The 114,380-nt window shown below is 44.2% G+C and overlaps 2 protein-coding genes across 8 annotated transcripts in view; both read right to left on the reverse strand.

Annotated features, from left to right (window-relative positions):
• Positions 1-9,535: 9,535 nt before the first annotated feature.
• Positions 9,536-86,471, reverse strand: nup214 (nucleoporin 214). Of its 4 annotated transcripts, XM_014133105.3 has the most exons (37): positions 86,272-86,471; positions 81,488-81,683; positions 81,207-81,361; positions 80,818-81,016; positions 80,642-80,712; positions 80,293-80,356; positions 80,058-80,161; positions 79,753-79,859; positions 79,497-79,563; positions 79,096-79,222; positions 72,910-73,068; positions 72,241-72,733; positions 69,221-69,360; positions 63,046-63,125; positions 62,832-62,915; positions 58,494-58,643; positions 58,053-58,211; positions 57,775-57,878; positions 57,481-57,672; positions 57,195-57,280; positions 57,020-57,103; positions 56,626-56,913; positions 56,229-56,396; positions 55,412-55,520; positions 50,366-50,444; positions 49,436-49,508; positions 49,068-49,167; positions 48,690-48,739; positions 46,998-48,542; positions 37,194-37,261; positions 36,790-36,967; positions 28,097-28,264; positions 26,269-26,440; positions 19,375-19,526; positions 18,292-18,325; positions 9,810-9,850; positions 9,536-9,713 (listed from the first exon to the last, which is right to left on the reverse strand). In XM_014133105.3, the coding sequence occupies exons 1-36, from the start codon at positions 86,311-86,313 to the stop codon at positions 9,847-9,849; spliced, it is 6,051 nt and encodes a 2,016-aa protein (XP_013988580.1). In that variant the 5' UTR covers positions 86,314-86,471; the 3' UTR covers positions 9,536-9,713; positions 9,810-9,846. The 4 variants fall into 4 exon arrangements, with proteins under 4 accessions (XP_013988580.1, XP_013988564.1, XP_013988571.1 ...); XM_014133089.3 differs by lacking the exon at positions 9,810-9,850; XM_014133096.3 differs by having other exon boundaries at positions 9,536-9,850.
• A 20,770-nt stretch (positions 86,472-107,241) lies between these two features.
• The window catches only part of LOC106565718 (nucleus accumbens-associated protein 2), a 43,260-nt gene continuing 36,121 nt past the window's right edge, over positions 107,242-114,380 (reverse strand). For all 4 annotated transcript variants that reach the window (XM_014133152.3, XM_014133162.3, XM_082955350.1 and 1 more), the window contains one exon: positions 107,242-114,380. This exon is cut by the window's right edge and continues 2,208 nt beyond it. The gene's annotated coding sequence lies outside the window, so the exon portion shown is untranslated.

The following is a 114,380-nucleotide window of genomic DNA, read 5'->3' on the forward strand; positions in this document are numbered from 1 at the left end:
TGTACAAACAACTTGTTCCCACCATTTAACAAAACAAAAACAAGTATATAAATGGGTAGAGAATATTGATTCTCAAAGGTTACAGTATCACAGTGAAGTGGAAGTAGAGGCAGACAGACACAAGGCAAGAGAAATAGCGGTTCCCCACCACCTCTGTGTGTTGTCTGAAAGTCCCTCTCCCCTTGGACTTGTAACACTGGGCCCTCTGCTTTCTGTCTATCACAGTGCTGCCAGCGTGGTGTGGGGAAAGAGAAGTGGCACAGAACATGGACTTCTATGTGTGTCAATCAAAGCCCACCGTGTGTCACCCATGGATAGAGAGGAGCGTTGGGATGGAACGGTCCGCTCCGTGGGTCACCAATCAGACGGCTGATACTGGCTTAGGCCATTCCACTGGGAGTGGGGTGAGGATGCACGTCACATGACAGACGAGTAGAGACTGACAGAGAGGAATAGATATAGCTAGCCAGACAGACAAACAGGGGAGATATGACAGGGACTCTTCAACCTCGGCCTGTGCTCGAGAGCACAGTGTCCTACAGGAGCACCATCGAGAGCATACTGTCGGGCTGCATCACAGCCTGGTACAGCAACTCCACTGCCGCGGACCGCAAGGCTCTACAGGGGGTGGTACATTGGGTGCACACTGCCTGTCTTACAGGACACCTACAACACCAGGTGTCGCAGGAAGGCCAAGAAGATCATCAGGGACCTAAGCCACCCAAGCACACTGCCTGTTCTCCCTGCTTCCATCACTCAGACGCAGTATCATGGCTAAAACTAACAGACTGGCCAATAGTGTCTACCCCAGACCATCAGGCTGCTGAAGAACCACCACTAGTCAGCTACCTGTCCCCCTCCTGCCCCTCCAGAAAAGTATTGGACACCTTCTTGTCGAACATCTCATTCCAAAACCATGGGCATTAATATTGAGTTGGTCCCCCCCTTTGCTGCTATAAAAGCCTCCACTCTTCTAGGAAGGCTTTCCACTAGATGTTGGAACATTGCTGTGGGGACTTGCTTCCATTCAGCCACAAGAACATTAGTGAGGTCGGACACTGATGTTGGGCGATTAGGCCTGACTCGCAGTTGGTGTTCCAATTCATCCCAAAGGTGTTCGATGGGGTGAGGTCAGGGCTCTGTGCAGGCCAGTCAAATTCTTCCATGCCGATCTTGAAAAAAAACATTTCTGAGCGGACCTTGCTTCGTGCACAGAGGCATTGTCATGCTGAAACAGGAAAGGGCCTTCCCCAAACAGTTACCACAAAATTGGAAGCACAGAATCGTCAAGAATGTTATTGTATGCTGTAGCGTTAAGATTTCCCTTCACTGGAACTACGGGGCCTAGCCCAAACCATGGAAAAACAGACCCAGACGATTATTCCTCCTCCAACAAACTTTACAGTTGGCACTATGCAGTCGGGCACGTAGCATTTCTTCTGGCATCCGCCAACCCAGATTCATCTGTCGGACTGCCAGATGGTGAAGCAGGATTCATCACTCCATAGAATGCGTTTCCACTGCTCCAGAGTCCAATGGCGGTGAGCTTTACACCACTCCAGCCGACGCTTGGCATTGCGCATGGTGATCTTAGGCTTCTGTGTGGCTGCGCGGCCATGGAAACCCATTTCATGAAGCTCCCAACGAACAGTTACTGTGCTGACGTTGCTTCCAGAGTCAGTTTGGCACTTGGTGGTAAGGACAGATGATTTTTACGCGCTATGCTCTTCAGCGGTCCCGTTCTGTGAGCTTGTGTGGCCAACCACTTCACGGCTGAGCCGTTGTTGCTCCTAGACGTTTCCACTTCACAATAACAGCACTTACAGTTGATCGGGGTAGCTGTAGCAGGGCAGGAATTTGACAAACTGTCTTGCTGGAAAGGTGGACTAATTTTTATTTAATTTTGTACCTTTATTTAACTAGGCAAGTCAGTTAAGAACAAAATCTTATTGACAATGACGGCCTACCCCGGCCAAGCCTAACCCGGATGACGCTGAGCCAATTGTGCGCCGCCCTATGGGACTCCCAATCACGGCCGGTTGTGACACAGCCTAACACTGAGATGCGGTACCTTAGACCGCTGCGCCACTTGAGATCCCAATGACGGTGCCACGTTCAAAGTCACTGAGCCCTTCTACTACCAATGTTTGTCTATGGAGATTGCAAGGCTGTGCGTTTGATTTTGGCCACTCTACCATAATGGCCTGATTGGTGGAGTGCTGCAGAGATGGTTGTCCTTCTGGAAGGTTCTCCAATCTCCATAGAGAAACTCTGCAGCTCTTTCAGAGTGACCATCGGGTTCTCGGTCATCTCCCTGACCAAGGCCCTTCTTCCCCGATTGCTCAGTTTGGCCGGGCGGCCAGCTCTAGGAAGAGTCACCCAGCTATTTAAGAATGATGTAGGCCACTGTGTTCTTGGGGACCTTCAATGCCCCAGATCTGTGCCTCGACACAATCCTGTCTCGGAGCTCTACGGACTATTCCTTCGACCTCATGGCTTAGTTTTTGCTCTGACATGCACTGTCAACTGTGGGACCTTATATAGACAGGTATGTGCCTTTCCTAATCATGTCCATTCAATTTAATTTACCACAGGTGGACTCCAATCAAGTTGAAGAAACATCTCAAGAATGATCAAAGGAAACAGGATGCACCTGAGCTCGATTTCGAGTCTCATAGCAAAGGGTCTGAATACCTATGTAAATAAGGTATTTGTTTTTCATTTCAGTTTCTATTATGTGGTATTGTGTGGAGATTAATGTGGAAAAACATTTATTCAATCAACTTTAGAATAAGGCTGTAAAGTAGCAAAATGTGGAAAAAGTCAAGGGGTATGAGTACTTTCCAAATGCACTGTATATGTAAAGATTTAACTATATTTACATATAAAGTCATCCCATTAAGAACGTCATAGCATATTTTTTGTTTGAATTTGTAGTGCATCTTAGTACTGAATGCGTCTTTTCTTTGAGGGGGGGAATCTAGATTTGTCCCCAACTGCAGATTGCCCTGTCTGGATAGTTCAGTAAAATGCCCTCCTCAACCCCGTATACCAGAGGTACTCAACTACTATTTGAGAAGGTCCAGTCACACATATTTCCTAGATCGCAGAGGTTCGGATGATTATTGTAATTTACCTGCGTAGTAACAAACCCCCAACTCGCGCCCCATGCGACCCCAAACTGTTGAAACTGTTCCCAACCCGCTTGTTGGCGGAGAGAAAATACTGCCATTTTAAAGCTCAATCCCTGCAATTCTAACCATTTTGCCATGGAGCGGAGAGAACATTTTGATGTTTTAAAGCAAATTTCCTGCAATTCTATACATTTGTCCATGTCTTGTGTGTGTTATGGTACCTGAGTGACTCAACAAAATCAAATGGGGGCCCCCTCGGGGTCGAGGGCTATGGGCATGTAATCTGGCCTTGAAAACTACAAACAATATTTAGATAGCTGGTACGTCTAATTTACCCATTTAGCCAATATGGCCAGTAGTTGATCAACTGGCCAATTCTAAAAATAGCTCTCTAAGGTCTGTCAGTGAATGACATATCATGCGGAAACTGCTGATGCACAACCAAATTTAGAAATTGAACCTTGTGCATTTTACTATTACGTCTCTCAAAAGCGGTAAGTTAAAAGTCTGTACTGACCTTGTTCTGGGGCCAGATCCAGACCGCGGTCCCCCAGTTGAGTATGGCTGCCGTATACTCTATCTGGCCATGCCTACATTCCTCGCTTTCACATTCACAGCTATATTTATAAGGGTCAGCGCTTTATATACTGTAAACTGTGTGTAGCATGTGTGTGTCCTTGATGTCACAGCTTCATACACACACGCACATACAAACACACACACTCACCATATACTCTCTATTACACCAGGCTGCACACCTGTCCTTCTCTGTAATACTAAGTAATCACATTGCGACTTCCCTGTACTGTAGCTTTGGCACCAGCCACAAACTATTAATACCAACCTGTGCTAATATTACGCTAGCAATAGCAGTGTGCTAGTACCCTAATCCCTGGAACAATGCTGTGTGTAGCAAGACACTGAGCCATGGATCTCTATGGTTCAGCCTCTCTGGCCCTATGGGGCTTATAGCTCCATCTCACTGCATCTCTACTGACCCCCTAGTGTTTTTACTGCTTCCCTGTTAGGACCGTCTCCCCCGATTGCTTAGTTGGACGGGTGACCAGCCAGCTCAATGAGTTTTGTTGGTTCTAAACTTCCATTTAAGAATGATGGAGGCCACTGTGTTCTTGGGGACTTTTAATGCTGCAAAAATGTTTTGGTACCCTTCCCCAGATCTGCCTCGACACAATCCTGTCTCAAAGCTCTACGGACAATTCCTTTGATCTCATGGCTTGGTTTTTGCTCTGACATGCACTGTCAACAGTGGGTCCTTATATAGACGCGTGTGAATTTCCAAATCATGTCTTGTCAATTTATTTACCACAGGTGGACTCCAATCAAGTTGTAGAAAGATCTCAAGGATGATCAACAGAAACAGAATGCACCTGAGCTCAATATCGAGTCTCATAGCAAAGGGTGTGAATACTTATGTAAATAAGGTATTTCTGTTTTTTATAAATTTGTAACAATTTCTAAAAAAATGTTTTTTCGCTTTGACATTATGGGGTATTGTGTGTAGACTGATGAAAGAAATGATTTATTTAAAACGTTTAAGAATAAGGCTGTTATGTAACAAAATGTGGAAAAAGTCAAGGGGTCTGAATACTTTCCGAATGCACTGTATATACAGTACCAGTCAAAAGTTTGGACACACCTACTCATTCAAGGGTTTTTATTTTGAATATTTTCTACATTGTAGAATAAAAGTGGACATGAAAATTATGAAATAACACATATGTAATCATGCAGTAACCAAAAAAGTGTTAAACAAATAAAAATACATTTTATATTTGAGATTCTTCAAAGTAGCCACCATTTTGTTGATGACAGCTTTACACACTCTTGGCATTCACTCAACCAGTTCAAGACGTAGTCACCTGGAATGCATTTAATTAACAGGTATGCCTTGTTAAAGTTCATTTGTGGAATTTCTTTCCTTCTTAATGCGATTGAGCAAATCAGTTGTTTGTTACAAGGTAGGGGTGGTATACAGAAGATAGCCCTATTTGATAAAAGACCAAGTCCATATCATGGCAAGAACAGCTCAAATAAGCAAAGAGAAACGAAAGTCCATCATTACTTTAAGACATGGTTAGTCAATACGGAAAATTTCAAGAACTTTGAAAGTTTCAAGTGCCGTCGCAAAAACAATGAAGCATCTCAACATCGTGAATCAGGGCTTCATGTTCAAATTGCTGCAAAGAAACCACTACTAAAAGGACACCAATAAGAAGACTTGCTTGGGCCAAGAAACCAGAGCAATGGACATCAGACCGGTGGAATTCTGTCCTTTGTGAAATCTGTCTTTGTGAGATGCAGAAGGTGAACGGATGTGTGGTTCCCACCGTGAAGCATGGCGGAGGTGGTGTGATGGTGCTTTGCTGGTGACACTGTCTGTGATTTATTTAGAATTCAAGGCACACTTAACCAGCATGGCTACCACAGCATTCTGCAGTGATACGTCAACCCATCTGGTTTGCACTTAGTGGGACTATCATTTGTTTTTTAACAGGACAATGACCCAAAACACATCTCCAGGCTGTTTAAGGGCTATTTGACCAAGAAGGAGAGTGATGGAGTGCTGCATCCTCTACAATCACCCAACCTCAACCCAATTCAGATGGTTTGGGATGAGTTGGACCGCAGCGCAATGGAAAAGCATATGTGGGAACTCTTTCAAGTCTGTTGGAAAAGCATTTCTCATGAAGCTGGTTGAGAGAATGCCAAGAGTATACAAAGCTGTCATCAAGGCAAAGTGTGACTACTTTGAAGAATCTAAAACATATTTTGATTATTTTTAACACTTTTTTGGTTATTACATGATTCCATTTGTGTTATTTCATAGTTTTGATATCTTCACTATTATTCTACAATGTAGAAAATAGTAATAATATAGAAAAACCCTTCAATAAGTAGGTGTGTCCAAACTTTTGACTGGTAATATAGGTAACTGCCAAAATAAAGGAAACACCAACAAAAAGTTTCTTAATAGGGCGTTGGGCCTCCACGAGCCGCCAGAACGGCTTCTATGCTCTTTGGCATAGATTCTACAAGTGTCTGGAACTCTATTGGAAGGGTGTTTTGTTGATGGTGGTGGAAAATGCTGTCTCAGGCACCTCTCCAGAAGTGTTCAATTAAACCCCCTATGCTCCGTTGAGACCCCACTTTCAAAGTCACTGAGATCTCTTCTAGCTACGGTAGCCAAAATAATGGCCAACATTTTTATGTATGGACCTAAGCATGATGGGATGCTAATTACTTAATTTACTCAGGAATCATACCTGAGTGAAAGCATCTGCTTTCAATATACTTTTTCAGTGCATTCAAAAAGTATTCAGACCACTTCACTTTTCCACATTGTTACGTTACAGCCTTATTCTAAAATTGATTAAACATTTTCCTCAATCTACACACAATACCCCATTATGACAAAGCGGTTTTTAGAAATAAAAAAACAGAAATAACTTATTTGCGTAAGTGTTCAGACCCTTTGCTCTGAGACTCGAAATTGAGCTCAGGTGCATCCTGTTTCCATTGATCATCCTTGAGATGTTTCTACAATTTGATTGGAGTCCACCTGTGGTAAATTCAATTGATGGGACATGATTTGGTAAGGCACACACCTGTCTATATAAGGTCCCACAGTTGATACTGTATGTCAGAGCATAAACCAAGGTTGAAGGAATTGTCCTTAGAGCTCCGAGACAGGACTGTGTCGAGGCACAAAAAATGTCTGCAGCATTGAAGGTCCCAAGAACACAGTGGCCTCCATCATTCTTAAATGGAAGAAGTTTGGAACCAACCACTCTTACTAGAGCTGGCCGCTCAGTCAAACTGACCAATCGGGGGAGAAGGGCCTTGATCAGGTAGGTGACAAAGAACCCGATGGTCACTGACAGAGCTACAGAGTTCCTCTGTGGAGATTCCTCTGCAGCAGTCCACCAATCAGATCTTTATGGTAGAGTGGCCAGTTAGAAGCCACTCCTCTGTAAAAGGCATGACAGCCCCCTTGGAGTTTGCCAAAAGGCACCTAATTGACTCTCAGACCATAATAAACAAGATTCTCTGGTCTGATAAATCCAAGATTGAACTTTTCGGCCTGAATAAGCATCACTTCTGGTGGAAACCTGGCACCATCCCTACGGTGAAGCACGGTGGTGGCAGCATCATGCTGTAGGGATGTTTTTCAGCGGCAGGGGCTGGGAGAATAGTCAGGATTGAAGGAAAGATGAACAGAGCAAAGTAGAGAGATCCTTGATGAAAACCTGCTCAAGAGCGCTCAGGGCCAGATTGGCAAAAATAAATACCCAAATGTGGACCCCAAGTGTTTGAGATGCCACCAGAGTCCAGCGACTGTGGGACACATGTTTTGGTCATGCCAATCTTTGAGTGGCTTCTGGGACCCCATTTTTGAGGCAATCTCACATATGTTTAACACAACTGTTAGCCCCAACCCGTTCACTGCCATTTTTGGGGTACTTCCCCTAGACCAGAATGCTACAATGCATCAGGCGAAGGCGACAGCATTTTTCACCGCCTTGTCCTCTTTCACTGGAAGTCTGCATAGCCACCCTCCTTTATGCAGTGGGTTAAGGAGGTGATGTCATCTCTGCCTCTGTAGAAGGTTAGGTACACTGTGCTTGGGTCCCGACAAAAGTTAAACTTAACCTGGTCCCCATTAATACAATACGTGGAGAGCCCGTCTTTTACTTAGTGTAACTTGCATATTTTGGTAAGCAGTCATGTCTGTTCTAGTGGCCATTTGTGCTGATAAGAATTTTTACTTTACCTTTTCCATTGTTTTTGTTTCTATTACTGTTTTTCTGTTTGTTTCTGTCCTATTTCATTTACTTGAATAGTATATACTTGTAAGATGCCTTGGTTGGTGGGTGGATTGAAGGGAGGTAGGGTGGACTGGAGGGAGGGAAGGATGGGTGGAAGAATGAGGGTTTGGGGTCGTACTGTTTTTGTTCTCATATTTGAAAATCTATAAATAAAGTAAAGAGCGTGCTTTAAAGACTGGGGCGAAGGTTCACCTTCCAATAGGACAACGACCCTAAGCACAAAGCCAAGACAACGCAGGAGTGGCTTTGGGACAAGTCTCAGAATGTCCTTGAGTGGCCCAGCCAGATCCTGGACATGAACCTGATCGAACATCTCTGGAGAGACCTGAAAATAGCTGAGCAGTGAAGCTCCCCATCTAACCTGACAGAGCTTGAGAGGATCTGCAGAGAAGAATGGGAGAAACTCCCCAGATACAGGTGTGCCAAGCTTGTATCGTCATACCCAAGAAGACTCGATGCTGTAATCACTGCCAAAGGTGCTTTAACACTGAGAAAAGCATCTCAATACTTAGTTTTTTTTATTTCATAAATTTGCTAAAATATTCAAAAAACCTGTTTTTGTTTTGTCATTATGGGGTATTATGTGTAGATAGATGAGGGAAAAAATTGTTTTCATTACTTTTAGAATAAGCCTGTAACGTAACAAAATGTGGAAAAAGTCAAGGGTCTGAATACTTTCTGAATGCACTGTATACCCCATTTACTGAAGAGTTTTCTTTATCTTGGCAGTTACCTGTATATGTACAATACATAGTGTCGACAATCGGTGGCTCATGCAAGAACCTACAATTGAAATGTAAAGTGCCAATTGTATTTCCAGCCATTACTAATGATGTGGGGAAACTGAGGGAATTAGTCCTGTGTAATTTCCATATCCAAAATAGTTTTTATGAAAAATAATAACATTCATAGCCCCTGGCACTTTAATCGTGGTAAACAACCGCAGTTAGGGAGCAATAAGTCATGATTTGAGCTCTGTAGTCATCCTGAAATCTTCCAGTCACCAAAAAGGTCCGAAAAACCTCTATGAACAGATGTAGGATCTTAATTTGAGCCAGTTTGACATAGCAGGAAAATAATCCCGCAGCAAAAGGAAATGTGAATTATGTGCGATTATAATTAATGGTAATTTTTGTAGGGATTGATAGAAATTTTAGACTTTAACGAAAAGTGTAAATGGAAATTACATACTTCAAAAGCATTTTTAAACCTCAAATACACTACACGTTTTAACTTTCCTGCTGTCCTGCAACAGGGTAATCATATTAAGATCCTACATCCGTCTACACAAGTGTGCACCATGTCAACCAAAAAAGAGCATGGGGATATTCCCACAACAATGAACATTTCAGGATGTAATCTGGAAAAAATCATATTTGATAATATGAATGAAATATAATCACAACTCTGCTATTGATGGATAAACGCCTACTCTGGTGTCATGTAAAGGTCAATAATGTGCTACCTTTTCTGGAATTGGCAAGGGTCCAATGTATTTCAGCATCATCCCTTGCAATATGATGAAGGTACAGTAAAGCATGATGGCTACAAAGATCAAATTAGAGTTTTATTAAGCTCTTTTACTGTGATTAAACAAACAATACATTTTTTAAAACAGACACTGTGGACAAAACTTTCATATCAAACATCTTGTAGGCAAAAAAAACAGAAATCCCTCCCCAAAAAATGACAAAAAGGGTATATTCTTTATTGTTGTCCAGGCCATCTTGGTCTGTGAAAGCACAGAAACATCAGTGTTAGACACGGCATGGCCGCACTGGCATCCATTATCAACGGTAGCAGGTTTGTCCTCAACTTGAAAACACACCATTTAGTTTCCTCCTGGATTAGGGGACCCCACTGGATCATCTGAAAGAAACAACTTTTTAGGGTATTCATATTTAAACAATTTCCTACTTGATTGGTTAATGTCCAAACAATGAACGTGGGGGGACACCATTAACTGTAACACCAACCGAAAAGGGGGAGTTAAATCATTGGCTGAAATAAGAGGAAATTCACTCATCACTAAGCTAATACTTTATGATCACATGGGATTCAATCTGAGGCTGAATTCACAGTAAGCCGTCTAAAACCAGGGAATATATAAACATACACACAGTACTGTATTATCAGAGGGGAGAAAAAAAGAGAAAGAAGATGTTTTCATAGTAGCGAGAGAGTTTCCACTCTGTGCATAAATAACTAGTCTCCGCTAACAGGGCTAAGGCTGAGAGCCTCTTAAACAAGATTACTGCAGCCTTCAGTGGACACTAATGTTGATTCATTTCATTTAGGATGTCCGTCACACTCCTCTCTCGACTGAGGTCAAATCCATACATCCATAGAGAAACACAAACAGTACAGATTGAGATATGGAAAATTATTTCTCTGTCCTCAGTCAGCGGATGATGTATCTGTCAGATAACTGGCTGGCTGCTGTGATGTTCGTGTCGGACAGCATTGGCTGATTTCACTGGCACACTCTCGCACAGACGCCGATCAAATATGAAATGTCCGCATGTAATTACTGTAAAAGCCCTAGAGGGCACAGAGACTGATGCCTGCACTTACCGTCCAATCAGACAAGGCCATACAGACGAAGTAGGGACAACTATCTATCACACACACTAAACAATATACGCACACAGATGCATACACACACAGAGCAGTACTTCAAAACCTCTGACCACGTGAAGGGAACTTTGACCAGGAACATTGGCTACATGCACTTGACATGATGTTGTTGGGATAGATAGCACTGGGCAACTGGGAGATTGGAGGTCAACCAGGTCAAACAGCCTCCATGGTCAGAATTACTCTACTGTATGGTAAACACACCCCTCATCTAACTACACCTCTAATGCCACTGTATATTAGGCAATAGGAAAACAATCACAGAAGTTTATAGTGCAAATTTGCAAACCTCTCAATGATCTTAAATATGAAGCCTCTGATGTGCTCCTGTTTGCTTGCATCTCATTGCACAATAAATAAGCTGCCAGCCACAGCGAGGCTATGGTGATTACTCTCTCCAAATCAGCCTCTAAAATGTCTGTTTACCTCTCTCCCGGTCTAATCTGTGTGGTGGGTCGTTTTTATCCCCGTCACCCCACCACTCTACCCTCACCTGGCACCCATGCCTCTGTCACCCCCAAAAAATAGTTTTTTGTTGTTGTGGAAGACAATCAATTCCAATTCTCCAGGGATGAACGGGTTGTAAAGCAAGTAAGCTCTTTCAGGGCTTATAGCTCTAAATACTACACAGAAGGTCTTTGGGTAAATTAACATAGGTTGACCCCCCACACATCCCTTCAGCATCTAACTCTCAGCAGGTTAACTGCATTACAGTCTCAGACGGCTTGCAGACGAGCCAGTGAGTTGAAAAGGCCGGACCGATAAAGAAGCGAGAACAATGCCAATCATCCGTCCGTAAAAAGAGAGGTAGAGAGAAACAGAATGGTTCTTTTTATCTGGGTTCCTCAAACAGCTGCCATCCCCATGAGTGTCTGTGTGACAGGCCTGCGCCCTCTGTCAGAGAGACGCACTGACGGCGAGAAGAGAGAGAGAACACAGTGCTGCACTCTGGGAGTTGTCATTGTTGAGCACAACATGACACGGGAGTATGAATCAGTGCTGCACAGCTACAACACAACGTAGACGGTCCTTGACGTGTTCAAATAAGTCAATTGCGGGAAGGAGAGAGGGTACTGTGCTGAAAACCTCTTCAGCTTAACCTCTTTAGCTACAAAATCACAACAGTGCAGAGTTTTAGCTCCATGACAGCCTCCGTCGCAAAATCTATAATGCATTGCCAAGTGAGTCATCAAAACATATCAGCTATTCCACATATGTATACCTATGATTTACATTTCACACACGTACTGTGTCTCCCTGGCCCAGGAAACATACATCAGTATGAAGGACAAGCGGTAGAAAAACATCCAGAAGGCCAATACAAATGTAACTTCCTCCCTCTAGTCTTGCCCACCTCTAATACCACTGTTATCCATCTCTAATATTAGCTGCCCTGAACACAGTGTGTGTGACCAATCATATCATAGCGGGCTGGCGAGGAGAATTCCACTGTTACAGTGGGAGGCTAGGACTCTTGATCACATGCTGTGAACCCAACATTCCCCAACCACTTCAGTGTCTGATTGGCAGGGCCAGCGGGCCTGCAACATTTCCATCCATCGCCAGGCACACCAGAGGGGACAGGGCGACAGTGACATTCTCCATGGCGGTGACCATTGATGACAGCCACATGCCAAAGACCAGATGCCACTACACAAGACCAGCACCACTCTATTCAATATACTCTCATTCCTGCAATGTCTTAGGCTTACATCCAAATGTCTATTAATTAATAAGGGCCAGTGAATTCCTTGATGAAGGAGAGGGCTACAAAACCATACGCAAGCTGCTCCACGTCAAGGATGGTACGCTAATTAGCAGCTAGCAAAGTCCCCATCACTGTCTAAACATAGCCTAGAGCTTCCTAACCTTTCTCCATGCTGCTTTAAAATGATTACATTTATTACATTAACCGGCCTGCTAATGCCATGGACAAAACCCTTCAGCACCTCTTTTCTCTGGACTAATGACTCAAAAACTCTTAATCAAAGATTGACTCATTAAATACATCAACATTTAGTCCAGAGGTCTAATTGTTGGGCCTTTTAAACAGTAGGCTAATCGTAAATGAAATCTCTGTTTAATAAGCACACAGCCAGACACAAAGGCAAGAGGAAAATAGCCAGAGGCTGTCATCATTAAAACAACACAGGCGATCAATTAGTGCTCATCATCAGTAGGATGCCAAAAAAAGAAAGAGACTACATTAGATACAGATTTTAGAATTGCCAAGTTTATTTCCCATTTTCCATGTATAAAATATACACATTTATAGGAATAGGGGGTTCCAGCAGTATGGATTATAAAAAGCAGAATACATTTTTTCCTAATATTTCAGTTCATTGTATGCAATCAAGAGAGGATACTTTTATCAACGACCTGTCCAAGTCTTGCCTAGAGTCAGTTACTGATTACAGTATTTTTTTAAACTTTCTTTAATAAGAAAATACACGAGTTTTGAGAAACAGAGGACATGATTCTTATAATTGCTAAAGCTTGGAAAATGTGATATCTTAAAACTTCAAATGAAAGCTTAGAACTTTTCCCTGATTCAAAGTAAGTGCAAACAACAAGGCTACATTACTATTTTATAGAGCAAAGCAAAGTTCAGATGGATGAGCATAAATCTACACTAGAGTTACAGTCCACAGTGGATAACAGATTTATACAAACAGTATTCTATGTCATATGAATACAGGTGTTATTCAAAGGAAGTTCATGATATGTTTATTATTGAAATATGACCAAAACCTTTTTATTTATTTATTTTTACATTAGGTGCCCTTAGAGATGTTTCCTAGTGGATGATAAACTTAAGTAATAAATAATTACTGTCCTGATTTTAAAAAATTGATACACAAAATGTCAATTAATTAATCCAACTACACATTCCACATTTTAGTTGGCCACTGATGTACTTGACGTAAGTTTATTGCGATGGTCTGTAAGGTCAGTTCCATACTATAGAACTAGTTTTGGACTGTCATCTCAACCACCCCACCCCCACCTCCACCTACACCCCACCCTCTCCCTCCACCCTTTAAGAGACGTCTACTCAGAGAGCTTGATTGCAGAGAGCAGTGTTGACTGGCCACACACAGCATGGGTGCACTTGTCAATGGGGGGGGGGGGGGGGGGTCTACAAAAACTAGCTTCTCCAACCCGAACTGGCTCCAAACATTTGAGAAGATCTGGAGGGAAAAACATGAAGACAACCCCCCCAAAAAACATATATATAAAAAGAGGTTGCTGACAATGGGAGTCTGGTTGGGAAGCTAGCAACCTTTGTGATGGTTTGGACTTTCCCCTTAGCCCCTGCCTGGCCCCGACTGATCAATATGAGGAGTACTAGTGCTTCCTGACAGTACTGTGAGGGATGTATGTAAGTATTGTATACCAAGGTTATTATAGTTTTGAGATTTTCTATTTAAGTGATAATGCCCTCAAAGCCGGTGTTTGGAGGATATATTAGCATAGGTGTTGTTAGGCTCCAAACACTGGCTTCGAGGGCATTATCACTTTTATACAACGGTTACCAACATATTCAAATAATGATTGACATATTTTCATTAAAAACGTTAGTCATGACACAAATTGTTCAGAGGAGCTAGCCAACAACACAGCTAACACAATCACTTCAAATACTGAAGCTGTAAAGACTTGAAAAAAAAAAAAAAAAAAAATGATGCCAGATGATTCATGACTTCGAGTGACTGAGAAACGTTGCCTGCCTGTCTTGTCCCGACCCATACCCGTTCATTACTATGGGACAGCTGGAGATCCAATTTGAATATTGAAACAATGTTGCAAATGTCGGAGACACAGACAGCAAGGTTTATACAAATCTGCTGTTGAAACCGAAATGTTAGTCTAAAAGAAATGTGAGATAATGTCTAGATGCTTTTTATAGTGGAGATCAAGTTTATAACTTGCCTGGCTGGGCTGATGAGACAGTGGATTGGGCAGTCAAATGGAACAGAGTAAATAGGCATTTTAATCGTCATAGCTTTAGCCGGTGGTAAATTGTAGAATAGACACTGACTGGAATGCACTTAACCAACCAGCATTAGACCCACCCGATATATCATATTTTTTGTTCGTATTAGTTTTTAGATGTGCATTTGAAATTCAGTTTAGTTTCAGGTAGATATCAGACTTGATTTACTAGTTTTTATTTAATTTGTGTTTTATACAATTATTTCTATTTCTTTTTTATATTATTTTAGTTTTAGGGACAGAAAGTAGCCTATGCGCGGCAGGCTAGGAGCCATTTATGTGTTGTAGGCCAATAGTCAGCTTCTTTGGGATGTCACTGTTTGCTACTGGGGGACAGTAATACATAAGGTGATGGTCTGGTCAAAGGTTTAAATCATAGATCAATCTTAATGTGACTTGGATTTAAAAGGATAATCGTCGGTGTCTGACTCAGATTTGTCCTCCGAAACACAACCCAGCCAAGCCACACTGCTTCTTGACACAACGACCGCTTAACCCGGAAGCCAGCCGCACCAATGTGTCGGGGGAACACCGTACACCTGGCGACCGTGTCAACGTGCATTGCGCCCGGCCCGCCACATGAGTTGCTAGTGCGCGACCGGACAAGAACATCCCTACCGGCCAAACCCTCCCCTAACCCGGACGACGCTGGGCCAATTGTGCGCCACCCATAAACAAAGCAGTCAGTCCTTTCTTGCTCCATTCATAAACACAGGGTTATTTCTCATGCCTCTTTCAGAATCTTCTTAACTTTCTGGGTTGCTGTATCCATTTGCAAAGCAATCAACCAGTTTACTCTAGCAGCGCCTTGAGTTTTACATTTGGGATCAAGTGTTTGGTTGAATTTTCTGAAAAGTGGCTCATCGCACAGTCTCGTGGACTTGCCAGACTGGATTAATAAATTAACCAGTGCTTCTTCTCTTTTTATTTTTAACTAATTTGAATGAGGTTGCCATGTTTCTGCTCTTTTCATGCAAACTGCTCAAGTTGGTTGTCCTGACGTGCAGCTACTAATAGCTGTTGGCTGTCTAACCTTGTCTTTAGCCTGAAACTCTATGTGGGTGCTGTTCAGATGAACTTTGAGGTTCGTTGGGTTTTTCCCTTTGATCTCTGTTCCACACAGGCTGCCATTTCTGACAACAATACAGTTGCTTTTGTCCTTTCCAGCAATATACTCCAAACAATCCTATACAGGGCTTTACCTTCTGCTGCCGCCAATGTACAAGCCTATGGTTTATGTTCACGCTCACGCTCGCCCTCGGATTACTTCCCTGTTAGCTACTGATACACAAGCTAGGCCTATTTGAAACATCGCCATCTACTGGCAGCATTTAACTGCCAGATTGAACAACAAAAAAAAAAAAAAAACATTGGATTACAATTTTATTAAATAAAAAAGAATTGCAGTCAAAGATAAGTCTCAGGATAGTTCATCACTAAATTGTTTTTCCAATTTTAGTTTTTAGTTTCCATTTACTATAATAACCTTGCTGTATACACACAAAATATAAGGAGGGAGTCCTGGACGGAACACATATCCACACATACTACAGTAGAGGGAAGATATGGGTGGAACAGAAAATAATAGAGGGGGTTTAGAGAGGGGTGTAGAACTGAGGTAAGTGGAGAGAAGAAAAATAGGATGGGACTAGGAGAAGAGAGAAAGAGAGGGAAGAGAGGAAAGAAGAAAGCAGGAATGATGAAAAGGAATTCAGACATGAGATCTTTCCAGATAAAGTCAACACTGTTAGGCAGCTACATGAAGAGTGGTATCAGTTTCTATGGGACGGAGAATGAAATGTACTTAATTTAAGAAGTACATATAGCTGTAGTTGTTATGTTCCGTCTACATGAAAATGCTTTGCCGGTCATAAAAATGTATTCAGAATGATATTTAAGAACAACTTACTAAATAATATGCACCAAAGTCAAGTGACTCGAAAGGTCATGTTTACTTGTGTTGAAGTGTATTAATATAAACCTTGTTTCTTTAAACATACACTCTATTTTGAAGAAATTAAACTATACTGAACGAAATATAAACGCAACATATAAAGTGTTGATCACATGAGCTGAACTAAAAGATCCCAGACATTTCCCATATGCACAAAAAGCATATTTTGCGCACAAATTTGTTTACATCCCTTATAGTGAGCATTTCTCCTTTTCCAAGATAACCCATCCACCTGACAGGTGTGGCATATCAAGAAGCTGATTAAACAGCATGATCATTACACAGGTGTACCTTGTGCTGGGGAAAATAAAAGGCCACTAAAATGTGCAGTTGTCACCATAGATGTCTCAAGTTTTTAGGGAGCTTGCAATTAGCATGGAGACTACAGGAATGTCCACCAGAGCTGTTGCCAGATAATTAAATGTTAATTTCTATAGCATAAGCCGCCTCCAACGTCATTTTAGAGAATTAAGCAGTACGTCCAACTGGTCTCAACCGCAAACCACGTATAACCACACCAGCCCAGAACCTCCACATCCGGCTTCTTCAACTGCGGTACCATGTGAGACTAGCCACCCGGACAGCTAATGAAACTAAGGAGTCTTTCTGTCTGTAATAAAGCTCTTTTGTGAGGGAAAAACTCATTCTGATTGGCTGCGCCCCTGCCCAGTCATGTGAAATCCATAGATTAGGGCCTATTGAATTTATTTTAATTGACTGATATCCTTATATGTACTGAAATCATTGAAATTGATGCATGTTGCGTTTATATTTTTGTTCAGTATAAAACACATAGATATCCCTTCTCAGAGCATGTTGGCACAGCATTTTGCTTTCATCAATAATAATAAATGGGTATGATGAGAGGAAGAGGATGAGGAACAAAGGGACAAAGAGGAGAGTGAGTGAGGAGAGTGGAGAAGGAAGAAGAGGAAGATGGGGGAGATGGAGGGAGCAAAGATGGAAATGGGGAGGAATAAGGAGGGGAGAGAAAGGAATAGAAGAAGAGGAGAACAGGAAGAAGGGCAGGAGGGGGAGAGGGTGAAGCAGAACAGAGGGAGAGAGAGGGGCTTATCTAACAAAGCCCGGGCTGCGTCGCCACACTCTCCTGAGCACTTCAGATCGCATTCCACTAAAATGCACCTTGGGGGATACACAGCAGCACAGGGAGAGGAGGAAGGAGAGGAAGAGGAGGAAAAGGAGGGCAGAGAAAAATAAAGGAGGGGAGCGGGTGAGAGGGAGGAGGTAGAGTGTAGAGAGAGTGGTAGATGAGGTAGGGGGGAAAGGAGAGCAATTAGAGGGTAGTGGGGGCAAGTGTCTGGGGTAAGGGTACAGAGATTAGTGGTTTGAGGGAGGAGAAGGGCGAGGATTGAAAAAGGTACAGGAGGGAGAAGAGAAAGGAGTGAGGAAGACTAGAGTGGGGGGGGGGGGGGTGGGGAAGGAGGGATGATAAAGTAGGAAAGCCAGCTGTGACTTCATGCTGCCCTTCAGATTCTCAGAAGTGCGCTGTGGTCACACACTTTTCCTCCACACACTACTGCCAGAGACACACATGCGAGTGTGTGTGTGTGTGTAGGGAGGGTTCAAACACTCAGACAAATGTATACACTCAAGAACAAAGATAAACACAGACACACTCTTATGTGAACACAACAAATGAGCGCACACTACCGAAACACGTACCCCCCCCACACAGAAGAGCCCAACGATGAGTCATACTTACTGATTGGACCCAAAGCCACCAGCAGACCCAAAGCCTGCAAGAAAACCAACAAACACAATGAACCATGTAGATGAAGACGTACCAGCGGAAACCATTTAAAACAACTCTGTAAAATGTAGACTGAATCAGAGAGAAAACTACTACTATTTCCATTGTATTACCTCTGGTACAGAGCCAGTCAACCACATAAGACACAATAATATGACTGTTGTTCTAGCTCCTCTAGACCTAACGATCGGACATACGCAAACAGCACCATCCAGGGCTCCAGAGCAGGAGCGGAGGGAGACCGAGGGAAAAATAAGAGGGAGGCTGGAGGATTTGAAAAGTAAAAAGTGTGTGTGTGTGTGTAAGTGTGTGTGAGAGTGACATATTGAGAGCTAGACACAAAGCAAGGGGGAGAGAGGGCAAGCATGTGAGGGAGTAGAGGAATGAGAGAGAAAAACAGTGAGAGAACAAGAAGAAAAAGAGAACGAGAGAGAGAGCGAAACTAAGATGGTAAAAGTTGTCTTCCCACCCTCCTCTTCCCGTTTTGAGAAAACTGGGCCATGCACAAACATTATTCCGACAGAAAGTAGCTTGCGTGGCGGCATGCGGCCATAGCAGGTATTTGGGTTAATAGGAAGCCACTGGTGGGATTCCACCATCCCCACAGCTATCCTAGCATTAGCCTAGCACTGCATCTTGTGGCCCTGTTGTACTGCACAGCAGACAGAGTGCTGGGGGATAGCATTAGCCACTAGGCTAACTGACTGCTATTTATCCAGACACTAATGAGTTGAGCTAACCAGTGACTCTGCTTCAGGGGAATATGGGAAGAGACTCATTGGCATGACTTCAAACGAAGACTTGAGCTCTTGTTTATTTGTTCCTTGTTAGCGTGGCTGGGAGAGTGGGGAGGAGACTGCAGGGGGCAGATAAAACTAAGCCGGGTGTTGGAGTCATTCATATGCTTTGTACAGTTTTGGTCACTAGAAGAGGGAGGGAAGGGAACATGTCAATAAAGACTTGGGGTGCATCCTCTAGAGTGGCATCCTCTGCACTGATCTGAAAGAACTGAATGGGTGAGATAGTAGCACACACCTCCTCCCTGCTGTCCGAACGCAGAGAAGCCGCTGGGCTGAGGAGCTCCGAACCCTGACCCCTGCTGCTGCTGGGCCAGGTTACCAAACGATGGGGCACTCTGGTTGGCCAGTGCACCAAACGACGGTGTACTTTGTTGAGTGGAGGCAAAGCTGTGAGGGGAAAGAGAAACAAATGACAAAAAATTGATTCAGATTTAATAGATCTAACAATACCCTAATAAAAATTCAGGAAGATGTGTTGCTTAGAATAACCATTGGTACAATTGATTTATTACATTGACACACAAACTGGGAAATATGCTGGTCAGTTTACATCCACCCTATATACTACATCAGTCCTGAACCCCCTGACGCCATACAGAGGGAGGTCGAATTACTATGACCGGCGCTCCTCCCCTCCAGGTTACAGACTGTCTAGTATAGTTACTGTAGCACACTGCCCCAGTCCCTCTACTCTGCTCACATTACCATTCTAACCCAGAGGACAGGTTCCTAAAATATGCAGAGAAACAGCCTTGCCTGGAAAAATATCAGAGCCCATTACATCAAAGCATATTGCAATAATACTTTATTTGAATTACAATGGAATAAGTCGCTAACGCTCCCACGGCGCTTCCCTTACTGATCTGGGATCTGTATGTGGAGGCTGGGACACTGTCAGGGAGCAGAGTGTGTTTTAATGTTTTATTCAGTTTAAATGTGTAGTAGAAGAGTCTAAAGGAAAGCTAGATGTCTTCTGTAGCTCAGTTGGTAGAGCATTGCGCTTGCAACGGCAGGATAGCTGGTTTGATTCCCGGGACCAGCCATATGTAGAATGTATGCATGCATGCATGACTAAGTCGCTTTGGATAAAAGGCATATCTTATATTTTTAGATATTTCGTTCTGACATGGAGGCTTCAGTTGCCCTGAGTGAGATACAAGAGCAGCACCAGTCAGACAGCTGTACCTCCAGGATTAGTTTTTGAGAATCATCAAACATCAGCAGAGACGAGGGGAGGAGGAAGGGGAATGGACGTACAATATAGCATGTGTGTGTGTGGCCGTTCAGAGAGGAGAGAGAAAGAAAGAGGGGAAGATAACAGAAACAAGGGCGAAAAGATAGTGTGACATTAAAGAAGAGAGTGAGACAGAGTAATGAAGAGAGGGGTAGAGAATAGTCCAGGCCATTCAGCCAGCTCAGCTGCTCTGCTGGTTCTAATCTGGGAAGCAGACCCCTGGACCGAAATATAGGCTGACCTCTGACCTTAATACAGCAGCCAATCGCCGGCCGGCCTTCTGGCCGGCCCTCTTTACCCGCTCTTGGGTCAATCCGGGACCAGACTCATCTTTAAGTACTAGGCTTGGGAGATGTATACGGTATAAACAGTATACAGGGTTATTTAGCAATACCTCACGGGGGCTTCATGCAATGCCAGTGCTTATTTATTACTATAGGTTGAATATAACTATAATACATCTAAGATGTGTCAAATAAATGATATCCAGCTCAGGGTTCCAGCTATGCATTTGGTTTGCTAACTTGCCTACTGCCTAGATGTCAAAATCAAGCTTCTTGGTTACAGCAGGGACATTTAATACTCTCCTGGATCAAGATCCCTGTCGCCTAAATTGTTTTGTGCATCTCCATAAAAAATATATTTTTGGAAATAGCACCCCTTGTGTGTACTTCCGGTAATACCGTACACCCGTTTGGGTACAGAAACGGTATGAAAATCTGGATATCGCCCAAGCCTACTCTACACTGCTAAATTGAGGTACCACTTCTAAAGATAGGGAGGGTGACATTTACTGCCTGTGGGGATTCCTGAGGCGTTTTATCTTTGAACTATCTTTTAATAAATCTCTGCAGAGGTTTTGAAACAACTAAACTAGAACCGGCATTCGTAAACAACTTCAATATTTATCTTTGTGAACAGGACGACAGGTGATGACAAGCGAAATAAAGAGCGGTACAAATATTACCTCACGAGTCCTGACATTATGAAAAGAACAAGACTGAAAAACTGACTGAACTGAGGAAAGGAATGACTGAAAACACTAAGCCTGCTGCCATTTGACAGTCCCATGGGATTAAACCCTGACAAAACAGAACAGGAGAAAAATAAGAAAAACTGAGAAATGACTTCAGGGCAAGGCTAGCTCGTCTTCCTGAAACCAACAGGACCTAAGGCAGAGGGTGTAAAGTGTGTGTGTGTGTGTGTGTGTGTGTGTGAGAGAGTAGGGGGTGGTAGAGGATTGAGGGGTGAGGATTTAGGCGGTAATACCCTCCTGACAACTTGTGCCCAATACACGACCCCCAGGGGGGAAAGAGGGAGAGGATAGATAGAAGAGAGAAGGCGGGTACCAGCCCATTTTAAAATCATCTGGCAGTATGACCCCAGAATGGGATTATCTGGGTGGAATAATCTAACTCTGCATGGCTCTGTGGTTTGGGTTTTGGCAGAGGTGCACAGCGCCCCAGCAGGCCTGCACGTGGGGGGGGGGGGGGGGGGGGGGGGGAGAAATAGGGAGCTGAGCGGTAGGGGATGGAGGAATAATCCCATGTTCACCCATAATCTTACAATGAGGGTTGCAGTTAAACTCAGAATAGAGGTTGACTCAGCAGGGGGTCTGGGTGGTTAGAGCTGACTGAATCCCATCCCCTGATGAATTGTGTTTAAAACATACCAGCAATGCTTGCCCTAAACTATTGTGGACTTTTCTAAATGAAATTTCAAACTCATTGAAGGCAGACGAAGCACACGATGTGTGCCAGTAACCATATTTTCAAGTCATACCGTATAGAAAAACAGGACATTTGAGTACAATTTTATAAATGCTGACAGATCATTTGTTCATTCGACATGGTGGGAACTTTTTGTGTCGGAAAATTGTATTATGTGAGAAATGGTAGTGGAAATGCCTTAATGAAAATATTGATATAATAACGATCATATTGAAGTAAACTTGGAGTCACCCGATGACATAGTGTGTAGTCCTCCCACTACAAATCTGGAAACCATGTAGTTTATTACACTACAGATGAAATAAGTTATGATGAACGTCAGAGTGGTGAAAGTGCACGTTGATGAGCTTCATGCTCCTCTCCAATAAATAGACTCGGGTCTTATTCTGGTGACATGACGATCGATGCTTGAATGTCATTAAATTATCCATAATAATGTCATCATGTAGACTACTCGCACTGCATCTGCGAGCTGTTGGGTAAAGCACACAAAGCAAGACCAGTGTAGGCACATTTACTATTTAACGCAACAGTTGTGACAAAACTATCGGTTGAAAATTAAATGGAAACACATTGAACTTTAGATTTTTATTCAGTACAGTGCCTTCAGAAAGTATTCACACCCTTTGACTTTTTCCAAATGTTATTGTGTTACAGCCTGAATTTTAAAAATGGCTAAATTTAGATGTTGTGTCAATGACCTACAAACAATACCCCATAATGTCAAAGTGGAATTATTTTGAGACATTTTTACAAATGAATTATAAATAAAAATCTGAAATGCCTTGAGTCAATAAGTATTCTACCCCATTGTTATGGTAAGACTTTGCTTAACAAGTCACATAATACATTGCATGGACTCACTTTGTGTGCAAGAACATGTTTATAAAACTGGTTGTTTGGATCCTGGATGCTGATTGGATGAGCAGCATTCCAAGCCGTGCTGTATTGGCCGTCACAGACACACCTATACCTGCTAACAGTACCATCTAAAACATTATCACTGCACCGCCATAAGAATATCATGTAAATGTTGCCGTCTGAATCATCTCTTGTATTCATCCCAACTCGCACATAATTTCCCCTCGCTTCCAGCCTAGCAAAGTTTGGTACAGCGGGGGTTAATATAAGCCTTGCTGTCTGTCTGACCTGGAAACAATGTTTCACTTATGAATTTTGATCTCTGTAGTACCATACATACACTGAGTGTATAAAACATTAGGAACACCTGCTCTTTCCATGACATAGACTGACCAGGTGAATCCAGGTGAAAGCTATGATCCCTTATCGATGTCACCTGTTAAATTCACTTCAAATCAGTGTAGATGAAGGGGAGGAGACAGGTGAAAGAGGGACTTTTAAGCCTTGAGACAACTGGGATATGGATTGTGTAAATGTGCCTTTCAGAGGGTGAATGGGCAAGACAAAAGATGTGTGCCTTTGAATGGAGTATGGTAATAGGTGCCAGGAGTACCTGTATGAGTGTCAAGAACTGCAACACTGCTGGGAACTTCACGCTCAACAGTTTCCTGTGTGTATCATGAATGATCCACCACCCAAAGGACATGCAGACAACTGTGGGAAGGAAGCATTGGAGTCAACACGGGCCAGCATCCCTGTGGAACGCTTTCGACACCTTGTAGAGTCCATGCCCCGACGAATTGAGGATGTTCTGAGGGAAAAAGGGGGTGCAACTCAATATTAGGAAGGTGTTCCTAATGTTTTGTACACTCCGTGTAGCGCGAACAGTGCCCAGATGATAACTTTTTCTGAGCCAGTCGAAATCACGCATCAACGTCATTATCATGGACGTATCCAAGTAAATGTCAATGTAAAAAAAGCTAAATGAAACAAAAATGCAGCTAGTGTACTGTCATTCCAAGTTTAATGTTTGATGTGACTGAGTTAACTGAAGTTGGCTAGCTAGCTAGCTAGCTAGCATGCAAGCGAAAATAACATTATCCAGACTGCATAGCAACCATTTTGGCCTTTTTGCATAGCAACTATGAAAAAATAATGAACTGGGTCGTGTCCGTAGCAACATGACCAAAATAACTAACAAACAGATTTTTGTCCAAACTACTGTACAGCTTCTGGTCAAATAATGAAATTGTATGAATTGACTTATCAAAATAACATTTTAATGAAAATATGTAATTCATTATTTTAATATAGGTTGGTAACAGTTTTATAAAAGCAATAAGTAAATGGGTTACTTATCGCGTCGAACACCACCATATACCTGTGACTATATTCATGCTACATCACTGCCTTTTGTGCCTTATTGCTTAATTAACATGACTTTAAAATGACTACCTCATCTCTGTACCTCACACACTGCAATTATCTGTAAGGTCCCTCATTCAAGCAGTGAATTCCCAACACAGATTCAACCACAAAGACCAGGGAGGTTTTCCAATGCCTCGCAAAGGGCACCTATTGGTAGATGGGTAAAAATAAAAAAGCAAACATGGAATACCCTTTTGAGCATAGTGAAGTTATTAATTACACTTTGGCTGGTGTATCAATGGATTAACATTGTAGTTACTCCACAATACTAACCTAAATGACAGTGAAAAGGAAGCCTGTACAGAGTAAAAAATATTCCAAAACATGCATCCCTGTTTGCAATAAGTCACTAAAGTAAAACTGCAAAAAAACATTTTTTTTTTTTTTTTTTACTTCATGTTCTGAATACAATGCGTTATGTTTGGGTAAATCCAACACAACACATCACGGAGTACCACTCTTCATATTTTCAAGCATGGTGGTGGCTGCATCATGTTATGGGTATGCTTGTCATCGGCAAGGATTAGGATGTTTTTGGGGATAAAAAGAAATGGAATAGATCTAAGCACAAGCAAAATCCTATATGAAAATCAACAGACACTGGGAGATTAATTCATCTTTCAGCAGGACAATAACCTAAAACACAAGGCCAAATATAGACTGGAGTTGCTTACCAAGACGACATTGAATGTTAATGAGTGGCCTAGTTACAGTTTTGACTTAAATCTGCTTGAATATCTATGGCAAGACATGAAAATGGCTATCTGGCAATGATCAAGAACTAATTTAACAGAGATTGAATAATTTTTTTAAGAATAATGTGCAAATATTGAACAATCCAGTTGTGCAAAGCTCTTAGAGACATACCCAGAAAGACTCACAGCTGTAATCGCTGCCAAAGGTGATTCTAACATGTATTTTTGACTCTGGGGGTTGAATACTTACGTAATCAAGACAGTGTTTTATTTTTCCACACAATTCCCCCCCACTTTGACATTAGTATTTTGTGTAGATTGTTGACAAAAAAGACAATTCAAACCATTTTAATACCACCTTGTAACAACACAATTTTGAAAAAGTCAAGTTTTATACTTTCTGAAGGCACTGTACCTGAAAACTTAAGCAAAAAAGTACCTTGTGTAAAGGCATCACACACTGATTTTTATCCACAACAAGTCAGTTTGGTGTAAACACCACTGGTAGGAAAATACGCATATATTCTTTATGCTAATGTTTTAATATTCGCATGAAAATCTGTCACCAATTGGATGGAAACCTGGCTAGTGTAGCTGAGCAGGGCTTAGGGTGTTATGCCCAAGTTGAGAAATGAGGTCGGGGGTTAGCATGCTATTGCTTATTTACCATGGAATGTTGGTGACAAGCTCCATGTGTGAATATGAAAACACTGTCTGGGATGTGTCATCGTGCTGTCAGCTGGAACGTGAGGTGTTGCATAACTTGCCCATAATGCTTTCCTTTTATTTGACCTTTATTTAACTAGGCAAGTGAGTTAAGAACAAATTCTTATTTGAGGGGTAGAAAGCCTAGGAACAGCGGGTTAACTGCCTTGTTCAGGGGCAGAACGACAGATTTGTAACCTTGTCAGCTCGGGGATTCGATCTTGCAACCTTTCGGTTACTAGTCCAACACTAGGCTACGCTGCCGCCCCAAAGTCAACCTTTTTAATATACATGACAACCAACCCAGACAATATCACTGAAATTAAATGCATAAAAACATTTAAAGACATTCTGAAGCCTTTATGGTCAGTATTATCAAGAATATTCAGCTCTTCTACATTGTAATTTCAGAACAATTCTAAAAAAGTCTTCACTCTTCATATCCAATACATGTCTAACAGGGGTGTCTCTCTTACCCGAATCCTCCCACGTTGGCGGCTGCCGTTCCCTCTCCAAACACTTTGCTGGCTGAGGAGCCCATGGGACTGCTAAAAGAGGGTGCCGAGCCAAACGCTGCTGCCCCCCCAAAAGCCGGGGAGCCCCCAAAAGCAGGGGGGCTACCGAACACAGGGGCGCTCCCAAAACCACCTGTAGGGGTACAGAGAGAGAGGTGTGTGAGGAAGGGTCAGGTGGTTGACTTTGCATTTGATAAAATATGTGTGAGAGGGATGGTTACATGAATACGCTTGACATGTGTATGAGTTATATTGTTGTATTGGTTGAGACGGGGGGGGTGGGGGCGGCGGCAGAATGTCTCAGGGGACACATACATAATAACAAAGGCTTCAAAAATAGAGGCACCGTTTACCTTATTCCTACATCTTGAGCCATGTGTATATGTCACACCTGGTGTTGCCCTAAAACTAAAATCACCCCAACATGATTAATAATGTTGTGTTGTATTATCATCTGCTCTACAACACTCCATTTCTGTTCAGGGACAACTGCTCTCACACACACATAGCATAAGGGCTAGGAGGGCTTGATGGGAATTGATTGCCAACCACACTCTCTCTGGGGCTGAGAAAGGAGGAGGAGTTAAAGAGAGGGGAGCACTGAAATTACAGCCTGGCTACGAGACGAGCACGGCCCAGTGAATAATTGATTGAGCTAATGTAATGGGATTACATTCCTTGGAGCGGCACCGAAACCCCCCAGGTCCCGTATTCACAAAGCCTCTCAGAGTAGGAGTGCTGATCTAGGATCAGTTATGAATTAGAGGGTGGACCTGATCCTAGATCAGCACTCCTACTCTGAGAGGCTTTGTGAATATGGGCCCAAGAGTTTAGGGGTAGATGCCTATGATAAAGCTAGGAGAGATGATGTCCTTTGGCAGTGCCAGATAGCTAGCTGAGTAAAATGCCAAGACAAAACTGCAGTGGTAATAACTTTTGGGGAACGCTACGACTTTCTATTTGCTAAGACATGCTATAATTTTAGCTAGCTTGAGGAAATATTAGAACTGCGTTGACAAAATGTATGCTATGACTGCTCTGGCCAAATAGACACCAAGACTGTTCACTAGCTACGAAAGACGCAGCATTGTGGAATGTAGCCTGACCGTGTTCCACTAGTGCTGTACTGGCAGAAAGAGATAAGGTGACTCTCACTGTAGCTCAGATGATAAAGGAGGACAGAGTGAGTCTCTCCTTGGGGAGATAGAGCTGGAGGCAGCTGAGGATGCAGGGAGTGGAGCCACCCCCACCGCATCGCTGGGGAGGAAGTGATGCGTATGTGGAGTGTTCATCCATCAGCACCTGCCCCACTCTCTGACCCTCACATGACACTGAGCCACCCACCGCACCAACAGACAGAGGCAGACAGGACGACATCAGAGACAGAGCCAAGAATGTAAAGGGCCGTTACTATCACAGTCAAAAAGACTAGAGGGGCTAGTGATGGAGAATGTGTTCAAAGAGGGTAGGTATTGCAGAATAAAGTACAACTACCCTATTGTACCACCTTGTACTGTGTACGTTAGGCCGGCAGGTGTGATATTACCTTGTAATACCACCTTGCAATAATTTCGCAATTGAAAGATGCTTGCTTGAAAAAGTTATAATCGACATACTCTTCAAAGTGATATATTTTGTAAGACAGGCTACTGAGACCCAAAGTCTAATAACAGTGTTATTTGTGACATCGTTGGACAACACTTTTGAAAATAACCATGGACACAAACGTCTGTAGTTGACAGAGCTGTATGACTATTGTCACTTATTTTGGGTTGAGGGAGTAGCCTACCTGTCTGTTTGGCAGGGGTGGAGAAGGAGCCGAACCCCTGAGCAGCCACGCTCCCGCCTCCCGTGCTAAAGGTCCCACTGGCCGTCTGCTCCCCCCCTCCGAATGTTGATGCTGGAGAGCCAAAGCCAAAGGTTTTGGCCCCGCTGTTCCCAAACAGGGTGGGTCCTCCTGTAGGACAGACAGAGGTTAAAAGTGGAGTTATAGCAGTGGATTTATAGCAGTGGATTTATAGCAGTATAGCATGTAGACTGAAATAGGTGCCGTGCAAATGTTTTGTGCCGGTCCTGTTCATATTTACAGTGAATTCGGAAAGTATTCAGACCCCTTGACTTTTTCTACATATTGTTACGTTACACCCTTATTCGAAAATTGATTAAATATTTGTTTTCCTCAGCAATCCACACACAATACCCCATAATGAAAAAGCGAACACAGTTTTAAAAATCAGGTAAATATATTACAAATAAAATACAGAAATACCTTAAGTATTCAGACCCTTTGCTACGAGACTTGAAATTTAGCTCAGGTGCATTCCTGTTTCCATTGATCATCCTTGAGATGTTTCTACAACTTCATTGGAGTCCACCTGTGGTAAATTCAATTGATTGGACATGATTTGGAAATATCCCACAGTTGACCGTGCACGTCAGAGCAAAAACCAAGCTATGAGGTCGAAGGAATTGTCCGTAGAGCTCCGAGACAGGATTGTGTTGAGGCACAGATCTGGGAAAGGGTACCAAAAGATTTCTGTAGAACACAGTGGCCTGGCCAAACTGAGCAATTGGGGGAGAAGGGCCTTGGTCAGGGAAGGGACCAAGAGCCCGATGGTCACTCTTAGCTCCAGAGTTCCTCTGTGGAGATGGGAGAAACTTCCAGAAGGACAACCATCTCTGCATTACTCCGCCAATCAGGCCTTTATGGTAGAGTGGCCAAACAGAAGCCACTCATCAGTAAAAAGGAACATGACAGCCCTCTTGGAGTTTGCCAAAAGGGACCTAAAGGACTCAGACCATGAGAAACAATATTCTCTGATCTGATGAAACCAAGTTTGAACTTTGGCCTGAATGCAAAGCGTCACGACAAATAAACCTGGCACGATCCGTACGGTGAAGCATTGTGGTGGCAGCATCATGCTGTGGGGATTTTATTCAGTGGCAGGGACTGGGAGACTAGTGAAGAAGGGAAAAAAGATGGAGGGAAAGATGAACGGAGCAAAGTACAGATACACTTGAGTAAAACCAACTCCAGAGCAATCAGTACCTCAGACTGGGGCGAAGGCTCACCTTCCAACAGGATAACGACCCTAAGTACACAGCCAAGACAACACAGGAGTGGCTTCGGGAAAAGTTTCCGAATGTCCTTGAGGGGTCCAGCCAGAGCCCGGACTAGAACCTCTGAAAATAGCTGTGCAGCCACGCTCCTCATCCAACCTGACAGAGCTTGAAAGGATCTGCAGAGAAGAATGGGAGAAACTCCCCAAATACAGGTGTGCCAAGCTTGTAGTGTCATACCAAAGAAGACTCTAGGCTGTAACCGCTGCCAAAAGTGCTACAACAAAGTACTGAGTAAAGGGTCTGAATATTTATGTAAATGTGATATTTCATAAATTAATCATTTTTAAAAAAAGTCACTTGCAGAAATGTCTAAACCTGTTTTTGCTTTGTAATTATGGGGTAGTGTGTGTAGATTGATGAGGGAAAAAAAACAATTTAATCATTTTTAGAATAAGGCTGAAACTTAAAAAATGTGGGAAAAGTGAATACTTCCTAAATGATCTTCAGGTACAGGATCTCTGCAATTGTTGAGCTAATATTCTATAAGAAACACAGGAACTCAGAGAGGTCTGGAACTCTTTATTGGTCTATTAACTAATTTACCGCATGGCGATGTTACCATGGAAAGTCGAAACTACCGCACGCACACCTGCTGATTAGAAGGTCCTGTGTAGACTGTATTTTCAAATGATCAAATGTTTTCACACTAACAGTTCGCTTCATCCTCTGTTGTACAATATGATATAAAACAAAGAAAAAACAGAATTTTGACGCAACTGGGCCTTTAAATCGACGTAAAAGGATCCCAAAATATTTCTAGACAGGGTGCCACTGAGCTATGCTTCTCACCTAAGTAATGGTATGGGAAACCCTAAACAAGTTCTCGAATTGGCTATTGGTCCCCTCCAAGAGGATGAGAGCGAGGACAAGAGAGATGTAGCAAACCTGAACAATCCTCTATTGCATGGGTAGGGCACCTAAATAGAGCAATTTTTATCGGAACGAATGGTTGGGGGCCCCAAATTTTATTGTACGCCGCAAATTGACCACAACTAATCAAATCAAATTATTTGTCGCAATACACCAAATACAACAGGTGTAGACATTACAGTGAAATGCTTACTTACAAGCCCTTAACCAACAATGCAGTTTAATATTATAATTTTGTAGAAAATAAGAAAGTAACAAATAAAGAGCAGCAGTAAAATAACAACAGCGAGGCTATATACAGGGGGTACCGGTACAGAGTCAATGTGCAGGGGCACCGGTTAGTCGAGGTAATATGTACATGTAGGTAGAGTTATTAAAGTGACTATGCATAGATAATAACAGAGAGTAGTCTGGGAAGCCATTTGATTAGATGTTCAGGAGTCTTATGGCTTGGGGGTAGAAGCTGTTTAGAAGTCTCTTGGATCTAGATTTGGTGCTCCGGTACCGCTTGCCATGCGGTATTAGAGAGAACAGTCTATGACTAGTGTGGTTGGAGTCGGACAATTTTTCTTCGTCTGACACCGCCTAGTATAAGGACCTGGATGGCAGGAAGCTTGGCCCCAGTGATGTACTAGGCCGTATGCACTACCCTAGTGCCTTGCGGTCGGATGCCGAGCAGTTGCCATACTAGGCAATGATGCAACCAGTCAGGATGCTCTCGATGGTAGCTGTAGAACCTTTTGAGGACCCATGCCAAATCTTTTCAGTCTCCTGAGGGAGAATAGGTTTTGTCGTGCCCTCTTCATGACTGTCTTGGCCAGGTCACTGACCTCCTCCCTATAGGCTGTCTTGTTGTTGTCGGTGATCAGGTCATCGGCAAACTTAATGGTGGTGTTGGAGTCGTGCTTGGCCATGCAGTCATGAGTGAACAGGGAGTACAGGAGGGGACTGAGCACACACCCCTGAGGGGCCCTCGTGTTGAGGATCAGCGTGGCAGAAGTGTTGTTACCTACCCTTACCACCTGGGAGCGGCCCGGCAGGAAGTCCAGGATCCTGTTGCAGAGGGAGGTGTTATGTCCCAGGGTCCTTAGCTTAGTGATGAGCTAAGAAGGTACTATGGTGTTGAACGCTGAGCTGTAGTCAATGAAAAGCATTCTCACATAGGTGTTCCTTTTGTCCAGGTGGGAAAGGGCAGTGTGGAGTGCAATAGACAGGGATGCAAACCGCTGAGGGCCCAAAAAGATGACACTTTTTTGGGGGGGCACTGAAACGTGCAAAAAATCCCTGCTAGGGGGAAATGCAGGTTTTAACTAATTCAAATCAAAGTTTGTCACATGCGCTGAATACAACAACCTTACAGTGAAATGCTTACTTACATGTCCGAACCAACAGCTCAATTTGTAAGTAAAAAAAAATAGGTATTAGGTGAACAATAGATAAGTAAAGAAATAAAAAAACTGTAAAAAGACAGTGAAAAATAACAGTAGCGAGGCTATATACAGTAACGAGGCTATATACAGGCACCGGTTAGTCGGGCTGATTGAGGTAGTATGTACATGTAGGTATGGTAAAAGTGACTATGCATATATGATAAACAGAGAGTAGCAGTAGCGTAAAAGAGGGGTTGGCATGTGGTGGGTGGCGGGACACCATGCAGATAGTCTGGGTAGCCAATGTGTGAATTAAAACAACAAAGAATATGATCTACATGATCAGTCCCTGTGTGTAAAATAAATAGTGGTTCATGTGAACCTAACTCACAGCTAAAAAATGTAAAGAAAGCAATCTAATGTTATTTGTTGCCTAGACTTTACTGCAAATGACACTCAAAACAATACACTAATATTGCAGTTAGCCATGACAGCCTTTATAATAGAATGCTTGTGACCACACACATAAATAAGGCACTTGGGAAAATAACATCTTAAAGTAGAAATTGAATGAAACAAATCAGGCATTCTATTTTTCCTATATTATGGTGGCCACTATAGTAGACATCGATCAAGTGCACAAGGCTACATGTGTGCAAAAATAACATTCACCGAGTAAAAATAAGTATAATCCCCCCTCACACACACACACACCCCTTACTGTCAAATTCACCACAACAAAAACTCTCTTTGGGCTACACTGCACATTATTACATTGTACACTTTCTGGCTGTGGACATTTGTTCTACAATGTGCCAGCAAAAGTGAGAAAGAGGGAAAGTGTGTGATGTTCCTTTCACCTCTATAGTGGCATCCAGCTTAAGCCAGGCCCAGCTCCAGCTACACTTGATCCCTGAATCCACTTGTTTAACAAGCAACGCCTTATTTTCACCTAATTCTCTCATTCTAAAAATTAACCACATACTGTAGAGGGAAAACATTAGTTAACAGATAGTGGCTAGTTCGTTAGCTAGTTAACATTTCACACAGATTGCCAGGGTCCAGTAAGCAACTAACACGTTATAACTTGAGGAACAGCAAGGAGTTGTATACCAGTTAATACTATAACGAATTGGTTAGGTTACTAATGTTAGCTCATCTGATGTTGTAATGTTAGCTAGCTAACGTTTGCTGTTGACTTTATTAGCAAGCCAATTTTCACACCATAAAGTCAATTATTTGATCAGATAAGTTGGCTAATGTTGCTCAACATTTCTCTGGCTAGCTTACGGAGAATTCGATCCAGCAGGCAAGATACTGAACAATGCTAATACTTGTTCCACCACACTTTCTCCCTCACCTCAAAACTTTCCAAATACCAGTAGTTTTTCGGTTACAGCTCATGAAGTACACTTCATCAACTTCTCACCCCCGTCTCCGTGGTCAGACTTCTCACCTAACGTTACCTCTTCATTATCGTTCAGGGAACGCGCTACTGTAAATGGCAAGTTGACTTTCTAGAGCGCGCACTGATGCTGTAACCGACTGGCTGAGCCTTGGATACAGCCAGTATTGCTCCAAACGCGCATCACTCGTTCGCTTAGAGCCAGTAGTGTGATACAAACCAGATCATCGGATCTAGGTGACAAGTTTGCAACCCTGAATAACAGCTTATCATGAGATACTCTACCTCAGGCGAGCAAAACCTTGAGACTTCCTTAGATATCGTGCACCAGCTGTTGTTTACAAATATACATAGACCCGCAACCCTTGTCTTATCAGAGACTGCTGTTCTATCCTGCCGATACAATGTAAAAACCGCCAGCGGTATGTTATTCATGTCGTCGTTCAGCTACGACTCGGTGAAACAAACATACGATCGTTTTTAATGTCTTGTTGGTAGTTTAATCTTGCTCGTAGGCCATCGATTTTATTTTCCAATGATTTCACGTTGGCCAATAGAACGGATGGCTCGCCCTTGAATTCTCAGAAGGCAGCCCGACCTCCGCCCCATTTTTCTCAGTCTTCTCTTCACGCAAATGACGGAGATTTGGGCCTGTTCCCGGCAAAGCAGTATATCCATCACGTCGGACACGTAAAAGGAAAAACTTCTACCAGTTCTTGGTGAATAATCGCTATTCTGATGTCCAGAACTGGTTTTTGGTAGCAGCAACATTATGTACAAAATAAGTAAACAAATAAGTTAAACAATGCAAAAAAACCGAACAAAATAACAGTTGGTTAGGAGCACGTAAAATGTCAGCCATCTTCTCCGGCGCCATTCTACTAAGCCCCAAAATAGATTGTATTTGAAAATAATCATTTCATACCTTGATTACATTCAGACATGATCAAGTGTCTTTTGGGTGAACTGGGAAAAGATTTCCTAAATGAAACACATTTCAGCAGATAAAAAAAAAAAATATTATTTTTATTTTACACCAAAATCTAAAATAACAAACAAATAAAAAAAAACAGTGGGGCCCAAAAAAAATGTACATTCGTGAGCCGGTTTTGGCCGCAGGCCTCCTGTTGCCAATCCCTGCTCTATAGTCCACTGAGCAGGAAGAGGACGACATTTTACAGAATTTCCATCCACGAGCCCTCACTCACTGATCACCATTTCAAAATTCAATCATTTAAGGAAAATCTAAACTTCTCTCCCTCCACGTTCATTAGATATTCATCTCCAGAACGATGTGGTGGAATATCGTTTTGGGGGTGTCATGACAGCAACACACTTTACGGTTAACCCAGATCTCCCGCAGTCTTTTTATCTTTACAGCGTGTTTCACTTTTAATTGGCTGGAAACGTCGGTCTCTTCATCTGACCTGGCTTTTATACATCTCTCCAGTGGTATAAAAAAGAGAGGAAAGATTAAATGGGTCTTGAAATATTAATTTCCTGCAATTCTAAAGACTTTCCCATTGGGCAGAGAATAATTAGCAGCTTTATAACAAATTTCATGCAATTCTACTCATTTTTCCATAGGTGGAAAGAAATGTTTGCAGTTCTTAATTTGATATCTGAGTGAGAGTAACTAACAAAATCAACGGGTGGGCAATTCGACCGATTTTGTCTTGATGACAGCTTTGCGCACTCTTGGCATTCTCTCAACAAGCTTCATGAGGTGGAATGCATTTCAATTAACAGGTGTGCCTTGTTAAAAGTTCATTTGTGGAATTTCTTTCCTTCTTAATGCGTTTGAGCCAATCAGTTGTGTTCTGACAAGGTAGGGGTAGTATACAGGAGATATCCCTATTTGGTAAAAGACCAAGTCCATATTATGGCAAGAACAGCTCAAATAAACAAAGAGAAACGACAGTCCAGTCTCTATTTTTTATACCACTGGAGAGATGTATAAGGATTCTATCGTTAAATCCTCTGGGCTTTTAGCAAGGTGCTAGTGAGAGTCCGCTGGTGACAGACTGGAAATGGTTTTTCGCGTTCATAGAGGAGGCTATTTTCTAGGGGCCATTTTCATACTTTGCACAATGCATTGGCCATATGGTAATACTGCTCATGGCAAGTACCTCACTACATTTAAGGTGTAAATGACACAGAACACCACAATCTCATTGGAGATTGTGCACAGGTGGCACATTTCCAAACATCTCATCCACTTTCAGCAATTTAGCACTTTCACGCTCCAACAATTTACAAGACAGTAACTTGAATGCAACCAATGTGAGAGAAAATAAAAGAAACACATTTCAAATCAAAATGGATTCTCAAATAGTTGGATGATTACATGGACAAGTTACATGACTGACTGACTGACTATGATGCCAATCAATAACTGGGTGCAGGAGAAGAAGACATCTTTGGGCATTAAGGAGCTTGATCAGCAATATCAGATAAAGGGTTTCACTTTTCATCAGTAACAGGCAGAAGGAAGAAATGGATATGTGACTGCCACAGTGGCTGAATGGTATTAGCTGTGTGTGGAAGACATTGGGACGGACACTTGATGTATTACGCAGCATGGCACAATGCCTACTGTCCGTTAAGAGCTACTCAAGGAAAATACTAATTTGCAGTGCTCTTCCCAAAGGTGAGTGTCGAAGAACTAATGGAATTTAGGAATTTGACTAAAAGCTAAAATGGTCTACATGCATGTCATGCAGCGCACTGAGAAAATAAACATGGGTGAAGACATGGGTGAAACAATGTGGGTTGGGATATATGTTCAGGCAAAATGTCCTAGAAGGCAATACGTGAGTGCCAGAGAATGACATTTCTCATAAGAATCAAAGCTTTGGGCATGCAAGGGATATACTATCCTATCAAATAGTCCCTTTGAAATGGGTCATACATATTCAGATAGCCATAATCAGAATTTCAATTTGGAACAAAAGAGGGCATAGTAGAATAGTATGGGGGCGGCTCAAATGCATATCAAGGTGGATATTTCTACTCATCTAGCCTACATGTATAGTACCACTGTGATCATCTAGCCTACATGTATAGTACCACTGTGATATATAGCTTGAAGGAAAAATAGACTCATGTTTTCATTAACACGGTTTAACGGAAATTAATCACGTACCACCACAAGGTCGGGAAAATATGAACATATTTGCATGAATCTACAGAACAAACATGGATGATTAGATGCTGTTTGTGTGCATTAGAATAAGAAAACATGCATATAGAAGCCTATTTGCTATGTAAAACTATGCCAGTCAGTCTGTTGAGCAGTAACATGACCAGGAGCTATAGAGGATGGTGCAGACTCCTGTTGTGTCACAGATAGGACAACACATACGCTGTCAGTGCCTCCGGCATCAACAGGTTAAATCACTGCTCTATGTGAGACTGTGTTCATAAACAAAATTGATTATATTGGCTCCTTCCCTACATTTACATGAAAATATTTACCTTGATAATATTTGTGCTCTTATCAAAACTCTGGTGATTCTCATTGTATTGCTTGCTGGTATGAAACGGAGCGGCAATAAAAGTGTGTATATCAGTCGACTTTATCCTGTGCAAGGGGGTTGGTCAATCAAAGGGTCTCTTGCTAATGATAACGGTCCTAAAATTGCACAGGAAGTTTAATTATAAAATGAGTCATCCTTTCTGCTACAACTTCTCCACCCCTATGGGTCCTCTCACCTGTCTGGTTGGGCTGACTGAAGCCCCCGGAGGCGGCGGTCGTGCCGAAGGGGTTCTTGTTGGCGGCGTCCTCACTGGGTTTCCCCCCCAGGCCACTGAAGAAGCCTCCCCCTGCCTGCTGGGAGCCTGCTACCGTGGCAGAGCTAGAACCAAACAGACCCCCACCACTGGATGGTTGCTGCAGGGGAGAAGGGAGGGGGGCACAGCCACAAGGTCATAATTGGTTATACAGTAGTTAGTGCATGGGCCTCTCAGCTGATGCAATAATACATCTACCGTGTATGTGAGTGGTGTGGTGTGTTCGCATTTGAAGAGGGACATTTGGGGGTCTTTTACTGAAGTGTTACATATCAAATGGTAGGAAGGTTTTATATTTTGCACACACAGTAATATGTGAATGTTACCTGTCCAAAGACACTCCCACCACTGGGCTGTTGACCAAACACTGAGGTAGTGGAGGAGCTTCCGAAAGCTGGGAGCGAAGAAGACAGAAAATAAAAATTAGATATACACTGAGTGAACAAAACATTAGAAACACCTTCCTAATATTGAGTTGCATCCTCTTTTGCCCTCAGAACAGCCTCAATTAGTCGAGGCATGGACTCTACAAGGTGCTGAAATTGCTCCACAGGGATGCTGGCCCATGTTGACTCCAATGCTTCACACGGTTGTGTCAAGTTTGCTGGATGTCCTTTGGGTGTTGGACAATTCTTGATAAACATGGGAAACTGTTGATTGTGAAAAACCCAGAAGCTTTGCAGTTCTTGACACACTCAAACCGGTGTGCCTGGTACCTAGTACCATACGCCGTTCAAAGACATTTAAATATTTTGTCTTACCCATTTACCCTCAATGGCACACATACAGAATCCATGTCTCAAGGTTTAAAAATCCTTCTTTAACCGGTCTCCTTCTCTTCATCTACACTGATTTGAAGTGGATTTAACATGTGACATCAATGAGGGATCATAGCTTTCACCTGATCAGTCCGTGATGGAAAGTGTTCCTAATGTGTTGTACTCTGTGTGTATTTTGCAGGCTATGCACTTCAATAAATCCATGCACAACATCACAAATTATGCTTGGGATGTGCAGTCTTAAGGTTAGCGATGATGACAGTGGTAGGAAGTAAGAAATGTGGGTGTGTGTACACTGTTAGTGCAGTCATTTTATGGCTGGTCTCGTTCCAGTAGCATTAGACTAAGGCGACAGAGAACCCTTTTCCTCACAGGTTATCGATGACTGAGGGGGATAGACGATGGAGCAGAAAGAGACAAATCCCCACCCTCTCCACTAGGATTGAACATTTTGGGGAATATTCAGAGGTGGAAACTTTCCGTGGGAATTAACGGGAATATATGGGAATGAACGGAAATATATGCAAATTAATATTTATACCATTTAAATGTAGATGTTTTTTTGCATTGGATATATTTACCCTATCATATGGAGACAGAAACATAAACCTTTTACCTTATCATAAGCAGACAATTGCAAATGATTAAATCCTTCCAATAGAAATAAAAAAAAATATTTAGTTACGAATTGAACTTTAATTTAAATGAGTCGACTCTCCACATTGGATGATTTCACTGAACAACAAAAGGGAATATTGAATGATCCATCGCATCTCCCAAAAACATTTTCAACATACATCTGTAAAATTATAGTCTACAAACTAAAGCTTTGGTTGTCTTCCTCTCAGGCTTCCATGTCTTCTCCCTGGACCTCCTCAATGTCCACCTTTTGAACATCAGACTCTGAAGCCTCATCTTCACTGTCACTTTCCAACCTTGTTGAGGATGGCTCGTTGTCGGGCTCAAAAAGCCTCAAATTTGCCCGGATGGCCAGGTCAGCCTATTGCGTGCTTTGGTGTGTGTGTTCCCAAACAAGGACCAGTTGCACTCTGAGGCGGCTGATGTTGGTGGGATTTGGAGGATGATGGAGGCAACAGGGGAAAGAACCTCAGATGCAAAGTCCCTTCCACCAGGTGGCTGATGAGATATGTTGGCACAACTGCCATATTGCATCTCCATCCCAAAGCCCTTGCTTGGAAGTGTACTTCGCCAGACTGCCAAGAACCTTGCCCTCATCCAGGCCAATGAGGCAAGACACGGTAGTGATGACACCACAGGCCTTGTTGATCTCTGCACCAGACAGGATGTTCTTGCCAGCATACTTGGGGTCCAACATGTACGGTGCGGCGTGTATGGGCCTCAAACAGAAGTCTGAAAGACTTTTGATGTATTTCAGAACTGCAGTTTCCTCTTCTTGGAGCAACAGTGAAGTGGGCAGGGCAGTACGGGTTTCTTCTCTTAAATCTGCAAGCAGAATCTGAACATCAGACAGGATGGCATTGTCTCCCTCAATCCGTGCAATGGCTACTGCTATAGGTTTCAGACTGCTTACCACTCTCTCCCAAAACACATCATCCAGGAGGATCCTCTAGATGGGGCTGTCCATATCGGCAGACAGTGATATGGCCATTTCTTGGAGAGACTCCTTCCCCTCCAGGAGACTGTCATACATGACAACACCACCCCGACGGGTATTGCTGGGCAGCTTCAATGGGGTGCTCTTATTCTTCTCACTTTGCTTGGTGAGGTAGATTGCTGCTATAACTTGATGAACCTTCACATACCTAACCATTTCCTTTGCCCTCTTGTAGAGTGTATCCATTATTTTAAGTTCCATGATGTCCTTGAGGAGCAGATTCAATGCATGAGCAGCACAGCCAATGGGTGTGATGTGAGGGTAGGAATCCTCCACTTTAGACCAAGCAGCCTTCATGTTCGCAGCATTGTCTGTTACCAGTGCAAATACCTTCTGTGGTCCAAGGTCATTGATGACTGCCTTCAGCTCATCTGCAATGTAGAGACGGTGTGTCTGTTGTCCCTTGTGTCTGTGCTCTTGTAGAATACTGGTTGAGGGGTGGAGATTATGTAGTGAATTAGTCCTTGCCCACGAACATTCGACCACCCATCACAGATGATTGCAATACAGTCTGCTTTCTCTATGATTTTCTTGACCGTCACTTGAACTCTGCAGAGGTTGCTTGTTGTGAGCGCTGAGGGAACTTTATGCACTTGGCCAGATGATTCTGCATCTTTGTTGCGTTCTTCACATATGATTTGGCACAGTATTTGCAAATGTACACAGCTTTTCCTTCTACATTAGCTGCAGTGAAATGTCTCCACACATCAGATAGTGCCCGTGGCATTTTCCTGTAAAGATTAGAAAAAAATAAAATAAAACAATTAAAAACAATTTCATGTACAGATAAATAATTAAGCAGTTAAATTAAACAATTCCTTAGTAAGATAAATGTTTTAAAATGAAACATGTATGGAAACAGGTGAATTAACACTCCTCAGTTAGCAGGCTCAAGCAAGCTAAAACCCACATGGTAGCAAAAACTAACTAGCAGATATTGTTAAGTTAAAAATTATTTAAACAGACTTTGTTGTAGGCTACTATTTACTAGTTAACAAAAAATCATGTATGTCATCATAAAAAATATTCACCCCACCCAGTATTGTAATCAAAACTTACCAGAAAGCACGTAGTCCTTGGCTCAGACAGTGTGGGCTCAAAAGCATCTCATTAGCGTGCAAGATCTTGAGAATCAGCTGTACATGTGATGGAAGAGTGCACTGTGCATGCAGAGGGTTGCAATTCCATTGAATTCTGGAGATGGTTTAACCAAAATATGCCACAAGACCTAGAATTGCTTTATGTGTATCCCACAAAAAAAGGTTCACTGTTATAAGCTAACTTTTTGATGAATTTAAGTAAAAATTCCAGAAACTTACCGGAAAGTTTCCGACCCTTTGCAACCCTACTCTCTACTTATATTTCTGACACAATGCCCCTGGGTACACTGGAAATGTATGAAGTGTGATCAGCCTTCTGACAAACTCTAGATAGATGGAACCTTTGTGTGTGCGGCAAAGTGTGTGCTGTGTGTGAGAAATGGGGACAGCCCTACAAATGAATGCTGTGACTGCCTTTAGTCTGGGCCTGGGAACTTGGCAATGGAACTCACCCATCTCTGAAATTACAAAACTAATTCAAGACACCCACCCACCACATTGTGTGTGGCTCGAATTAGTCCATTGGTGGTGTTTTTTTTTAACAGGCAGAGGCGTAAAATAAATGCTTCCGACTCTGTATACACATTTTCTAAAAAGTAACACTCATTGTCAATGGGGCATTAACAGTTTATGAATGAGCGTTCATAGGCACAGTTTGAAAAACGTGCTCCAAAATAAAACCGTAACAGTCCGTTGGCAAGTTCACATACTGTATCTACACTGACAATATGCTGACTGAAATAACTGACCAGCCATGAAGGGGACAGACATAATTCATGGGAATGAAGAACACACATCCAGACTCAATAGGAATTTTAGGGCCATTTACAGTGTGACATGTTGCTGTACTGGCGTGGCTAGTAGGCTATTGTAGATCGAACACAAGCCTGCTGTCACCTCAGGCCCACACAAAGACATTTAGAAACAAACAGACTATGACCCTGGCTATTAACACTCGCTGAGTGATATCTAAGGGTCTCTCTACATAATGAATTCATAAAAATCACCCCTTGGGATACACTGCAAAGTATCTCTGATTTCCTCAAAACGGAGCATTCTTATTGGACAAGTTCAGGTGGTTAAGCCTACTCCTCTGTTTCAAGACAGATTCCACAGTCCGGTCTTCGGCTATGTCTTACTCAATCAAGCTCTGTTAAGTGTGACAGGGACCAGGCCTGCTCTGATGCAGGGTAATGTAATTCATGTTGAACATTCTATAGGCTCTGCAGCGCAGACTAATGACCATCTGACCCAGGGCTGCTCTCCTCACTGCATCGATTACCTTGCTTAAACCGTCAAAACTGACAAAGGCACTGACAGTGGTGCACAGACATGCGAACCAGTGAGCACACACACCTTGGTTCAATTAACCCCCATTGCAACCTCCTCCTTTACAGATAAATAGGAACATATTTTCTCTTCTCCTCATGACTTTCAGACCGTGTGACCCTGCTTCCTCCAAACAATATCAACATAATGCATGCGTCAGGCACAACTTCCTCTAGGTAGATCTGATTATGTCCAGTTAGCCGGAACAATTATGGGGGATTAAATGTTAAGAGCTTTGTATAGATAAAAGGAAAAAGTAATCACATCATGGAATGTAAGCCTCTCTCTACTATTTGCAATGTAGGCCTATGGCCAGACAGATACACCGACACTGTGGTAAAACAGAATTAACCTATCTGGTTGGGAACACTTAGCCCTAGGACAGACACAGTGAACTTGGTCCTGTAACTGCGGAGTTGTACCACATAGAGATCAGCTGTCTCTCCCTGCGGCCAACCCAGCCAGTTGGCACGAGGGAGAATTCAGAGAATCCCTGGGAATGGGGAAACTCTCTCAGCCCAACACCCCGATTTTCTCACCCACTGCCACTCCTTAGCCTACACCACCGACAACATTCACAGTTCACACCCTCTCCTTTTACCCACCCAACAGTCTCCAACCCAAAGCCACCCCACATATCCCATCACTCCCACCCCCTCTATCTGACTGACTCCAGTAACCAAGAGAGGCCAGCCAGCTGCTGGGCTGTCTGGGACACACTAACCTCTGACCTGGGTTACTTTCCCTAGCAGTCAAACCCACACTTTGACAGCCCACTTCTGCTTAATTAAAAAGGTTCAGTATATAATCTCTTCAAAACACATTACAAGGGCTTGGTTTATTTCATCATCATTATGGGACTTGGTTAGTGGTAGTGTAATTTTTTTTATTTTAAGGGGTGGATCAGCTTAATATTGCAGAAAGATTGTTGCTTCCATCAATGTAATTGTCTGCATCATTTCCAATCCCCCATATATTTTTTTGGTAAATATATATAAATCCATGTACATACGCATATCTATCTATCTATCTATCTATATATATATATACCTATATAGATATACATACTTGTTTTAGAATATACCTTTATTATAATGCTTAGGCTTCTACCTTCAGGTTATACATCTTATACACATTTTACAGACACAATCTATTTTACAATATTTATATTTTGTTTGTTTTGAGTCCTTCCTCTATTTCTGATGTCCATCCAGTTAGATTTCTATTTGTAACTGTGCTATTTCACAAAATCCCTGAACCTATATACATTTTACAGACCCCGTATGTTTGACATTGGTTATCTTGTTATTAGTCCCACCCTTCAGCTCCATTCAACCCCTCCCATCTATCTCTTAACACCATCCATTTTGGATATCTATTTGCCATATATTTTTCAACTGTGCTGTGATGCTTCACAAAAGTACTGAACCTTCCTATTCTCATAGCTTCTACAGATTGTACATAAAAAATAAACAATTTTGCTAAAATAATTATTATATTATTGATTGATTGACTGACTATGGCTTTTCAAATCACCCAGTATTGCTATCTGCAGCGTTATTTCTAGGCAAATGTTGCAATTCTTCAGCCATTCCTGGACCTGTGACCAAAAATGAGCTACATATGGACAGTACCAAAATAAATGATCTAATGACTGCCTCCTCACAGCAAAATCTGCAGAGCTGGGAAGATTGTATCTCCCATAAATATAACATTCTATTGGCTGCAAGAATTTTGTATAGTAATTTAAATAGAAAAATTTGAAGTTTTGAATCCGGCGTTGTTTTGCCCCTCAATTCATAAAACATGTGCCATGGAATGTGTACATCGAACAAACTTACCCCTATATGTACAGCTCGGGAATCAGCTAACCGCCAACCCGACCCTTACCACATCTGCACCAGGTGAAACAAAAAACTGACCCTAGATCTGTGTTTAGTTCCAACTTCCTCCAACATAGTAGTTTACAGAGTCCCTATTTGTATTTATTTTGGATCCCCTCTTCCTGGGGTCCAGCAAAATTGAGGTAGTTATATACAATAAAACACCATTATATTTCTCAACACATGAAGTGTGTGCCACTACTCTACTACTACATATCCACAACACAAAATCCACGTGTACGTGTGTGTACAGTGCCTATGTTATCATGTGTGTGTCTGTACCTGTTATCATGGAAGGATATTGACCTCATCCCTTCAGTAGAGGATGCCTGGTTATTCTTTAAAAATGCCTTCCTCACCATCTTAAATAAGTATGTCCCATTCAAGAAATGTAGAACCAGGAACAGATATAGCCCTTTGTTCTCTCCAGACCCGACTGCCCTTAACCAGCATAAAAACATCCTGTGGCGTTCTGCATTAGCATCGAACAGCCCCCGTGATATGCAACTTTTCAGAGAAGTTAGAAACCAATATACACAGGCAGTTAGAAAAGCCAAGGCTAGCTTTTTCAAGCAGAAACTTACTTCCTGCAACACAAACTCAAAAAAGTTCTGGGACACTGTAAAGTCCTTGGAGAATAAGAGCACCTCCTCCCAGCTGCCCACTGCACTGAGGATAGGAAACTCTGTCACCACCGACAAATCCACTATAATTGAGAATTTCAATAAGCATTTCTCTACGGCTGGCCATGTTTTCCACCTGGCTACCCCTACCCCGGTCAACAGCACTGCACCCCCCCACAGCAACTCGCCCAAGCCTTCCCCATGTCTCCTTCTCCCAAATCCAGTCAGCTGATGTTCTGAAAGAGCTGCAAAATCTGGACCCCTACAAATCAGCCGGGCTAGACAATCTGGACCCTTTCTTTCTAAAATTATCTGCCGAAATTGTTGCAACCCCTATTACTAGCCTGTTCAACCTCTCGTGTCGTCCGAGATTCCCAAAGATCGGAAAGCAGCTGCGGTCATCCCCCTCTTCAAAGGGGGTGACACTCTTGACCCAAACTGCTACAGACCTATATCTATCCTACCCTGCCTTTCTAAAGTCTTCAAAAGCCAAGTCAACAAACAGATTGCCGACCATTTTGAATCCCACCGCACCTTCTCCGCTATGCAATCTGGTTTCAGACCTGGTCACGGGTGCACCTCAGCCACGCTCAAGGTCCTAAACGATATCTTAACCACCATTGATAAGAAACAATACTGTGCAGCCATATTCATTGACCTGGCCAAGGCTTTCGACTCTGTCAATCACCACATCCTCATCGGCAGACTCAATAGCCTTGGTTTCTCAAATGATTGCCTCGCCTGGTTCACCAACTACTTCTCTGATAGAGTTCAATGTGTCAAATCGGAGGGCCTGTTGTCCGGGCCTCTGGCAGTCTCTATGGGGGTGCCACAGGGTTCAATTCTTGGGCTGACTCTTTTCTCTGTATACATCAATGATGTCGCTCTTGCTGCTGGTGAGTCTCTGATCCACCTCTACGCAGACGACACCATTCGGTATACTTCTGGCCCTTCTTTGGACACTGTGTTAACTAACCTCCAGACGAGCTTCAATGCCATACAACTCTCCTTCCGTGGCCTCCAACTGCTCTTAAATACAAGTAAAACTAAATGCATGCTCTTCAACTGATCGCTGCCTGCACCTGCCCGCCCGTCCAGCATCACTACTCTGGACGGTTCTGACTTAGAATATGTGGACAACTACAAATACCTAAGTGTCTGGTTAGACTGTAAACTCTCCTTCCAGACTCACATCAAACATCTCCAATCCAAAGTTAAATCTAGAATTGGCTTCCTATTTCGCAACAAAGCATCTTTCACTCATGCTGCCAAACATACCCTCGTAAAACTGACCATCCTACCGATCCTCGACGATGTCATTTACAAAATAGCATCCAATACCATACTCAATAAATTGGATGCAGTCTATCACAGTGCCATCCGTTTTGTCACCAAAGCCCCATATACTACCCACCACTGTGACCTGTACGCTCTCGTTGGCTGGCCCTCGCTTCATACTCGTCGCCAAACCCACTGGCTCCAGGTCATCTACAAGACCCTGCTAGGTAAAGTTCCCCCTTATCTCAGCTCGCTGGTCACCATAGCAGCACCCACCTGTAGCACTCGCTCCAGCAGGTATATCTCTCTGGTCACCCCCAAAGCCAATTCCTCCTTCGGCCGCCTCTCCTTCCAGTTCTCTGCTGCCAATGACTGGCACGAACTACAAAAATCTCTAAAACTGGAAACACTTATCTCCCTCACTAGCTTTAAGCACCAGCTGTCAGAGCAGCTCACAGATCACTGCACCTGTACATAGCCCATCTATAATTTAGGCCAAACAACTACCTATTCCCCTACTGTATTTATTTATTTATTTTGCTCCTTTGCACCCCAGTATTTCTATTTCTACTTTGCACTTTCTTCCACTGCAAATCTACTATTCCAGTGTTTTACTTGCTATATTGTATTTACTTCGCCACCATGGCCTTTTTTGCTTTTACCTCCCTTATCTCACCTCATTTGCTCACTTTGTATATAGACTTATTTTTCTACTATATTATTGACTGTATGTTTGTTTTACGCCATGTGTAACTCTGTGTTGTTGTATGCGTCAAACTGCTTTGCTTTATCTGGGCCAGGTCGCAATTGTAAATGACAACTTGTTCTCAGCTTGTCTACCTGGTTAAATAAAATAAATAAAATCATGTGTGTCTGTACCTATGACCCATGGACATACGGAGAAGTATGGCCTGCCAGAACCAGCAGATCCTAACAGGCCCAGATGGATGGACTGGACGAGGCTGTATCAGAGAGTAAAGGGCTCCTCTCCTAGCTGCATTATCCGAATGGCCGTGATAAACGCCTTTCCTAATGATGCTGTTCAGTCCCACAGACGGAAAACAACATTCATTTAAACACTTTGGCAGCAGCTCTGACTGTCAAGGATGCCCCATTGCTTATTTCCCTACCTATGTTTGTATAGGTGAACATACCATTGCTAAAATTATAGTAGTCCTAAATATGGAATTTGGAGAGTATTTGTCAAAATCAACTAGAATCTGGTAATCCAATCCTGAAGCATTAGGTATTGTCTGATCCCTAAACAGATTTTACATCCAGTCTAGAAGAGATAGAATGGCAGCTTGAGATGTCATCTGTGTAAATACTAGACTGGCTTAAAACAACCTCATACAGTGTCATGGTGACCATGTTCCAATAAGACGCTGGACCTGAGCTGTCTGCCACTTAGAAAATACACTATATTGGTGATGAATTCTAGGATGGAACAAGTATTAGTGCCTTTTCACACACACGTGTTACACACACACAAACACACTCACCTGCAGCCTGTCCAAAGCTGAAACCAGTGGAGGATGTAGTGGTGGTGTTGCTTCCAAACACAGAGCCTTGTCCAAACCCGGCACTCTGCTGCCCGAAGGCCGGGGTGGCGCTCGGCTGCCCGAACAGGCCTGTGCCTGTACTGCTGGCCGTACTGGCGCTGGGGGTGCCAAAGGAAAAGCCGCTTGCATTGCTGACACTGAGGGCTCCAAACAAACCACCTCCACTAGCAGCGGTACTGGCAACTGCAGCAGGGGAGGCCGCTGCGGGCTGTCCAAATCCGGGGTTGGCCCCAAATGCAGACTGGCCAAAACCAAAGCCACCGGCTACATTAGCAGCAGGCTGGCCAAACCCGCCTACTGTCTGTCCGAATACGGGCTTCCCGAAGCCAGCTGCTGCGCCTGTAGCAGGGGGAGCACCGAAGCCGGTGGAACCAAAGCCGCCGGCAGCCGCTGAGGCTGGAGCGGGCTGCCCAAATACGGAGTTGGAGTTGGTAGGGGTGGTGGAGGCGGGGGCTGCAGTGTTGATGACCGGGGTGAGACTGGTGACGGCTATAGTTGTGCTAACTGCGATGACGGCCGGTGGCTGGGTGAAGATGGAGACAGGTTTGTCCGAGCTGGGGGCCGGGTAGGCTAGTGGTGGGGCCACCGGGGTGGGGGTGATTGCGGGTGGTGAGGCCTCAGGGGCAGGCGTGGACTCATTGACAGGCTCTGGGCTGGTGTTTGGGGCTGCCTGGGCTGGTGGGGTGATGGAGGCAGGGGGGAAAGAGGTGGTCGAGGCGGTGGGGGGAGCTGGGGGCGTTGGGGCTTTTTCAGGGATGGTAGGGGTGGGGGTGACTGAGGACTCTGGCGAGGTAGTAACCTCAGGCTCAGCGATAGGGGGGCTGACGGAGGGGCTGGGCTGTGAGGAAGCAGGCTCTAGGGGTGGAGTGGGGTCTGCCGGGGGGGTGGGGGTTTTGGGGTGCTCCTTCTCCAGGGTGGTTGAGGGGGAAGAGAGGGGTGCCGCTAGGAGGCTGCTGAAGGAGGTGGCTGCTGACGTGGAGAACACAGGCTTAGTGACAGACAGGGCGGCTGGTTCGGGAGGCTTAAATGCAGCCTTGGATAAGTCTGTCAAGGTAGAATCCGCCTCACCAAATGCAGCCTCGGCTAGCTTCCCTTGCTGGAGGGCCGACCCAAAACTAAACTGGGCTGCCCCCGTGCCTAACCCTAGCGCCCCTCCGTTGTCCGGCTGCCCAAAGCTAAACGTGGCCGCTGAGGGCTTCTCTTCGTCCCCTTGGCCCACACGTAGACCTGAGAAACTCCCCAGGGTCTCTCCTCCTACCACCTTGGGGGCCTGGGGCTCCACTCTGAGGGTGGGGGTGATGGAGGTGGGCCTCACAGGCTCGCCTGACATGCTGGAAAGAGGGGTGGGGGAGCCGTTGGCCCCCAGGGCGGGGGAGGTGGATTTGGGGGTGAAGGAGAAGGGTTCCTCCCCGGCAGAGGAGCCGAACATCATCTTTCCTGTGCCGCCGCCAGCGCTGCTGAAGGAGAATTTACTCACGTCCTTTACTGGGAAGAGAGATATGAACCGCAGATTTACAAACTAAGCCAGACAACTCTTTCATTGATATGGCATTCAACAAACTTAACACTGACTTTACTGCCTACTAAAACTGATGTGTGGCATATATGGCTGTGCATGAGCGAGAGAGGTACCTGGTGGAGCTCCTTGGGACACAGAGGAGAAACTGAAGCCCCCGGCAGACCTGTCCAAAAGCATCATATAGTATGAGAAAACACAGTCAGCCATTGGTCTATTTCTTTTATTCAACTTCCCTATTTCCCTGTGGCTCAGTTGGTAGAGCATGGTGTTTGCAACGCCAGCATGGTGTGTGCAACGCCAGGGTTGTGGGTTCGATTGCCACGGGGGTCCAGTACAAAAAAAATATTACAAATAAAAAAAATGTATGAAATGTATGCACTCACTACTGTAAGTCGCTCTGGATAAGAGCGTCTGCTAAATGACTAAAATGTAAAAAAAATTAAAATATAAAATATGAAGTGTCCCTCTGACCCCTGACCCCAGAGACTCACGCTGCGGTGAAGGAGAAGGCTTTGCTGCTCTGCTCCCCCAGTGATGGGGCTGAGCTGGAGGGGGGCAGGGAGACTGGGGCGTCAGCTTTAGGGGGTCCGCCTGGGAGAGAGGGAGAGGAGATGGCATTAAATTAAGCATGATAATTAGGTTCTAGTACACCTTTTTATACTAAGAGCTAATCAAATATGTAACGTACGGAATGTAATCAAATGGATGTAATGTATGAATGGTTCACTCAGATATTTTGTAGATTTCTAGTATATAAAAACCCTGGGAAAAATACATCAACTCTAGGTGGAAGGGACTTTCCAGCATGTTTTGATGGGATGAGCATCTAAAACATCTCATCTTTACAGTGTGTACTTACCAAACACAAAACCCTGGGGGGAAGCTGAGCAGACACTCTCAGCGGACACCTTCAGTATGCCTTGAGTAGAATTCTGACAAGAAAAACAACAGAAGGACAGTTTAAACGTCTCTCTTTGCCAAGGCTTCAAAAATAACCAGTAACAAAGTAAGAGGGTGAAAATAAGAAGGCGAAAAACACCCCCCAAAAATGAAAAATACATGTTATTTTAGAGAACCCAAAAATGTACTTTCATGTTTATCCTAAATCAAAGCAAAATGTAATTTAGTTAATCTCACTACTCAGACTTTGGATTCTGTTTATCACAAAACAGTGTTTTAGTGTTAACATATTCTGTGTTTTTTCTGTGAGTGTATCGGTGTGTAGGCTATGCGTCATGAGTGCTTGGGTCATCCCGTAAACTTGAACCTGGTTCGAAATGGGGTGTGATGTGTGTGAGAGTTCCCCTGTATGATTCAGTTCCCACCCAGTTGCCACTTGTATCACTCCACCGCTGGGACATGGGAGGAACCTGGGGCATTTCACAGCCCTGTGCACTCTAACCCATAACAACGCAGCCCAGCCGTCAGCCAACTACACTGGAACTCCAGGAACTACACAGAGTTGCTGAGTTCTTAGAGATGGGGTGTAGGAGAGATATTCAGCCACTGATAGCACACACATTAAACTCTTTGGTATTTATGAATAAACAATAACTTTCTATTGAATTTCCATTTGCCTCCGGTTGTAGCTGAATATCTCTTGCACATGTATTCAGTTGGTTCCGACTGCAAGTTGGTGACGTTTTACCTTGACTTGACTTTCTTAGAGCAGGGAGAAATGAGGCCTCTGGCTAGTAATACCCAGACAGCTGGCATAAAGGTATGGAGTGTGATGTAGTTCACAGGATTTGACAGCTGGGAGGATGCCATATGGGCTGCTGATACTCACTCGTTTGGCCTGGTTGGTGTTGGCCACTGTAGCCAAAACTTGCTGAACAACCTGACCGACCGGGGCTGGGACTGAGGAGCTGAGAGAGGGAGAAAGAGGAAATAAAAACAACCGTGCACAACGAGCTGGATTCAAAGCATACATCACATTTGAAATACAGCCTAATTTCTCATCTCCTCCACTCCATTTCATCAGGAATTGCTTTCCGAAAGTTAACGAATGCAAGTCAGTGAGGAGACATGCACATACTTACAACTGAGGTGTGATTGCCATTCACGCCACAAGTGATTAATTGGGGTGTGTGAGTGTGTGTGTGTGTGTGTGTGTGTGTCAGCGCTTTGCATCAGCCTATAATTTACTGGCCCATCTGCAAACACTCTGCATAACCCAAGGATAGTCTCATCCCAGACAAAAGCCAAGGCCATGTACGATACCTACAGTAGTGAATAGAATACAGAAGACAAAAGCCATAGAACAATAGGCCTGCACTGCCTTACTAATTATTCTTCAACATCAACCACTGCCACGGACAGACTATTGACAACTGAACCAAAACCATACTGGCGTGGATGGACACAATACAGGCCCAGTGTTGTGTCTGAGGGACTGACTGGCTGGGGAATGCATCTCTAAAATAAGCCGCCTATCAGACTGTCTGGCTGTGGTGGACTCGTTATTGTGAGCAGGGCTAATTTGGAAAATGGCCCCAGGGAGAATCCTGCCAAAATATTCAACCGCATCACAATAGAGGAGCGAGGCCTAGCAGAGAGAGAGAGAGGACCATCAATTACATCCTCTCAGAGACACGGGGGGAGATGGGGGGGCAGAGGGTTAGAGAATGAGCGAGGGTGAGATAGGGAGGCAAAGACATTGGGAGAGGGCAGAGAAGGAAAGAGAGCATGGCAGACAGTGACCGATCGGGAGAGAGGCATGGGAGAACTAAAGATGAAGAGGGAGGGATATAGAGGACAGAGAGGGAGCGGTTTGTGAAAGAGGTGATAAAAGAGAGGGAGATTGGGGCAGTGAGTGCCGTGGGGGATGGCAAGCCAGATATGCACTCAGATTGCTAGCCTATGCCGGCAGTGAATCAGATGCGACGGAGGCAGTGACCTGATAAAGCCGTCTAGCTGGAGTCTGTTTCTCTCGGCTGCAGCCCACATACACAAACCAGGGCTGATGGCTCTCGTCTCATGTGATGGACTCACCTCCAATAAGCTATGACTCCACATCAGAGAACTGCTGTACTAGGGACATCAACCTGACTAGGGACACAGTGGATCTTCTCTCTGGTGGAGAGGTGTGTGTTTGGTAAAGTGACTGTGTGTTTGGTAAAGTGACTGTGTGTTTCCTATGAGGTAGGTAGTGGTGACGAGTATGTATGTGTATAGATGCATAATATTTGGGTTAAGTGTGTGTTTAGTGGTTCTTTCATCTTTCAATGTGGGTGTCTGTCTGGTGGTTCTTGTTGTGTGTGTGTGTGTGTGTGTGTGTGTGTGTGTGTGTGGCTAGTTCTGGATGAGGGGGCACAGAGCAGGTGGCAGAGCTGGGGATGATTACTCCGCTCATCAGCAACTCTACTCACGGCCGTCTCAGTGCTGCATCAGTATGAGCACCGCATCACCACAGGGCCTTGGGCAGCCCGCATCGATCAATACGCACACGCACACACACACAAAAGGAATGTGCTTGTTGAAGAAATGGCCTAAGCACTAAACAAAAGAAGAAACAGGCACACTGAACAGGCCTGAGATAAGAGGTGATCAAAAAGCTAATGGGAAGCGCTACAGATCCTAGATCTTCCACTACAGATGTAAGCCGCTAAGGCCAGTGAGTTAGCAGACCGAGGAGGATGTGTAGCGTAAAGTAACGGCTGAACCTGTGACAGGTTTATTTAAACATTGATGAGTTTGAACTGTGAGGTACCAATGCTGTCATCTTGAGCCCCCACTTACTCAAGCATGCCCAAGTCAGGCCAAGAATGGCCACTAAAATCTCATTGACAACAGGGCCCCCTCCAGGGAGAAAGAGGTAGTGCAGGCTCTCCCCATCAGCCAGTACTGTGCAGGAACCAGAGTAGCCTACATAACACTAGTAGTAGTCAACAAACAGTGAAGCAAGCTATACATTTTAGAACTACTCAAACACCAGACACAACAGAGCTCCACACACTGCAGGAATTGGAAAGGTGTAAGCGAAATGGTTTTCAATTGGTTTTATTGGAACTTCCCCCATTTTGCTTAGACCCATCTTATTCTTTCAGATCTGCAAAGACGGGGGCTAGGAGTTGTTTTGGAACAGGGCCAAGTTCTCTTTGCTACAACATTTCCATAGTTACAAACATGTCCGTTTGGTGAGCGGAAGTGTGGACCTATCGCCTTGGGTCAGCAACACACACTGTCAATTATTCAGTGTCTCTCCATCAAAGTTGCATGGGCAGGCCTTACCCATGCATTAACTCTGAGAGATGGGAGAGAGCTCTGCTGTTGTCTGCTGTTTCCTAGGTACTAGAGGTCAAGCACAAGACACGTACGTACACGCGCGCGCGCGCACACACACGCACGCACGCACGCACGCACGCACGCACGCACGCACGCACGCACTGTAACCTGGCACCAACAGACATTTACAAGCACTGCCATGTATCAGCCTAGGTTTACAACTTGGCCAGCTTTATCACTGCCAGGCAGGCTAGGCCAGGCACCAGTGACCACCCACTCCAGTGCAATGTTCCTGCTGCTAACACACTATAACTCTATCACACGGCCACTGAAGCCTAGAAATGTAAAGACCACCCACGGATAAAATGAAATGAATTAATTGAAGTAAATCTTAATAGGAAGGATGCTACAGCTGGCTATATGCTTTGAGGTGTTCTGCTCTGTTTAAGTCATGTTGTGTGTGTGTGTGTGTGCGCGTGTAAAAGGGCATTAGATGACAGATGTGACACGAAAGAGAGAGACAGGGAAAGAATGGGAGAGCCGAGGACAGAAAAGAGGAGTGAGAGAGAGAAGTTGTGTGAGAGAAAACCCTATACTGCTGCGGCTGTGTTTTCCCCCATACACCAAATCACATTCTCCGTCCGGATGTTGGCAGTTGGCATCTGGCTGGCAGCAGCAGTGCCTCTGATAATCTATACTGTCTCCCCAGTTCCACACCATGGCTGGGGCAGGACAACACTACTGCAGTGAAGACAGGACAGGCTGGGGATATGGGATTAGTAAATGGCTGTTCCTGCATATAACTCGTCTGAGAAGTAATCAGACCGGTTGCTATGGGTGACTATTAGCCATGGGTGATTTAATGTGATGCCATGGGAAAAATAAGGGACCAGGGTGAGACTAAGAGAGAAAGAGGATCTCCCTAGATAAGGACGATGGGTAAAGTGCATTTCACACTCAAATGTAAGACCAACAACTATTCAAAACTCTATTTGTAAGCAAGGAAGGTCCTCTGAATAAACTGACATTTGGTGCAGTCAAACAATTTCATTCCCAAATACCAGATATTATCTACAAAGAACAGAACGTGTGCGTTTATTTCTTATCTGCACTTAAGCATAAAATGAACTTTCCTTTTCCCCCAAGAACATTTATTCTAAAACCAGAAACTGCTGACGGTACCAATTAAAGGCCCCCTCTCCCTCCAGGCTGACTGTACTGTGACATTGGGGACGATGACATTTTCCCTCTGTCACTTTATGGGAACAGGAATACAGGGCTGTACCTGCTGCCAACATCTGTCCATCCTGGCGCCCCTTAGACACTCTGGTATTGACATGACATGCACAGCTGTCATCAACAGCCCTTTCATCACCAATGGCAGTGACTATTAAACTATTTAGTGCTACATAGTAAAATAGTTAACTAAATAGCTACCCGGACTATCTGCATTGACCGTTTTTTCCACTAACTCTTTACTCATCACATACACTGCTGTTACTGTTCATTATCTATCCTGTTGCCTAGTCACTTTATTCCCACCTACAGTATGTACATCTCTACCTCAATTACCTCGTACCACTGCACATCCACTCAGTGCTGGTACCTCGTGTATATAACCAAGTTATCGTTACTCATTGTGTTATATCATTTGTAAAATATTTCTCTGCATCGTTGGGAACCACTCACACTGTACACTGACGTAAAGTATGCAGCCCCACACACACACAACCACACAAATAGCATAGGCTAGTGCTGAAGTGGGCCCTCGTCCCTCAGGACGTAAACTCACCCACACACACACACACACACACACACACTTTATAACATGGTCCATTGCCCATGTGTGTGCCCATCCCCCACACACACACACACACATGGCCCCTTCATGCAGCACCAGTCTAGTCCTGTCACTGTCTGTACAGCACACCCGCTCACCCTGTTCTTTCTATTGCCCTTATTTGTGTGTGTAGCTGTCTCTTTCTGCATCAGCGAGTCATTGTAAATGTGCCTCGCCAAGCTAAAATAGCGATAACCCCTCTCTCCCTCCATCCACCATAGAGTAATCTGGCACTCAGCGGAACCTCGTTTTAAAGCTTTGCCTATCAGAAGACCCTGCATGGTTCAAACTCAAATACAGTATATAGTGTACACCTTACACGTATTAGACTACAAAGAAAGACTTTGTATTTCCGTGACATTACTTTTTTTTTTAAACACACAGTCACTGTGTCAGACCCTGAGGGGCTCAGCACTGTCAGCAGACCTTAACACTGCAGCACACAGAAGTTTTTCAATTAGACAAACAAAAACAAGAAAGCTGCTGTGTACAGTAGTTATGTGGACTGTAGGTTATTTTTACAGTAATGGTTAGATTGGAATCAGCCAACTATTGTAACAATATTAGATAGGATCCACTCAGCCCGTTCCTAACGAAATGTATTCACTGTCTACAGATTTCTTATCTACATAATATTTTGTTTAATTTAATGTCCTTTCTACTTTTTGTGAATTGTAATCAGAAAAGGTGCCTAGCATTCTTGAGCGTAGGCCCAAGGTGACGCCCTGATGAAGAGGGATGGTAAAATTGATGATGATGATGGATTACCTGATCACAGTGGAGATAGGCGGTGGCGGTCCTTTGTCATTGAGCTCCTGTACGTTGACCACCTGGGGAACAGTCTTCAGGGTGGACTCTGTCAGAGAGCCACTGACTGCTGGTTGACCACAAAGAAGAAACGTCAATGACAATTTGTCATTAAAACTGACATTGGGACAACCAGACGCACATATTTTGTCACTTTTGTGTGTAAAAATTATCTAACCTTTTCATTCAATCACTTCAAATCATACCGGTCATGTTATTTTGGGTTACCAACAGACTGATGTACACTATATTCAGACGAATAGTCTCAATTGATTAAAACTTTAAAAGCACTGTTTAAATAATTGTATGTAATTATTTAATTTATTGATTAAACTATTGTCAACCATTATTCTTCATAGTAAAGTCATGAGGCTGTCAGTTCACCTATGATCCTGAGGTCTTTGTCTCCCCCTGGTGTCTGAGTATGAACATAGCATTGAGTTTTACTGTTCAAAGTGAACCGACAGTGAGCAGAATAGAAGCTCTACCGGTCTCTTAATCTGAGTGTCTTCAAACTGTTTTAAATGTAGTGAGATTAACAATGAAAGTTTCTTCCTAGCTTGTTCTTTTTTAAAACGAGTTATACTGTTAAGGTAACATAGCCTAACATGGTCACAACACAGAAACAGATCCCAAAGCCCATGTCCTTTGCAGAGCAGAAAGAAAAAAAATGTCCATAGATTTTATACTAGGTCTCAAGGCAACATTGTATGTTGTTACAGTGACAGAAAAACGGTCACAAATGCAATGTACTTCCCATTAATTGCAACCCGCCTACCTGGTTTCTGATTGGCCATTTGTCTGAGGAAAGCGGCTTTAGCAGCAGCCTGTTGGGCAGGAAGGGGGACGGGTGTGGCCTTCTCAGTAGGCGGGGCTCCGTGCTTCACCGTCTTAGTGGCTAGTGCCGTGCTGTCGGCACCTCCCATGTTGATCTTATTGGTTGGAACTAGAGAAGAATTTGATGACTTACTGTACTACAGAATAGCTCTCTTAAAACCATAGTACAGCACTTTGACATAAGGTTGTCTGTCCTCTCTGTGTCCTGATGGTTGATACTAGAGGGTAAAACATACAATATCAATGACATACTACTAAACAACAGCAAAGTTGTATTACCTGCTGTTCTCCAACCAACCTGGTTAAATAAAGGTCAAATAAGCTCAATAGTTTCCTACCTGGGCTCATGATGGGGCTGAGGCCCAGTCCTTGGCGCACCTTACTGAAGGGAGTGGACTGGATGGCCCCAAACCCCGGGGCTATGGAGGGGGTGCGTACCACCGTGGGGTGGCGGGGCATAGAGAGGGGGAGCATGGGGAGGGGGGCAGGCTCAGGCTCTGGTTCTTCCTCCGCAAAATAATGGGAGTAGTCTGGGTCCAGGGCCTGAGACAGGGAGGAGGTGGAGCTCACATCGTCCAGGTCCGCGTAGTATTTGGGAGAGAGGAAGGCCGAGCGGGACAGGTTGGCTGGGGGAAAGATAGAGGACATTCAGGAGGGGTAAATGCCACACGTTACTTATACTTCACTGCTCAGCACTGGTCACTGTGTTCTGTGTGTTGGTGTTGGGAATACCTGGAGCGGTGGAGCGGACTGGTGGTGTCTGCCTCTTGGAGAGAAAGTTACGCAGCTGAGACTGCTTCATCGGAGACATTTTGGCTGCAGAAATTGAAGGAGTCAAATTACATTTACATCTCTCAAGCACAACAGTTAACACAGTGAGACGTGTTGGAAAATGTAAGCATTTTGCCTGGAGATTTCGAAGTGGTCTTGGGAATGGTCTCCAGACTGGCTTTCAGGAGTGCATCCCTCAAACTCTCCAGCTCGTTGTCCAAACTAGTAAATACAGAGGGAATTCATAAGTGATCATTGATTTTTAACCACTATGCATAAAAATAAAATAAAAAAACACTACTTTGCAACACACATACCCCAGTGAAAAATTTTACATAAAAAAAAACTTACTGCCTCTGAACAGATCTTCATGCTACAATAAATCTGGCCATTGTATTTCAGGTATACACCCTTGTACATACCTCTGTTCGGTGGGGGTGGTAGCAGCAGGCTGGCTGGGGGCAGGAGTGCTCCAGGCTGCAGTCTTGTTGTAGAGCCGCAGGGCATGGAGGTCTTTGACCAGTGTGTCCAGCCTCTGCTTCTGCTGGTTGATGATGTCCAGGTTGTTGGCCAAGGCTGTGAATAGAGCCTCCCTCTCTGGGACAATCATGTGTCTGGAAGAGACAGAGGAGTACCACAGAGGAAACTGGTTAGAAAGGAAACATTCAATGACAATTGGAAATTGACATAGGAAGTGAAAGAGAATTCTCACTCACTTCTGTTTCTTCTTATTCTCCAGATGTTTCTCCCACTCCAGGTCCAACACGTCGTTCACATCCTCCACAGCAAACTTTACATACTGGTACAGCCTGCGAATCTCCTGGTTATGGGGAGAAAACCCCAAAAGAAATGACAGTCCAACAAAGTCTTCTACACAGTGAATTATTTTCAATAGTGTTAGGCTTTTACCATTTCTACCACATCCACCCTGAGGAATGATAGACGTTCGATATACACATCTAACCATTCATTCCGTATCTATCCAGAGGCTTACCTTGAGTTGGTCTTCACTGCGTGGGTCCAGTGGTTTCTTGTACAGCAGCTGCAGGTAGCCCCGGTGTCTGTTGAGCTCACTCTGGGCCTTTGCGTCCTCCGCCCCGGCAAAGCCCTCCAGCATGGTGGTCTTCAGAGTGCTGATGTCCCCGTGGAGAGACTGGGGAGAACAAGCACACATACACATGGTAAGAGCCTATGAGGTCTAGGTGGTTGTACTTAAGTTGAAATGGCTAATTTTGTTGTTATAGACCTGGCAACACCAGGGGGTGTGAGTTCATGGGCCACGTGAATGCAACTGATTACTTTGTTACTTTGAATTTACACAACTGGGTACATAAATTAACAATGGCAACTACACAGAGCTTCATATTCTGATTGATGCTGGCCTTATCTCTGAAATAATAACATCTAATCAAATGAAATTAAATCCGTACTGTACCTCAGTGGTGTCTTTGATCTCCAGGGTGAAGATGTGGAGGTCCTCAGACTCCTTCCTCAGCTCCTTCATCTCCTCTGTGGTGCCCACTCTGAAGTCTGCCTTGTGGCTGCGTGCCTTCAGGTCATCTAACTCCTTCTGGAAGTGGGCGATCTGAGAGGAACACAACCAGCATGAAGCTACCATGATGAACCATATGGGTCTTTCTATAAACTCGGGTATCAGTGAGGATTTCTTACACTGGAAAACTTCTTACAGCTGTTGATAATCTGCCATTTTATTGTTGATGTCATTACATTAAGATATAAGGGGGGAGCCAGCTACATTCAATAAAATGTACGCGTTGATTTAAAACCTGTTTAACCCTTTCTCATGGTTGTTGTCTCGACGGATGTGTCTAAAATCATGTGACATAAAACATTACTTTTCTGTCCTTGCAATTATGGCAGTGTAAGTTGTCGTTTATCATTATATTAAGCATTAATCAGTCAAATTAGACATTGAACGAGTGTCTTCTAAACGAGAGTCACCTTACCTTCCTACTTAAAACCTAAATCAATACTGTCATGAACGTGGTTCTTCAATAATTATGCACAATATTTGTTGGATGCGCATTTTGTGATGAGCTATTTTCACACATCATCATCTTATCCAGGAAGATATTTTCTTACTGATAGTCAAGTGACAAACAGCTGTTGTGATAGCGCATGCAATGCAACAGCCCAAGTGCCGGAAAAAAGGTTAACGAGGAATGTCCAGAATATTTTTCCGTCTCATTCTTTACACTGGTGAGGACAGTTGTGCCTGGATCCACATTGGATCTAATATCCCTAGTGAACTGATCTTGAACATCTGTTTTTGTCTGCTTTATTTACAGGTCGGGTCGCGCTAGACTTAACATCAAGGATACGAGTTCATGTTTTTGTGCCTACTGTGCGCAATTGTGTAGAATAGACTAACACACAAGACTAAACAGCATGATCATTACACAGGTGCACTTTGTGCTGGGGACAATTAAAAGGCCACTCTGAAAATGTGCAGTTGTGTCACAACACAATGCCACAGATGTCTTAAGTTGAGGGAGTGTGCAATTGGCATGCTGACTGCAGGAATGTCCACCAGAGCTGTTGCCAGAGAATTTAATGTTCATTTCCCTACCATAAATCGCCTCCAACGACATTTTAGGCAATTTGGCAGTATGTCCAACCGGCCTCACAACCTCCGACCACGTGTAACCACGCCAGACCAGAACCTCCACATCCGGCTTCTTCACCTGCGGGATCGTCTAAGATCAGCCACCCAGAAAACTGATGATACTGTGGGTTTGCATAACCAAGAATTTTTGCACAAACTGTCAGAAACAGTGTAAGGGAAGCTCATCTGCGTCCTCACCAAGGTCTTGACCTGACTGCAGTTCAGCGTCGTAACCGACTTCAGTGGGCAAATACTCACCTTCGATGGCCACTGTCACACTGAAGAAGTGTGCTCTTCACGGAGGAATCCCAGTTTCACTGGGCAGATGGCGTTGTGTGGGCGAGCGGTTTGCTGATGTCAACATTGTGAATAGAGTGCCACATGGTGGTGGTGGGGTTATGGTATGGGCTGGCATAAGCCACGGACAACGAACACAACTGCATTTTATCGATGGCAATTTGAATGCACAAAGATACTGTGACGAGATCCTGAGGCCCATGGTCGTGCCATTCATCCGCCGCCATCACCTCATGTTTCAGCATGATAATGCACGGCCCCATGTCACAAAGATCTGTACACAATTCCTGGATACTGAAATGTCCCAGTTCTTCCATGGCCTGCATACTCACCAGACATGTCACCCATTAAGCTCGTTTGGGATGCTCTGGATTGATGTGTATGACATTGTGTTCTAGTTCCCACCAATATCAAGCAACTTAGTACAGCCATTGAAGAGGAGTTGGACAACATTACACAGGGCACAATCAACTGCCTCATAAAGTATATTTGAAGAAGAGGTGTCGTGCTGCATGAGGCAAATGGTGGTCACACCTGATATTGACTGGTTTTCTGATCCACACCCATATGTTTATATTTAATGTTTTTTTTTTTTAAAGGATCTGTGACCAACAGATTGATATCTACAGTGCATTTCCTTAGAGTATTCAGACCCCTTCCCATTTTCCACATTTTGTTACATTACAGGCTTATTCTAAAATGGACTAAATAAAAAGATGTCCTCAATCTACATATAATAGCCCATAATGAGAAAGCTAAAACAGGTTTTTAGAAATGTTTGCACATTTATGAAAAATAATAGAAATACCTTATTTAAATAAGTATTCAGACCCTTTGCTATGAGATGTGAAATTGATCTCAGGTGCATCCTGTTTCCATCGATCATCCTTGAGATGTTTCCACAACTTTATTAGAGTCCACCTGTTGTAAATTTAATTGACTGGACATGATTTGGAAAGACACACACATCTATATAAGGACCCACAGTTGACAGTGCACGTCAGAGCAAAAACCAAGCCATGAGGTCAAAGGACTTGTCCGTAGAGCTCCAAGACAGAATTGTACTGAGGCAAAGATCTGGGGAAGGGTACCAAAACCTTTCTGCAGCATTGAAGATCCCCAAGAACACAGTGGCCTCCATCATTGTTAAATGGAAGAAGTTTGGAATCACCAAGACTCTTCCTAGAGCTGGCAACCCAGCCAAACTGAGCGATCAGGGGAGAAGGGCCTTGGTGAGGGAGGTGACAAAGAACCTGATGGTCACTCTGACAGAGCTCCAGAGTTCCTCTGTGGAGATGGGAGATCCATCCAGAAGGACAACCATCTTTGAGCACGCCACCAATCAGGCCTTTATAGTAGAGTGGCCAAACGGAAGCCACTCAGTAAAAGGCAAATGACAGCCTGCTTGGAGCTTGCCAAAAGGCATCTAAAGGACTCTGACCATAAGAAACAAGATTATCTGGTCTGATGAAACCAAAATTGAACTCTTTGGCCTGAATGCCAAGCATCACGTTTCCACGTCTAGAGGAAACCTGGCACCATCCATACTGTGAAGCATGGTGGTGACAGCATCATGCTGTGGGAAAGTTTTTTAGTGGCAGGGGCTGGGAGACAAGTCAGGATCGAGGGAAAGACAAATGGAGCAAAGTACAGAGAGATCCTTGCGCTCAGGACCTCAGACAGGAGGTCAGGACAACGACCCTAAACAGCCAAGACAACGCAGTAGTGGCTTTGGGACAAATCTCTGAATGTCCTTGAGTGGCCCAGCTAGAGCCTGGACTTGAACATGATTGAACATCTCTGGAGACCTGAAAATAGCTGTGCAGCGACACTCCCCATCCAACCTGACAGAGCTTGAGGGGATCTGCAGAAAAGAATGAGAGAAACTCCCCAAATACAGGTGTGCTGTAATTGCTGCCAATGGTGCTTCAACAAAGTACTGAGTAAAAGGGTCTGAATACTTATGTAAATGTCAGAAATTTGCTCATATAAAATAAAAATAAAAAACTGTTTTTGCTTTATGGGGTACTGTGTGTAAATTGATGAAAGAAAAAAAACCTATTTAATACATTTTATAATAAGGCTGTAATGTAATAAATGTGGAAAAAGTCAATGGTCTGAATACTTTCCAAATGCACTGTATATTCCCAGTCCATAGATTAGGGCCTAATTTATATATTTCAATTTACTGATTTCCTTATATGAACTGTAACTCAGTAAAATCTAAGAAATTGTTGCATGTTGCTTTTATATATTTTCTTTCAGTGTATTTAGTGAAGTCGACATTATTTTCACATATTTTGTAATGTAATAATAATTTGAATATCAACGCATTGGTAAGGCCTACTTTTTGCATGCCTTTTTTTGGGGGGCGCGTTCTATATTAGGCCCTATATGTACAATTATACACATTATACAATTGTATAACATTGAGGTCCTTCAAAATATAAATTAAGAGCTTGAAACAAAATCACTAAAAGTCCTTGTCTGTATGAACCCTGCTTAAAGGATGTATAGTCCTAGGCCCATCTTATTGTAAAGGTGGAATTATGGGCCAACTTGCAAATATATTCCCCCAAGTACACAACTGGAACTGCATAAAAAAAGTTTTTTTTGTTGTTATTTCAAAGCATTTTGAAATGTTTATACCAACGTCACACATTAGCCCCATTATTTATAGCAAGACCCATATAGTGTAAATTGGTTGGAGCATGGTGCTGGGTTCGATTCCTTTGTGGGTTAACTCCACTGAATGTGTGTGGTTATGATACTAAATAGGATTCATAATAAAATAAAAAAGTAATTAAGTAGCAGTAGTTTGAGAGAAAGACTATTGGATTAATCTGTTACCTCCTCCAGTATTCCAGCCATGACTGGGTCTGAGTCCTTCCTCGGCTGCAGCTGCTTTTCCAGGGCATTCACACTCAGCGCAGCCTAGAGGACAGCAAACAGACAGATGTCTCTAGACACTGCATTTGTCTCTACTATTATGACCTGTCCTACAATAAATTGATTGTTGGTCTAATATCTTATTTATTTCAATAGGCAGATGATGTTTTAGCACCTGTGGAGTGGGTGTACTTGTCTGGGTGGCTGGGGCAGATTTCTGTACAACCGTGGGGGGTGTACTGGTTTGGACTGGGCCTGAAACAGAAAGACAGAATGGATATCAACAATATCACAAACCAAAACAATAAAGATTCTAATTTTGAAAAATGAAGTACAGTGGCTTCAGAAATTGTTCATACCCCTTGACTCTTCACCACATTCTGTTATGCTACAGCCTGAATTCAAAATAGATTAAAATGTATTTATTTAATCTCACCCACCACACACACACACTACTCCATAATGTCAAAGTGAAAACATGTCAATTTTTTGGGGTGCAAATGTACAGTTGAAAGTTTAAATACACCTTACCCAAATACATTTAAACTCAGGTTTTCACAATTCCTGACATTTAATGTAAGTAAAAATTCCCTAACTTAGGTCAGTTAGGATCACCACTTTATTTTAATAATGTGAAATGTCAGAATAATAGTAGAGAGAATTATTTCTTTCATCACATTCCCAGTGGGTCAGAAGTTTACAAACTCAATTAGTATTTGGTAGCATTGCTTTTAAATTGTAGCCTTCAACAACCTTCCCACAGTAAGTTGGGTGAATTTTGGCCCATTCCTCCTGACAAAGCTGGTGTAACTGAGTCAGATTTGTAGGCCTCCTTGCTCACACACGCTTTTTCAGTTGTGCCTACAAATTTTCTATAGGATTGAGGTCAGGGCTTTGTGATGGCCACTCCAATACCTTGACATTGTTGTCCTTAAGCCATTTTGCCACAACTTTGGAAGTATGCTTGGGGCCATTGTCCATTTGGAAGACCCATTTGCGACCAAGCTTTAACTTCCTGACTGATGTCTTGAGATGCTGCTTCAATATATCCACATAATTTTCCTGCCTCATGATGCCATCTATTTTGTGAAGTACACCAGTCCCTCCTGCAGCAAAGCACCTCCACAATATGATGCTGCCACCCCTGTGCTTCATGGTTGGGTGTTCTTCAGCTTGCAAGCCTCCCCCTTTTTCCTCCAAACATAATGATGGTCATTATGGCCAAACAGTTCTATTTTTGTTTCATCAGACCAGAGGACATTTCTCCAAAAAGTACGATCTTTGTCCCCATGTGCAGTTGCAAACTGTAGTCTGGCTTTTTTATGGCAGTTTTGGAGCAGTGGCTTCTTCCTTGCTGAGCGGCCTTTCAGGTTATGTCGATATGGGACTCATTTTACTGTGGATATAATTTTGTACCCATTTTCTCCATCGTCTTCACAAGGTCCTTTGCTGTTGTTCTGGGATTGATTTGCACTTTTCGCACCAAAGTACGTTAATCTCTAGGAGACAGAACACGTCTCCTTCCTGAGCAGTATGACGGCTGCGTGGTCCCATGGTGTTTATACTTGCGTACTATTGTTTGTACAGATGAAAGTGGTACCTTCGGGAGTTTGGACATTGCTACCAAGGATGAACTTGGAGGTCTACAATTCTTGGCTGATTTCTTTTGATTTTCCCATGATGTCAAGCAACGAGGCACTGAGTTTGAAGGTAGGCCTTGAAATACATCCACAGGTAAACCTCCAATTGACTCAAATGATGTCAATTAGCCCATCAGAAGCTTTTAAAGCCATGACATTTTCTGGAATTAATCCAAGCTGTTTAACCTCTAGGGTAGGGGCAGTATTTTCACGGCCGGATGAAAAACGTACCCAAATTAAATGGCCTACTTCTCGGGCCCAGAAACTAGAATATGCATATTATTAGTAGATTTGGATAGAAAACACTCTGAAATTTCAAAAAATGATGTCTGAGTATAACAGAACTCATATGGCAGGCAAAAACCTGAGAAAAATCTAACCAGGAAGTGAGAATTCTGGTGCTTGTAGTCCTTTCAAGTCATTGCCAATCAAACACACAGTGACTTAGGGTTAATTTTGCACTTCCTAAGGCTTCCACTAGATGTCAACAGTCTTTAGAAAGTTGTTTGAGGCGTCTATGATGAACAGAGAGCGAACAGAGGAAGTTGGAAGTTGTTGACTCAGGAAGGTACTGCTGTTCATTGGCGTGCATTCACGTGAGAGTTATCTGTGTTCCAAACGCTGGAATCGTCTGGTAGGAATATTATTGAAGTTCTAAGTGATAAAGGCCCTAAAGATTGATGCTATACAACGTTTGACATGTTTGAACGAACGTAAATCAAACTTTTTTTACTTTTCATCGTGACATTTTCCGCATGCTTCCTACACTTGGAGTAGCTAACTGAACGCACTAACAACAAGGAGCTATTTGGACATAAATTATGGACTTTATCAAACAAAGCAACATTTATTGTGGACCTGGGATTCCTGGAAGTGCCTTCTGATGAAGATCATCAAAGGTAAGTGAATATTTCTAATGCTATTTATGATTTTAGATGACTCCAAAATGGAGGGTATCTGTATTGCCTAGTGTATTTTTCTGAGCGCAGTACTCAGATTATTGCAAAGTGTGCTTTCCCCGTGAAGCTTTTTTGAAATCTGTCACAGCGTTTGCATAAAGGAGATGTTCATCTATAATTCTTTGAATAACAGTTTAATATTTTATTAACGTTTATGGTGAGTATTTTTGTAAATTGTTGTGCTGCTCACCGACAGTATTGGAGGCAAAATATTTTCTGAACATCACGCTCCAATGTAAAATGGGGTTTATGGATATAAATATGAACTTGATCAAACAAAAAATGCATGTATTGTGTAACATGATGTCCTAGGAGTGTCATCTGATGAAGATCGTCAAAGGTTAGTGCATGCATAGCTGGTTTTCTGGTTTTTGTGACGCCTGTCCTTGCTAGGAAAATGGCTGTGTGCTTTTTCTTGTGTTGGAACTGTCCTAACATAATCTAACTTTATGCTTTCGCCATAAAGCCTTTTTGAAATCGGACAACGTGGTTTCATTAACCTGTTATGGCTAGGGGGCAGTATTTTCACGGCTGGATAAAAAAACGTACCCGATTTAATCTGGTTACTACTCCTGCCCAGTAACTAGAATATGCATATAATTATTGGCTTTGGATAGAAAACACTCCAAAGTTTCTAAAACTGTTTTAATGGTGTCTGTGAGTATAACAGAACTCAAATGGCAGGTCAAAACCTGAGAGATTCCTTTACAGGAAGTGGCCTGTCTGACCATTTCTTGAACTTCTTTGCCATCTCTATCTTTTACAAAGGATCTCTGCTCTAACGTGACACTTCCTACGTCTTCCATGGGCGCTCAGAGCCCGGGAAAAACCTGAATGTCGTCATCCCAGCCCCAGGCTGAAACACATTATCGCCTTTCTCAAGTGGCCGATCAAGTGACTGTGGGCTTAGGCGCGTGCCCTGGCCGCCCCCGTCTTTGTGATTTTTCCTCTGTTTGCCGAAAACGAGATTCCCGGTCGGAATATTATCGCTTTTTTACGAGATAAATTGCATAAAAATTGATTTTAAACAGCGGTTGACATGCTTCGAAGTACGGTAATGGAATATTTAGAATTTTTTTCTCACCAATTGCGCCATGCGCGCGACCCTGATTTACCATTTCGGATAGTGTCTGGGACGCACGAACAAAACGCCGCGATTCGGATATAACGATGGATTATTTGGGACCAAACCAACATTTGTTATTGAAGTAGAAGTCCTGGGAGTGCATTCTGACGAAGACAACAAAGGTAAGAACATTTTTGTTATAGTAAATCTGATTTTGGTGAAGGCTAAACTTGCCGGGTGTCTAAATAGCTAGCCCGTGATGGCTGGGCTATGTACTTAGAATATTGCAAAATGTGCTTTCACCAAAAAGCTATTTTAAAATCGGACATATCGAGTGCATAGAGGAGTTCTGTATCTATAATTCTTAAAATAATTGTTATGCTTTTTGTGAACGTTTATCGTGAGTAACTTAGTAAATTGTTAGTAAATTCCCCGGAAGTTTGCTAGTTCTGAACGTCACATGCTAATGTAAAAAGCTGTTTTTTGATATAAATATGAACTTGATTGAACAAAACATGCATGTATTGTATAACATAATGTCCTAGGTGTGTCATCTGATGAAGATCATCAAAGGTTAGTGCTGCATTTAGCTGTCTTCTGGGTTTTTGTGACATATGCTAGCTTGAAAAATGGGTGTCTGATTATTTCTGGCTGGGTACTCTGCTGACATAATCTAATGTTTTGCTTTCGCTGTAAAGCCTTTTTGAAATCGGACAGTGTGGTTAGATAAAGGAGAGTCTTGTCTTTAAAATGCTGTGAAATAGTCATACGTTTGAAAAATTGAAGTTTTTGTATTTTTGAGGAATTTGTAATTCGCGCCACGCCTATCATTGGATATTGGAGCAGGTGTTCCGCTAGCGGAACGTCTAGATGTAAGAGGTTAAGGAGACGTGTACCTTTAAAAATGGTGTAAAATAGTCCTTTGTTTGAGAACTTTGAATTATGACATTTTGTGGTTTTAAATTTGGCGCTCTGATTTTTCACTGGCTGTTGAATAGTGTGAACCGTGGGTGGGACACTAGGTTAAAGGCACAGTAACTTAGTGTATGTAAACTTCTGACCCACTGGAATTGTGATACAGTGAATTATAAGTGAAATAATCTGTCTGTAAACAATTGTTGGGAAAATGACTTGTGTCATGCACAAAGTAGATGTCCTAACCAACTTGCCAAAACTATAGTTTGTTAACAAGAAATATGTGGAGTGGTTGAAAAACGAGTTTTAATGACTCCAACCTAAGCATATGCAAACGTCTGACTTCAACCGTATCACACTCCAAATTGAGCACAGGTGCATGCAATTTCATTTGATCAGCCTTGAGATGTTTCTACAACTTGATTGGAGTCCACCTGTGGCCAATTCAATTAACTGGACATGATTTGGAAACGTACACACCTGTCTATATAAGGTCCCACAGTTGACAGTGCATGTCAGAGCAAAAACCAAGCCATGAGGTCGGGGGAATTATGCATCGATCATCAAGGTAGAATTGCAATGAGGCATATCTGGGGAAGGATATGAAACAATTTCTTGAGTGTTGAAAGTTTCCAAGAGCACAGTGTTCTGTAGCATTGGGAAATTGAAAATATGGAACTACCCAGACTCTGCCTAGAGATGGCCATCCGACCAAACTGAGCAACCAGGCAAGAACAACCTTGGTCAGGGAGGTGACCAAAAACCCAGGACCATTCGGACAGAACTACAGCCATCCTTGGCAGAGATGGGAGAACCTGCCAGAAGGACAAGTCTCAACAGCACTTCACCATTTTGGGCTTTATGGGAGAGTGGCCGGACAGAAGCCACTCCTGAGAAAAAGGCACATGACAGCATGCCTGGAGTTTGCTTAAAGGCATGTGAAAGACAGAGCATAAGGCCAAAGATTCTGTGGTCTGATGAGATTTTTTTTAAACTCTTTGGTCTGAATGCAAAGCACTATTTCTGGAGAAAACCTGTCACAGCTCATCACCTGTCTAGCACCATCCCTATCGTGAATCATGGCGGTGGCAGCATCGTGCTATGGGATGCTTTTCAGCGGCATGCACTGGGAGACTGGTAAGGATAGAGGGAACAGTGAATGGAGCCAAATCCTTGATGAGAACCTGCTTCAGAGTGCAAATGACCGGGGGCGTAGATCTACGTTCCAACTGGACAATGACCTCAAGCATACAGCCGAAGCAACGCTGGAATGGCTTCAGAACAAGAATGTGAAAGTCCTTGAGTGACCCAGACAAAGCCCGGACTTGAATCCCATTGAAAATCTACGGAAAGAATTGAAGATTGCTGTTCACTGCCGCTCCCTATCGAACTTAACAGAGCTTGAGGAAATCTTCAAGGGAAAAAAATGGGATAAATTCCCCAATTCCTGATGTGCAAAGCTGACATACCCAAGACAACTCAAAGTTGCAATGACAGCCAAAGGTGCTCATACAAAGTATTGACTCAGGGGTGTGAATACTTATGTAAATTACATTTATTCTCAATAAATTTGCTAACATTTCTAAAAACATGTTTTCACTTTGTCATTATGGGGTATCGTGTGTTTTTGGGTGAAAACATGTTTATATTTAATCCATTTTGAATTCAGGCTGTAACAAAATGTGGAATAAGTCAAGGGGTATGAATACTTTCTGAAGGCACTGTACATCTGTATGAATTATGCTGAATTATGCTTATTATTGTCCTTACCTGGCATGGCTGCAGACTTGGTGACTATGGGCAGAGGAGCGGGATGGCTGCTAGGCTCAGAGAAGGCAGCTTTGGGTGTGGAGTTGAAGGAGAAGGGCTGGGAGGCTGGAGCTGCAGCGGGGGTTTCTACTGCCAGGAATCTGAGGGACAGAAACATAAGCATATCTAGCTAAGCCAGCCAACAAACATCTAAGTCAGGGATGGGCAACTTTGATGGGGGTAGGGGCCATAAAACACAGAACTCATCATGAGGGGCTGGCAGTGGCTCATGGGTCTGCGTACCCACATCCAGACGCTGCACTTGATGAATTTATGAAATTGCTTCTTCCAATTATTGCTAAACATGCACCTGTTAAGAAACTGACTGTTAGAACGCTTAAGGCTCCATGGATTGATCAGGAATTGAAAAACGGTATGGTTGAAAGAGATGGGGCAAAAGGAGCAGATAATAAGTCTGGCTGCACATCTGACTGGGTGACTTACTGCAAATTGAGAAATGATGTGACTAAACTCAACAAAAAGAAGAAGAAACTGTATTATGAAGCCAAGATCAATGATATAAAGAATGATGGAAAAAAAACTTGAGTACTTAAAATGAAATGATGGGCAGAAAGACAAATTTAACTCCATCTTTCATCGAATCAGGCCCATACAAAAAAACATTTGATGTTGGCATTTAATTTAATGATTACTTCATTGGCAAAGTGGGCAAACGAACAGTGAGCTATCGTATTCATGCATAAAAAAAACAAGCATTGCAAGTTTGAATTTTGTAAAGTTAGTGTGGGAGGTGCGAAAATTATTGATATCGATCAATAATGACAAACCTAATGGCATTGACAACTTAGATGGAAAGCTACTGAGGATGGTGGCCAACTCTATATCCACTCCTATCTGTCATATCTTTAATCTGAGCCTAGAGGAAAGTCTTCGGCCTCAGGCCTGGAGGGAAGACAAAGTAATTCCGCTAAACAAAAGTGGTAAAGGGGCCTTTACTGGTTCTAACAGCAGCCCTATACGTTTGCTGCCAGCTCTTAGCAAACTCTTGGAAAAAATGGTGTTTGACCAAATACAATGCTATTTCTCTGTAAACAAATGAAGAACAGACGTTCAGCATGCTTATAAAGAAGGGCACTCAACATGTACGGCACTGACACAAATGGCAGATGATTTGTTGAAAGAAATTGATAATAAGATTGTGGGAGCTGTACTGTTAGATTTCAGTGCAGCCTTTGATATTATTGACCATTACCTGTTGTTGAAAAAAACTTGTGTTATGGCTTTTCAACCTCAGCTCTGAATCCAGGATATGGCAATCTACAAAATATAACTCATAAGGGTTTTCTTTAATGGAACCTTCTCTAATGTCATACATGTAAAGTGTGGCGTACCGCAGGGCAGCTTTCTAGGCCCTCTACTCTTTTCTATTTTTACCAATGACCTGCCACTGGCATTAAAACAACATGTGTGTCCATGTATGCTGATGTTCAACCATATACACATCAGAAATCACAGCTAATGAAGTCATTGAAACCCTTAAAGTGCTGCAGTCTGTTTTGGAATGGGTGGACAGTAATGAACATCTCTAAAACTAAGAGCATTGTATTTGGTACAAATCATTCCCTAAGTTCTAGACCTGGTAATGAATGGCGTGGCTGTTGAACAAGTTGAGACTAAATGACTTGCCATTACCTTAGATTGTAAACTGTCATGGTCAAAACATATAGATTCAATGGTTGTAAAAATGGGGAGGTCTGTCCGTAATAAAAAGAGATGCTCTGCTTTGTTGACACCATACTTCAAAAAGCAAGTTCTGCAGACTCTAGTTTTGTCTTTTCTTGATTATTGTCCAGTCATGTCGTCAAATGCTGCAAGGAAAGGCGTAGTTAAGCTCCAGCTGGCCCAGAACAGAGCGGCACGTCTTGCTCTTCATTGTAATCAGAGGGCTGATATAAATACTATGCATGCCAGTCTATCTTGGCTAAGAGTTGAGGAAAGACTGTCTGCAACACTTCTTATAATAAGAAACATTAAATGTGTTGAAAATCCCAAATTGTTTGCATAGTCTACTTACAAACAGCTCTGACACACACACTTACCCCACCAGACATGCCACCAGGGGTCTTTTCACAGTCCCCAAATCCAGAACAAATTCAAGAAAACGTACATATTATAGAGAGTCATTATTGCACGGAACTCCATTCCATCTCATACTGCTCAAATAAACAGCAAACCTTGTTTCAAAAACAGATAAAGCAACACCTCAACGCCTATCCCCTATTTGACCTAGATAGTTTGTGTATGTATTGATATGTAGGCTGTGTGTGCCTTTACACTTTTTTTTATGTAGTTCTGTCCTTGAGCTGCTCGTGTATTAATGTTTTGTATTATGTCATGTTTCATGTTTTGTATGGACCCCAGGAAGAGTAGCTGCTCCTTTTGCAACAGCTAATGTGGATCCTAAAAAAATACCAAATACAGCCCCCCCACCACCTAGCGAACAAAACATTTCAGTGACACGCCTTATGACATCAAAGAGGAAAAAATGTATATTTTAAAGATTTTTTGCGATGGGGCGGAGAGAAGGTTTAGCAATTTGATAACTAATTTCATGCAATTCTACACATTTTGCCATAGGGTGGAGGTAAATGTTTTTAAAATGATAACTGATGATCAATGGGCCCTACCCCAGTCGGTAATTCATCCATGCTTACTACAAGTTTTAGATAGCGGGCCGCTAGACTAACTTAACAATAAATAAAAAATAAATAAAATGTAATCGAATTTTTTTGGCTGACATGGGCTAATTAAGTCACTGCTGATGCACAAACGAATTTCAAAACAGCACCTTGTGTATTCTATTACTCGAACTCTCAACAGTAAGTTGAGACCCTAACGGAGTCGTTTTTAATTGAAATTGGTCCGCAGGCCTACAAAAGGGGGGCCGTGAGTTGCCCATAACTGATCTAAGTGAAATGTAAACAGTCAAAGTTATTCAGGTATGTATATCAACCTCTCACCTGTCATTGAGGTTCATCTTCACAGCGGGAGTGGTTGGCTCGGGGGTGCCTCGGAGCACCGTGATGGGGGAGGCGGTGGCCAGGCGCTGGGGGGTGGGCTTTGGAGTGGGGGCCGGAACTGGAGCCATTTCCATCACTGGAAGTTTGGGGGCACTGACGGAGAAGGCCGAAGCTGCGGCTGGGGTCTCTGTCAGGGGCTTGGAGGAGAAGGAGAAGCTACCAGAGGTGGCCAAGGCTGGGCTCGCACTGAAGGCAGTAGAGCCCCCCAGAAAGAAGGCGGGGGGAGCAGTGGAAGAGGAGGGGGGCATGGAGAACGAGAAGCCGGATGAGGAGGCTGGAGCTGGGGCTGCGGTGAACAGTGAAACAGAGGCAGGGGAGGAGGCAGGGGGAGGAGGGTTTGGTGTGGTGGCCAAGGGAAGGCGGAGCGGAGGGAATGCCGCCGGGGCTGATGGGAGAGAGGAGGTTGGGTAAGGGGGGAGGGGAGCTGCAGATCCTGCAATGCAGAGAGGAGAGCTGCTTTTAGTGGATCCTATCACAACACTATTATAAATACTTTACAGTATGATAGTAGTATAGGTATTGCAAGTATCATAAGACAAATGTATTCAGTGAGATAGAAAAAAAATACACGATTTGTAAATATGAAAAAGCTGAAGAGGTCCTCCAGACCTGCAGGGGGCAGTCTCTCTCCGTCCAGGGCCAGGCTGGTGGGGGCAGCGACCAGTTGCTTGACCCCAGGGTTGAAGTTGAGCAGTGAAAAGGGGCACAGAACTCCATCTGTAGACAGCAGCAGCAGAGTGGGCGCCGGGGGCAAAGTCTTCTCATCGGCTGTAGTGACATAGCGGGGAAAAGTGACATCAAGTACAGTATAACTAACTAGGTCTAACTATTGGTAGCCAGAGAGAAACACACAGGCATACACACACTTTAACTGAAACAACAAGGCAAACACCCAGCCAGACAGATATACACACACACAAACACACTTAAGCTCATGGAAGATGCACGCCCACACACAGGTACCCAGGACATTAACAAAAGCCGAGACAAGTACAGAGCATATGAATTGCTATATTGCTGTGTGACGTAAGAGACCTTGAGTTCTTAGTAAGAAACAAAGCCCTGAGCACTTGGAGGAAAAACCAGCACTAAAGCCAGTGTGATGAGACAAATAATGAGTCTGCTTGCCTGAGACTGCTCTCCAGAGACAGAACAACAGTTTGGAAAGCTCAGGGTAAACCTCATCAGCATTCTCAGACATGCTTGTCTGGTTCTGTTGATGTTCTCTCATTCGTCCGAGTCATTGTAATGAACGTGGGCCTCCCCCTTTCTCTTTCTATCCAATACAGCCTAGGTCTCTCGAGACAGGATTTGATCAGAATACAATCATTTAAAAATGCTGCTCAAATTGATAGTTTGGTTTGCTGGTGGAGTCTTTTAAGCGGGGAGCCCAGACAGGAACATCAGCGGTACTACGTGACAGTTTGACTGACTGTAGATACCAGTAGATACCGAGACAGTAGCATATCACTATTCATCTGACAGTTGCCAAAAAGAACGTACCAACCAGCGTCGCATACCAAATGCTACTGACTGACACTGAGGAGCGGAACATTGCAGTGCATTAAAAAAACTTTACAGACGAGAGTAGTGTTTTCTTTCGACCAATCGATTGGTAGAAATGTTTAAATGTGTATTTTTCCATATATAGACAAACCCTATGTGTTTTAATAAAATAAACTGTACAGTGCATTGGGAAAGCATTCAGACACCTTGACTTTTTCCACATTTTGTTACGTTACGGCCTTATTCTAAAATTGATTTTAAAAAAAGATTCTCATCAATCTACACACAATACCCCATAATGACAAAGCGTAAACAGGTTTTTAGAAATGTTTACAAATTTATAAAAAATAAAAACAGAAATAACTTATTTACATAAGTATTCAGACCCTTTGCTATGAGACTTGAAATTGAGCTCAGGTGCGTCCTGTTTCCTTTGATCATCCTTGAGATGTTAACTTGATTGGAGTCCACCTGTGGTAAATTCAACTGACTGGACATGATTTGGAAAGGCACACACCTGTCTATAAGGTCCCCCTTTTTGCACATCAGAGCAAAAACCAAGCCATGAGGTCGAGGGAATCGTCCGTAGAGCTCCGAGACAGGATTGTGTCGAGGTACAGATCTGGGGAAGGGTACCAAAAAATGTCTCCAACATTGAAGGTCCCCAAGAACACAGTGGCCTCCATTATTCTTAAAATGGAAGACTCTTCCTAGAGCTAGCCACCCGGCCAAACTGAACAATCGGGGGAGAAGGGCCTTGGTCGGGGAAGTGACCAAGAACCCGATGGTCACTGACAGAGCTCCAAAGTTCCTCTGTGGAGATGGGAGAACCGTCCAGAAGGACAACCATCACTGCAGCATTGCACCAATCAGGCCTTTATGGTAGAGTGGCCAGACGGAAGCCACTCCTCAGTAAAAGGCACATGACAGCCTGCTTGGAGTTTGCCAAAAGGCACCTAAAGGACTCTGACCATGAGAAACAAGATTCTGTTGAACTCTGACCTGAATGCCAAGCATCACATCTGTAAGAAACATCATGCTGTGGGGATGTTTTTCAATGGCAGGGACTTGGAGACTAGTCAGGATCAAGGAAAAGATCAACAGAGCAAAGTACTGAGAGATCCTTGATGAAAACCTTCTCTAGACCGCTCAGGACCTCAGACTGGGACAAAGGTTCCCTTCCAACAGGACAACGACCCTAATCACACAGACAAGACAACGCAGGAGTGGCTTCGGGACAAGTCTCTGAATGTCCTTGAGTGGCTCAGCCAGAGCCCAGACTTGAACCTGATCAAACATCTCTGGAGACCTGAAAATAGCTGTGCAGCGATACTCCCCATTCGACCTGACAGAGCTTGAGAGGATCTGCAGAGAAGAATGGGAGAAACTCATCACATACAGGTCTGCCAAGCTTGTAGCGTCATACCCAAGAAGACTCGAGGCTGTGATCACTGCCAAAGGTGCTTCAACAAAGTACTGAGTAAAGGGTCTGAATACTTATGTAAATGTGATATGTTTTTCACTTTTAATACATTTGCAAACATTTCTAAAAACCTCCTTTTGCTTCGTCATTTTGGGGTATTATGTGTAGATTGATGAGGGAAAAACAACAATTGAATCCATTTTAGAATAAGGCTGTACACATTTCACATTTTCACATAAAAATGTGAAAAAAGTCAAGTGGTGTGAATACTTTCTGAATGCACTATACATTGTAAGCTCTAGAAACGTGTCCACTCCTACAATCAGAACGGTAAACTACTGTAGTAGTATTAGTAGTAATAATAATAATAATAATAATACACTGAGTGTACCAATCACTAGGAATTCATTCCTAATATTGAGTTGCAGCCCCCCTTTTGCCCTCAGAACAGCCTCAATTCGTCGAGGTATGGAATATACAAGGTGTCGAAAGTGTTCCACAGGGATGCTGGCCCATATTGACTCCAATGCTTCCCACAGTTGTCTCAAGTTGGCTGGATGTCCTTTGGGTGGTGGAGCATTGTGGATACACACGGGAAACTGTTGAACGTGAAAAACCCAGCAGCGGTACAGTTCTTGACACAAACCGGTACGCCTAGCACCTACTTTCATACCCCGTTCAAAGGCACTTAAATATTTTGTCTTCCCCACTCACCATCCGAATGGCACACGTACACAATCCATGTCTCAATTGTTTTAAGGCTTAAAAATCCTTCCTTAGCCTGTCTATTCCCCTTCATCTACACTGATTGAAGAGGATTGAACAGGTTACATCAATAAGGGATCATAGCTTTCACCAGGATTCACCTGGTCAGTCTGTCATGGAAAGAGCAGGTGTCCTTAATGTTTTGTATACTCCCTATATATTGAATGCATGAAGAGAAATTACCATAACCAAACAAACATTATAGATTAGAAATGCTGGGAATTAACAGTAAATGTAGGCTACTACTGGTGATATATGTAATGGTGAATTGATAGACACTAACCATCACAAGAGTACTCAACTATAACTTGTCCGGTTGTAGGGCTGTCCCAGACTAAAATAAAACTCTTGGTCTGCCTAGAAGGCCAGCATCCTGGAGTTGCCTCTTCACTGTTGACGTTGAGACTGGCGTTTTGCAGGTACTATTTAATAAAGCTGCCAGTTGAGGACTTGTGAGGTGTCCGTTTCTCAAACTAGACAACAATGTACTTGTCCTCTTGCTCAGTTGTGCACGGGGGCCTCCCACTCTTTCTATTCTGGTTAGAGCCAGTTTGTGCTGTTCTGTGAAGGGAGTAGTACACAGCGTTGTACGAGATCTTCAGTTTCTTGGCAATTTCTCGCATGGAATAGCTTTCATTTCTCAGAACAAGAATAGACTGACGAGTTTCAGAAGAAAGGTCTTTGTTTCTGGCCATTTTGAGCCTGTAATCGAACCCACAAATGCTGATGCTCCAGATAGTCAACTAGTCTAAAGAAGGCCAGTTTTATTGCTTCTTTAAAACAGGACAACAGTTTTCAGCTGTGCTAACATAATTGCAAAAGGGTTTTCTAATGATCAATTAGCCTTTTAAAATGATAAACTTGGATTACCTAACACAACGTGCCATTGGAACACAGGAGTGATGGTTGCTGATAATGGGCCTCTGAACGCCTATGTAGATATTCCATTTTCTTTTTCTTTTAAATCAGCCGTTTCCAGCTACAATAGTCATTTGTGTATACGGATGACGATGTGTGAACGGTAGTGTATACGGATGACGATGTGTGAACGGTAGTGCATACGGATGACGATGTGTGAACGGTAGTGCATACGGATGACGATGTGTGAACGGTAGTGTATACGGATGACGATGTGTGAACGGTAGTGTATACGGATGACGATGTGTGAACGGTAGTGTATACGGATGATGATGTGTGAACGGTAGTGTATACGGATGACGATGTGTGAACGGTAGTGTATACGGATGATGATGTGTGAACGGTAGTGTATACGGATGATGATGTGTGAACGGTAGTGTATACGGATGATGATATATGAACGGTAGTGTATATGGATGATGATATATGAACGGTAGTGAACGGTAGTGTATATGGATGATGATATGAACGGTAGTGTATATGGATGATGATATATGAACGGTAGTGTATATGGATGATGATCTATGAACGGTAGTGTATATGGATGATGATATATGAACGGTAGTGTATATGGATGATGATATATGAACGGTAGTGTATATGGATGATGATATATGAACGGTAGTGAACGGTAGTGTATATGGATGATGATATGAACGGTAGTGTATATGGATGATGATATATGAACGGTAGTGAACGGTAGTGTATATGGATGATGATATGAACGGTAGTGTATATGGATGATGATATATGAACGGTAGTGTATATGGATGATGATATATGAACGGTAGTGTATATGGATGATGATATATGAACGGTAGTGTATATGGATGATGATATGAACGGTAGTGAACAGTAGTGTATATGGATGATGATATGAACGGTAGTGTATATGGATGATGATATGAACGGTAGTGTATATGGATGATGATATGAACGGTAGTGTATATGGATGATGATATGAACGGTAGTGTATATGGATGATATGAACGGTAGTGTATATGGATGATGATATGAACGGCAGTGTATATGGATGATGATATGAACGGCAGTGTATATGGATGATGATATGAACGGCAGTGTATATGGATGATGATATGAACGGTAGTGTATATGGATGATGATATATGAACGGTAGTGTATATGGATGATGATATATGAACGGTAGTGTATATGGATGATGATATATGAACGGTAGTGAACAGTAGTGTATATGGATGATGATATGAACGGTAGTGTATATGGATGATGATATGAACGGTAGTGTATATGGATGATGATATATGAACGGTAGTGTATATGGATGATGATATATGAACGGTAGTGTATATGGATGATGATATATGAACGGTAGTGTATATGGATGATGATATATGAACGGTAGTGAACGGTAGTGTATATGGATGACGATGATATAAATCCAGGCACATTTAACAGTTAAGGCGATTGATTATAGACCTAATTAAGTTGGTGTTTCCTCTCTCCTCACTTTTCTTAGACAATTAAGACAAGGGCTGTTTTCTCATCTCCTAACTCTGCTGTTGCCTCTGCCGCATTGTTCTCAACACCAATATGCTGGTTAAATGTGCTATTATGCACACTGCAACATGGTCTAGGAAAAGTGCCAATTCAACAGCACACCTATGTGTTTCAGAACCGCAGACAGCGACCACTATCCAACGCAGGAGAAAGCACATCTGTTCTTAAATAATATTATTTGTATTTGTGTTGCACCATTGTTCTTACATAATATAACAATATACAATTTCAGTAGCACGTCTTAGACTGATGGACTGGGCCATCCCCAAGGCCTCCACAATGGATCAGTCCACTCAGACAGGTGTCTTGCACATCATGTTATTTTTTGTTGCTACTGCTCGAGTAAAGAAATCTTGGTCGACCATCAGCCTATCGACCAAACAATCGACCAGTTGACGAAATGGGGTCAGCCCTACATTGTTGACAAACATATCAGCTGATTCCAAATGGTTCACCAGCTTCTTTTGCCTGACCCTTCCTGCCTACTCCACACTCGTAGATCTGAATGAACTGGTAACGACATGGCAAAGTCCTTTCATTCAGCAAGGGGAGAATTACAAATCCATCAAGGAGAAAGTGACCAGTTTGGAATGGGGTCAGAAGAATCTGGAAAGCTGGAAGGGGAGAGAGCAGCAACCACTCACTGATGTGGATCTCCTGCTGGCTGGTGTAGTCGATGGCCAGCCCCAGAGGCAGCGTGTCGTCGTTATTCTGAGAGACAGGCAGCTCTCCCCTGCTGGCGTCCTCCAGCAACCACAGCTCCCAGTTGGTCTGAACAACACAATAGCACATTGCACAAAGAGGTTACATGACAACATAGACACTCAGGGGCTCAATTGATCAATATCAGTTGGCCTTTGATTAGGGCTTTACTACTCCATAATCATTTATCAGAAGATGCTGAGGTGATGTCTTCTTGTCCAATGGATGAGACCATGTTCTGCACAAAGATATCTGAAGTTGAGCAATCCAGATCAACCTTGAACTGCTAAAGTTTCTAAGACCCAGTGTGAGAATCAAGCCAATGCTGATTGACAAATATTACCTTATCTTCTTGCTTGGCGATGACACTGACTTCAATGGAGGCTGCTGATGCGGCAAGAACAACATCCCTGAAAGAAGAAAAAATAACAATGAGCATAAGTGATTCACCAACCTCACAGCTGTTCCTCGAACATTGAAGTTGAGAGCCAGAGGGAAACGGAACTGAGTTTGCATTCAAAAGCCACTTTCTACAAACAAGAAAATAAAAAAATATCTGCAGACAGGCAGGGCAGAATACAGAGTGAGGAGCGTCTCACCAGTCCTCTATGTGGCTGAGGAAGTAGTGATGCTGTCTCTCAGTGCAGGTGCCGTACACTGGGTCGTTGAAGTTCAGGTACCTCTCCTCCCTCTTCTCTGTCTTTGTCTGACATATCAACATGTTAATTGTCAAAATGGTTTCAGTAATAATGAAAAAGGCAAACCCATAAACTATCATTTAGGAGAGAAAACATTTCAGTCACGGAGTGAAATGACCCTATTAGTATTAGAACAATGAAAAATTAACACTGCAAAATGATCTCATCATCATTCAGATGCATGACAGACCATTGGTACTACTCACAGGGAGGGAGATCACCACCAGTTCAGGAGGTGTTTCCGGACAGCCGTCGGCTGCTGCATATGCCACAGCAAACACAAACGTACTCAGCCACTGCACATCCAGCACTGACAGAGAAAGGACAACACAAAGAAAACATATAATTGAGATTAAGGTTATCAGGCAGGAAAATTAAGGCACTAAAATGTTCAATTTCAGGTTTATTGCTTCAGGCCAGCCTGATCTGTGTCTAGTTTACCTTTGACAGGGTTGTCAGAGCTGTAGAAGCTTGGGCAGGGGATCACTTTCTTCTCCTGAAGCCCCTGTTCAGGAGAGCAGAGTCAGAGTCAGACCAGGGCATAATCATTAGAAATCGCCGGGACGGAGCAACTGGAATGGCATCAAACACCTGGAAACCATGCGTTTGATGTATTTAATACCATTCTACTAATTCAGCTACAGTCATTGCCCTGAGCCTGTCCTCCCCAATTAAGGTGCCACCAACCTCCTGTGAGCAAAATACATCATACACACCAGACTTCACAGGAATAATAAGTGTGTCTAACGTCGTTAATGTATTATACTGAGAGTTGTTGGTACAGACTTACTGGAGTATACTGACTGACTGTTGCATTCATTTTTCCTGCGGCTACTTGCTTTCCTTTGGGACTCCAGCATACTGTATTAAGGGAGAAGATGACAGAAAGCGAAAACAAATTGTATAAAATTCCAATTACATGAAAAATGTATTCCTCAAAGTGATTACACACTATGTCACACTTACCACAGGTGATGCCCTCTGTGGCAGGTAGCTGGGCCTGCACTGTGACGCTGTCTGTGACCTCCAGCACCATCATGCTGCCGTCAGACAGACAGGTGGCCAGCATGGAAACCTGCACCGGGTTCCATTTGAGGTCCTGCACAATAATGCCCAGGCCGGCTCTCGGTTGCAGAGTCGCAAATGGCAACTTCTGCGGTCGGGCCTGGAGAGAGGGGGCAGCCATGGAAGTGAAGGGATTAGGTGTGTGGGAAAAATATGGAACTGAAGAAGTTGGTGACTAGTCTTGGTGTGCTTTCAATTGATATCAAAGCATGGGCTCTGAACTCTGTTTCACCATGACGAAACCGTACCACTCCATTAGCAGTGGGGGGGTTGTTATGAGAGTTAATCACCTTGTTGATGAAGGTGCGGACGTCGTAGAAGGCCAGTGACAGGCCTGATGCTTCTGACATGCCACTGGCTGACAGGGTGAGCTCATCACTGCTGAGTCCCAGGTTGTGCACAGGCAACTCCACATGAACATCAGCTAAGGCTGCTATCCCCTCAACTGAGAAAGAGGAGTAAGATTGAGAGAAAAAGGTAAAGTCAAGTTACATTGGCCAAGGCACGCCATAACTGTCATTGCTTAGGAAAACCGTACGAGACAGAATGACCAATGTACAGAAAATCTTACCTATTTCATTGGAGTTTCCATCAACTTTGTCTGAAGCTAGGATGTCCCCCGTGAGGTACACCTTGATCTTTCTGTCTAGTCCGACAAATGTCAGTCCAAATTTGTTGGAGATGGCGAGCAGACTTGATCTATCCTTCGGCAGCTCATCAGGTGAATCAAAGACACGGGTTTTCTTCATTTGCCGGAACTGAAAATCCTGCATAAAATAATAGAATACTTCATGACTGTGATGGCACTGAATATAGTCTCATGTAGGCTACTCGTTTAACCCTTGCGTAATCTTAACATTCTGTATACTCCCCTAGTCCTAAGGGTAAAAAAATTTACCCGCCTTCACTAAAGCCCTAAAATAAAGCAGCTTAACTGAATTTTAAACCCCAAATCTATTTTGCATGAAGAAACAATTCACAAACTTTGTGAATATCTGGGTTTTCCCTCTTCACAATGCAGAAAGACTGCATTTAAATCAGTGGACACCACTCGATTTTATTACAATACACCTGTCATTATTGTTTTCCTTACTAAAGTAGAAGATTATTATTGCTAAAGGTACTGCATAGGTGTAAACCTACATTTTTAAGCAAGAAATAGCACTACTATGGCCTAAGAAAGTAGCAGAAATGTGCAGAAAGTAGTTTTGAATGCATTTTATTGAAGGGAAACAATAACAGTCTTGAACTTTTTGGGCAAAACAGTAATATATTCTTATATACTGTACAATGAAGACTTCAACTACAAAATAATAGTCTTCTCTCATTTTTTAACAATTGCCCCAGACACAAAGTGCATAAACAACAATAAATAAGATGGACACAAAACAAACGTGAAGACACAAAACAAACGTGAAGAACATAAAACAATCAACTAATTAGCACATATAGGACAGTATGCAAGTGTGTATGCATGGACTTTGCAGATGTATTTCTCACATGTGCAGCACATAGTATTTATTTTACAGTCCTTCTTTGGGGGGCAGAATTGGCATCTCCTCCTCTTGCCTGCCCCAGCCTCAGGTGGATCAGGACAAGATTCAGTCCCCTGAAGAGCTTTCACAAGTGCTGCAGAGGCTGCTGTGCAGAGGAGGTGCTCCCTTCTTTGAATGTGTGGGGTTACAAGTGCCTTTCCCAGCTGCTCCAGGAACACCCTCCTCTTGTTCCGCTTATCAGGCATTCAGGTAGGGTTGATCTTGCTCCATATTACAAAGGCATTGTATGAGGACACATCAATGCTGTTATGGAAGATGACCAGGGGCCAGCGAGCAGTTATTCTGCTGCAGCTGTAAGTTCAATCACCTGTCCATGTTGTCCATGCCTCCTTTGTTGTGGTTGTAGTCCAGGATGATGGCTGGCTTCCTGTCTTCACGATCACTGATCTCAGCCATTTTGTGCAGTGTGCTCAGGAGGACCACATTCTTGTTCCTCTTTGGGAGGTAAGAAACTAGAGTGGTGGTGGGGTGAAGGCAAACTTTGATGAGATGGCCTCTCTCCCCCTTGTTGCGAGGAGTGTAGGGGGGAGCTCAGGCTTGTTCTTTCTAACTGTGCCAACCATGGTGATCTTCCTCTTCAGGAGCTGCTGGCTGAGTTCATAAGAGTTGAAGAAATTGTCACGTGACAATGTGACCCCTCAGTGCATCGGTCACATCAAGCACAACCCACATCCCCTGGTTCTTCTCCAGGCCTCCACTGGTCAGCTTCCCTGTGTAGACTTGCATCTTCAAAGCATAGATGGATTGTGCGTCACAGGCCACCCATATCTTGATGCGATACTTTGCTTGCATGCTGGGCATATACTGTCGGAAAGGACAGTGACCTTTTGACAAAAGAGATTACTATCAGTAATTAGTATCAATGTCACAAAAAACAATCACATAAATCAATGATATTACAGCAATACATAATAAAATGAACTGTAAAAATTACTTACATTACAGATATGAAAATAAAAATGTACCTCAATGGAACCAGTTGCTCATCCACTGTTACTTCAGGCCCAAGGTTGTAGAGGTATGGCAGACGCTCCACCCACTTCTCCCAGACAACTCTTTTGGCCGCCAGTTTGTCTCACACGTCTTGCAGGTCTTGACTCACGGTTATCAAATCGCAGCACTCTTGAGAAAGTGTGAGACTTTCAGTGGCATTGTGGCACGAAAAATCGCCCTTCCACTCTGCATTCCAGAGACTACATGTAGCCTCGCCTCGGGACGTATACACACCCGCTAAGACTAGCAGCCCTATGTAGGCAAGCAGGTCAATCTCATCCATCCTTTTCCAGTTGTCTCCATATTTACGGAAACCCTCCAAATTTGTAATCTCCAGGATGATTTTTTCGATGGCTTGTGTGATGAACATGTAGAGGCGATGTCCTGGGGATAGGCAACTGCATGTCTTGTGGGCCCTGGGGTCATCCTTATGACATTTTGTGCTGCCATCCTGCCCTGGTTGTCATATGGTGACAAGGACCATGTTATTCTGCTTTTCTTTGACAGAAACGTCCCTCTTTCAGCTTGGGGGATTTCTTCATCTGAAGATGATGCATCGTGCTCTGGGTTGTATTCTTCCCCATCTTCTTCTTCAGATACCACCTGCTCTTCTAAATCATTGTTCTCTTGTTCCTCCTGGACATCTGAAAAAAATCAGATCTACGACTTGTTGGGCACTGAATTGTGCACTCATTGCTTCAGCAAAGAGAGAACTGGGGGGACTGTCATCAGAAGCACCTTTATAGCCTCTGACTGCATTCCCCATTAGTAAACAATGCTTAAGTAAAAATACTTTCAAGTACTACTTAATTTGTTGATGTTGGTATCTGTACTTTACTTCACTACATTCCAAAGAAAATACTGTACCTTTTACTACATACATTTTTACTGACACCTAAAAGTACTCGTTACATTTTGAATCCTTAGCAGGACAGGAAAATGGTCCAATTCACGCACTTGTCAAGAGAACATCCCTGGTCATCTACTGCCTCTGATCTGGAGGACTCACTAAACACAAATGCTTCATTTGTAAATTATGTCTGAGTGCTGAAGTGTGCCCCTGGCTATCCGTAAATAAAAAAAACAAGACAATGGTGCCAGCCTCCCGGGTGGCGCAGTGGTCTAAGGCTGTGCCACCAGAGATTCTGGGTTCGAGCCCAGGCTCTGCCGCAGCCGGGAGGCCTATAGGGCGACGCACAATTGGCCAGGCGTCATCCGGGTTAGGGAGGGTTTGGCCGGCAGGGATATCCTTGTCTCATCGCGCACTCGCGACTCCTGTGGCGGGCCGGGCGCAGTGCTCGCTGACCAGGTCGCCAGGTGTACGCGTGTTTCCTCCGACACATGGGTGCGACTGGCTTCCGGGTTGGATGTGCATTGTGTCAAGAAGCAGTGCGGCTAGGTTGGGTTGTGTTTCGGAGGACGCATGGCTCTCGACCTTCGCCTCTCCCGAGTCCGTACTGGAGTTGCAGCGATGAGACAAGACTGTAACTACAACCAATTGGATACCACGAAATTGGGGAGAAAAAAGGGGGGTGAATATATATTGCTGAATATAAGGAATTTGAAATGATTTAAATTTTTACTTCTGATACTCAAGTACATTTTATCAATTACATTTACTTTTGATACTTAAGCATATATAAAACCAAATACTTTTAGACTTTTACTCAAGTAGTATTTTACTGGGTGACATTCACTTTTACTTGAGTAATTTTCTATTAACATATCTTTACTTTTACTCAAGTATGACAATTGGGTACTTTTTCCACCACTGCAATAGAGTGCAGGAAATGCAGAAATTTGTTTTGGTTGAAGTTGAATTGAACAGTATAAAACAATCAGAATGGAGCGAGACTCATTGAAATCACTTAGAATGTATGTGTTGCCGCCACACTAGGATCACTCACTACTCATAAAGCAAATGTAGAACTTGTATTATTCAAAAACTAAAAATACCGTCATACCATTCTTTTTTCTTTTTTTAATACCGTCATATAATATTTTGGCCATATCACCCAGCCCTACCCTGGTGGTGTACAGCTTTCATGGAAATATGAACAAAGGAGATGTTTCACTTTTTCTAATGTTGGGGTCACTCTAGGAAAAGTTGAAAAAATATAATTTAGGGGGTTTTCTCTGCTGTTAAACATAGTGGCGGTCATTTTTTACCCTTAAGACAACAAGGGTTAAGATCTGTAAAGCCCATTTTGACTATGTTAACAACAATATATTGTTGACAGGACGAGGTGGATTTGGAAATAAATTACGTTGGGATAGCTAGCAGCTGAATGAATGCCTACTAGAATAAATGCTACTAATAGCAAAAACAAGATTAATTTACGTAGAGCACAACAGCATTCGTAAATTGATGTAACTAACCAGCTAGCTTGTAGGTAGCTAATTAGATGACATAGCTAGTTACTGTTGAAGAAAGTCAGTGTTAGACACCCAAATGTATACAGCTAGCTAGCTATACACGGTTGTTAATCCATACATCGTTGAGTTGTTTGATGTTCATGACTTTGTTGTTAGTTAGTTGAGTCTGGCTTAGCTAGCCATCTTTGACTAAAATATAGGATAGCTACTAGCTAGTAACATTATGGGAATTGGGCAGCAAGAAACAGACAATAACGTACTTCAGTTGGAAGGTTATCCCCAGATCGCTATCTAGCGAGCTAACTAACTAGCAAAAACACTAGCTGGTTGACAGGCAGACAAACTACCTGCTGCGCAAATACGCTAGCTAGCAAGCTAATGATACAAGCTAGTTAACTTGCTAGCTACGTAGCTACAATAGTTTGCCTACCTTCATTTCCCTTTCGGGAGGAGAGTCAGGGTCTTCACTCATTTTGAAATTAACAGCAGATATAATTACTTCAGCTACAACAGAACTTTACGAAATATACACGGGCTGGTTCTAGCCTTTCCTTTCCACATGAAAAGAAATCATACCGCGCTGAAATTTTGTGAAATACAATAAGGAAGTGACGCACAAACTTCATTTGCAAGGCAGAATAATCCATCCCAGAGCGATTGGCATGCTAGTTCAATTCAGACGAGAGTAATCGGCCTAAGACTCACATGTGACGTGACGTCAATGATTTCAAATTTGGAAGTGTAAATCAATGATCCAACATTAAATGATCTCAAAAGGCCTTGGCAGTCAGTTACCTGGGGACAGGTGACTAGAAGTGCTACATACACCACGAGCGGGACAGCATAACATTACTGTCGATCATAAACCCTAAAGCCGATGGAAAGATGGCGGAATCGGATGATGAAGTGGATTCTGAATACAATGGCTGTAGAATCAAGGAGAATTGGAGTATTATCCAAAATAATAGAAAACGAAGCAAAGTAGTGGACAGTGATGAGAATGGTCCTTTGTATCGAGTACGGTTTCTTAATGACGAGCAGCTGAGCAGAGTACCAATCTTAAAGAAACCATTTGAGTTATCTAAACTGGTGGAGAGAGTGCTGGGTAAAGTGAAGGCTGTGAGGATCACGAGAGGTGGGCTTGTTTAGATTTTTTGTGCTTTTGCGGATCAGAAGGAACGTGCATTGTGTCTTAACCGATTTGACAAGTTTGAAGTGTCGTGTGTGTCAGGCTACCCATCAAGGGGGTTATATCTGACGTCTCGTGGGAAGTCAATTTTGAAGAGATGAAAAATATTCCTGGAGTGATTGAAGCTTGTCGGATGAATTTTGTGGTGAATGGTAAAAAAGTGAAGTATCTATCTGTTCTTTTGTTTTTTGATATGGAGTCTCTCCCGAGTGGTGCAGCAGTCTAAGGCATTGCATCTCAGTACTAAAGGCGTCACTACAGACCCTGGTTTGATTCCAGGCTGTATCACAACCGGCCGTGATTGGGAGTCCCATAGGGCGCCGCACAATTGGCCCAGCGTCGTCTGGGTTAGGGTTTGGCTGGGTTAGACTGTCATTGTAAATAAGAATTTGTTCTTAACTGACTTGCCTAGTTTAATATAGGTTATAAAACGACCACCCCTCATCACTGTCATAAAACGACCAAACGACCACCCCTCATCACTGTCAAATGCTCCCTAAAACACTTCTGTGAGCAGACCTTTCTAATCGACCTGGCCGGGGTATCCTGGAATGACATTGACCTCATCCCATCAGTAGAGGATGCCTGGTTATTCTTTAAAAATGCCTTCCTCACCATCTTAAATAAGCATGCCCCATTCCAAAAAAATTGAACTAGGAATAGATATAGTCCTTGATTAACTCCAGACCTGTCTGCCCTTGACCAGCACAAAAACATCCTGTGGCATTCTGCATTAGCATCGAATAGCCCCCGTGATATGCAACTTTTCAGGGAAGTTAGGAACAAATATACACAGGCAATTAGGAAAGCTAAGGCTAGCTTTTTCAAACAGAAATTTGAAAAAATCCACTATAATTGAGAATTTCAATAAGCATTTCTCTATGGCTGGCCATGCTTTCCACCTGGCTACCCCTACCCCGGTCAACTGCCTGGCACCCTCCACAGCAACCCGCCAAAGCCCCCACCATTCCGTGGCTCGACGACTCATTGCGAGCCCACAGAACAGGGCTCCGGGCAGCCGAGCGGAAATGGAGGAAAACTCGCCTCCCTGCGGACCTGGCGTCCTTTCACTCACTCCTCTCTACATTTTCCTCTTCTGTCTCTGCTGCTAAAGCCACTTTCTACCACTCTAAATTCCAAGCATCTGCCTCTAACCCTAGGAAGCTCTTTGCCACCTTCTCCTCCCTCCTGAATCCTCCTCCCCCTCCCCCCTCCTCCCTCTCTGCGGATGACTTCGTCAACCATTTTGAAAAGAAGGTTGACGACATCCGATCCTCGTTTGCTAAGTCAAACGACACCGCTGGTCCTACTCACACTGCCCTACCCTGTGCTTTGACCTCTTTCTCCCCTCTCTCTCCAGATGAAATCTCGCGTCTTGTGACGGCCGGCCGCCCAACAACCTGGCCGCTTGACCCCTCCTCTCTTCTCCAGACCATTTCCGGAGACCTTCTCCCTTACCTCACCTCGCTCATCAACTCATCCTTGACCGCTGGCTACGTCCCTTCCGTCTTCAAGAGAGCGAGAGTTGCACCCCTTCTCAAAAAACCTACACTCGATCCCTCCGAAGTCAACAACTACAGACCAGTATCCCTTCTTTCTTTTCTCTCCAAAACTCTTGAACGTGCCGTCCTTGGCCAGCTCTCCTGCTATCTCTCTCAGAATGACCTTCTTGATCCAAATCAGTCAGGTTTCAAGACTGGTCATTCAACTGAGACTGCTCTTCTCTGTGTCACGGAGGTTCTCCGCACTGCTAAAGCTAACTCTCTATCCTCTGCTCTCATCCTCCTAGACCTATCTGCTGCCTTTGATACGGTGAACCATCAGATCCTCCTCTCCACCCTCTCCGAGTTGGGCATCTCCAGCGCGGCCCACGCTTGGATTGCGTCCTACCTGACAGGTCGCTCCTACCAGGTGGCGTGGCGAGAATCTGTCTCCGCACCACGTGCTCTCACCACTGGTGTCCCCCAGGGCTCTGTTCTAGGCCCTCTCCTATTCTCGTTATACACCAAGTCACTTGGCTCTGTCATATCCTCACATGGTCTCTCCTATCATTGCTATGCAGACGACACACAATTAATCTTCTCTTTTCCCCCTTCTGATAACCAGGTGGCGAATCGCATCTCTGCATGTCTGGCTGACATATCAGTGTGGATGACGGATCACCACCTCAAGCTGAACCTCGGCAAGACGGAGCTGCTCTTCCTCCCGGGGAAGGACTGCCCGTTCCATGATCTCGCCATCACGGTTGACAACTCCATTGTGTCCTCCTCCCAGAGTGCTAAGAACCTTGGCGTGACCCTGGACAACACCCTGTCGTTCGCTACTAACATCAAGGCGGTGACCCGATCCTGTAGGTTCATGCTCTACAACATTCGCAGAGTACGACCCTGCCTCACACAGGAAGCGGCGCAGGTCCTAATCCAGGCACTTGTCATCTCCCGTCTGGATTACTGCAACTCGCTGTTGGCTGGGCTCCCTGCCTGTGCCATTAAACCCCTACAACTCATCCAGAACGCCGCAGCCCGTCTGGTGTTCAACCTTCCCAAGTTCTCTCACGTCACCCCGCTCCTCCGCTCTCTCCACTGGCTTCCTGTTGAAGCTCGCATCCGCTACAAGACCATGGTGCTTGCCTACGGAGCTGTGAGGGGAACGGCACCTCCGTACCTTCAGGCTCTGATCAGGCCCTACACCCAAACAAGGGCACTGCGTTCATCCACCTCTGGCCTGCTCGCCTCCCTACCTCTGAGGAAGCACAGTTCCCGCTCAGCCCAGTCAAAACTGTTCGCTGCTCTGGCACCCCAATGGTGGAACAAGCTCCCTCACGACGCCAGGACAGCGGAGTCAATCACCACCTTCCGGAGACACCTGAAACCCCACCTCTTTAAGGAATACCTAGGATAGGATAAAGTAATCCTTCTAACCCCCCCCTCTTAAAAGATTTAGATGCACTATTGTAAAGTGGTTGTTCCACTGGATATCATAAGGTGAATGTAAGTCGCTCTGGATAAGAGCGTCTGCTAAATGACTTAAATGTAAATGTAATTTCTCCTTCACCCAAATCCAGATAGCTGATGTTCTGAAAGAGCTGCAAAATCTGGATCCCTACAAATCAGCCGGGCTAGACAATCTGGACCCTCTCTTTCTAAAATGAGCTGATGAAATTGTTGCAACCCCTATTACAAGACTTTTCAACCTCTCTTTCGTATCATCTGAGATTCCCAAAGATTGGAAAGCTGCTGCGGTCATCCCCCTCGTCAAAGGGGTGACACTCTAGACCCAAACTACTACAGACCTATATCTATCCTACCCTGTCTTTCTAAAGTCTTTGAAAGCCAAGTTAACAAACAGATTACTGACCATTTCGAATCCCAAATTGGAGGGCCTGTTGTCCGGACCTCTGGCAGTCTCTATGGGGGTGCCACAGGGTTCAATTCTCGGGCCGACTCTTTTCTCTGTATACATCAATGATGTCGCTCTTGCTGCTGGTGATTCTCTGATCTACCTCTACGCAGACGACACCATTCTGTATACTTCTGGCCCCTCTTTGGACACTGTGTTAACTAACCTCCAGATGAGCTTCAATGCCATACAACTCTCCTTCCGTGGCCTCCAACTGCTCTTAAATGCAAGTAAAACTAAATGCATGCTATTCAATCGATCACTGCCCGCACCTGCCTGCCCGTCCAGCACCACTACTCTGGACGGCTCTGACTTAGAATACGTGGACAACTACAAATACCTAGGTGTCTGGTTAGACTGTAAACTCTCCTTCCAGACTCACATTAAGCATCTCCAATCCAAAATTAAATCTAGAATCGGCTTCCTATATTGCAACAAAGCATCCTTCACTCATGCTGCCAAACATACCCTCGTAAAACTGACCATCCTACCGATCCTCGACTTCGGCGACGTCATCTATAAAATAGCCTCCAATACTACTCAACAAATTGGATGCAGTCTATCACAGTGCCATCCGTTTTGTCACCAAAGCCCCATACACTACCCACCACTGCAACTTGTACGCTCTCGTTGGTTTGCCCTCGCTTCATACTCGTCGCCAAACCCATTGGCTACAGGTTATCTACAAGTCTTTGCTAGGTAAAGCCCCGCCTTATCTCAGCTCACTGGTCACCATAGTAGCACCCACTCATAGCACGCGCTCCAGCAGGTATATCTCACTGGTCACCCCAAAGCCAATTCCTCCTTTGGTTGCCTTTCCTTCCAGTTCTCTGCTGCCAATGACTGGAACGAACTGCAAAAATCACTGAAGCTGGAGACTCATATCTCCCTCACTAGCTTTAAGCACCAGCTGTCAGAGCAGCTCATAGATCACTGCACCTGTACTTAGCCCATCTGTTAACAGCCCATCTATCTACCTCATCCCCATACTGTATTTATTTTATTTATCTTGCTCCTTTGCACTCCAGTATCTCTACTTGCACATTCATCTTCTGCACATCTATCATTCCAGTGTTTAATTGCTATATTATAATTACTTCGCCACCATGGCCTATTTATGGCCTTAACTCCCTTATCTTACCTCATTTGCACTCACTGTATATATACCCTTTGTTTTCTTTTTTGTACTGTATTATTGACTGTATGTTTTGTTTATTCCATCCCTGAGAAACCCCAATCTCCCGGTAAATTGTTTTCCTTTTAGTGGTGAGTTGGTACAGCCTACACTGGTTCCACGAGAACCCCGCTTACCTCCTCCGGAGAGATATTCTGGGAATTTTGGTGCCTGTCAGGGTTTTCTTTCTCAGTGCTCTCTTATTTTTGAGCTACAGCTATCTTCATTCCCTTCGGACCGATTGAAGATAGCGTATATTATTACGCTAATGTCGGTAAGGGCGCTCTCCTGGGCCACTGCTGTTTGGGAGCAACAATCCACCCTTTGTTGTCATCTGGAGGAATTCATGGCAAAGGTGAGGAAGGTATTCTATTCTCCGGTATCCGGAAAGGAGGCGGCCAGTAAGCTTCTTGAATTACGTCAAAACTCCCGTAGTGTGGCAGACTACGTGGTTGATTTTTGTACGTTGGCCGGCAAGAGTGCCTGGAACCCGGAATCTCTTTCGATACCTTTCTTCACGGACTATCTGAGGTGGTTAAAGATGAGCTAGCTGCTCGGGAATTACCGGTGGACCTCGACTCCCTCATCGCTCTCACCATTAGAATTGATGGACATCTAAGGGAACGCTGGCGTGAGAAGAAGTCTTGCCCCAGGCACACTCGTTCATTCGCTAGGGCTGGCTCACCTTCGAAGGAATCCAGAAGTTTCCAAAGGCAGTTTTTCTGAGAGGATCCGACGCCACCTGAGCCCCCTCTTGAATCATCTACGACGGGTGAGTTGGATACTCCTGAGCCAATGCAACTGGGAAGAGCTCAGTTATCGGTTAGGGAACGCTCACGAAGGTTGAGTTCTAACTGTTGTCTGTACTGTGGTGAGGCAGGACATTATATAGCTAACTGCCCTATTAGGAAACCCCTGTCTCTGGTCGGTACAAGTACTCTGGTTAGCCAGACTGGGAATTCCTTAATTCCCATCACCCGCACACCTTTGTTTGTGCTTTTGCTGTGGGGAGACCAATCTAAGTCTCTCCGAGTGCTCATTAACTCTGGGGCTGATCAACGTTTTATGGAGGCTACCATGGTTTCTGAATTGGGTATTCCCACTCAACCTCTCTCTGTCCCCATGAATGCAAGGGCACTGGATGGCCGTTCTATTGGAAGAGTCACCCATAGCACTGTGCCCGTTCATATATGGGTATCAGGAAACCAAAGTGAGACTATACAGCTCCTCCTCATCCCATGTTCCTGTGGTTTTGGGATTTTCTTGGCTCCAGAAACACAATCCGGTTATTGACTGGACCACGGGCTCCATCCAGGGTTGGAGTCCGTTTTGTCATTCTCATTGCCTTAAAACGGCACACAGCTGTCCTTGAGACGTTCCCCTCAGGACGTGAGAAAAGCCACGGATGTCTCTGCCATCACCAGTGAGTACCATGACCTCCTGGAGGTTTTCAGTAAGGCACGGCCTACTTCTCTTCCTCCGCACTGTCCTTATGATTGTGCCATTGATCTCCTCCCAGGCACCACACCACCTCGTTGTCGTCTATATTCTCTATCCGGCCCAGAGACCAAGGCCATGGAGGAGTAAGTTGAGGAATCTCTGGCTACTGGAGGCATCCGTCCGTCTACGTTTCCTGCCAGCGCATGGTTTTTCTTCATGGAGAAGAAGTACAAGACCCTGCGCATTGACTACAGGGGTCTTAATGATATAATGATCAAGAATCGTTATCCCCTACCACTCCTCACCTCGGCCTTCGAACCTCTCCAGGGAGTCACCATTTTTTCCAAACTCTACCTTCGGAATGCCTACCACTTGGTTCGGATACGCAAAGTAGATGAGTGGAAGACAGCCTTTAATACAGCCAGTGGACATTATGAGTACCAGGTCATGCCGTTTGGACTCACCAACGCCCCCGCTGTTTTTCAGGCTCTGGTAAACAATGTGCTCCGGAACATGCAGAACCGTTTCGTGTTCGTTTACCTGGACGACATCCTGTTTTTTTTCCCAGGCTGCCCAAGATCATGTTTTGCATGTCAGAGAAGTCCTTCAATGTCTCCTGGAGAACCAATTGTTTCTGAAGGCCGAGAAATGTGAGTTTCACCGCTCAACAATCTCCTTTCTGGGATATGTCATCGCAGATGGAAATGTCCAAATGGATCAGGAAAAAGTGAAAGCGATGGTGGGGTGGCCTCAGCCTACGTCCAGGGTGCAGTTGCAACATTTCCTGGGGTTCGCTCATTTCTACCGCCGTTTTCATTCGGGACTACAGCACTCTGGCGGCCCCCCTCTCGGCACTCACCTCTCCCAAAGTACCGTTCACATGGTCTCCAGCGGTTGACAAAGCCTTCGTGGACCTGAAACATCGGTTCACCACAGCACCCATCCGGATCCATCCCGTCAATTTGTGGTAGAAGTTGATGCTTCTGATGTTGGAGTGGGGGCCATCCTGTCCCAGCGATCTGCACAGGACCAGAAGCTCCATCCTTGTGCATTCCTGTCTCATCGTCTCAGTCCGGCAGAGAGGAACTATGACATTGACAACAGAGAACTCTGACTGTCAAGTTGGCACTGGAGGAGTGGAGGCATTGGCTAGAAGGAGCAGAACAAGCCCTTCATGGTCTGGACGGACCATAAAACTTTAGAATTTCTCCGTACAGCCAAGCGCCTTAACTCCAGGCAGGCCCGGTGGGCTTTGTTGTTCACCAGATTCAACTTCACCATTTCCTACCACCCAGGGTCCAAAAATGTGAAGCCGGATGCCCTCTCCCGCATATACAGTTCCTCTGCCACACCCTCGGTCTCCGAAACCATTCGTCCCTGGATTGGGGTATTGAAACCTTGGTTCGCAAGGCCCAACGTTCCCAGCCTGAACCTGAAGGGGGCCCGGCTAAACGGTTATTTGTTCCTAACTCAGTCCGGTCTCGGGTCCTGGAATGGGCTCATTCCTCAAGGCTGACCTGTCATCCAGGTTCCCGTCGTACCCAGCCTTCATCTGACAACGTTTCTGGTGGACCACAATGGTTTCTGATGTCTCTGCCTTTGTCACCGCGTGCACAGAGTGTGTGCTCAGAACAAGACTTCACGGCAAGCTCCTTCTGGCCTCCTTCAGCCACTACCTGGTCCCATATCTCTCTGGACTTTGTCACTGGGCTCCCTCCGTCTGATGGCAACACTGTCATTCTGACGGTAGGGGATCGATTCTCTAAGGCCGCTCACTTCATCCCTCTCCCCAAACTACCCTCTGCCAAGGAGACAGCCCAGCTTATTGTGCAGCACGTCTTCCGGATCCATGGACTGCCGATGGACATGGTCCCTGACCGGGGTCCTCAGTTCTGGAAGGCATTCTGTACCCTTATTTGGTCGTCGGCCAGCCTGTCCTCCGGATTTCATTCCCAATCCAACGGCCAGTCGGAGCGAGCCAACCAGGACCTCGAAACCACCCTGAGATGCCTGGTCTCAACCAACCCCACTACCTGGAGTCGACAACTGGTCTGGATGGAATATGTCCGGAACGCTCTTCCCTGTTCGGCCACAGGACTCTCTCCTTTTGAGTGCTCTTTGGGGTATCAACCTCCACTCTTCCCGGAACAAGAGCAGGAGGTCAGCGTACCCTCGGCCCAGATGTTTGTCTGCCGCTGTCAACGTACCTGGAGAAGAGCTCGGGCGGCAATTCTCAAGACCAACTCCAGGTATCGTCGACAAGCGGACCGTCATCGGACCCCAGCTCCCCACCACCGCATTGGGCAGAGGGTATGGCTTTCCACTCGGGACCTGCCCCTTCAGGTGGAGTAACGCAAACTGTCCCCCCGTTTCATTGGTCCTTTTCCCATCTCTAGAGTCCTTAGTTCCACTGCTGTCCGTCTTGTGTTACCCCGTACCCTCCGTATTCACCCTACCTTCCATGCGTCTAGGATTAAGCCCGTGTCTCACAGTCCTTTGTCTTTTGTTTCTAGGCCCATCCCTCCCCCTTGGGTCATCGTATACGGTGAGACGCCTCCTGAGGGTTCGACCATGGGGCAGGGGTTTCCAGTACCTGGTTGACTGGGAGGGTTATGGCCCGGAGGGGAGGTGCTGGGTCCCTGCTAAAGACATCCTGGACCCGGCCCTCATTGCCGATTTTCACCGACAACACCCCGGTCAGCCAAGTATGCGCCCGGGTAGGACGCCAGGTGGTGCCTCTAGGGGGGGGGTACTGTCACTCCCTGATCTGTTTCACCTGTCCTTGTGACTGTCTCCACCCCCTCCAGGTGTCGCTTGTTTTTGCCAGTGTATTTATCCCTGTGTTTCCTGTCTCTCTGTGCCAGTTCGTCTTGTATGTCCAAGTCAACCAGCATGTTTTTCCCGTGCTCCTGCCTTTTCTATTCTCTTTTTGCTAGTCCTGATGGTTTTGACCCTAGCCTATTTCTGGACTCTGGACCCGCCTGCCTGCCTTGACCTCGAGCCTGCCTGCCACTCTGTACCTCCTGGACTCTGTACTGGTTTTGACGTTTTGCCTGTCCACGACCATTCTCTTGCCTACCCCTTTTAGGATCAATAAACATCTAAGATTCCAACCATCTGCCTCCTGTCTCTGCATCTGGGTCTGGCCTTGTGCCCTGATAGTTAGACATTTTATTTAACAACAGAATCATCAACATGTTTGGAAACCCAGTTAGCTACTGTAGCTCAAATCAAATGTATTTATATAGCCCTTCTTACATCAGCTGATATATCAAAGTGCTGTACAGAAACCCAGCCTAAAACCCCAAACAGCAATCAATGCAGGTGTAGAAGCACGGTGGCTAGGAAAAACTCCCTAGAGAAGGCCAAAACATAGAGAGGAACCAGGCTATGAGGGGTGGCCAGTCCGCTTCTGGCTGTGCCGGGTGGAGATTATAACAGAACATGGCCAAGATGTTCAAATGTTCATAAATGACCAGCATGGTCAAATAATAGTAATCACAGTGAAAAGGTCAGGGTTCTATATCCGCAGGCAGAACAGTTGAAACTGGAGCAGCAGCATGGCCAGGTGGACTGGGGACAACAAGGAGTCATCATGCTAGGTAGTCCTGAGGCATGGTCCTAGGGCTCAGGTCCTCCGAAAGAAAGAGAATTAGAGAGAGCATACTTAAATTCACACAGGACACCGGATAAGACAGGAGAAATACTCCAGATATAACAGACTGACCCTAACCCCCCGACACATAAACTACTGCAGCATAAATACTGGAGGCTGAGACAAGAGGGGTCAGGAGACACTGTGGCCCCATCCGATGATACCCCGGACAGGGCCAAACAGGCAGGATATAACCCCACCCACTTTGCCAAAGCACAGACCCCACACCACTAGAGGGATATCTTCAACCACCAACTTACCATCCTGAGACAAGGTCGAGTATAGCCCACAAAGATCTCCGCCACGGCACAACCCAAGGGGGGGCACCAACCCAGACAGTAAGACCACGTCAGTGACTCAACCCACTCAAGTGACGCACCCCTCCTAGGGACGGCATGGAAGAGCACCAGTAAGCCAGTGACTCAGCCCCTGTATTAGGGTTAGAGGCAGAGAATCCCAGTGGAAAGAGGTGAACCGGCCAGGCAGAGACAGCAAGGGCGGTTCGTTGCTCCAGCCTTTCCGTTCACCTTCACACTCCTGGGCCAGACTACACTCAATCATAGGACCTACTGAAGAGATGAGTCTTCAATAAAGACTTATAGGTTGAGACCGAGTCTGCGTCTCTCACATGGGTAGGCAGACCATTCCATAAAAATTGAGCTCTATAGGAGAAAGCCCTGCCTCCAGCTGTTTGCTTACAAATTCTAGGGACAATTAGGAGGCCTGCGTCTTGTGACCATAACGTACGTGTAGGTATGTACGGCAGGACCAAATCGGAAAGATAGGTAGGAGCAAGCCCATGTAATGCTTTGTAGGTTAGCAGTAAAACCTTGAAATCAGCCCTTGCATTAACAGGAAGCCAGTGTAGGGAGGCTAGCACTGGAGTAATATGATCAAATTTTTTGTAGCTAGCTAAGTCATGCCAGTCTACAGTAATCACACATTGAACTGAATGAAGTAACGCACTCGTGAAGAAGGCACGAAAACGCCTATTTTCAGGAGACTGAAAAGATTTGTCATGGGTCCTCAGATCCTCAAAGTTCTACAGCTGCACCATCGAGGGCATCCTGACTGGTTGCATCACCGCCTTGGATGACAACTGCTTGGCATCCGACCGCAAGGCGCTACAGAGGGTAGTGCGTACAGCCCAGTACATCACTGGGGCCAAGCTTCCTGCCATCCAGGACCTCAAAGGAAGGCCCTAAAAATTGTCAAAGACTCCAACCACACAGCTCCCTCCACAGATTTTCTATGGGATTAAGGTCTGGACTGGCTAGGCCACTCCAGGACCTTAATGTGCTTCTTCTTGAGCCACTCCTTTGTTGCCTTGGCCATGTGTTTTGGGTCATTGTCATGCTGGAATACCCATCCACGACCCATTTTCAATGCCCTGGCTAAGAGAAGGAGGTTCTCACCCAAGATTTGACGGTACATGGCCCTGTCCATCGTCCCTTTGATGCGGTGAAGTTGTCATGTCCCCTTAGCAGAAAAACACCCCCAAAGCATAATGTTTCCACCTCCATGTTTGACGGTGGAGATGGTGTTCTTGGGGTCATAGGCAGCATTCCTCCTCCTCCGAGTGGAGTTGATGTCAAAGAGCTCCATTTTGGTCTCATCTGACCACAACACTTTCACCAGTTGTTCTCTGTGTCATTCAGATGTTCATTGGCAAACATCAGACGGGCATGTATATGTATTCTTGAGCAGGGGGACCTTGCGGGCGCTGCAGGATTTCAGTCCTTCACGGCGTAGTGTGTTACCAATTGTTTTCTTGTGACTATGGTCCCAGCTGCCTTGAGATCATTGACAAGATCCTCCCGTGTAGTTCTGGGCTGATTCCTCACCATTCTCATGATCATTGCAACTCCACGAGGTGAGATCTTGCATGGAGCCCCAGGCCGAGGGATATTGACAGTTCTTTTGTGTTTCTTCCATTTGCAAATAATCGCACCAAATGTTGTCACCTTCTCACCAAGCTGCTTGGCGATGGTCTTGTAGCCCATTCCAGCCTTGTGTAGGTCTACAATCTTGTCCCTGACATCCTTGGAGAGCTCTTTGGTCTTGTCCATGGTGGAGTGTTTGGAATCTGATTGATTGATTGCTTCTGTGGACAGGTGTCTTTTTTACAGGTAACAAGCTGCGGTTAGGAGCACTCCCTTTAAGAGTGTGCTCCTAATCTCAGCTCGTTACCTGTATAAAAGACACCTGGGAGCCAGAAATCTTTTTGATTGAGAGGGGGTCAAATACTTATTTCCCTCATTAAAATACAATTCAATTTATAACATTGCTGACATGCGTTTTTCTGGATATTTTTGTTGTTATTTTGTCTCTCACTTCAAATAAACCTACCATTAAAATTATAGACTGATTCTTTCTTTGTCAGTGGGCAAACGTACAAAATCAGCAGGGGATCAAACACTTTTTTCCCCCACTGTATTACCTTGAATAACCTGTACCCCCACACATTGACTCGGTACCGGTAGCCCCTGTGTATAGCCTCACTATAGTTATTTTATTGCGTAACTTTTTTAAAACTTTCGTTTATTTAGTAAATATAAAACATTTTTTGCATTGTTAGTTAAGGGCTTGCAAGTAAGCATTTCACGGTATTCGGCACATGTGACAAATACCATTTTATTTTATTTGAGGTTGAAAAGATTTGTTATGGGTCCTCAGATCCTCAAAGTTATTCAACTGCACCGCTTGGTATGGCAACTGCTTGGCATCCGACCGCAAGGCGCTACAGAGGGTAGTGCGTACGGCCCAGTATATCACTGCGGCTGAGCTCCGTGCCATCCAGGACCTCTATACCAGGCGGTGTCAGAGGAAGGCCCAACATTTATCAAAGACTCCAGCCACCCAAGCCACTTTCACCACAACCGCTGCTGCTACTGTCTATTATCTATCATGTTGCCTAGTCACTTTACCCCTACCTACTGTATTTGTACAGTTCATAGTTATCTTAATTACCTCGTACCACTGCACATCGACTCGGTACTAGTACTCCCTGTATATAGCCATGTTTTTCCACTCCCTATATACAGTACCTTCAGAAAGTATTCATACCCCTTGACTTATTTCACATATTGTTGTATTAAGACCTGAAATCAAAATGGATTCAATTTATATTTTTCTCCCCCATCTACACACAATACCACATACTGAAAAATTGAAAACAACTGTCTTCTTGGTAAGTAGCGTCAGTGTAGATTTGGCCTTGTGTTTTAGGTTATTGTCTTGCTGAAAGGTGAATTCATCTCCCAGTGTCTGGTGGAAAGCAGACTGAATCAAGTGTTCCTCTAGTGTTCTGCCTGTGCTTAGCTCCATTCCGTTACTTTTTTATCCTTAAACTCTCCTAGTCCTTAACGATTACAAGCATACTCATAACATGATGCAGCCACCACTATGCTTGAAAATATGAAGATATGTTTGTGGCAAATCCAATAAAACATAACACTGTCACGCTCATCGTAAGAAGGAGACCAAGGTGCAGCGTGGTAGGCAAACATTTTTCCTTTATTAAAAATGAACACCGTCAAAACAACAAAATACCCAAAAAACTAATGTAAAGTTCTGCAGGCTACACAGTACCTAACAAAAACAAGATCCCACAAAACCCCAGTGGGAAAAGGCTGCCTAAATATGATCCCCAATCAGAGAGAACAAAAGACAGCTACCTCTGATTGGGAACCATATCAGGCCAACATAGAAATACATAATCTAGAATGCCCACCCAAATCACACCCTGACCTAACCAAATAGAGAAATAAAAAGGCTCTCTACGGTCAGGGCGTGACAAACACTTTGTATTCAGGACAAAAAGTGAATTGCTTTGCCAAGTCTTTTGTAATATTACTTTAGTGCCTTGTTACAAACAGGATGCATGTTTTGGAATATTTTTATTCTGTACAAGCTTCCTTATTTTCACTCTATCAATTAGGTTAGCATTATGGAGTAATTACAATGTTGTCGATTTACCCTCAGTTTTCTCCTATCACAGCCATTAAACTCTGTAACTGTTTTAACATCACCATTGGCCTCATGGTAAAATCACTGAGCGGTTTCCTTTCTCTCCGGCAACCCTCCCCTAACCCGGACGATGCTGGGCCAATGTGCGCCACCCTATGGGACTCCCGATCACAGCCAGTTGTGACACAGCCTGGGAATGAACCAGTGTCTGTAGTGACGCCTTAAACCGCTGCGCACTTGGGAGGCCAGGACGCCTGTATCTTTGTAGTGACTGAGTCTATTGATACACCATCAAAAGTGTAATTAATAACGTCACTATGCTCAAAGGGTTATTCGATGTCTGCTTTTTTTTATCCATCTACCAATAGTTGCCTTTCTTTCTGAGGCATTGGAAAACCTCCTTGGTCTTTGTGGTTGAACCTGTGTTTGAAATTCACTGCTCGACTAAGGGACCTTACAGATAATTGTATGTGTGGTACAGAGATGAGGTAGTCATCTCGTGCTTTTACTCCTGAACTTATTTAGGCTTGCCATAACAAAGTGGTTGAATACTTATTGACTCAAGACATTCCAGCTTTTCATTTTTTATTAATTTGTTTAAAAAAATTTCAACTATTCCACTTTGACATTGTGGGGTATTGTGTGTAGGCTAGTGACCAACAAATCTCAATTGAATCCATTTTAAATTCAGGCTGTAACACAACAAAATGTGGAGAAAGTGTAACGTCTTGTCTGTGGTGTGGCGGAAAGAAGCGCAGGAAGCAGCGAACACTGTGTGGTAATTTTAATGGAACCACCCGTACAAAAATAAAAGGTCTCCCAACAACAGGGAAAAATGGACAAGCACAGTCAACAAACGCAGTTGACATACAGAAAAACAATCCCGCACAATAGGGTGCGGGCCAGCTGAACTAAATAGCCCTCTTAATTACCTAACTCAGGGCAGGTGAGAAAACATAAAAAAAGGGAAAAACAAAAAGGGAATCGGTGGTAGCTAATAGGCCGGTGACGACGACCGCCGAGCGCCACCCGAGCAGGAGGGGGCGCCACCGTCGGTAGGAATCGTGACAGTACCCCCCTCCTGACGCGCGGCCCCTGCAGCGCGCCGACACCGGCCTCGAGGCCGACCCGGAGGACGAGGCGCAGGGCGATCCGGACGGAGGCGGTGGAACTCCTTCAACATGGATGGGTCCAAGACGTCCTCCGCCGGCACCCAGCACCTCTCCTCCGGACCGTACCCCTCCCAGTCCACAAGGTACTGCAGGCCCCCCGCCCGGCGTCTCGAGTCCAGAATGGCCCTTACGCTGTACGCCGGGGACCCCCCGATGTCCAGGGGGGGTGGAGGGGCCTCCGGCACCTCATCTTCTTGTAGGGGACCAGCCACCACCGGCCTGAGGAGAGACACATGAAACGAGGGGTTAATACGGTAATAGGAAGGGAGTTGCAACCGATAACACACCTCGTTTATCCTCCTCTGGACTTTGAAGGGCCCCACACACTGCGGCCCCAGCTTCCGGCAGGGCACGCGGAGAGACAGGTTCCGGGTCGAGAGCCAGACCCTGTCAGCCGGTGCGAACACCGGCGCCTCACTGCGGTGGCGGTCAGCACTCCTTTTCTGCCTAGCACTGGCCTCCTTCAGTGAGTCCTGTACTGCTTTCCAGGTCTCCTTGGAGTGCTGAACCCAGTCCTCCACCGCAGGAGCCTCGGTCTGGCTCTGGTGCCATGGGGCCAGGACCGGCTGGTACCCTAGCACACACTGGAAGGGTGACATGTTAGTAGAGGAGTGGCGAAGTGAGTTCTGGGCTAACTCTGCCCAAGGAATATACCTCGCCCACTCCCCTGGCCGGTCCCGGCAATACGACCTCAGGAACCTGCCCACCTCCTGGTTCACCCTCTCTGCCTGCCCATTGCTCTCGGGGTGATAACCGGAGGTTAAACTGACCGAGACCCCCAGCCGCTCCATAAACGCCTTCCAGACCCTGGATGTGAACTGGGAACCCCGATCAGAGACAATATCCTCCGGCACCCCGTAGTGCCGGAAGACGTGGGTAAATAGGGCCTCCGCAGTCTGCAGGGCCGTAGGGAGACCGGGCAAGGGGAGGAGACGGCAGGACTTAGAAAACCGATCCACAACCACCAGAATCGCAGTGTTCCCCTGAGAGGGGGGAAGATCTGTCAGGAAGTCGATAGACAGGTGCGACCATGGCCGTTGCGGAACGGGGAGGGGCTGTAACTTCCCTCTCGGTAAATGCCTAGGAGCCTTACTCTGGGCACAGACCGAACAGGAAGAGACATATGACCTCACGTCCTTAGCCAAGGTGGGCCACCAATACTTCCCCCTTAGACTCCGCCCTGTCCTCTCTACACCAGGATGACCCGCCGCAGGTAGCGTGTGCGCCCACCGAATCAACCGATCGCGAACATCGAGCGGCACATACATGCGCCCCACGGGCACCTGCGCAGGCGCAGGATCCAACACCAGTGCCCGCTCGATGTCCGCGTCCACCTCCCACACCACTGGTGCTACCAGCCTAGACGCTGGAATGATGGGAGTTGGATCGATGGGGCGGTCATCCGTGTCATACAGACGGGACAGCGCGTCGGCTTTAGTATTAAGGGAACCCGGTCTATATGAGATGGTAAACCTAAACCGGGCGAAGAACATGGCCCACCTTGCCTGACGTGGATTCAGTCTCCTCGCTGCCCGGATGTACTCCAGGTTTCGGTGGTCGGTCCAGATGAGAAAGGGGTGCTTAGCCCCCTCAAGCCAGTGTCGCCACACCCTCAAGGCTTTGACTACCGCTAGCAACTCCCTGTCCCCCACATCGTAGTTACGCTCCGCCGAACTGAGCTTCCCTGAGAAGAAAGCGCAGGGGCGGAGTTTCGGTGGCGCACCCGAGCGCTGTGATAGCACGGCACCCACCCCAGCCTCGGATGCGTCCACCTCTACTACGAACGCTAAAGACGGGTCCGGGTGCGCCAACACGGGCGCGTCGGTGAACAGGGTCTTCAACTTCTTGAAGGCTCCGTCCGCCTCCGTCGACCATCTCAAACGCGCCGCCCCCCCCTTCAGCAGTGAGGTAATGGGAGCCGCTACCTGGCCAAACCCCCGGATAAACCTCCGGTAGTAGTTGGCAAAGCCCAAGAACCGCTGCACTTCCTTCACCGTGGTTGGAGTCGGCCAATTACGCACGGCCTTAACGCGGTCACACTCCATCACCACCCCCGTGGTGGAAATGCGATAACCCAGAAAGGAGACGGCTCGTTTGAAAAACTCACACTTCTCAGCCTTAACGTATAGGTCATGCTCCAGCAGTCTACCAAGCACCCTGCGCACCAGGGACACATGCGCGGAGCGGGTGGCGGAATATATCAGAATGTCATCGATATAGACAATCACGCCCTGCCCGTGCAGGTCCCTGAGAATCTCGTCAACAAAGGATTGAAAGACGGCTGGAGCATTTTTCAACCCATACGGCATGACGAGGTACTCATAATGGCCTGATGTGGTACTAAAGGCGGTTTTCCACTCATCTCCCTTCTTGATACGCACCAGGTTATACGCGCTCCTGAGATCCAATTTTGTGAAGAACTGTGCTCCGTGAAATGATTCCACCGCCGTAGCGATAAGAGGTAGTGGGTAACTAAACCCCACCGTGATCGCGTTTAGACCTCTATAATCAATGCACGGACGCAGACCTCCCTCCTTTTTCTTCACAAAAAAGAAACTCGAGGAAGCGGGTGAGATGGAGGGCCGAATGTACCCCTGTCCCAAGGATTCCGTGACGTATGTCTCCATAGCCGCCGTCTCCTCTTGTGACAAGGGGTACACGTGACTCCTGGGAAGCGCAGCGTTAACCTGGAGATCTATCGCACAATCCCCTTGTCGATGAGGTGGTAATTTAGTCGCTCTCTTTTTACAAAAAGCGATCGCCAAATCGGCGTATTCAGGGGGAATGCGCACGGTGGACACCTGGTCTGGACTCTCCACCGACGTGGCACCTATGGAAACTCCTAGACATTTCCCTGAACACTCCTCCGACCACCCCTGGAGAACCCCCTGTTTCCATGAAATGAGGGGATTGTGACCAGCCAGCCAGGGGACCCCCAGCACCACTGGAAACGCAGGTGAATCAATAAGGAAAAAGTTAATGCTTTCCCTATGATTCCCCAGCGTTACCATGTCCAGCGGCACCGTAGACTCCCTGACTAGCCCTGACCCTAATGGTCGGCTATCTAAGGAGTGCACGGGGAAGGGGGAATCTATCGGCACCCGTGGAATGCCCAGCTTAATGGCAAGTCCATGGTCCATAAAGTTCCCAGCTGCGCCTGAATCGACTAGCGCCCTATGCTGGGAAGAGGGAAAAAAATTAGAAAATGAAACAGGCAAAAACACATGACCAACAGGGGGTTCTGGGCGAGTCTGGTGCTGACTCACCTGAGGTGACCGAGAAGTGTTCTGCCTGCCTTCTCGACTCCCAGACTGGCTCCTCCAGCACCGGTCGGCCGTGTGTCCTCTCCGACCACAGCTGGTGCAGGAGGAGCCACCTCCTCCGGTGCCCCTTGGCACGGCCCCCCCTACCTCCATAGGGGTAGGTGCGGGGGTGCACGGCGGTGGAACGGGCAGGACCCTCTCCGAACGCCCGCGGGCAGCCAGCAAATTGTCCAACCGTATGGACATGTCAATGAGTTCGTCCAGGGATAGATTGGTGTCCCTACAGGCCAGCTCCCTGCGGACGTCCGCCCGGAGACTACACCGGTAGTGGTCTATGAGGGCCCTGTCATTCCACCCCGCTCCAGCAGCCAAGGTCCTAAACTCCAGCGCGAAGTCTTGAGCGCTCCTCGTCTCCTGCCTGAGGTGGAACAGCCGTTCACCCGCCGCTTTACCTTCGGGGGGGTGGTCGAAAACAGCCCGAAAGCGGCGGGTGAATTCTGGGTAGTGGTCCCTCGCCGAGTCTGGAGCGTTCCAGACCGCATTAGCCCACTCCAGAGCTCGGCCCGTCAGGCAGGAAACGAGGGCACTTACGCTCTCCTCTCCTGTAGGAGCAGGTCTGACGGTGGCCAGGTACAACTCTAGCTGGAGAAGAAACCCCTTGCACCCAGCCGCCGTCCCATCGTACTCCCTCGGGAGTGCCAGGCGAAGCGCGCCAGAGCCAGACGTCGTAGGAGGAGGAGATGGTTGTATCGGGGGGGGGTGTAGGTGGAGAGAGGATACCACTCCTCTCCCATCGTTCCATCCTCTCCATCATCTGGTCCATGGCGGATCCGATGCGATGCAGGACCGATGTATTGTGCTGGACACGTTCCTCCATTGAGGGTAGTGGAGTGCCCGCTGCTCCCGCTGATTCCATGCTCCTTCTGGTGGTGCGGGATTCTGTAACGTCTTGTCTGTGGTGTGGCGGAAAGAAGCGCAGGAAGCAGCGAACACTGTGTGGTAATTTTAATGGAACCACCCGTACAAAAATAAAAGGTCTCCCAACAACAGGGAAAAATGGACAAGCACAGTCAACAAACGCAGTTGACATACAGAAAAACAATCCCGCACAATAGGGTGCGGGCCAGCTGAACTAAATAGCCCTCTTAATTACCTAACTCAGGGCAGGTGAGAAAACATAAAAAAAGGGAAAAACAAAAAGGGAATCGGTGGTAGCTAATAGGCCGGTGACGACGACCGCCGAGCGCCACCCGAGCAGGAGGGGGCGCCACCGTCGGTAGGAATCGTGACAGAAAGTCAAGGGTTGTGAATACTTTCTGAAAGCACTGTATAGCCATGTTATTTTTACTTGTTATTTTTATTCACTATTCACTTTGTATTTATTCCTATTTATATATTTATATATATATATCTTATCTTTAACTCTGCATTGTTGGAAAAGGACACCTAAGTAAACATTTCACTGTTAGTCTTCACCTGTTGTCTACGAAGCATGTGACAATGTTAATTTTTATATTTGATTTATTCCACGTTGTTTCAATGTCATAACAACATTGAATCAACAAGTGTATGCCCAGTGGGGAATTTTGCTGTTTTAGAGCACATTTCTTGTAATTTTACCAATATTGCCATGGGGCAATCTTATCTTATTTTTTGGTTTGGGTGATCGAACCTATCATGTCCCCCATTGGCCTTGGCTTTGTCCCAATAGCTTTTTATTTTCCATACTGTTGTGTCACTAAAAGTGATACACCTGAGCAGGGGTATTCCTATCTTACCCTATGATCGAGGTGGGGAGTACTGCTGGTTCTGTTCTACCTGATAATGAATTGCAACTTCCTGGTGTCCCAGGTCTAAATCAGACCTTGATTAGAGGGGAGGAACAAGAATAATAAAAGAAGCAGTGAACCTGCTTCGAGGTCTAGATTATAATTTGAGGGACCTAGAGTAACTACTAATCATTTTGAGAAACCTTTTGTATTTGTTTCCAGAGTTTTCTGAACACTGTATTGGACTACCATGCCAATTGCTCTATTCATGTTGATACCAGTTCAACAAGGACTGGTACATGTTGAAGTGGCCAGTTTAAAGAATAATAATAATGACAAACAGGGAATATAAAACAAGAAGACTGGAATATATGTTGAAGTAAGGAGTTTTATTAGAAGGCAGACTTCAAAGTATTGCATTTGAAAGAAATCAATTTACTCGTGAACTACACAATGTCAACCTCAACTAAAACTGGCGGTGGAAGGAAAAAACATACTTGGAATGGAGATTTGTTTATTCTTTATGCAACATCAAAAGTAGCATCTTGTGTTTCTCTTGTATATATTATTGATGCTTGAGTCAGAAGGCGCATATACATTTTAATCATTATCTTTTCAAATATAAAGCAGTCACAGAGTTCCACCCCCATTAAAACCACCCCCATTAAAACCACTCCCATTAAAACCACCCCCATTAAAACCACCCCCAATCTCCTGTCCCATTTTGCCAGGTTCCAGCTAAATGGAACTCAATCTCTCAGACATCGACAAATGTGAAAAGTCACTTCCCACTGGGGACAAGCATCAATTTAACGTCTATTCCACATTGGTTCAATGTAATTTCATTGAAATGATGTGGAAACAATGTTGATTCAAGCAGTGTATGCCCTGTGGGTTGTCATAAAGGCCTAGATTTGTCAAGTAAGCTAAGTTACCCCAAAGTGCTGCTCTAGGATCAACTTAAACTATCCTCATCCTGACCATGACATTTAGGAGTAAAAAACACAGCAGGTCCTGGATCACAGGTCCTGGATCAATCAGGTTCTCAGTCAAATCTACAGTAGCTGAGAGAGGTGCACCGAGAACATGCAGTTGCCCAGGCAACCCTGAGGGCCAGAGTTGGCACTGCCACAGGCCTCCGTTTTGGAGTAGGTAGCTCACATGGACCAATAGCAAAGCTGGAAGCAACAAGGCAGGAATTAGCAGGAGCCCAGCTATTGATGACACATCTCCCATAGTGCAGGTGGGTCTTTCCTGTTCTGATTGTCAGTGCTCTACGAACATGGCTTTAAAGGTTGCTCCCAGAGACTTAAGACTGTCCTCCAACCTTCACTCTTACATTTTGAAAGATTTTTTTCTTTTATTATTTCTAAAGTGCTGGCATTATGTTCAAAGAGAAACAAACAAACTTAGTGCAGTTATTTTCCGAGTCCGTCTATAGGTTCACATGCACATCCATTACAGTAGTCAGTCTTACGATACCTCAAGCCTTACTGTAGTTATTACAATTTCTGTAAGCTGGGTGGGTTTATGCAAACGTTCAATAGGAGGTTTTGTATCGGTAGACAAAATGCACTCAAATATGGTCGTCTTCTTTGTCCTAGGCTCAGAGCCGACCATAGCAAAGAGCCTGATATACCTTTGAAATGAATTGCATGGTGCGTCTGTATCATAGACTTCAGTTACGTAGGCCTAATTTAATGGGCGTCTCACAGTTTTCGCATGCATTATATTACAGTCATTGAACAAAGACCTGTTGTTATTTCGTCACTGATCCTAAGAAGAAACACACAGGGATTTCCTGATGGATTTCATCATATCGGCAATCCATATGAAATGACCTGTAGTTAGTGTAGAACCTCTCCTTCCAGGACCACCACACTGGAGGAATGAGCACTGTATAAGTGGGTACTGTAGGAATTGGGTAACCAAATGGCACACAAAGCAGTTGGTACGGGGAACACTTAACAGCTCAGTGTAGGCTACTGCGTGCAGACCTTCCACAGCGCGTTGTCAAATTGGTGGACCTCAGCACCCACTCGCTACAATCCCACAATCTTTCCTGCTCATTGTGTTCATACATTTTTGTTGGACAAGTTGAACTAAAATGCAGTTTCAGATTAGGCTTCTATTTGAAGAAATAGCAAAGTGCTACACTAAGTAAACATTGTAAACTAGAACATTATATCATGTTACATACATATGGGACAGCATTCTTTTCAGCCACCACAAACACAGAGCTCACTCTCTTTAGGTTAGCCACAACATTCTCTGAGTTTCACTCAGTTTTCTAGCGCAGCATCATTTCATTTCTAACTTCGACCTCACAAAAAGTGGGGTTAAGTTATTTTTTGTTGTGTGGCTTGGAAAGATTTAGGTACAACAGATGCAGTAAGGCAGGCAGGAAGTGAATCAGATATAAACAGGTTGAAGCATTAAACAAAGACAATGTATAAAAACAAGGGTTCCTATGGGTAAAGTTTGTACTACTGTAGCCTACTCCACGGCTCATTCGAAGCCTTTCCAGTCTGTAGTCATTCATGGTGATAACTGTTGAGTGTGTGATATATATTTAAGATTGATCAAGTCTACGTGTTATTCAGGTGGTTTTGAAATAACAAAGTGACACCAATAACTAAATATTCTGCTACTCAGGCAGTATAGATCACTACTGACAAGAAGTGGAGTAAACTTGGTTGCTATTTGATCAAGTAGCATGAATCTAACAAAGGTTTCTAATCTACTGTGTATGTGATAATATGCCACTATTCTAGCCTGTCAGAATCGCTAGACCTATAGAAGCATGCCCATGCAAAACGTCACAGTATAGTGTTTCTCGTGTTGACACACATTTTGTCCAGAATATGGAGCGATTTCAGTGTCAACAGAAATTGTGTGTGAATTCCATACTTTTGTATTTGTATTAGGATATTTCATTTAAATTTAATATTTTTGAATGTGTAATGCACAAATTGAATCATTGAATTCATAAATTGAACTTGTATTTCAAGATTTGAAACTGAATTGAATGAATATTGCATTCTGTTTTAAATTCTATTTCAATTGAATTGAATATTTAAATTCAATATTTATACATTCAGTTTCAATATGGTAGATATTGCATTAATTGTATGTGTATCAATTTGACAAGGTAGCATTTCAAGGGTATCAAAGTTTCATACATTCAAATGATCAGATGCATTCAGATTTAGTTTTCAAATTCTGTTTTTTAATTTAATTTTACCTTTATTTAACAAGGCAAGTCAGTTAAGAACAAATTCTTATTTTCAATGATGACCGAGGAACAATGGGTTAACTGCCTTGTTCAGGGGCAGAAGTTCTCTAAATTCAGATTCAAAACCAGAGACAACATGCTGGTACTTTCCCAGCCAGGAAAGGTAGAGGAGAACAGATAGAATCAAACACTCTCTGTGGTAAACGGAAGCTTCTAGAGCCAATGTGAATTGAATTGATTTTCTTTCTATGAATTTGGCTCTAGCATTTGAATAAGATTTGGTTATAAGCTATTATGACTCGGTTCTTGAAAGCTAAGACCGTCTGGAACATGGACGTGCCTTCTGTTCACCTCTATAATGATCACAGGCCGCGCAGGACAGAAGGGAGTGTCACAAAAAACACAATTTGGCCCCCATAAGAATATAGTTGAATAGCCCCGGTGATAGCCCCGGTCATAGCCTTCCACTTTCTATTTAATATTGCTCTTGTGAGTGAAAGGGTTCGAACCAGATCTCCTGCATGTCACAAGACTGTGTTAGCCCATTTAGCTAAAGCCTAGAAATTTGAATAGATTTTGATCTGATTATAGGTATAAATTCAAGAATTTCATGTAAAGGATGACTCGCTGCTTGCTTAAAGGAAAACTCTACCCAAAATATTTAGGATTTTTTTTATTAGTCCACTGTTCATACAATCCCAAAATGTTTTGCATGTCAGCAGTCAGGTTTACAAGATATAGGATTTTCAAAAAGCAAAGTGTCACTTGACACGTCTTTTGCGTCATATGATGCATTTGGCATCATCATGATGATGTGGCAATTGACACTTTACTTCTTGAAAGTCCAATATCTTGAAAACTTAACAGCTGACATGCAAAACATTTTGGGACTGTATTAATGAAAAAAATACAAAAATATAGTTTTTAGGTGGATTTTTCCTTTAACGTTACTGCTTCCCAATGATTCAGCTCATACTGAAACTCGAACTCAGGTTACTCATGAAAAGAGCGTGTTTGGTGGTTCATGCTCATTTGATGAGCCACCTTGCCTGAGACCTAAAGATTTGTTAGTTTGACATGTCTGAGTTTGTGTTAGACGTGTTAGTTTCAAGTCTCTGGCAAGGATAGTCATTACAAGAGTAACATGTGATTGACTGGGTTGACTGTGTTAGCCTGCTGAGCTAAAGCCTAGACATTGGTTCTGTGACTTGGAAGGGTCTCTTCAAGGAGGAAGTGAAAGGGGGGTGAAGTGTAAGACAGGTGGTTTGGTGACCACGCTCGCATAATGAGTAACTTGTCTGAGACCTGAAAAGTTGCATTGTCTGGTGCATTGGAGCCCTGGGTTAGAACCCCATCAAACAAACAAACACGTCTTCAGGTCTCAGGCAAGGTCTCATCACATGCATGGATCACCAAACCATTAAATGGGGTGGACAGATCCTTCTGCTTCTGTTTGCCACAGAATGTGTTGTGCAGTAGGCCTGATTTCGAACCCAGTTAGCTATATTGGTGCCGTGATCTCTGAGTATGAGGTCAAAGGGGGGTGAAATGTAACGGAGGTGGTTCAATGAACCACGCTCTTTTGATGAGTAACCTTGCTGAACACATTAAGACTTGTGTTAGCTTCCTGAACTCATCCCTTTGAGCTTTAGCTTAGAGGGCTAACACAGTCTTGTGACATGCAAGAGACCTGGTTCTAACCCAGTCAGTCACAAGAACAATAAGAAATAGGGAGTGGAAAGGCTATCCTTAGAAGGGCTATGACAGGGCTATTCTACTATATTCTTATGGGGACCAAATAGCATTTATTTGTGACACTCCCTTCTAACGTGTCCTGTGCACCTGTGATCATCATAGACGGGAACAGAAGGCATGCCCATGTTCCAGAGAGTCTTAGCTTCCAGGAATGGGGTTATAATAGCTTATAGCCAAAACGGCTGAGACAAATTCATAGGAAGAAAATTGGCTTTAGAAACCGCCAGAAGCTTTGGTTTACCACAGAGAGCATCTGTTCTCCTCTACCTCTCCTGGCTGGCAAAGTACAAGGATGTTGTCTGTAGTTTTGAATCTACATTTAGAGAACTTAATTTGAAAACTAAATCTGAATTCATCTGAGAAATTGAATATATAAAACTTTGATGAACTTAAAATTATAGTTTGTAAACTTGATAAACAGACAATGAATGCAATATCTACCATATTGAAACTGAATGAATTGAAATATAATTTTAAAACGGAATGCAATATTCATTCAATTCAGTTTCAAATCATGAAATACAAGTTCAATTTATACATTTGTGCATTACAAATTAAAAAATATTAAATTCAAATGTAATATCCTAATACGAATAAAAAATTATGGAATTCAAATACTATTTCTGTTGACACTGAAATCGCTCCATACCAGAGTCTTAATATTTGTATTATTTGCTTACAGGAGCACACAGTAAATGGGGTAATTTTCTAAGAAAAAGAAAGTCCCCTCCCACATTCTAACCTCGCCTGCCAATGTATTCTGTGAAAACAAAGCCTATTTAACGCCAGCACTTATTTTACCTTAGCATTCAGAACTGTACATAAAAAACAATACCTGGCTCTCCATTCTGTCATCATGACTCTAATAAAGCTAGTTTAATTATTTGTCGAAGTCCCAAAACAAACAGATGATTAAGCACAATACACTCTTCCCCTGCAGTCTCGATTAAGGCACTGATCCCCACCCCTTCTTCAGAACAGGACACGCATCAACACTTCCCATCACAGGGAAACCCCCTACCTGATGACAGTATTGCACTGGAAAGCCATTTCACTTCCCCTTAGAGCCAGTAGTGGTTGCACATGCAAATCGACCAAAGGAGAAAGCAGTTATTACCTATATTACAGGCTTGGTATTCAGACCGTCTATCTTATTAATGAGTTGCAACAAGCAGGTTTAATTATGGATTAGATAAAGAACAAGGAACATAATTGGTTTCTTGTTGGGGATGTATATAGAATAAGTGAACAACCTATCAATAGGCCAACAAACATGGCAAGTTTGACTGTATATTTGGGTATTCACTGACATCGGCAGACATCTTCACAATCCTTCTTTATTGAAATCACACAGCAGCTCCAGTGCCCTTAAGACGGAAAGTCAGTCACCTTTCTTTCAAATAATTGTTAATGTTATTCCATTCTCCGGCCCACTTTATATGAGCAGATACAACAGTGTACAAGCTGCTAGAAAATAATTGTATCTTGTGGCACCAAGATCCTGTACTTTAATGTACAGTACTGTTCCTATGCTCTACCAGGGCTAGAAACCAGCTGAAGCAGTGCTACAGTTTACATTCACCCACAGTCTCAAACAACCATTCACTCATCCCCCTTCCCTGCAGGTCACATCTCTCCAAAAATACTCTTGTAAACGTATTTGTTTTCTCATTTCCTAGCTAGTGCAATTATAAATCTGGGCTCCTTATTACAGAAACAGGACCATGCTAAAGCTTACCCAAAATAACCATACGACAGGACATTATATATATTAAACACAACACAACTGGCCCAATCTTGAAAATGGCACATATAATAAAGCATTGGAAAGAGGAAATGTGATCTTGTTTGTCCTCTCTTGTTTCATTGTTATGTTATCCCAAGCATGCCAGCGTTTTGAAAGTTGGCCCAGTGTTGTTGAATGACATTGGGGACAAAAATAGATTTGTTTCTGAAACCAGATTAATCTTGTTTTTTAGTAAATATAGAATAGATGTTTCCAGAACAATAATATCTAACAAACATGATGTGCTTTCCCATCATGCAATTATAAAACAACAAAAAAAGGCTGTCCATTCAAATTACTGTTTTGGGAGTTGATTAAACCTCATGTTTTTAACCAGGTGTTAGATTAAAGTACACATTCTTAAACTATAACATACATACAGTGTGGGTGTCTGATAGGCCTATCAATATGTTACCCCAAGCAACCCTTCCATTTAGACTCCCTACTTGTGGCAAAAATGAACAGCTAGAACAGACTAAATATATAAAAAGAAAAAGTGCGACAAAACTAGTAAATGCCGCTGTGCAACATTTTGTCTCTCATCTCCCTAACTGTCGTCGTCAGCATGACCGACCGTCCAAGTCCACTAACCTCAAACCTTCCAAGATAAGGGGGCAAATGTCAGTTACTTCTTTACAACAGTAATATCTCAGCAGCTCCATAAGTTTACCATCAATCCCTCCCTATAACCTCTTCAAATAAGCCAGCAGAAATGTCTCATATTAGTTTCATT

The sequence above is a fragment of the Salmo salar genome, chromosome 01, assembly GCF_965601325.2.
Source record: "Salmo salar chromosome 01, fSalSal1, whole genome shotgun sequence".
Classification (NCBI taxonomy): Eukaryota; Metazoa; Chordata; class Actinopteri; order Salmoniformes; family Salmonidae; genus Salmo; species Salmo salar.

Bases quoted from the DNA above. Each gene is read 5' to 3' on its own strand.
- nup214 (XM_014133085.3), bottom strand. From the start codon at position 86,313: ATGAGTGAAGACCCTGACTCTCCTCCCGAAAGGGAAATGAAG. The intron at 80,162-80,292 runs GTAAACTAGACA...TTTCTCTGTCAG, and splicing joins CTCTGACAACCCTGTCAAAG to TGCTGGATGTGCAGTGGCTG. The intron at 48,543-48,689 runs GTACCTCTCTCG...CTCTCTTCCCAG, and splicing joins GTCCCAAGGAGCTCCACCAG to TAAAGGACGTGAGTAAATTC.